Source organism: Cibotium barometz, chromosome 7 (genome assembly GCF_041138505.1).
Source record: "Cibotium barometz isolate CiBa-2024 chromosome 7, ASM4113850v1, whole genome shotgun sequence".
Lineage (NCBI taxonomy): Eukaryota > Viridiplantae > Streptophyta > Polypodiopsida > Cyatheales > Cibotiaceae > Cibotium > Cibotium barometz.
The window spans coordinates 20,586,185-20,730,363 of NC_141052.1; the positions used below are offsets into that span (position 1 = coordinate 20,586,185).

The 144,179-nt window shown below is 37.8% G+C and overlaps 1 protein-coding gene across 14 annotated transcripts; it reads left to right on the plus strand.

Moving 5' to 3' along the window:
* The first annotated feature begins 19,409 nt into the window (after positions 1-19,409).
* LOC147636774 (uncharacterized) lies at positions 19,410-100,020 on the plus strand. Of its 14 annotated transcripts, XR_015266204.1 has the most exons (6): positions 19,462-19,876; positions 22,988-23,042; positions 68,095-68,220; positions 89,488-89,563; positions 89,651-89,866; positions 90,087-90,212. XR_015266204.1 is itself a non-coding variant. In XM_086800306.1 (3 exons), exons 1-2 carry the CDS (start codon positions 19,669-19,671, stop codon positions 23,026-23,028), a joined length of 249 nt encoding a protein of 82 aa, XP_086656432.1. In that variant the 5' UTR covers positions 19,459-19,668; the 3' UTR covers positions 23,029-23,042; positions 99,656-99,673. The 14 variants fall into 14 exon arrangements, 9 of the variants coding, with proteins under 9 accessions (XP_086656428.1, XP_086656434.1, XP_086656432.1 ...); XR_015266203.1 differs by lacking the exon at positions 89,488-89,563 and having other exon boundaries at positions 19,459-19,876; positions 90,087-90,210; XR_015266205.1 differs by lacking the exons at positions 19,462-19,876; positions 22,988-23,042; positions 68,095-68,220 and adding an exon at positions 89,399-89,413 and having other exon boundaries at positions 90,087-90,458.
* The last annotated feature ends 44,159 nt before the right edge of the window (positions 100,021-144,179 follow it).

Here is a 144,179-nt window from a genome sequence, read left to right on the forward strand (position 1 = left end):
ATCTTGAGTGGGCATTCGACCACTTGGTGGAGGTGGTTTAATTTTGACTCGCAACAAGGATATCCAATTTCTTCTAATGGTTCTTTCATTAAATCCTAATTGAGTAGTGCAACATTAGGTGGAGGTAGTTTCTATGGTAATATTATGGTGGTATAGGTACGTTGGGTACTCTATACATACCCCTTGGATAGTTTTTCACATTTTGTATGAGGCTAGTAGCAACGCTAGCATGAACAAGTGATGTTGGTATAGCCAAAGGTTGCCTTCATGAAGAATGAAGTTGAGCTATTTGTTATGGTCGAAGGAACCTACACATGGTGGTATCATGATTCCCTAAATACATATAATAAGCATAGTAAAACATTTGTCTCGATCACTAAGGTTGCCTTCATGATGGAAGTTGAGCTATTTGTTATGGTTGAGGGACCCTAAACACAGTGGTATCATGATTCTCTAAATACATAAAATGAGCATAGTAAAACATTTGAGAACTTAATGCTCATATGACTATGTATGCATATCAAACACCAAATAGATCTCTTCTTAAGAAGAAGTTTTCCTTGCGCAACTCTCTTACCTCTTTTAAATTGATATTTTCTAGCCATGCTTAATTTGTCGATGGTCATATTGTACTTTTTTTTCGCATATTCAACATAGTCACAAGTCTCCAGATCCAAGAAGGCAGCCATTGATGGAGACTTTGTATCATCCGAATGGGGTAACTCCAACATGTTATCTTCAAACTCTATGGCTATTTTACAACATATATCCTCAGAAACTGGCGTGGATAAGAGTAGATAATCATGCATCTTTGGGTCTCATACTCTTTAAATATAGATTGTTGTGTTATATGGTCATATTGTTTGGGTAAGGGAAGGTAGTGTGGATAAGAGTAGATAATCATGCATCTAAAGGTATCATACTCCTTTATAGATAGTCATGTCAGTGCTCATGTCATTTTGTGTGCATATCCAACATTAGAGTCTCTCTCTTCTTGGGAGTAGAGAAGGATGTGGCACACAGTGGCTCTCTTACCTCTTTTAAGTTTGGTTTTTCTAGTTTGGCCATGCTTAATTTGTTGATGAGCATGTTTTCTACTTACTTTTCACGTATTCCAAAGTCATGATAACTCGAGATCTGAGAAATTGTAACCATTGATGGAGACTTTTTATCATCTGGATGGGGTAACTCCAACATGTTATCTTCAATTTCTATGATATTTTTACAAAAGAAGCTGGTGTGAATAAGAGTAGATAATCATATGCATCTTTGGGTCTCACAGCACTTTACAAAAACATGATAATAATTGGTCATCATCGGTCAACATCTCTCAAGTTTTATGCAGAGAGTTTAAATGTTTTAGTCGAGAGACCAAATCTCCCATAGACTCATGCTCTTACTACCTAATGTTATGGAGATGTGCCATTGGGCTGAGTGCAGTTACACTTTATCCTTAGGCTTTAAGGTTCTATACCATTGATGACACTTTCCATCTTTTCCCTAGCGACATTAATGTTAAGAAAATAGAATGAATCTCGACTATCGGCAAACAAGGTTCATAAGTTGCCTCAAATATTTTTATCTGTTTAATTGAGTCTCCATCACCCAAAAATCTTTGTATCAATTTTGCAATATGATATAAATAACTTCGTTTGTGTGGATTTTGGTCAACCTTTTACATGCACAAGGTTACGATGAAGAAAATAAAGAGGTTTGGCTACCAAAGTAGAAGGGAGATAAGCCTATATCGCAAAACTAAAAAGAGCGATGCCACCAATGACTTCACAAAGAACACAAGAAAACTAAACCAAGTCAAAACTCTTAGGTTCCAAGATCCATAAGCTAGCTCCAGGTGGAGCAGACTCATGCCAAACATAAGCAATCTATGAAGTCATGAATATGAAAACCATGAACCTCTAACGATGTGAAAAACCAAGAAATACTCATGTCCATGTGTATCTTCAGTTTTTTATGCCCAAAAAAATCATTAGGAAAATTATGAGCTCGTTGTGGGAACCTCTAAGTAGTTCCATGCTCTTTCTCTATCTAAAAAATGGGGCCACAAGGAAATTTGAGCACATCATTCCCAAAATTTTTGGAGTTTCTAGATTTAGAATGTACTCTTCAAGATCTCTCTACGGGTATATAACATGATGGGATTCTAACAGAGGATAGTGAAGCTTCCCAAAAAGTGGTTTCAAAAGTGATGATGTGGCATGTAACGTTACATTTTGGCATCTTAAATGTTGTTTGTGGTGTATTTTGAGCATTACTACTTCAAAGTTGTCAGAGATTTTATATTTGAAATCTAGTCACCATAAGCTTCTAAATAACATGTAACATGGAGGGGTTCTCACATAAGATTCATAGGGTTCACCTTGGCCACATTTTTTAGAGAGAAAAAGAGAATGAAACTCCTTAGAGGGTCCCAAAATGAGCTTAGAATTTCCCTAATGGCATCCAATAAGAAACAAAGACATACCTGACATGTAAGTAGGGTACACGACACAAGAAATCATTTCAAAGAAGAAAAGGCTAGGATATTCTTTGATGTGAAAAAACACGCGATATCCATGACCTTGAGTAACTTGAGCTTTTCACACACAAAAAAATTGGCTCATTAGCTCAAGGGCAACAAAAATTGTACATGATGCTTTTCAATATGACATGGGAATTGAGGATATGAGCTTAGATTAACAAAAAATAGAATATTCTTTGACATGAAAAACAAGAAGATACTCATAAGAATGAGTAGCTTGAGTTTTTCATGCCAACAAAAGTTGCAAGGAAAAAAAATCATGGAGAAAGTGTTAGTGTAACATGAGAAGGCATAAGCTCAACTCAAATTCATAAAAATTAGAAGGTTTTTTGAAGTAAAAAATGAGGAGATACTCAGGATTGTGAGTAACTTGGGTTTTTCATGCCTTAAAAAGTACATCAAAGTGACTACTTGAGGTAGAAAAAGAATTTCAAAGGGTACGAGAAAGCTTTGCATGAGTTCAAAAATGAACTAAAATGAAAATTTATTGGCGTAAAAATTTAGCTTTTTCACGTTTATGAAAAACCTATGTTTTCACGCCCGTGAAAAAACTTTCACGAACAAAAATCTAACCACTCAGATAGCTGACACATGTTGCTAGCCCCCTATTAATGGCTGAGTTGCCCATACTTGGCACTTATGGCTTATATTTAAACCCAATTGTTCTTTCTTTTAACGTATCTATTTTCAAATCTTTATGTTGCTTCTTGCTCTCCCTTGCCTCTGCATCACTTATTTCTCTCTATCGCTACCTCCATCGCTTACACGAAAGCTCCTTGACCACAGCAAGGTAAGGGTTCAACTCTTGGTCCTTCTATTCTCTTTGTACTATTGGTAATGTCTTATGTTGTGTGTTTGATGTCTTAATTTATTATGTTGTGTGTTTAATGTTTCTCAAAATTCAGCATGTCTTTTTATGATGTGTGTTTAATGTCGTAATGTCTTATGCTATGTGTTTAATGCTTCTCAAACTTCCACATTGCACACAATTGAAACTTGGGCTATGTTAATCTCCTCTCGCATATGCCTTTATGTTTTACTATCCCTTCAACCTTCCTTATATATAGGCCAAAACAACTTGACACCTTGTCATTTTTGAAATGTTGAAGGGGAAACCCTAAAAAATATGCACCCTACTGAAACCCATAAAATCTCTACTTGCCAAATCTTAACTACAACCTGCATTCTTTAAGCATCATAAAACTACTCAAATAATATCTATGTGAAAACATGTCTTGGTCGTGAAAGATCCGATACGTTTCTCATGTTGGTGAAAAACCAAATTGGTTTTTCATGCCAAAATAGCCAACTCTGAAATGAGGGCAAGTGACCTCATTCGACCATAAGTAACCCCCAAAACATAAATTTGGTGTTCTTATCACTTAACTTTTGATGTGAAAAATCTCATATTTTCACACTTGTAAGAAACCATTGAATAGTTTTTCATGCCAAAACTAACCCTAGCCAAAAACTAACTAAAAAGTCTTGTAACCTCTTTAACACTCTCACTAACATCATTTTTGAACATAAAACTGCCATTTTTAGCACTAGTTTGGTAATAGGACATAAAAGTGTCCGTGGACATATTTATGTCCTATTTACTAACCAACTTTATGGAATTATTTAGAACACGTGGATAGTGAAAATCAAATGTTTTATTTTTCTTATCATATGGGATTTTTTTGAAGCACATTGGTTACCTCTATTATTTTTAATTTCATAAGAATTCATAGGCCAAATTACTCTCAAAATGCAAAGTTTTTTGGACTATATTTGGATCAAAGACTTTAATTAGCTAATTTCTCATTGCTTTCCATAGTTTTTGGATATGCATTGCTTCACAAACATATATATGGTGTAATACAATCCATCTTAGGCTCAAAATTCAATTAAAACTATAAAATTTAGGTCTTAATGAAAATTCTAATGTATTTAGCTGTCTCAAATAAAAATAACTTTGAGGACTTTTATAGCTAATCAAATAATCATAGACTAGGATCAAATCTTGTACATATGTAGTATACAATGTTATGCTTTTCTAGTACATTTTGTGAGAGTCAACCTATCCTTTAAGCACTTTGTTTTAGATGAAAGTTTACACATTTTGCACCATATTTATTACTATAGAATAAGAGACTACTTCACGCATTTTTAAACATTTTGTAAGGCATTAAGTGGAATATCTGGTCATTTTATATAATAATAAATACTATTTTTATAAGTTTCTCACTATATAATCTAAATATATGCAAGGGTTCATATATGTTATTTTGTCATTAATACAATTTTGAAAGTTCAGACTATCACCTTGTCTTCCACTACAACAAAAGCAAGCAATAGCGGCACTTATTTGCGGTGTTTTACATTACACCGCTATAAGCATTGCTATAGGTGACACTATAAGTTTCACTATAAGCACTGCTAGGCATCGTTTATATATAAGTGTCGCTATAAGCAACGCCCAGTGATGCTCGATAAATAACTTTTCAAAACCGTGTGGTATCGCAACGATGGCACATTTCTTTTTCCCCCCAAAGTATTTCCTCCACCCCTTTTTCTTTAAAGGACTGCACACTGACTCCATCTACTCCATCAATCTACCTCTATCCCATGAATTTGTACTTCCTTCCTCTTCCTCTTCCACTTCCACTTTTTGTATTCATCACTGCATGGCTATGGTGTGACCTAATGAAGGTATTCTTCTCTTATGCTGAACCCTAATGATTAATAGAGTACATAATGATATTAGGGTTAAAGTTTACAGTACTAACCTTCTTTTATTTTCTTCTCCTTCTCCTCTTTGTGAGCATGCTTAACATGTATTGGTCTTTTCTATGTCTCTTATTTTTTGTACGTAGAGTTCATTAGATAAGTTACTAATAATCCCTTTTTTTAATTTAATATTTTATAGGTCTTGAACTAATCCTCTCCTTTGGCTTGACAATAAAGAGTTAAGCCCTCTTTTTTTGTATTAGGTTTAGCTTAGTACACTAAGCTTATGCAATATATGCATAAAGTTTAATGCATAGAGCTTAAAGCTTATGCATAGATCTTAAAGAATTAATATAGCTCTATGTATAAGACTTAATTCATGCTTAAAGATTATGCATGCTTTAAGCTTATGCTTAATCTAGGATTTGAGACTTATCAGTTGTTTTTCTTTTATGCTTTCTTGTATGCTCTTTTGAATGCTTAACTTCTTATATATTTTTAAATAGAAACTTTGCTAATCTTAATGATTTTTGGGGCTATGTTTAGGGTTTCTTCTCCAAAGAAGATCAACCACATACAAGTTCTTCTCACAAGCATAAGAGGTAAGCCCCTTCACCTTTGTCTCTTGTCTGCTTGTTTTCTCTCTTGAATGATTAAGTAGTTGTATTAATAGTTTTTTTAAAAATAAAAAAGTTCTTATCTTAATGCTTTTTGTGGCTAGGTTTAGGGTTTCTTCTCTAAAGAAGATCAACCACAGACAAGTCCTTCTCACAAGCATAAGAGGTAAGCCTCATGACCCTGATCTTTGTTATTTTTGCACCTTAGAGTACCAAGGGATATTTTTTCTTGCATATGTTTTGCTTTTAGGCCTTATGCATGCATGAGACCTTATGCATGAGGGTTATGTACGATGCTCTATGCATAAAGACTCTATGCATGAGACTTATGTATTAAGCTCTATGCATAAGCTCTATGCATGAGCTCTATGCATGAGGCTTCATGCACGAGACTCTATACGTGAGCTCTATGAATAAATCTTAATGCATAAGGCTCTATGCATGAGGCTTCATGCATGAGACTCTATGCATGAGCCTTATGCATTAAGCTCTATACATGAGCTCTATGCGTGAGGCTTCAGGCATGAGACCTTATGCATGAGGGTTATGTACGATGCTCTATGCATAAAGACTCTATGCATGAGACTTATGTATTAAGCTCTATGCATGAGCTCTATGCATGAGCTCTATGCATGAGGCTTCATGCACGAGACTCTATACGTGAGCTCTATGAATAAATCTTAATGCATAAGGCTCTATGCATGAGGCTTCATGCATGAGACTCTATGCATGAGCCTTATGCATTAAGCTCTATACATGAGCTCTATGCGTGAGGCTTCAGGCATGAGACTATGCATGAGCTCTATGCATAAAGCTTAATGCATATGTCTCTATACATGAGGCTTCAACATTTAGGACTCTATGTATGAGCCTTATACATTAAGATCTATGCATGAACTCCATGCATTCGAGTCTATGCATTAATCTCTATGCATGAGCTCCATGCATTAGAGTCTATACATGAGCCTTATACATTAAGCTCTATGCATAAAGCTTAATGCACAAGGATTAATGCATAAGGCTCTATTCATAAGTCTTATGCATAAGCTTCATTAAGCTTTATTCATGACCTTATGCATAAAACTTAATTCATAGCTAAAAACTTTGATTTTTGTGGCTAAATTTAGGGTTTCTTCTCCAAGAAGGCTCTATGCATGCATAAGTCCTTATGCATGCATGAGCCTTATTTATTAAGGCTCTATACATGAGGCTTATTGAAGGCACATGGCAAGGAATGGAAAGACTCAAATGAAGACACAAGTGCAAAGTAATGATAACCAAAGTACTCACATGATATGAAAGCTTGATGTAGACTCAATGTGACACGTGGCATCCATAGCACACACTAGACTAGAACTCACAAAATAGATCAACTTGACTTCATGTTCTAACACCCCCCCATGAAGAAAAGGTGAGGGACTACTGGAATGGAACCAAGAATAGAGCATGACAATGATGGACTGCTAGTCTATGCACCCCATGTAACTCAGAGACTCATATCATCGCATGGCTACATGACCCGTTCATAGGTCTAGGGAATACACCAACATCCTGGAACTCAACCAAGCCTGATAAATAGACCCATCAAAGCCAATAAAAAGTTCCCCACATCCCCCTCCTGACTCCAGAACAGAATGGCAAGGATTCACACACAAAAAAATAGAAAAAGATTACATCATTTTAGGAGGACAATCCAAGGCTGAGTACCTTTATTGACTCAAGGACATAAGACATGATCATTATTACAAACATTTTTGAGCGACTACCCAAGAAGGAAGAGTACCCAAGCACACATAGAAGAAATCAGAAATAATATTTACGATCATCAGGTTCATAGACCTCTGGATGGAGAGAGAGATCTTGGATGTTAGTAGTGAGAGCATGGGTCGGAGTAGAGGTGTCATATTCTTCGTCTTCACTAGTTGCAGGCTGCAGCCCCAACCAAATTGGCATGATCCTTGTTTTGTTGCTTGGAAAGCTTCTTGAAACATTGATCCTCGGTGTGACCAAGCTTCCCACAGTGATTGAGAGGTTTGAATTTACCTTTACCTTTAGAGAATAGTGCATTGGTGTGAGGAGTATATGTATACCTCTATTCATGATCAAGAAGCATGGCAACCATATCACCATAGGACATGTCCCGTGAGACACGAAGGGCAGGTATGATATCACAAAACTTAGGAATCTCCTCAACTCTCGAGAGGAGGACAACAACCTAATCATCTTCCCCTACAGGGGCCTTCAAAGTAGCAAGTTGTGTGATGAGAGATTCCATGTGATTCATATGTTCATTGGAGTGTCTTCATGCTTCATATTAAGCTTGAAGAATTCCTGTATGAGAAACACTTTGAAGTTGATGATTTTTTTGCCAAATAAGCGTTCCAACGTGTCCCACATTTCATGTGCAGTGTCATCAAAATCCAAATGATGAATAACTTGATCACCCAAACCCAAACCAATGAGAGCAAGAGCTTTGTCACTAAGAGACTCCCATTGTAGAATACGCTTGTCATCGGATGCTGGTTTCTTGTCTTTTCCATTAACAACTTCCCACACTCCTTCTTTCATAAGTAGAAGACGCAACTTGGTTTGCCATGTAGGAAAATTCTTACCAGAGAACTTCTCAATAATGACACTTGATTTCGAAGGCTCCATGGCTGGAAATAAGTGCAAGAATAGCAGACAGAGAATAAGTGTTGAACTGAGTTGGATTAGTTACTTCAGTTGTCGGGCAGCATCTCAGTGTGCACAAGCAAAAAAAACACGAATAGTGGAGGTAGAAAAGACTCAGAGGAATAGGGCGTCAATGTTAAAGGTGGCCATGATCAGAACTAGCATGAAATGGCATGATGTTTGCTCAGGAAACCATGCTCAAAATCAGCATGAAATGATACTCTATTTGCCCAAGCTTTTTCATGCCATGAACAGGATGGGAATGTCGCGCAGTAGGAGAGCTGAAGATGCAGGCCACACTGATAGGAATGTCACATAGGAAATGGGCAGGATTGAAGCAAAAAATGGCGGGCAAATAAAGAGGGAAATGGGGCGGGCAAATTTAGCAGAGAATGGTGGGTGGAATCATGAGGAGCTTGTGGGCAGCTCCTTGTTGTTAATGAAGAGCAATGACTTGTGGGGGCAGCAACCAGTCGATGACCAATGATTAGGGGAAGGGCATCCTTCCAAGGAGAAAGAGAGAGAGAGGCTTCTCTTTCTTGGCCTCCCTCACCTCAATCCCTTGGAAGAGCAAGGAGGAAGGGAAAAAGCAGGCTAGTAATCTGCGCTCTGATACCACATGAAGGCACATGGCAAGGAATGGAAAGACTCAAATGAAGACACAAGTGCAAAGCATTGATAACCAAAGTACTCACATGATATGAAAGCTTGATGTAGACTCCGTTATGTGACAAGGACAAGTACAGCTCTCTTATAGAGCACACACACAAACACATAATAGTACCACTATGCTTATGGGATAAATCCCAATGTGACATGTGGCATCCATAGCACACACTAGACTAGAACTCACAAACTAGCTCAACTTGACTTCATGTTCTAACACTTATGCATTAAGGATCTTTGCATGAGGCTCGATATTGTATGATACTTATGCATTAAGGCTCTATGCCCTATCTTAGTGCATAAGGCTTATGCCTAAGCTTTATGTAAACATTTTATGCATGCCTAAGCTTATGCATAAAGCATAGAGCTAATTCATGCGCATAAAACATAAAGCTTATGTATAAGGATTTATACATTCCCAAGCTTATGCATTAAAGCTCAATGCATTTAAGCTTTATGCATTAAATATCAATGCATAAGTTTATACATAAAGCTCTATGTATACATAGACTATACACATAACAGATATGTTTTTTAAGTCCTCTAATAGATATGTATGTTATACACTCGTTATATACATAATAGGTTTCATACACAAAATGGGAAAAATTGGGGATAATATCCTAGTCTGTCCAAAATATTTCTTTATTTTAGCGTCGCTCAGTGATGATTATAGCGACACTTATAGGCAACGTTTACAACGACGCTTACACCTCGACACTTTTCCAGTTCACTTTATAAAAGCCACACTATACGTGCCGCTATCCCCTCTTTCTATTGTAGTGTTCTAACTAAATTCAAATATTTAGATATGTATTCTTCACAAATTACTTTAGTGGATACATTGATTTATTATTATAACTAACGTAAATCACCATTTAAGATCACACTATTGTCATATTTTGGTGGTTAAAGACTCAACAAATAAAAAGAGATTCTAAGAAGTAAATTGAATTGAATTAATTATTAATGCAATACATTTTTTTGTCATGAAAAACCTAGCTCTCATCTCTTAAAGACTATGTAAGGTTTAGGATATATTTATAAATGAGTCTAGATCATTTTTTTTCTTGCATGTAAGAACCTACCTTGTAAAAAATTATTCGGATTATAGTGTTGGATATACCACTACTTATGGTGGTTTTTCAATTATATTTAATGTTGTTTTTATCATTGTAATAATTTTATAAAGTTTGCCACATTCATGAATTCGTGTCTTAGAAGAGAAATGCTAAAATACCGCTCCTATTCACAAGATATGAATTTTTTGGTAAACCATTGAACAGACATATTTATGTCCTGTTGAGCTACCAAACTAGTGTTAAACCATGATTTTCTCCTCAAATTCATGCATAAAAAGATCAATCTAGTTTTTCATACCCTTACTATTATTAACTGCATCATTTCATTAAGATTTCATTTCAACTCTCATGCATTACCTATGTAAGGAGATGAAAACTTTATGGTATGAATATCTCTAGATATTCACATTTATGAAAAAACCAATCTAGTTTTTCATGCTAGAAAAATTATGCTTAAATGACATAATATCCACTAATTAAATATTCTCAAAGATAACTCATTCATCTTTAGTACTCAAAAGTGCTTAATATATGCCATACATCTATCATTGAATCATCCTAATAATATTTTTCTTTTAATAGCTACCAACCATTTGGCATAAATATATGTGGATATTTATGGCTGTAAAAAAACCAAACTGGTTTTTCATGCAATAAAAACCAAAGATTTTAGATTATGCATCTTTGGACCAAGAGGCTTGGGCAAGGTCAAGTGCTACCCCACCAAGAAGAAAGAAAAAAAGGTGTCATGGGCCTAAACTTTTCTCACCTTAGGCCATACCTATAAGATGTGTCTAGGACCATCATCATCAATAGGGAGGATCAATAGGAAGGTTAAAATAGCAAAAGGAAAAGTCTCTTTCTATTACAATTTCCCAAATGCCTACTTTTCTTGGGAGCACCTAAGGTAAGAGAGAAACTACAAGCTAGTAGCCAGATCATTATTCTGAACATCTACTAAAGGTCACCAATGCATATATCTATGCCAAACTCATCAAGTATTATGATAAAATAGGAGCATACAAAGGGTGATTATCTATGAGAAAGGAACACCCACACTCATCGCATTGAAAAAAAGTACTTACCCTTAGTATCATGCTAAAGGAGATTGTCTTCAATAATAGCGGGGTGAAAAACACCATGAGGAAGCTCAATTGTCAAATAAGGGTCATATCCATGATCATGCAAATCAAGTCGGTGTGGATATGTATAATAGGATTGAGCTACACGAGCTTTAGAAAATCCATATGAAGTTGTCAAAGGATAACTAGGCCTATTATCTCCACAAAGAGCTTTATACTTATCTAAAAAAGCAATCAAAACAAGGTGTTAAATTCCTATCTCCTCACAAAATTATTAAGCCATATCACAGGTGTGCTACTCCCCTTGGAAACCACACAAAAGGATGTCGTGGAAAATCTAGGGGAGGCCGACTAACTCAAAGCCAATACCAAGGAAGTTTTGCTAGGTTATGGATGCAAAGAATAAGATTGAGGGAGCAACGATGAAAACAACCCTAGCTAAGCCAAGTGCAAGGGAAACTAGGTCTAACATGCTGACAAGCTATATCCTTACCCACAATCAAACACTCCACAAAAGGAGGCTAGAATCTTGTGAGGAAGAAGATCTAGAAATAAAAATAAGAATTTCTTGAGCCTAGTTACAAAAACACGGGCAATGAAATAGGATCTCAAAAATAGAAAACATGTATATCAAACTACTTTGATAAAAATGAAGAGCCATATCAATGGCATGAAAGATGATCTCGACACAAAAGTTGTGAAACTTATGGCCCATGAAGAGGGCTCCCAAAGGCTATAGGCACAAGTTAAAGAGAATGTGAAGGAGGTCCAAAATGAGAAACAAAAATTTGAACATAGACTACAACAAGAGGTAAGCAAGGTCCATGAATTTCAAGAGAAGTTACAACAGCTACAAAGGGACTTCGAGGCAAACAAGAAGCTAGCGAAGAAAAAAGAAAGATCTTAGTGTTACACAAAGATAAAGAGGTAAAAATATAAAGAATTTATTCTCTTGAGAAGGTATGGGAGGAGCTAAATAGGTAGCATGCATAGGCAATGAGAGAACAAAATACACAACATGAAGGAGAGTAAAGAGAACAACTCGCATGACAACTGAAATGCCACCAACAATAGCAAGTGGTGGAAAACATAACCACCTCTCTCCAAGAATCTAGGATAGAATAAAAACCAAGGAGGAGACACTTGAATAGATATTAACATATTTGGAAAAAGAGGTACACTATAGCCACATATGACAAGCTTTTGGAGGCATGGGCGACAATGAGAGAAGAAGCCATCACAATGCTCCTTACAAAAAAGGAGCAAATGATAGATTAGCTCACAATCAATGCAACAACTTTAGCCACATCTAGTAACACCTAATACATGATTAATGAATGTCATGGGCATGCCTGGCAATTCATTTGGCAGCCAGTGGCTCCTCAGGACCCTCCTAAAACCTTTACTTTTTTCTTTGCTACTATAACCCTCTCTTTAAAATTTGATATTAGCATTAGTGAGGATGTAACCAGGTTACCTTTTCCTCATATAATAGAACTCTAATAGGTAACCAGGTTACCTTTTCCTCATATAATAGAACTCTAATAGGGGTGCCAAACCTACTATAATCATGGCCATTTTTCACAATGATCTCTACCTTACTAACTATATGGCCATGTATATATATGCAATGCACCCTATAGTTCTTAATCTTAGGTCATCATATAGAGTATTAATGAACTCTATAATTTTGGATGATAAGAGATTTAAGAACTTTTTATGCACCTTTCCTCCACCCTTGCTAATTTTGAAACCCTTTCTAACTCTTTTTCTTGGTTTCAAAACTAAGGGTGGATTGAGGCCTATGATACATATACATATACAAGTCTTCATGAAAGTACTTTATACCATCCTTACAATATCTTAAAAATTTATCAAAAAAAATATAAGCATCTAGAACAAATTTTAATATTAGTGGTATATGACTTTTCATTAAAACATATTGAATATCCTACTATTGTAATGGATAAAGAACAGTTAGATCTTGGTTCATTTCTAAATATTATTAAACCCCCTCCCCCCCCAAGCGTGATGATGATAAAGAGAGGGAAGGTGCATATCTATATACATATCCACTACGTAGGCCTCTATCACCCCTTCCATCTCATAAGGAGCCTATTAACAATGAGGGACAAACTAATATAGAATCTTCTTCTCTATAAAATGACTATCCCACTGATACACTAGCCCTCGAGGAGACAACGGCCCCAAATTCTACATCATCAAGCTACACGAGAGGTAAATTCTCAATATATTTTGTTGCTAGCTGACTATCCTATTGATGATGTTTTAGTGTAGCTATTGAATACAGATTATAAAGACTTAATCGGAATTGGAAACCCATTACTAAGGTCAAAGTTGTCCTTCAAGGTGCTCTTATAGGTGACTCAGTTCAACCTAGCAATATAATAATATTTTGAGTCTTATAGTACAACTCCTCACCACCTACTGTATACTCCCTATCCAATCAAAGCAATCACCATGCTAGAATGGGGAAAGTTAATGCTAATGGAAAGGGAGGGTAATCGATGAGAAAATGTGGCAATCTCCACCAAGGTGGCCAAGCCACAATTACAAGATTTGCTTAATATTTGCCTTATCACATAAATGCTAGATTACAATTATTACATTTGGAAGAAGGAGCACTGAGTGGACACGTAGTGGATATTCAAATAAGCCCATGCAAAGTAAAAAAGATTTTAAAATTCAACCAGAATGGAGATTATAATTCCTTACCATTTTTGAGTATGACAGCATTTACATATGGTTGATTCTAACATAGTGGGTGCACTCGCTATAAATGCTAATCAAGAGGCAGTTCACCCCAGCCACTTTTACAACATAACAAAAAGGCATTCTCATGTTTGTTGTAACTTTCAACTTTTTGAGCCTAAAACATTTGACAACATAGAGAGAAAGCGAAAAAGGGCTATTATTATGGATCAAAACATGGGGGCAAATGTTGAATCTATCTATAGATGTTGCATGTGACTGCTACCATTTATTCAAGCTTATCGTAGTTTGGTTAAATCCAAAAAAGAAGGCAACATAAATGTTTGAGAAGTAGTATGCTTTGATATGAACAAGGGACCTGAAGAGCAGGAAATTTTGTATTACTATCATCGTCTTCTTGCTACCTATTGGGTTACATGCATGTCACCTTTTAAGAAATGATAACTACATCTTTTTGATAACTACACCTTTTAAGAAATGATAACTACATCTTTTTGGACACCACTGACATACTTCAAAAGAGGTCTCTGTGCAAGCTGTAGTTAAGAAACAATCATAAAAAATTCAAGCTATGAGATATGCCTTTTAGGCCTTAAATGTTTTGAGGATAGAATATACATTAGGTAGGGGAATGTTAACCCCATTTGAGGCTTAACAAAGGCACTCCCTACTACAACACACATGGGAGTAGCCCCATAAATATTATGTAAACATCACTTAAAAAGTTGTATATATTATGAGAAAAGCTAGCAAATGACAAAGCTTAGTATATTAGGGTTAGGTCTAGGTGCCCAAGTGTGAATAAGGACCAATTATATATAAGCAAATTTCTCATAATGAAAAAACACATTCCCCCTTTGTGCCAATTAAGTTATGGATGTCTACTTACTCTTATCTTGTAGAGAGAGAGAGAGAGAGAGAGAGTTGAGAGTTGAGGATGTGATTCTTGGTATGTGTTCCTCTTTCTCATTGTATGAGAGTGAGAGAAGTGATTCCTTTGAAAGGAGGTGTAGTATATCTTCTTGGAGGTGATAACAAGGAGGAAAGCATAGGAGCTTGGAGCGAAAAACCACTCATGAAGCCTCGAAGATATACATCTTGAGCCGAAAGCAAGGTTATTCCCCCACAATGGTTGTTCTTAATTCCACATTTGCTAGAAGGCTAGAGTTCTAGTAACTCTGTGAATGAGCTATAACGTTTTGGTTGTTAATCCCATTTAGTCACGCACTCCCTACTACACACAGAAGTAGCCCAATAAGTGTTATGTCAATAGTACTCCAAAAGTTGTATATATTCTGAGAGAAGCTAGCAAACGAATATGCTTAGTAGATTAGGGTTAAGTTTGGGCTCCAAAGTGTGAATAAGGGTAACTTATACAATATAAGTGAATTTATCAAAATCAACAAACACAATCCCCCTTTGTGCCAATTGAGTTCTACATGTCTACTTTCTCATATCTTGTTGAGAGAGAGAGAGAGAGAGAGAGAGAGAGGGTTGAGAGTAGAGTGTGTGATTCTTCATATGCATGCCTCTTGATCATTGTGATAGTGAGTGAGAGTAAGAGAGGTGAGTCCTAGCAAAGAGGTAAAGTATCTTCTTGAAGGTGACAACAAGGAGGAAAGAACAGGATCTTAAATCTAGCAACAGAACAGGATCTTGGATCTAGCAACCACCACATTGGTGGAGATTAGAGGCTATGAATTTGGAGCTGAAAGCAAGGTAAGTCTCCTACTATGGTTGTTCATTCCATATTTTCTAGAAGGGTAGTATTCTAGTGAGTTTTGTGAATAAGCTATAACATTTTTAAGAATATTATTGTGCACTTTCAACCTGTTCTGTAAACATAATCACAAGATATTTGGGGATCTTTCTAGTGGCCGAGCTTGTAACCCTTAAGCTCTCTAAGCTCCACACCTCCTTGGGGAAAACATTTAGTCACCATCTCTCCTGCGAGAGTGTTGTCACACCATTGCATTGGGACTACCAATCCTTGTCCCTCCTCTCACTTCACAACACTCATACAAGGTCACTAACATGCATTAGAGAAGAAGATTCGAGAGAGTATTTGCACAAGAGCAAGATTACATGGTAGAATGGAGTATATTATATTATGAGAGAAAGTGACTTATATATAAGGCCATAAGGGTTCCCACACACTTAAACTTTGGTGGTCGATTAGGTGACCAAGGCACACCAGTGGCCTATTGCTTGTACAAAGCTTAATCCTATATTACATGCATAAATTACATTCATGGAAATACATTCTAGCTTGCCACATGCTCTTGTTGGAGTGGAAATGACCATAAATATTGTGTCATACCCTTTTTGGGCACCCATATTAGTTATATATTTGGAAACCATTTCTTCATAGGTTGATCATAAATTATTTTGGTTTCTCTGTCTTTGTTATTTGATATAAATAAAATTGGAAAATCCTACTAACTCCAAAATGGGTTAACATTTACCCCTTCCTATTATCAATTGTATCCTGGTCGAGTAGAAGACTGTGTTGTATGTAGAATTGAGAAGCTATTTTCATGATGCTTAGGTTGTTGCATGGAAGTGAAATGGTCATGTTTATCTGGAAGGGATGGAGAGGCTAGATAGTAAATGATGAAGTTAGTAAACGGGGTAGGGATTTTTGTTGTTGTTGCGAGTGATTACCTCTCTTTTCTTCTTCTTCTCCTTCTTCCTTTTTGGCAATCACAAGTAAGTTTACATTGATTATTTAAAGTTATTAGTTGTTCTAAGGCTTGTGAGAAATGGAGAAGAGAAGGTGGGGGGTCTAGAGGAATGTTGAAACCATCATCAGAACAAGAGAGTTTATCTTAGCTCTTCATTTGATACATTAAAGCAACACAAATGTAGCTTCTTGAAGACCATATTATTAGGGAGGGCTAGAGGTACTCACAAAGACCCAACATTTCCTTTCCCCCCCTCCACCACCTCGAAACATTGGGTGTGGGGGATTGAATGTATGAAGAAACCCTTGAATGCTTATATAGCCCTCCTTAAACATGGACATAAGGACCATAATGCATGTCCTACAAGCCCTCAAATATGTGTGAGAAACATGCCCACCAAAACACCCCATTTAAGCAAGTAGAATGGATTAGTTCTTTGTAGAGTTGACTTTAATACCACATCATAAGTGGCTATTTACCACTTTAATATAGTTCCTAGCACATCCTAGACAATAAAGTAAGAGGTGCATGATCATTGCTAGAAGATACATCACCTTCACCTTAGCTTTTCTTGTGTCTAAATGCCTGGTGTGGAGAGAGGATGTTTTAAGTAGGCCTTCGTAGCTTATATATCCCCCCTTCCACATGACTTTCCTTTCCTATTTACTAAATTTTCTTCATACAACACTAACCAACCCCTAAACATGGGTAAAAAATATGCCTTTTTTGATTTGTTTTGTTTCACGCCTTTTTGCACAAGAGAGGGTTTCAAGATAAGGCTTAGTATACTTGTAGAAGCATGTATATTGATGTATGTATGCTAGTAAGAGATTATAAAGATATGTATATCATGTATGGAGGAGGGTTTTTAAAGAGAAAGTTCTCAAGCACCCCCTTGTTTCTAGGCATGTTACATTGTTACTACATGATTGTGGTATATAATTAGGGTCTTTTTTAATGCAAGTCTTTAAGTAGTAAAAAGAAAGCACTAGTAGAGATGCACCATGTGATGTGTACTATTATTCCATAAAGGAAGAAATTTCAAATGTAGTGGCCCTCTTTATAAGATTAAGACACAAGGGTAATCATACTTTCTTTAAAGCCATGCGTTATCATGCACAAGAATGAATAATTTGAAATAATTGCACACAGCAGATGTATATGACTTTCTCCCTTTATTTATGCCACATATGTCTAAATCACTTTTAAATGCAAATAAAATTGAATATTATAGGATAGTGGAAACCACCTCATAAAGTTAAAAATTGAATATAATAAGATAGTGGAAAGCATCTCAAAGGCAAGTAGAATTGAATATAACAAGATAAACTATCTCATAATGTTAAAAAACAATCAAATATCTTGACTCATTGGTGGTTCATTCTCATGAAGCCAAGTTTTTAATCCGAATCTTAAATCGGCACTATCAAGTTTATGATTTTTAAGAATATATGTTGCACTCTTAAAAGGTTAGAGCGTCATGTAACATAACTAGTGATAGGATTCAAGAAATCAAAGATAGACTTAGTTTTTCATCAATTTTAGTCTAGCAGAAAATGAGTGCTTAAGATTCCATGCGGTAGTGCTTCTCTTAACGATAATATAAATGTTGAAAAAAAGAACAAAGAATATCTAAGATCTAAGTTATAACCTACTTTATTCTACACACAAAAAAAGCTTGAAGGACAACATCTTGCACGAGGAGCACTACTCAAAAAGAGAATACCTTTTTGTTATTATCAAGAAAGGTGTAGAACCTCCTTATAGGAGTTATAGCATGCTACAAATAAACTAGCATCTATTCTTATCAAAAGTGCCTTTAAAAAAATGCACGAGATTGGTCTATGGTTTCAACCACATAATATCCAATTTATCAAACAATAAACCCATACACTATCAATTCAAAGCTAACTAAGTTTTAGTTCTCACACGAAAATACTTTCCTCGAGATAAGAATATTTGATTTCTTTAGAAGAAAGAAAACTGCGTCTTCTACTTCTGGATGTGATTTATGGGAGGAAGTTCTAGGCTTATTGGATGTGATTTACTATGTTCAAGATTTGTTTATGGAGGAAATATATACATCTCCGCTTGAGGACGTAAATTAGGGTTTTCAGGACATGCCTCTCTCTCTCTCTCTCTCTCTCACACACACACACACACAATTAAATGGGTGCTAATAAATAGGATACCCATATTAAATATAGGTGAATTGGACATCTATACTAAATTTTGGTGAATAGGATACCCATTGCGATAGATATAGATAACGGGGCCATATTATAAATGCCTCAAAAATTGGCAAATGACTCGACTTGATCAAGTATGGCTTTCAAATCTCAAAAATTTAACACAAGTTTTTGTCACAATATGTTGGTGCGATCCATTTGCCAAAAAATTAAAAAATCAAAAATTGTCCATAGGAAGACAAGGAAGGGGCGAGTAGAAAAGAACATATTTTGAGTGTGCATGTTGTCTTGTCTTACACAAGAATCTGTGAAATTTGAGCCGTGACCACCCTAATCCGGAAGTTCACATTTCACACAGTCCTGTGTATGAAAAGGCCCTGATTTTGGGAGTCTTTGGAATAAAATATTGAACGGTCAAATCGGCCCATGTGAAGAGGTTGTTCCTTGACGCAGAGGTGACAGTCCATCTTTCCTCTCTCTCTCTCTCTCTCTCTACGCGCGCAGGGCATGCTTTTGGGGTCTCGCTTATTAGCCATGGCTGGTGCTGGTGTGCACCACAAGGGGTGCATTCATCAAGAAGAACATACATACATACATAGATAGAGAGAGGGTGCCGCTTACCTTTCTGTTTTGCTGAGTGCCAACCACATGAACGAGCGAGCAGCTTCCTGAGTATTATAGCCAGCCAGCCATGGCGGGAGGAAGCCCATGGCCTTCCGGCGCTTCGACCACCCCGCCGGTGACCTTCTCCAAGGCCTCCTCAAGAAGGCCTACGACCAGCTGGCGCTCATCGTCTTCTCCTCTACCGCCGGTGACCTTCTCCAAGGCCTCCTCAAGAAGGCCTACGACCAGCTGGCGCTCATCGTCTTCTCCTCTACCTCCGACTTTGCCAGCCCCAGGTAGGCCTCCAGCCCTCCACGGTCCACCTGTAGATCTGCCGCTAAACTGTGTGTGTTTTGACGCTGCGGTGCGCATCCTTTGGCTTAAAATGGCAGTCGTTGTTGGTTCTACCTGTAAAGATCAAGTTGGTATATGTATTCTAAATCAACGCTTGACTGCGTTCACGACCTCATCTTATGATAGTAAATTAGACTTACAATGTTATCCTCCTTGGTGCGCTCGCTACCTCATCTTATGATAGTAAATTGGAAGATTAGACTTACAAAGAAGAAAAATGAGACTACTTACATGATAATGGAGGGGATTTAGAATTTCTAAGGTCATGTGTACGTTGCCTATCCATCTAAGACGCTAATTAAGAAAAAGATATGAGTGCAGATAATAGAAAAGATGTCAAAAGTCATGTAGGAGAGTAGCTAGCTTATTGGGTGTGTGTTTAATACATTTAGCCTTGTCTTAGAAGAGTAACACTCGATATTACTACCCTAATTAATATCTTCTTTACGGTCCTCAAACGTAATGTAGTTTTAAAAAAAATCTTCTCTCTCTTGTGAGCTAAGGGGGAAAATCAATCTCTCTCTCTCTCTCTCTCTCTCCGTGTCTACCTCAACTGTCTTATGGGCTAAGCTTTTAAATAAACATATCTTTGTTGATAAAGAGAGCTCTTTATCTTTGTGCATATCTTCACTCCATGCATATTGTCTTCAACACATAAACATTATTTAAATAGCATGCTTTCTTTTATCATGTTGAATATCTTTCTATTAGAAACAAATTGCATACATTAATATAGAAATGCTAAACACAAATCATGACTCTTTTTGTAGGCAGCAAAAGGAGGAGCACATATAAGTTGTTTGTGAGATTTTACATGGCAAATCAAAACTATATCTAAATTGCGTGTCAATAGTAGCAAGAATGTAGGTAACCTACCATAGTTAAAGGTTTAAATGTAGAGGCAATATTGTAGACTAAGATAAGGTTTAATGTTTTGTGTATGTATAAGCTACAAATCATTATTCTTTATTCAGGATGAAGTCATGATCTTCTCTAGTGTCCAAGTAATTTAATCTAAGTCTTAAATAACATATGTAAATTGCATAGCATGTAGACTTCTAAAGTAACACACAATTGTTAACCTTATGAGTGTATAACTAAAAAGTCAAAATGTGTAAAGTTATGATTGTTTGAGGTTGTAAATGAGTATTTATTTAAGTCAAAAGAAAATTTAAGAACAAATATATATATACTCAGTTTAGAGATACATGTGGGTCTAATAAGTCACTGCAAGTATATCTATGTAACTATAAAGTGAATAAAGGGCATGGTATAAATTTTCGGCTAAAGTTTATTTTGTCAAAATGTGAATAGAATTTGATGTACAAAAACTAAAACTTTTTGTATATAAACAACTAATTGTTTTCTAAAGTTTCTTGAGTGATTTCTCTTTTATTGTCTTAATCTCTAATACATTCTTCTCTTTTAAAATACTTTTATTTATCATTGTAATTTAAAATAAACTTAGAATATATCTAATGATATGATGAAGGTGTATTGAGTAGTCATCTAGAGTTTCAAATAGTTGTTAGCTAGTAGTAATTTTTAGTTAAACGGTAGTAAAACTATTTAAAATGAGTAATTAGTCTTAATCATATATTTCTTGTGCAAGTGGAGTTGATTTATAATCAAGATTATATTTTATTTTTTAAAGTTAAATAAATAAGTTGATATTTTTTAATTACATATTGATTTGAAGTTAATATTAGTTGGATTTTTTTTAAATGAATTTTAAAAAAAAAAGTCGTTTGATTCAAAGATCAATCACTTACTAATTGATTTTTAGTAGATAATTAAAAGTATTTAATGATGACCTTTTATCTATGAGCTTACTTATTAAAAGTATTTACATCTTTAAGTTGAAGCTAATTTTTTAATAAAACAAGATGAGAGACTTATTGAGACTCTAGTAAAAGAGACTTAAGATCTCTCTCTCTCTCTCTCTCTCCAGTTTATGTAGCAGGTCCTAATTTATTTAAGTGAATTGTGGTGGATTATATGGATCTTTTTTTTTTCTTCATTGTTTGAGTTAAGAGACTCATCTCATTTGTGTGTGTAAATTATATCACATATTCTCACACACATGCATACGTATACCTACCTATAAACAAACATATAAACCTATAACACTACCTAGCTATTTACATACATATATATATTACTTATCAAATCCCTAAATCTAAAATAAAACTTTAGAAAATATTTTTATTATTAATAAGATTTTCAAAGAAGATAATTATGTATGAGACATTTATGAATATGAAAGACTACACCTAGAAAATGTTGAATCATGGATAAGATATTAAGAAAAAGCTCAATCAAGGATAAAATATTTTAAAATTAAGTATTTATTTTGTAGCCTTAAGAAAATGATTATTTATATTTCTTTACATAAAGAGATTTCACTCTTGATTTATGTTATCATTTAAAAAGTTCTCTAAGATCATAAATGAAATGTGATAAACAATTAAGAAGTCTATGGGTATTGGGGATTCTTCCATTGAATATACACATTGTTTTCCAAGATAACTTATCATGATTCATTTATATACGTGAAATTGCAATGAAAAGTTTTAAATGTGTAATTGATACCAAGTAAAGCTCATGAAAACTCCAAGTGTGCCTTTAATTTAATCCAAAATGTTAATATTTTTTCGCTTTCATGCACAAGGAATGGGACAATTTTTACACTCTTTTTAGTACTAATTGCTTGATTTCTTTAATAATGCATTGATATGTTTGGACCCCTTTTATTAGAGATTTTTTTTGCTATTATTTATTTGTAAAGAATATCATTTTTAGAACTGATCAATTACATGCTCATCTAGAGTATTCACACATATAGTCTTTCAATTTTTAAAACTTATCAACTATATGACGATCTAGAGTATTCACACATGTACTCTTTCAATTTTTAAAACTTATCAATTACATGCTCATCTAGAGTATTCACACATATAGTCTTTCAACTAAATGTTTCTGTCTTTAATTACTATTATATCTCATGCTTTCATGTTTAATGTTTCTTTTCGTGCATGTGAAACCTTGGAAAGATATTAAGAGTTTGAAAGGACATAAACAAGTGGGCACATGATCCGTAATCTTGAGGTATGGTCACATTATTCAAATCTCGTCCATGATAGTGAGTTTAGGTTATGTGATAAGATGTTTATGGACCTTTGCAATTATCTTTTCCCACCTCTTATTCGTCTCTCTCTCTCTCTGTCTCTCTTTCTACACACACACACATGCATGTATCCATAAACATGCATACGTGTCTATGTATGCACACATATTTTCATGCGTACAGATATGTATACACATAGACATATACACATACATATATACATGTCTATGTATGTGTACGCATGTTTGTTTGTGTGTGTATATGTGTGTGTGTGTGTGTGAATATATTTTTGTTTTTTTGTCTCTCTTTTTAACTATCCAAATTACCCTTATGAATGTTTTTAGCTAGTATTTCACTTTCTTAAAATTTGTGTTCATGGTAGTGAGCTTAGCTTGTATTATGAGTAGATGTTTATTAGGGTAACTTTTTATTTTCTTCATTTTGTTCCTTCTCTCTTTATATATGTGTGTGTGTTTACGTGTACACACACTCAATTGTATTTTTGTATATATTTATAAATATATAATTATATACAAAAATATGTATGTCTATGTATATATGTGTATATACATAAATATATATCTATATATATATATATATATATATATATATATATGCACACACACACACACACACACACACACACACACACACATATATATAGTTATCTTTCCATATTTCTATATTTATCTAGATTTTGAACTAGTTATTCTTTAATACATTTTTAGCTAGATTCACTTTATAATCTAATACTTAGGGGTTTTTTTTTCAATCATCTCACTTTATCTTTTATTTATTAGGAATTGTTTCCATTGTGTATTTTATCACAAGTCAAGTAAGTACTTATAATGGTTAAAGTTTTTGTCACTACCATCTACTTTGCCTGCTAGCATCCTTGATTAAAACAAGTTGTGTATGTAGTACAAGTTACAGTGCCACATAACTAGTCATTTAACTCACATACCAATTTTTGCATGAAGATTTTAAAACAAGATGTAACCATAATTGTAACCCACCCTAGTTATGTTGAAAGAGAGATTTTACATGAAGTTGAAAGGTTTTTGCACACAGGTCTGGTACCTTCAAGTTTATCCAGAAAACATAAATATGATTTCATAAGGAGGGCTCTGCAACAGTACAATATTGTTAGCGATCAATTCTACATGAAGGGCAAGGATTTGGTTTTGAGAAGGGTCCCAACTAGAGGAAATCTTGGCCATAATGGATTTATTTCATGAAGGGGTATGTGGAGGGAACTTTTCCTTAAAGTTAACTCTGAGGAGGATTCTTACTGTAGGTTATGTGTGGTCCAGTTTAAGGAAGGATGTTTACCATTGGTGCAAAAGCTCTGAGACATGTGAGAACAAGGAAGAAGAGTGTTGCACCATGAGTTCAGGAAAATTTTTATTTCATATGGAGATTTTGAGAAATGGGTTTTAGATGCAATTGGTCCTCTACCCAACCACAACTGTCAAGGGTAGGACCTTCATCTTAGATTACTTAACCTGGTGGGCTAAGCCTAGATGTGTAAAAAGCATTACTTCAAAGAAAGTGGCCAGGTCTGTTTTTGAAGATATTTGTGTGCAAGATTTGGCATTTCCTTGGAGTTGTTGACAGATCAAGGACTTGGTTTCTGAAGCCATATTGTAGAAGAGCTTATGCAAAAATTCAACGTTACACACAAGTTTTCAACCCCTTATTATCCACAATGTAATGGGCTATTTGAAAGGTTCAATGAGGAGTTGTGTAAAATTTTCACCAAATGTCTGGAAGAACATCCCAAGAAATGGTACTTACATGTATCTTCAGCTATGTGGGTCTACATGACAACTAGGAGAAAAGCTACAACATTTTCACCATACCACCTAGTTTTTGGGAGAAAGGCCTGATACCCATTGAAGTGGAAATCCCCAGTTTGTAATTTTTGTTAAAACATCACGAGAAAGACATAAATGAATATAAAGAGATGTTGGATCTTCAAGAGCTACAACTGGTAAGGAAAGGGGCTTTGGATCACTACATCCAACTAAGTAAAATAGGAGGGCTAAGCTATTTAATGAGACAATGAAGGATAAAGATATTAAAGAGGAGGATCTAGTGCTTAGGTACAACACCAAATTGGATAACACTTTCTAGACAAAATTCCAAATCAAATGGGAAGGACCTTTCAAAGTTTTGCACATCTAGGAGAATGGAACTTACAAGCTGACAGATCTGGATGCTAAAATTCATTCAAAGATAGTAAATGGATATAGATTAAAGACATATTGGTGCAGAGTTATGATAGTCTAGAAAGATCTAGAGAAAGTATATGAAGACTTGGTTGATGATGAAGCTGTTGCAGTAGAAGAGCATGAAGAAGGTTGTTGCTGGATGTATTATTTGCCAAAGACTATTTCAAAGAAACCATAGCCATTGTTTGAGCATGAATGCTTCAACCATCAGAGCGTTTGGAAAAAGATGATAGGTTTTTTTGTGGCCAAGGGGATATGCTCCATGAAGATTTTCACCCCAACCCCAAGAAAAGAAATAATGCATTGGATAGTATGATCAAAGACCTTAGGTAACATAGGATCTTGCATGGGTAGCTCAACATTGGTAACTCATTATAATAAGATGATGTGAGGATTGTTGCGTGGTGGCTATCTGATGGGATTGGGTAGGGTAGGGTAGGTAGGAGTATGCGTGCAGATAGAAAGTAATTGCGCAAGAAGGATACGGGGATATGTAAGAGTTTTTTGGAAGAGAGTTCTACATGAGAGCTTGGTTTTTAGAAGAAGAGTTTTGCAGGAGAGAGTTGGTATATGGTTGAGAAGATAGCTGTGAATTTGGTTAGCATTATGTGGGTTTGTTATGTGTAGAAGGTGATGGGGAATGGTTGAGGAGACTTATATTTGTCTAGAGTAGGGGGTTGCCAGAGTGATTAAGGGTTCTGTGTGGAAGATTGTGTCCTTGAATTCTTTTCATGCACCACTATTGGAAATTGGACGAGATTAAGGATTGCTCAAGAATCTCCCAGCTGTATTTTCCAGTTTAAGCTTGCAAGCTATGGCAACATTTTATATAGTTGTTGATGATTTTGTTGAAGTTGAGAACATAGATCTGGTTTCTTTCATTCTCATGTGTGAGAGATCTCTTGTTTTGTTTTGGTTTTCATTCATTTGCTTAATCTTGACTCCCAGATTCTGTTAGGTGTTGCATAATCTTCTCAAAATATACATATAATCAAGTTGTGTGAATTAAAGAGTTGTTCTTTGGTTTTGGTTCAATTCTGTGTTGCCTAGAAGGAGCTCTTTGGAAGACAAAGCAATAAGTGAAGATTTGTATAATATTGAGTTTATGTTGGGCCAGTCAGCCTGAGTAGGGGTCAATTCTATGTTAGCCAGACATCAGAATAGTCAAGAGGTTGTGTTGGAATCCTGTTCTTATCTATTTGGGATGATAGGAAGCAATTGTGAGGCATAGCTGATTGTTTTAGGTCTGTCTAAGGACAATTATCAAAAGGCTTATTGTTTTATAGGGTGTCTATGTTAGCAATCTGGACACTGGTGGTGGTTAGCTTATAGTTTTTGAGGATTGGTTCTGGTTGTGTTTAAGTGTCTTGAGATCCTTGTGGTGTTAGCTGACTTAAAGGAGAGATTTGTTGTGTCAGCTAGGTCAGTTAGGCTAGTTGGGAGGAAACAATCCTTTCAGAGGCAGTTGTGGAATTGTAGTAGTCAACAGAGAGGTTGAGAGGTGAAATTTGGTTAAGTTGATTGACATTTGAGGGTTTATAGCTGCCAGAGGACATTTTGGGAAGTTTCAATTTGACTTTGCAGGAGGAAAATGAATGAAAGGTTAGAGGAGGGTCAACAGGACAATCAGGAACGTCTAGGGACTATCTCTATAAGTCCGTGGATGCTGGAGGATCGAAGCGGATACTAGAGGATCAATTTTGGACTACAGTATGCTATCCAACTTCGAAAGCAGAAGGCATACAAAAACTGACTTGTCTATGGCAGCCAAGAGAGTTTATGGTCAGACAAAGGTCAGTTGCTTAATTCTGAGAGAGAGGCTTTAGGACAAGGATTTGAGGCTAGCAGATGCTGGAGGACACTTTGGGACTCCAAAGAGAAACTTTTTGGCAAGATACAAAGGACTTTGGAGGCATAATGTGAGCACAGCTAGAGAGGAGTTTAGTCAGATGGATGTCAACTATGGTCAAGAGAGGCTATTAAGTGATAGATTAGAGTCGTTGGAAGTGAGAGCTAGCCTTAGAGGACATTCTAAGTTAGCGGCTGGATTGATTTGGGAAGTTGATAGAAGGTATTGACGTATCCCATTAGGGCAATTGAGGACCAAGGGATAGTGGCTAGGTGTTCTAGTGCCTTTTATAGTTATTTTTTGTTGGGCTATGGTGCTTGTGATAGACTCCTCTCTCAATGGTGTTCTTCTTCAGATGAAGCTATAGAGGTGGTATCATGATGCCATCAACGATGTAGAGGCCTCCCAGATTGAATGGAAAGCTGAAGGGTTTCACGATCAAGGACATAGATCTCGTGCCACCCGAGTCGAAAGGGTAAGTCTTATCTCCCTTCACCACAAGTGTATAGCCACGTGAGTCAAACGTGAAGTAACACTGCCCCATTGTGAAAAGGTGATCTCGGACGATGCCTGGATTGAATGGAAAGGTCAGTGGCCTCCCACGATGATGAGGCTAGACAAGATCCGGCTTGGATCAAATGAATACCAAGGCACTCTAAATCTAGGACAATGGTCCTGTGACAATCTGTGCAAGTGAAGAGGCTAAGGAACGACCGTCAATGGAGAAGTTAGTCATGTACCCTCCAAGATCAAACAAATAGGTAAGGTATACATCATTGATTCTCGATATTAATGTCGTTGTAGTACCAGGGTTGAAGGGAAAGACTGTAAGCCTTTTTGAATCCAAAATCTGAGGTATCCACCAAGTGTAATCAACACTCCTCAGAAGATTGTGGAATGGTCTCGGTGCAGAAGAACCACCATGTATGTCACCCGACTGAGATGTGCTATAGGTGCATCACAATGATGTGCCACATAGTCGGTCACCATGTCCCCAAAGTGACATAGAATGCACCCATAGGAAAATGTCCCGACCCCAAAGAACATTGGTTCATGTTTACGCCCATGGGAGCCAAAAGAACATAGCTCAAAGTTGGCATCATGCACGATCAAGTGCAAACCAATGCCATCATCCACTAAAGCACCACTCAAACAATCAAAGGCACAATCCACTGCATTGATGTGAGTATAAATATGATCCAAACCATGCACTTCATCCTTAAGTGCAAGATCCTCTATGTGTGCGTGATCCATCAAGATAGAAGCATGGTCAATAAGATCACCATAGACCTCATCATTACTAAAGATGGATAAAGTGCCTATACATGAAAGCTAAGTAGAGTCCCCAACCTCAGAGTATTCAGGATCACTAAGGGCACCCCTATAGGAATGATCTATACTAATCCATGATGCCCCTATATGACCTAGATCCCAAGACAGATCTATCTCTAATAACAATGGACCTAAGCAATATCTAGATCAAATGAAAAGCTCTCTAGATCCGTATGCATAATCCTCTCTCTACTTTGAGGTCTCACCGCAAAAAAATCATCGCTTCCTATGATCATGTGCAATGCTTGGCTGCCCAAATATATACACTAAACCCAAGTGAAAGCTACCAACTATGCTATGAGATCTAGGAGTAGAGATAGAATCATTAGATATCCATGTGGATAGAAGACCTAAAAGAGTAGCGTGATTCATCTAGCACTAGAAACTTAGGTCTATGCTCCTCATGCACTGTCGTATGCTCATCAACAAGTAAAGTATCATCATACCCAATCTCAAACATGTCAATGGATGTATCACTAATCAAAATTTGATCCCCATGATATTCTAATGTATCACTAATACACTCAAAGCGTGCACTGAGAAGCCCAAGGTAAATAAGCAAGGTAGATGGGGAGTGTAAATAGAAAAGTGTAATGTCCAACCCTAGTGTGAATGGGTTAAAGAAAAATAAGTTAATTAGGCTAGAACGAAGATGTAAAGGGGTAACGAGAGAAAATAAATCCTTTCTTTTTAACGCCACTGAGGTCTTTACATTTCAAACTCCCTTCTTCTCTCTTTTTTTTAACACTACTGGCAGCCATAGACCACTGTAATGAGATGGACTGAGAGCTTTCTTCAAAAGCACAATAATGCATTCTAAAGCTGATCTGTTTGCAGTTGCTCTTGCACGTAGGCCAAATTTGGCTCTTGCCATATGATACGCCAAGAAAGTATCATCTAGCTTAGCCATGGATTAGCCTAATTAGCTTGGATTAAACAAATCTTGAGAGATTAACACTAAGGAAAATGGAAAGTAAAGAGTAATGATAGATGAAAGATGTCAAAAGGTTCAAAGCTACAATAGTCCTAGAGCACATGCCTTTTATAGTCCCAAGACCCATGTGCCCTAATCCCACATGTAAATGATCCTAAGTCCATGTGCATGTGTATCCTAAAAACACTTTATTAAAAACCATCCCCTCTTAACATGATTTTGTCCTCCAAATCGAAGGGTGGTCATGCATGACAATACACATACAAGAGGCTATATATAAAATCCAAAAATTAAACAAATAGTCCGTATACATCCAAGTGTGGAAATGAAGATCGGGTGACATAAACAGTGTAGAGGATTCCTGGATTTAATGGAAATTGGAAGAGTCACACGATTAATGACATAGATCTCGTGCCACCCACGTCGAAAGGATAGATTGTATCTCCCCATGCCATGAGTGTGCGGCCACTTGGGTCAAACAAGAAGTAATGCCATCCCACTGTCAAAATGTGATCTTCGACATTGCTCAGACTGAATGGAAAGTTCATTGGATGCCCACACGATGATGTGGGTAGACAATATCCTGCTTGGATCAAAAGGAAATCCAAGGCACTCTAAATCCAAGACAATCTAGTGTGCAAATGGAGAGGCCAAGGAACCACCATGTATACCATGACCAAGATGTGCTATAGGTGCATCAGAATGATATGCCACATAGTAGGTAACCAATTGCCCAAAGTGGCATAGAATACACGCATAGAAAAATGTCCCGAGCCCAAAGAACATAGTCTTGTGTCGACACTCATGAGAGCCAAAAGAACATAACATAAAGTCAGCATCCTGCAGGATCAAGTGTGAACCAATGTCATCGTCCACTAAAGCACTACTCGAACAATTAAAGGTAGGATCCACTTCATGGATATGAGTAGAAGCACGATCTGAACCATGCACTACATCCTCAAGTGCCACATTCTCTATATGTGTGTAATGTATGAAGGTAGAAGCATGATGAATAGGATCACTGTCTACCTCATCATCACCAGAGAGACGGATAGAGTGTCTATACATGAGAGGTAAGTAGAGTCACAAAACTCAAAATCTCCAAGATCACTCCTAAAAGAATGATCTATACCAATCCATGATGCCCCTTTATGACAAGTATATGACCTAGAACCCAAGAAAGCTCCATCTCTAATGACAATGGATCTAAGTAGATATCTATATCAAATAAAAATCTCTCTAGATCCATATACATAATCCTCTCTCCTAAGAGGTCTCACTCCAACAAAGTCATCTTCGCTATGCTCATCTACAATGCTTGACTGTCCATGTTACAAGGTGTGCTATGAGAGCTAGGAGTAGAGATAGAATCATAGATGTCCCTGTGAATAAAAGACCTAAAAGAGTAGCCCGACTCATCTAGCACTAGGAACTCAGATCTATTCTACTCATGCACTATCGTATTCTCATCAACAACTGAAGTATTATCATCCCCAATCTCAAACGTGCATCACTAAATCAAAAGCTAATCCCCATGATAGTATAATGCATCACTATGATCCACTGGAAAAGGTAGGAGACATAGGTGTATCATCAATCATAATGCTCGAGATGGAAAGCTTGAGGGATCAACACTAAGTATAATGGAAAGTAAAGTGCAATTTTAAAAGGTTCAAAGCTACAATAGTCCTAAAGCACATGCCTTTTATAGTCTCAAGGCCCATGTTCTTTAATCCCACAATGTAAATGACCCTAAGCCTATGTGCCTAGGCCCATCCCATGTGCATGTGCATCCTAAAAATACTTTGTTACTACAGGAGACTTGTTTCCTTTCATGGAACTTGTCAAGTAGCATTAGTGTAATTTTACTCAAGAATAAGGTTCATGGACTCGAAACGTTAATTTGGTAAGTCTATATCAATCTCTAATACAAAAAGATAATTAAAAAAAATAAACTTAAAATCCTTAGCACCTAATCAACCACCTCGTGAATCTTTTCTCTACTGAGGATGATTGGGTACTCATTTATTTTATAAATGAGTATTATTTCTTTTGAGTAATATATTCATTTTTACAATAGGTACTGTAGTGGCTTCTATTGTCAAACATGGAAGAAATTGCATATCATCAAAGAAGTAAAAGACACAAGCCTCTTTTATCTAGATCCACATAAAAGGTGATGTGGAGTTATTTATTGAATATCAAGAGGTTGATTCTATGATACTGAAAAGCAACAAGAAGTTCCAAGAAACATCTAAAGAGATCATGCCTCCTCCTCATAAGGAACCTTGAAAGCTATCCTTATCCAGTAGGCATGGAAAATTCCTCCACAAACGAGAAAAAAGAATTTTAAAAAAGAAATGAACTACCACAACCAATTGATGTTTAATTTTGATTTGATTTTGTTTAATATGTAGTTTGATGTTTGACACTTAATTTTTTTGCACCATAGGCAAGATATTAAAAACTCATGTTAGGATTTATGGTTTGGCTTAGAATGTTATACTACCATGTGAAAGTCTTATTTGTCTTAAGGATTTTTATTATTTTAAATATTCATGTAAATAATAGTGGCTTTTAGCAAATATAGAAAATCACACTTGGTTTTATTTTGAGTAAGAAAATTTTTGTTCGTTTCATTGAATATATATTTTAGATTTAGCTAATAAGCTTACAAATTATGTATGGTGGTACTCTTAAAGTAGTTTCATAATTAAGAATAGCTACATACCAATTATATATATTCTCTAATATACATTTTGAACTATGTCAACATGTCTAAGCACTACTTCTGGTATTAAAGTAGTTTTGTCATGAAACATAGGTACATACCGAACGATCATACATATCTTTTAATATAAATCTTGAAGTATGTGCCAACTTGTATAAGCACTAAGTCTTAAAGGATTTTTTTGATGAAGCATAGCTACATACAAAATCTTGCATATTTTACAATGTAAATTTAGAAGTATGTGTCGACGTGTATGAGAATAAGTAAAAATTTCAAAGTACACTTCTATTGCAAAGACTCATGTTTGTTTATAGTGTTACATACATCTTTTTCCTAATTATGTATTTCTTCCAACAAGTAAGATGAGTTTTGGTGATAAGATATTTTTATCTTTTTAAAAAAAATATGTGTAATGATGATGCAAATCCATGTAAAATAAAACTTTATTTATTTCCAATAGCCATAAGAGAAAGAGAAAAGGGAAAAAATCTTAGCTACTAAACCTTGAGAGAGAAGTGTAATAAGTTATACTCTCCTAAAAAGAATAAATTATCGAGAAAGTTTTTTTAAAACTATTAAGGTTCTTATTTATGACACATCCCTTAATAATCACATACATATTGCAAGGCACCTAATACCTTAAAATTTTTTATTTAGTATTAGAGTAACTGTTATTTTAAATAAACTAATAAATTTAAGACCTTTAAGACACAATCATTTTCAATATATTTTCATCATAGTAATCAAGCATTTACAAATGACACTAAAGGACGTCTCACTAGGCATTACCAAGTGTCAAAATTATGTCACTATATTAGAGAGATATTTAGCTAGAAATTAAGAGATTAAAAGCATGCATACGAACTCAATACAATGAAATAAAGTGAGATATTTGAAAGCGTTCATAATACAATATTGAAATCTTCATGTGGGACCAAGTGTGAGTTAAATGGCTAGTTATGCAGTAGTGTGTATGCATCCAAATCTTTGCCTAAACTCCCTCTGTCTAATGTATCTGTAGCCTGGTTTTGTTTCCTCTTCACATGTTGAATCTGGGCCTCTTGAAATTTCTGCAGCATCCTTCTGATTTGGAAGCACCATTCCTTGAACTTGGGATTCTTGGACTTTCAAACATTGTGAAGTTGTCTAATGACCCATAAATTGTATCCCTTGATGATAAATGTGCTAATTCTTCTCTTAAGGTACTGTTGGAGTCCATATTCTAAAGTGGCATACCCAGCTTCATTGCTAGTATACACTTGCAACTTAATACCTTCTTAATATACTAATGTACCTCTTGGATTTAACAAAATAATTCCTCCACTGGCAACCCCTAAGCTTCTCTTAAAGGATCCATCAAAATCCATGGTAAAAGCATTAAACATATCTCCTTTAGGGTCTTTTCACCTGGGTACCGTCTTCTTCATCAACTATCTCTTCCCTTAATAGCAAAGCATTTTGTTTGTATGTCAAAATATTTGCTAATGTAGTCCTTGTACTATACTCCTTGTTGTTGAGATGTCAAACTCAACATGAGCTGACACTCACTTGGCACTTACATGACCGTTCGACATTTATATCACTGGCAGGTTTGGTAGTTGGTATCGACATATCTTTGCCAGAGATTCTTTAGCTGGACTACACCGACTAGTCCACATCTACCCACTCCACTTAGTGTGTTCACATTATAGACTACTTGTATATAATCTATTATGTGTGTTAGTCACTTTATCTTCTTTGTAGATATCTTTTGTTGTGTGAAGAAGAAGATGAATTTTTAGTCTCACCTTGTGTATTCTCTTCTAGGGTTTGTGTGAGTGTGTGTGTGCTTGCAAGAGCTCAAGATCTCTTCTTCCCTGCATCTTTTCATGGTATCCGAGTGTGGTTTATGCTAAGGGTTGAGCGGCAAGCAAGAGAAGCACATGAACCGGTACAAGGGTAAGAGCTTCATCTACTCTTCCCCCTTTGTGTTGGCTACTACACCCTTGTCGGGAGCTCTTCAAGAGGAGTTCGGGAGGCACCGAAAAACGAACTCTGATTAAGGAGCTTTCTTCGTGGGAGGAGAGCTACAGGGGGCAACTGTACTATATATTGGACTTAAATTTTTGGGTCAAAATGCATTTCGGGCGCATTTGGACCTCTGTTTTTCAGTCCGCCAAGCGTTCACGATTATTGCGCGGGGATAAGTTTCGATTCTCTGCAAAACTCTATTTTTGGAACTGCATGAAGGTCGTTTGGTTTTGTAGACACTGTGTACTGCAAATAGGTCTCAAAGTTTTCATTAGGTGTATGTATACAAATTGAGGTCCTTGGTTGTGACAGTTTTGGTGCACTATAGTACCGCCTATAGAGAATACAGCAGTTTGTGCAGGTCAAACAAGAGTGTTGTTTTTAGTAAGTTTGTGTTGTAGATAAGATATTAAATGATGGAATAAACCAGATTATTGCAGAGAAGCTTGACAAGAATAACTTCCATGCTTGGAGGTTTAGATTGACCAACTTCTTGATGGAAAAAGGTTACTGGGACTACATTGATGAAGGTGAACATGAGGAGGCACCAGAGATACCGGAGATTAATCCAACTACTGCATATGTAAAAGAATTCAAAGATTGAAATCAAGGAGCAAGGAAAGTTATGTATTAGCTTTTTATCAGCATAGAGGACACTATGATTGGGCATATATAGGATGCCAAGTCACCTAAGGAGGCATGGGACACCTTGGTGAAGAAGTATGAAACTAAGACTAAGGTACGAAAGATTCAATTAAAGAATGAACTTCATACTGTCGAGAAGAAAAATGTATGTAAATGATTATGCCTTGAAGATAAAGGGCATTGTGGAATCCCTTGCATCAATTGGTGTTATGATGATGATAAGGTGAAAAGTGTGTGTCTACGTGGGCTCGAGCCACAATACAAGGCGTTCAAAATGTCTATTCAGACTCGGGAGAGCATTCCCAACTTCACAGATTTGGTGTTATCAATGTTGATCATTCAAGAGAAGACTTTGGGTGAAGATCAAGAGTCTCTCACAAAACAAAAATAGTTCAGAGCAGCAGGCCTTCTACACAAGTTTAGGTAGAGGAAGAGGTAGAGGTTGTGGACGTGGCCAAGGTGGTGGCTAAACAGGTAATCAAAAGTATGGTTATCGCAGTAGTAACAATCCCAGGATTCACAACAACAACTCACAGGTGGAATAGGCTAGTTTAGAGGCAAGGGGAGTCAAAGAGGTTGTGGTAATTGGCAAAGGTAGCATAATGATACACAAGGTTGTTTCGTTTGTGGTAAGCCTAGACATGTGTAGGCATATTGCTATAAGAAGCTGAGTGACATGTGAAATAAAAAAGTACATCAAAACAACTATGCATCCTCCTGCAAAAATAATGAGGATAATGAGAGGTTGTTTGTTATGCAATATATGGTTAATGATGTGTTTGAAAATGATGTAGCAGGCATATAAATATGATGTATGGTATGAGGATAATGAGAGGTTGTTTGTTATGCAATATATGGTTAATGATGTGTTTGAAAATGATGTAGCAGCATATAAATATGATGTATGGTATGTTGATTTAGGTGCTTCGAACCACATGACAAGTCATGTGAGTGGTTTAAGAAAATAAAGAGTCTTGAAAGACTAGGTTTTGTTGAAACAAGGCATGGCACTGCTCATCGGATTGTCCATGTTAGAGATGTGCCATTGTTTATGCAGGATGGTAAGGTGAAGTACCTTGTCGATGTACTTCATATTCCGAACATTACAAAGAATCTACTTTCTGTTGGCCAGATGATTGAGCATGGTTTGCAGGTCTGGTTTAACCCTCATGGATGATATGTAGAAGACTTTAAGGATAAGTGTAGGTTGATTTTAAAAGGAAATAGATTGGGAATAATGTTTACATTGAATGTAAATATGCTTGAAGTGAGTACTGCAATGTTTGCAAATGGTTCAGGAGTTATTGCAGATACAGAAGTTTGGTATAAGAGAATTAGGCATGTAAATGTGCAAAAAATGAAGTCCATGCTGCAGACTAAAGAAATTGTGAGAGGGTTGCCTAAGTTTAAAGTTGAAGGTATGCAGAAAGTATGTGAGGCATGTCAATTTGGAAAGAAAACAAAGCATGTATTTTCATATGAGAGAAATGTGAGCAGGAATGTACTAGATGTTGTGCATTCAGATGTATGGGATCTTGCAAAGCCTATGTCTATGGGTGGCTGCAAGTACTACATAACATTTATTGATGACCACACCAGGAAAGTGTGGGTGTAATTTATGAAGGAGAAGAGTGAAGTGTTCACTCATTTTTAAAATTTCAGAGTGATGGTGGTTGAAAAATAAACAAGAAGCATGTGAAGTGCCTAAGGTCAGATGGAGAGGGAGAATACTTCTCCAATGAGTTCTCTGAATTCTTGCAAAAGAATGGCATTCAGAGACAATTTACATGTAGATACACTCCGTAACAAAATGGATTTGCTGAGCGAAAAAATAGGCACATTGCAGAGATAGCACGAGCATTGATATAGCAGAGAAGAATATGCTGCATAACTATTGGACTCAGGCTGTGTCTACAATAATTTATATAATGAATAGGACTCCTACTCCTACTTCAGCCATACATGATGTAACGTCAGAGGAGAAGTTTACTGATAAGAAACTTGACTTGTCTCACTTGAAAGTTTTTGGATGTATAGCATATATGCATATGCCAGATGAGTTGCGTACTAAGCTAGATCCAAAGGCTAAAAAATGTGTATTTACTGAATATTCCCTTGATCAAAAGAGATATAGATGCTATAATCTTGCTACATGTGAGGGTAAGCAAGGACGTTGTATTTGATGAGATGAGTCGCTGGCATGTTGCTGAAAAAGATGCTGTTGGGGCTGATGTAAGTGGAAATGTGGCTGCACAGAATGCAAGTCAGCAACTACAGTCATTAAGTGGACTAGGAGAATCCTCATCTAGTGGTTCTGTTGATAGACCATGGAGTGGCAGGCTGCATCATAATACCAGTCTTGGAAATGTAGTTGGCACATCACATAAAGGTAAAGAGAAAAGGGTTGAGCCCCTTGGTATGCCAGATATTTTTGCAGGGCATTCTCTTGTTGATGGTGGAGAGTCTAGTGGCTTAGAGATGAGCCTTGATGAGGAGCTTGGGATTCTAGAAATGAGGACACCTGGTGTGAAGAAGGCTATGGAAGCCATGAATGCAAAGTTACAAAGATCTGGAAGAGTCAAAAACCCTATGCAGAGGTTGACTTATGATGGTTATGTGGCACATCACTATGCTTATATGGCGAAAGTTGTGCAGGTTGTAGAACCCACATGTTTTGATGAGGCTATTTGAAATGTGTTGTATATAAATGAGACTTGGGATTTGGTGCCGTTTCCTTAAGGCAAGAAAGCTATTGGCTGTAAGTGGGTGTATAAGGTGAAACATAATAGTGATGGTAGCATAAGCAGGTACAAGGCTAGATTGGTAGCCAAAGGATATGTGCAGACACATAGGATTGATTATGAGGAGACATTTTTCCCTGTGGTTGTAACGATGGAAACTGTGAGAGTTGTGATTACGGTGGCTACAGCTACAGGCTAGTTTTTACATCAAATGAATGTAAAAAATATGTTCTTGTATGGTGACTTGCAAGAAGAGGTGTATATGGATCAGCCACCAGGTTTTGAGGATATAGATTACCCAGAGTAAAAAAATGTGTTCTTGCATGGTGACTTGTAGCAACAAGAAGAGGTGTATATGGATCAGCCCCGAGGTTTTGAGGATACAAGTCACCACCCAGAGTATGTATGTAAGCTTTGTAAGGCCTTGTATGGGCTGAAGCAAGCTTCACAAGCATGGCATGAAAATATTGTTGAGTATCTTGTCACTATTGGTTTTCATATGGCAGATGCAGATCACTCTTTGTATGTGAACAAGAGTGATAAGGGTATTGTTATCATCATCATTTATGTAGATGATCTTATTGTTGGGGGTGACAACTTGGAAGAGATTGAGTATGTGAAAAGTCTTCTGAAAAAGAAGTTTGCGATGAAGGATTTGGGAGATTTGCGCTACTTTTTGGGAATTGAGGTCATTCGCACACCTGAGGGTATTTGGCTCTGTCACCACAGAGAGTATTTGGGAATTGAGGTCATTCGCACACCTGAGGGTATTTGGCTCTGTCTCATCACCACAGAGAGTATTTTTGGGACATGTTGTCCAAGTATGGCATGGAGATTGGGCAGGTAGCATCTCAGACAAGAGATCTACCAGTGGATTTATGTTTTCATTGGGGATTTTTCATTGGGGAGTGCTGCTATGACATGGAGCAGCAAGAATCAGCCCATTGTTGCCTTGTCTAGCATAAAGGATCTACGGTGGCAGCGTGTGTGAGGTAGCTTAGTTAGGCAAGCTACATGTTGATTTAGGGTTGCATGTGGAGAGAAAGGTTGTTATATGTTGTGACAATCTTAGCAGTATACAGCTGGCCAGGAACCCAGTTCTCCATGCACGGACAAAACACATTGAGGTACATTACCACTTCATCAGGGAGAGAGTCTTGGAAGGCGACATCGACTTAGCCTACGTCAGCACATAGGATTAGGTCACTAACCTCTTCTCACGAAGGTCTTGGGAGAGATGAGAAGCTCTGCAAATTTCAAGATATGCTTGGAGTTCATGAGCTAGAGTTGAGCTTGAGGGGGAGTGTTGAGATGTCAAGCTCAACATAAGCTGACACTCTGACGAGGTGCTTGCATGACTGTTCGACATTTATATCACTGGCGGGTTCGGTAGCTGGCACCGACACCTACAGCTCGACTACACCGACTAATCCAATCTACCCGTTCCACTTAGCGTGTTCACATTATGGACCACTTGTATATACTCTATTATGTGTGTTAGTCACTTTATCTTCTTTGTAGACCTCTTTTGTTGTGTGAAGAAGAAGAATTTTTAACCTCTCACCTTGTGTGTTCTCTTCTAGGGTTTGTGTGAGTCTGTGTGTGCTTGAAAGAGATCAAGCTTTGTTCTCCCCTACATCTTTTCACTCCACTATGTAAGTGAATTGGAACTCTTACAACTCAACCAGCCATTTAGAAAATCTCTTTGATGGAAGGTCATATTGAATCAAATGGGGAAGTAAAGAGTAATGTGTCAGTATAGTGAAAGGCTTAGGAAGTGAGTAAGACCTGAATTTTATTAAGGCAAACACCACAGATACCATTACCAGTTGTGCGCTAAAATAATTCCTTTCTCTAATTGTCTTTGTTCTGCTGCTCACAAAATATACCAGCCTTATAAGAATGCTCTCTTCCTTGCTACAACCAACAACAGTACTGCACCTATGGCATCTTCTCCTACACTAGGATCTATAAAGAATTCCTTAGTCCAGTCTGGGGGCATAACAACTAGTAGTGTGCTCAAAATTTCCTTACCTTGCAAAAAGGCTTCATGTTCCTTGGCTTTCCACACAAAGAGATCCCTTTGGGATGCTTGTTGTAGTGGGTATAAATCCTAAGAAAGAAGATAAATGACTCTAGACAGGTATCTTAGCTTAATTCTTAGGGCTTGTGCTTAATTTCTTAGGGTCTTCCATTCTACCAAAAATATCCACAATAAAATATGTGGTATTTTTGTAAAAATTTTCATTAATGCTTATTTTAAACCACAAAAAATAGCATTAAACTCACTGAATTCCCTCGCAACGTTGATTCGTCCATTGAATAGTAGTAACATGTGTTCCAATTGCCATATCAACGATCCACATGCAAATCATCAACACAAATCAACAAAATAACATTTTTATTAGTAAATATTAAAATTTACTAAAAAAACCAAAAAATACAATAAAAAAGAAAAATAACAACAATTAACTAGAGATTGCTCTGATACCATTGTTAAAACCCTAAGATCTCTCTAGATAATTATTATGCATAGACATGCATAAATCATGCATAAACTCATCCACCCGACCGAGCCCAAGGGATACACACATGAAATATAATTAAATACGTCATACCTTTACCTTGATTTCCCATACCATCAAGAGGTATAACTCCAATCCAATAGTATGTAGCTATAGTGTGTATGCTAGGTGAGTAGTTATGATCCTCTACACAAGACACCATAGTGTGTATGCTATAGTGTGTATGCTAGGTGAGTAGTTATGATCCTCTACACAAGACACCATAGTCTAAGCCTCCAAGCCTCCCTTGAGTGTGCCCCATGCCCCTATTATATAGGAGGGCTCTCAAGTGACTCTTGACTCTCCATTTCCCATGTGTGACCCTTGGATGCCTGACCCCTTAACCCTTAAGGTTAGTCCTAACCCATGCTCCCATGCTCGCAAGCCTAATGTGGGTTAGCCTCCTAGTATATGCACACATAATGTGCATATAACAGGTAGTAGCTATACTATTGTTGGTTGGCTTGGGGCCACTCATGCTTGCAACCTTCTTCAAGGGAAAGAGTGTTGATCCTTCTAACATACCAATAAGACTATTATGTCCACCACCACACATAAATCAGAGAAACATAGCTACATTTTAAATGGGGCTCATGCTTGCACCCTTCTCAAGGGAAAGAGAGTATAGCTTCTATAATAACCAAGAAGACTATTATGCCCACATCACCACCCATAATTTAAATAAACACACAATAAAGACTCCCTTTTCAAGTCCATATCATATCCTTCATTCTTTAGATTCGTCTTCAATGCAAGGGCATTTTCTCTAAGCCCTCCCATCTTAGAAAATGGAAACAATCTACATAATGGAATTTTGGGACATCAAGAACCCTACACTTAGAGATTATATAGTGTCATAACATACTCTTGAGTCCCTTCATTTCCTACACAAGAAACAATGGAGAGATTTTTCCACTCACTTGCTTTCACGCAGTTGTGGTTTTGAACTTTCACCAACACCTTTTTATCTTTGTAGTTTCTTCTTTGCATTGGGAACCATGAAGACCTATTAATTAACATAAATCCATGGCATACAAGGTCATATAAAAGAGTTCATAATTATCAATTTTTTGAGTAATAGGGTTAGTGTGCTTTTATGTCACTACAAATATATAAAGTGCTTAATTTCATTATGTTTGTATTATCTTAAAGACATTAGGTTAGTAAAAGTACTTCATTATGTTGATAAAAGCATTTTATTATGTTAATAAAAATATTTCATTATGGTAGTGAAAGTAATTAGGTTTGTACAAATTGAAAAGTTAGTCTCAATTAAATTATGTTGATAAAAGCATTTTAAATTTGAGAAGCTATAACAACCTCTTACTTTTAATGAACTAATAAGTCCTCAAAATATTGAAGCCATGATTTTCCCATTTGAGAAATGATTGAAGAACCCTCTTATGGCTACCAAGAGACAATGAATGTCATATGTACGCTTAATAAAAAACACAAATCGCCAAGAAAGTGTACCTTGTACCCCACTACTAGAAGGGTCGCAATGGACATTAATGAGGACATCCGTTGTATCTCCCAAATGACATGCCTACCAAGTTGAGTCGAGAGGAGTTAAGAGTTTAGCACATGCCTACCAAGTTGCAAGTTAAGAGTCGATCACTTTCCTACGCTTCTTATTGAGTCAAGAGTTAAGAGTTGATCGCCCGCCTGTCAAGTTGTGAAGAGCTTCCAAGCTATCTTTGATTTGGTGTAGAAGATGACTAGGGGGTACGTGAAGTTAATTAAAATAAATAATAATAAAATGACGGTGACAATATTATATATGTCCAAAGTAGTATGACAATTAAAGTATTTATGAAATGTAAAGGATACTATTTTATTTAAATCTATAAAGATATGTACATAAAAATGAAAGTCTTTATGAAATGTATAAAAATATATATTTTCATAGAGAAGTATAATTATTTATTAATGAATTTGTATATTTGTCTAGATACATATTTATAGCTTTAATTTATTAAGAATTAGTTATAGATTTGCTAATTAGTTTTCATGAAAATCATATTATATAGCTATAATAATAATTAAAGTAGATTATTTGTTATGGCAGATTAATATAAAGTAGATACATATAAATCCATCAATTTATTTAAAAGTATTTACAAATGTGTTTATAAATATCTATATACAAACAATATAATAATATTTGTTTATGATTATGTTTCATAAGTAGTATATATTCATTGAAGCAAGAGACTTATATTTGTAAATTCAAAAAAGAAATCAAGGTTCTAGCACGTGAATAAATTGGACTTAGCATTCACGAGTTTTGAATTGAGATATAAAATAAAGGTTTTGGATTTCAAGGAGGAGTAAAACTTTGAAGGTGTCCTCATGATTGAGATCTCCTATATCACGTTCTCCATGTTATTAAGGCTCTTTTTATTATTGAATCTATGAATCATGCATGGTATGAAAACCATGATTGTTGTTCTCTAGCTCGTCATTTCTATTTGTTCACACAAAGTTAGCCTTGTTTTTATTTCAATGTTGGTGACTTTGTTGCAACAAACCATGTCATTTGTTGTGGTTTCCTTTATTTACATTGCCTTTGAACCATCTCCCAAAACACTTTCTATAATGTGTGATACTCCACTCTTTGAGTTAGTAACACATGATTTACGGATTTTTTTTAATCTCACGGCTACAAAATTTCATATACAACAAGTATGTGAACATGATAGGTCAGAGAAAACTCCTCTTTTGAACTCGAAAAAGGTCTAACTTGGATACAAAATAGATGGCTAGGTGCATTGAAAGTTCCATATTCTATTAAAAACTTCACATTCAACTTACAACAACTCATTAGGTAGGTTTGAGCCACGTCTAGGAGTTAGCATCCTAAGGAGTCTACTTATGACACAATGCACCATCCATATAAAAAAAGCCATGGACTCATCCGCCGTTGTTGAGGACCAGCAAGGTCAGTCAACCAGATCCATGCCCGGTTTCAGAAAACAACTCTTACCCCTTGTTCCAATATCTTCCACGACGCACATGTGGGTATCTTCAGCGACCCAGAGCCGACCCCAAGCACCGTATGGTCAGCACCCTCTAGGATCCTTCGCAGGTCACCTAGCGCTTCACTCATAGGCCGCTTCCTTGGTCCCTCATCCACCATACCAGAAGCTTACCATTTAAATCGAACCGAGGCTGGTCAAGACCTCGGCCGATCTTGCTACGCGAGACGTCCTCCGTTGACTCTCCGTCAGCTGTTGTAACTTAATCAGTTAGGTCTCCACGACATTCACAAGACGATCAAAATGCTTTCCCAACATTCTTGACATATTTACAAACAGGTCACAAATACAGTTTCTATAATGAACTCTCATCTTTCCACATTATCCCTCGTGAGTCCACATTACTTATTCCACATTCAATTCATATGTGTACCCAATCACATCATTTTCCATCTCATCACATCAGATTCATTCACATCACATATCATTCATTCACATCCCATATCATTCATTCACATCCCATATCATTCATGTCCTGATTCACATGCCATCACATCTCATCCATTCACTCATATCGACGTCACATCCTTTCACATACACATTCGCATTCATTATTCCACCTACACCTCCATATTCGTGCATCCACATCCATATCCACATCTATACATCCACATCCACATCCACATCCGCATTCACATTCATACATCCACATCTATACATCCACATCCACATCCGCATTCACATTCATACATCCACATCCGCATTCACATTCATACATCCACATCCATATCCGCATTCACATTCATACATCCACATCCGCATTCATACATCCACATCCATATCCACATTCATACATCCACATCCATATTCATACATCCACATCCACATCCACATCCACACATCCATTTCCACATCTACATTCATACATCCGTATCCATATCTACATCCATACATCCATTTTCACATCCACATTTCCACATCCACATCCACATCCACATCCACATTCATACATCCACATCCACATCTACATCCATACATCCACATCCACATCTACATCCATATATCCATTTTTACATCCACATTCATACATCCACATCCACATCCATACATCCATTTTCACATCCACATTCATACATGCACATGCACATGCACATCCATACATCCATACATCCACATCCACATCCATACATCCACATCCACATCTACATTCATACATCCACATCCATACATCTATTTTCACATCTACATTCATACATCCGCATCCATATCTACATCCATACATCCATTTTCACATCCACATTCATACATCCACATCCACATCCACATCCCATCTACATCCATACATCCATTTTTACATCCATATTCATACATCCACATCCACATCCATATATTCATATCCACATCCACATTCATACATCCACATCCACATTCATACATCCACATCCACATCCACATCCATATATTCATATCCACATCCACATTCATACATCCACATCCACATCCATACATCCACATCCACATCTACATTCATATATCCACATCCACATCCACATCCACATCTACATTCATACATCCACATCCACATCCATACATCCATTTTCATATCTACATTCATACATCCGCATCCATATCTACATCCATACATCCATTTTCACATCCACATTCATACATCCACATCCACATCCACATCTACATCCATACATCCATTTTCACATCCACATCTATACATCCATATCCACATCCATACATCCATATCCACATCCACATTTTTACATCCACATCCACATCCATACATCCACATCCACATCCACATCTACATTCATACATCCACATCCACATCCACATCCACATCCACATCCACATCCATACATCCATTTTCACATCCATATTCATACATCCACATCCACATCCACATCCACATCCACATCTATACATCCATATCCACATCCACATCCACATCCACATCCACATCTATACATCCACATCCACATCCACATCCACATCCACATTCATACATCCACATCCATATCCACATACACATGTATATCCCTTCTTTCATATATACATCCGTATTCACATCCGTGTACTTCCCATCTCATCCTTTCACATATCCTCTCAACCCTTTTCTCATCTCATTATTCACATTTACATTCACATCCACATTCATACATCCACATCCACATCCACATCCACATCCATACATCCACATCCACATCTACATCCATACATCTATTTTCACATCCAGATTCATATCCATATCCACATCCACATTCATACATCCACATCCACATCCATACATCTACATACATCCACATCCACATCCACATCCACATCCACATCTAGATTCATACATCCACATCCACATCCACATCCATACATCCACATCCACATCCACATCCACATCTACATCCATTTTCACATCCATATTCATACATCCACATCCACATTCATACATCCACATCCATACATCCATATCCACATCCACATTCATACATCTATATCCACATCCACATTCATACATCCACATCCACATCCACATTCATACATCCACATCCATATCCACATCTATACATCCAGATACACATGCATATCCCTTCTTTCATATATACATCCGTATTCATATCCGTGTACTTCCCATCTCACCCTTTCACATATCCTCTCAACCCTTTTCTCATCTTTTTTTTCACATTTATATTTATTTCCATTACACCACATCTTATCACATCCTATTTTCATCTTATCGCATTCATTCACATCCTATCGCATCCCATACACACATCCATTCTCATCCTATCATAGTCCATACACATCTTATCACATCCTATTTTCTTCTTATCACATCCAGTCACATGCTATTACCATTTAATAGCTTTTTCTAGATTGATACTGATAATAGGACTTTTTCTAAATTTCAGCCAATTGCTTGATCTAATTAAAGATTCTTTTTCTGACAACTAGTTCCATATTCCTTCTCAATTCCTCAATTGAATTATATTCAATATTCTTCTTTTGAATAAAAGAATTCATGGGATTTGTAGAGATCAATTTTACCCATATTTTCTCTTATGGTAAAATAATCATAAATCAAATTTATACTAAAAAAAATTCATCTTCTTCCCATTTAATTTCTAGGATCCCTATTACCATGCGAATTTCTCTTTTTTCATCAAATATTTCTTATAAATAAAATTTATTTAAAATATCCATTATTTCAATATGCTAGAAATTTCTCTTGTCCATCTAAATGATGGAATACCAAATGCAATAGGAATTCCTCTTTTAACATTTAATTATTTCTCATAGATAAATAAATTTATCTAAAAATTTATTTTTAAAATTAAATAAATTATCCCATAATTCCAATATGATAGGAAATTTTCTTTTTCCTATCCAATGATGGAATTCCAAATGTAATGGAAATTTCTCTTTTAACATTTAATAATTTCTCTTAGATAAATAAATTTATCTAAAAATTTATTTTTAAAATTAAATAAATTATCTCATAATTTCAATATGATAGAAAAATCTCTTTTTCCCATCTAATGATGGAATTGTAAATGTAATGGGAATTTCTCTTTTAACATTCAATTATTTCTCATAGATAAATAAATTTATCTAAAAAATTATTTTTAAAATTAAATGAATTATCCCATAATTCCAATATGATAGAAAATTATCTTTTCCCATCCAATCATGGCATTCTAAATGTAATGGAAATTTCTCTTTTAATATTTAATTATTTCTCATAGATAAATAAATTTATCTAAAAATTCATTAATTATACATAAACTTAAAAATCAATATTTCTATGATTACAATGAGAATCAATCAGTTTATCTAGGATGATAATTCCTAGAATATGGTAGGAAGTTCTCTTTTTTCATACTTTGAATGAAAATATTTTATGTGTAATTTTTACAGAAATTTCGCTATAGCTTCACTGCTATTATTGATAAATCTCAATTTATTCTAAAAGAATGAACTTTAACATTATGGATATGATTAGAATGATCCCTAATTGGATCATTAACCCATTATGGATTGAATCATAAATTTTTATGAAATAACTAACTTAAAAGCTATTAATTTGGCCTCCAATTAAACAAGCATAGAAATTATTCTTGGATTAGAAAAAAGCTTCATGAGAAGCTTCATTTGGATTAAGAATAGGTCATGGGAATGACCATTCTTTGAGTGAGAGAGAGAAATTACATACCATTCTTTGAGTGAGAGAGAGAAATTACATAAAAACCATTAAAATTAAGCATAAATAAAAATTTATGTATTTCCTTACTACCATTCGTCAAATTAACTTCAATAGCATTAAAAAGCCATTCCAATTAAGCTTCTCAAGCTTGAGAGGGGTTGAGAAGAGAGAAACATTGAGAAATTATAGAAAAAGATCAAAATTCACCATTTACCTTATAAATTGCTTGATTCTTTGATCACGCTAAAGGTTCCCAACCAATCAATTAGTTTGGTATGTTGATGGAGCCACCAATGGAGATTGAAGAAAGAGGGAAGCTCCAATTTCTTCAATCTGGAGAGAATTTTAGAGATTAGAAAAATTATCATTATTTCAGCATAATACTAGCATAGTATAGTTCTCCTATTTTTTCACAAAGGCTAAGGATCTATTTATAGGTGAGGGAGGCCTCTAGCCAAGTCCAACTAATTTCTAGAATTTTTCAGGTTCAGTTTGGTTGAATTTGGACAAGATTTGGACCTAGTTTGGTTCCCTTTTGATTTGGTTTGATCCAAGAGAGAGGGGAGATAAAAATATCACAATATTTTTGAGTTTAAAACTCATTCAAGCGTGTGAAGTAGGCATCTCCTTGAAGGGACTCCCCTTCCTTACACATGTGTCAAAATGGAATCATTTTACCCAAAATCTTTTTTTTTTTGTAATACTTAGTCTTTTACTAATAAACCTTGTACACATAGTCAACTCTTCATCTTATGTGGGCATTCACTCATTTTTGGGTATCTTCTCTTACAAATTGGATTTATCTCCTCCCCACATGAATTGATCCTATTGGCCCATAGGAACCTTAATTGGACCATAATCTATTTTTTTTAAAAAATCTAGACCTTAGGCTAAGGTCCTTTATACCTATTTCCAATTAATTACAATTGCACATTGGAAAGTTCTTTATGAATTTCTGTTTTAGGGGAACCCATTTTAGACACTAGGAGAATTTTTATATCCAAAAATATCTCAATTTTAGACTACCTCTCTCTAGATATTTTCTCTCTCTAGATCAAAACACGGTAAAACAAAATCTTTCTTTTATTTCAGAGAGGGGAATAATTATAAGATCAGAAGGGGAGGTTCTTACACTTGCACACCTCAAAAAGCTGGAGGGAGGAATCTTACATCCTACCCCACCTAAAAAACGCGAGATGTCCTCATCTCGCAAACTAGAGGACAACTCTTTCCCTTAAGATCCAATTGATTCTAGGGTTCCTTATATTCTGGTCAACCCAACAGAATCCTGGCATAAAGATCCCTTATATAGAACTTATCATCAGATAAATCCACATCTACATCCACATCCACATCTACATCCATACATTCATTTTCACAACCACATGCATACATCCATTTTCACATCCACATTCATACATGCACACATCCATACATCCACATCCACATATACATTCATACATCCACATCCATACATTCATTTTCACATCTATATTCATACATCCGCATCTATATCTACATCCATACATCCATTTTCACATCTACATTCATACATCCGCATCCATATCTACATCCATACATCCATTTCCACATCCACATTCATACATCTACATTTACATCCACATCCACACATCCACATCCACATCTACATCCATACATCCATTTTCACATCCATATTCATATATCCACATCCATACATCCATATTCACATCCACATTCATACATCCACATTCACATCCACATCCATACATCCACATCCACATCCACATCTACATTCATACATCCACATCCACATACATATCCATACATCCATATCCACATCTACATCCATACATCCACATCCATACATCCACATCCACATCTACATTCATACATCCACATCCACATCCACATCCACATCCACATCCATACATCCGTTTTCACATCTACATTCATACATCTGCATCCATATCTACATCCATTTTCACATCCACATTCATACATCCACATCCACATCCACATCCACATCCATACATCCACATCCACATCTACATCCATACATCCATTTTCACATCCATATTCATACATCGACATCCACATCCACATCCACATCCATATCCACATCCACATTCATACATCCACATCCACATCCACATCCACATCCACACATCAACATCCACATCTACATTCATACATCCACATCCACATCCACATCCATACATCCACATCCACATCTACATCCATACATCCATTTTCACATCCATATTCATACATCCACATCCACATCCACATCCATACATCCACTTTCACATCCACATTCATACATCCACATCCACATCCACATCCACATTCATACATCCACATCCATATCCACATCTATACATCCACATACACATGCATATCCCTTCTTTCATATATACATCCGTATTCACATCCGTGTACTTTCCATCTCACCCTTTCACATATCCTCTCAACCCTTTTCTCATCTCATTATTCACATTTACATTTATTTCCATTACATCACATCTTATCACATCTTATTTTCATCTTATCACATTCATTCACATCCTATCGCATTCCATACACACATCCATTGTCATTCTATCACAGCCCATACACATCTTATCACATCCTATTTTCTTCTTATCACATCCAGTCACATGCTATTACTATTTAATAGCTTTTTCTAGATTGATACCGATAATAAGATTTTTTCTAAATTTCAGCCAATCGCTTGACCTAATTAAAGATTCTTTTTCTGACAACTAGTTCCGTATTCCTTCTCAATTCCTCAATTGAATTATATTCAATATTCTTCTTTTGAATAAAAGAATTCATGGGATTTGTAGAGATCAATTCTACCCATATTTTCTGTTATGGTAAAATAATCATAAATCAAATTTATACTAAAATAATTCATCTTCTTCTCATTTAATTTCTAGGATTCCTATTACCATGCGAATTCCTCTTTTTTCATCAAATATTTCTTATAAAATAAATTTATTTAAAATATCCATTATTTCAATATGCTAGAAATTTCTCTTGTCCATCTAAATGATGGAATTTCAAATGCAATAGGAATTCCTCTTTTAACATTTAATTAGTTCTCATAGATAAATAAATTTATCTAAAAAATTTATTTTTAAAATTAAATGAATTATCCCATAATTCCAATATGATAAGAAATTCTCTTTTTTTCATCTAATGATAGAATTTTAAATGTAATGGAAATTTCTCTTTTAATATTTAATTATTTCTCATAGATCAATAAATTTATCTAAAAATTTATTTTTGAAATTAAATGAGTTATCCCATAATTCTAATATGATAGGAAATTCTCTTTTTCCCATCCATTGATGGAATTCCAAATGTAATGGGAATTTCTCTTTTAACATTTAATTATTTCTCATCGATAAGTAAATTTATCTGAAAATTTATTTTTGAAATTAAATGAATTATCCCATAATTCCAATATGATAAGAAATTCTCTTTTTTCCATCCAATGATGGAAGTCCAAATGTAATGGGAATTCCTCTTTTAACATTTAAGTATTTCTCATAGATAAATAAATTTATCTAAAAATTTATTTTTAAAATTAAATGAATTATTTCATAATTTCAATATGATAGAAAATTCTCTTTTTCCCATCCAATCATGGAATTCCAAATGTAATGGGAATTCCTCTTTTAACATTTAATCATTTCTCATAGATAAATAAATTTATCTAAAAATTCATGAATTATGCATAAATCTAAAAATCAATATTTCTATGATTACAATGAGAATCAATCAGTTTATCTAGGATGATAATTCCTAGAATATGGTAGGAAGTTCTCTTTTCATACTTTGAATGAAAATATTTTATGTGTAATTTTTACAGAAATTTCGCCATAGCTCCGCTGCTATTATTTATTCTAAAAGAATGAACTTAAACATTATGGATTTGATTAGAATGATCCCTAATTGGATCATTAACCCATTATAGATTTAATCATAAATTTTTATGAAAGAACTAATTTAAAAGCATAAAAAAGTCATTAATTTGGCCTCCAATTAAACAAGCATAGAATTTATTCTTGGATTAGGAAAAAGCTTCATGAGAAGCTTCATTTGGATTGAGAATAGGTCATGGGAATGACCATTCTTTGAGTGAGAGAGAGAAATTACATAAAAACCATTAAAATTAAGCATAAATGAAAATTTATGTATTTCCTTACTACCATTCGTCAAATTAACTTCAATAGCATTAAAAAGCCATTCCAAATAAGCTTCTCAAGCTTGAGAGGGGTTGAGAAGAGAGAAACATTGAGAAATTATAGAAAAAGATCAAAATTCACCCTTTACCTTATAAATTGCTTGATTCTTTGATCACAGTAAAGGCCCCCAACCAATCAATTAGTTTGGTATGTTGATGGAGCCACCAATGGAGATTGAAGAAAAAGAGAAACTCCAATTTCTTCAATCTGGAGAGAATTTTAGAGATTAGTAAAAATTATCATTATTTCAGCATAATACTGGCATAGTATAGTTCTCCTATTTTTTCACAAAGGCTAAGGATCTATTTATAGGTGAGGGAGGCCTCTAGCCAAGTCCAACTAATTGCTAGAATTTTTCAGGTTTAGTTTGGTTGAATTTGGACAAGATTTGGACCTAGTTTGGTTCCCTTTTGATTTGGTTTGATCCAAGAGAGAGGGGAGATAAAAATATCACATTATTTTTGAGTTTAAAACTCATTCAAGCGTGTGAAGTAGGCGCCTCCTTGAAGGGACTCCCCTTCCTTACACATGTGTCAAAATGGAATCATTATACCCAAAATCTCTTTTTTTTTTGTAATACTCTTCATCTTATGTGGGCATTCACTCATTTTTGGGTATCTTCTCTTACAAATGGGATTTATCTCCTCCCCACATGAATTGATTCTATTGGCCCATAGGAACCTTAATTGGACCATAATCTAATTTTTTTAAAAAATCTAGACCCTTAGGCTAAGGTCCTTTATACCTATTTCCAATTAATTCCAATTGCACATTGGAAAGTTCTTTTTGAATTTCTGTTTTAGGGGAACCCATTTTAGACACTAGGAGAATTTTTATATCCAAAAATATCTCAATTTTGGACTACCTCTCTCTAGATATTTTCTCTCTCTAGATCAAAACACGGTAAAACAGAATCATTCTTTTATTTCAGAGAGGGAAATAATTATAAGATAATTGAGTCTTATTTTACGGATCCATCAGTCCAGCCTAGTCCCATGGGTTAGCCAACCGCCCAACCACTGTAGTGATGGGATCGAATTTAGAGTTTGGTTAGGTTTTGTCCTGGGTACGAGGGAAAAGAGTTCCCAGGCCCCCTAGCCAGATATTCATACAAATTTAACACCAGTCATGCCACTTACACACCCAATATGAAATGGCCTTTTTCACATATTCAGCCATCTTTAAAATAATCATTTAATGAAACCATAGTATCACTGATCACAATCCTCCAAAATATCCGGTTGAATCTTAATTTCCAATCATTCCTTCATCAGAGTATCTATGGCATCATTGGCAACCAGCAGCTCACTACCTGTCCACTCAGGGGTCTTTTCAATAGTTCCTAGCAAGAGAGCTGGAGAGGGGGAGAAGGAGAGAGAGAATTGGAAGAGGGGAGACAATAGGGGCCTGAGAGAGAGCAAGAGAGTTGAAGGGGGAGAGTTGGCGCGGGTGTGTGTGTCACCTGTTTAATAAGAGAGGGGGTGGCGAGAGGGTGCATGAGGGAGAAGGAATGAGAGTAGGTAAGGATGGAGAGGGGTATCCATAGGGGGATGGAGAGGCTATGAGGGTTGAGAAAGGGAGAGAGCACGTGAGGGGTGGTGAGGGGGTGGCTAGGCAAGGGAGTGAGGGAGAGGGGATGAGAGAGAGGAGGAGGGATTTTTTAGGAGAGAAAGGAGAGGGAGAAAAATGTGGGGGTTCTAGTTATGACCAGCACTTGTGAGGCTAATTAGTGGAGAAGGCAACACTAGAGCTAGTGATTAATGGGGTGGGTGGTTGGAAAGTTGTTGGCCACCTCCTCTATTATACACCTATATATATATATATTTATGTGTGTGTGTGTGTGTTGGACACCTCCTTTATTATATATATATGTATGTATGCAGAAGGGGAGGTCGTCACATATGAGAAAATGTAAAATTTTACATCCTTCTCCCCTTAAAGAAATTTAGATGTCCTCATCTTGCCACAATAGGTAGGAAAAATCTTGATACAACTTAGACTCATCTACCCAAGTAGCATCTTTTGCCAAGAAGTCTTCCACTAAACTAGATGTTCCCTAATGACTCTATTTCTAAGATTGAGAGTTCTAACTGGGTGAATTTACAAAGTGCTCTAGGAAGGCATAACAATTTTCTCATCATCTAGGATATGGTGAGGACTAGGTACATTGGCTTTTAAAAGGCTTACATGGGATATATTATGCATTTTTAAATGAGGGGGGCTAGCAATAGCTCATAGGCTTTATCATTGTTTCGTTTGTGAAATAAGGTGAGGGCTCAACTTTTTGTACTTTTCTAGATATTTTTGGATGTACCCTTAGGAAGACCATGTCTCCTTTTTGAATCACTAAGTTCTTCTAGCATACGCGTAGTGCTTTTGTCTATCTTGGGCAGCTTTGACAGCTTTCATTTGCTGATCCATGACACCCATAACTTTTCTAGGGGCTTCTATCCTATTCATCATACCAATTTTATGGTGTTATACAATCTTGACAAAAAAAAAAGGCTTACAAGGAGACATACCTATACTCCTATACTCCTATACTCCTATACTCCTATGCTAGGCTGAGTTATAGGCAAGTTCTACCAATGGTAGGTATTGCAACTATAGCTTTGGATTACATTGAGACTTAAGGATGTCTTCAATGAAAGGCTTACAAGAAGACATACCTATACTCCTATGCTAGGCTAAGCTCTACCAATGGTAGGTATTGCAACTATAGCTTTGGATTACATTGAGACTTAAGGATGTCTTCAATGAATTTGGTTTGTACTTTTTATTTGACCATCAACTTCTGGATAACAGGTTAGGCTAGAGTTAGCTAAGGGTAGTTTACAATCAAGAACTATGCCAACAATATTTTTTTGGTAGCTTTTGCGATCGATATATTCCTTTAACTTTTTGAGGTTTTGAGGTCAATCCACTTAATCTTAACCTCTTGCTGGGTTAATTGAAATGCTTTATTTTAAGACAATGGATCCCAAGCATTCAGTTTTGTATACAAAGAAGATGCACTTACTCTTCTTGGCAAAGAGTTTATGCTCTCTTAGGATTCCCTAACTTGGCTTTCATTATCTTTCTCATCCTTAATGTAAATCAGAATATCATCAAAGAACACCAAGACATGATTATCTAGCTGCCTCCTGAATATATTTTGCATGATCCTATTGAATGGAGCATTAGTCTACCTGATTGGTATCACAATGTATTCATAATGCCCATATCTAGAGTTGAATGTTTTCTTTAGGGTGTCTTCTTGACTATAATCTGATAGCAACTAGAATTCAAATCAATCTTTGTGAAGACTTTGGCATTGTGAAGTTGATCTAGAAGTTTGTCAATCCTAGGGATTTTTTTTTCATATTTAGACCGCCTACTACAGTCAATACATAACTGTAAGGTTCTATCATTATTCTTCTAAAATAGGATCAGAATTCCCTAAGGTGATACACTCGACTTAATGAATTCTTGCTTCAACATTTGTTAGATTTTTTCTTTGAGCTCTATGCACTCACATAGTGACATTTCACACTATAACAAAATGAGGGTTTAGCATCGAAAATAGCAGCGCTTTTGTAACCAAAAGGGTACGGAGATGTTGGCCCCATTTTGGGCCTATTTTTGCTGCAAAACGGGTTCGTTATTCACCGGCAACAAAAATAGTAGTGATATTTTGCTCTACAGTAGCAAAATATTGCTGCTATTTGTGCTAGTAAGCAGCGAATGTACTACATAGTAAAAGAAAGTTGGGGCAGAGACTGGGAGTCTACATAAGACTCTCGAGTCTATCCCAACTCTTTTTTTTTAATGTAGACATAGTAAAACTAACACAACTTCATGTCCTACTCATTATCATCAACAAGTGTAATCTAAAACTTGACAAATACAAAAAAAAGGACAATTTCAATTCATGGTTTTAGGATTGTCGAAATTCAATTACAATACTTGGTGGAATTACATAAGTGTATAATTCCAAAAAACTCATATACAAGATAAAGTCTAATAAAAATCTATGGAGCTAGGGGTTACATTGAGGGAGTCTACATCTCATGCATTGCGATTATTATTGTTCCTTGTAGCTCCACCCCCTTTGCTTCTCACATTTCCATTGCTTCTTGCTTGGACATTTGCACCACCGTTGAATGTACTTACTTGCCATGCTTGCCAATCATGTCCTCCAGTAACAATATATCCTTCATCTTGCACCCTTTCAAGTAGAGCTTCCAAACACCGTTATAATGTAAAATCATATTTATTTTGCGTAGAGAGCGGCTGCTTCAAGATATAGACATACAAATAAATTAACATTACAATTATGTTGTTATTTAACATAACCTTCTTTAGATAAAAGATAAGAACAATTTGAGGCTAATATATTATTTACAAATATTGGGATATTGACTCCTTCTTCATGTGTAACACCGCGCTGCAAGTTATTTGCCATCTGTCCAAGAAAAAATATAAATACTTAAAACTCTTCTGCATACTCAATGCATGAGGATTATGCATATGGATAATGCATAAGGCTAATGCATGCATATGGCTATAGCTACCAACATGCATTGGAAGCTACCGGCATGCCTAGGTAGCGATTGGCATGCATTAGAAAATACCGGCATGCCTAGGTAGCTATTGGCATCCATTGGAAGCTACTGGCATGCCTAGCTTGCTACTGGCTCCCATTGGAAGCTACTGGCATGCATTGGAAACTATCGGCATGCCTAGTAAGCTAGTGACATGCATTGGAAGCTACTGGCATGCCTAGGTTTCTACTGGCTCTCCCATTGGAGGCTACCGGCATGCATTGGAAGCTACCGGTATGCCTAGGTAGCTAACGGCATGCATTGTGGAAGCTACGGGCATGTAGGTAGCTACCAACATGGATTGGAAGCTCCCAGCATGCCTATGTAGCTATCGGCATGCATATGGCCTCATGCATAAAGCTTATGCATATTGCTTGTGCATATGGCTCATGCATAAGTATCATGCATGAGGCTAAGGCATATGGATATCTCTTGAGAGAAGCACAGATCTATAAAGGCTATCCATAGAGCATGGAAAAAATAACAAACCCTAATCTTAAAACCCTAAACTTACAAACCCTATAACATGTAAAAGCATAAGAGAAGAAACATACAAGAAAGAGATATCTTACCTTGTGAGACTTGTATGTGTTAAAAACCTAAAAAAATCAAACCAAATTAAGAAAAAAAAGTATTAATAACAAACCCTAATCTTAAAAGCCCTAAAACTTACAAACCCGTTAAACATGTAAAAGAATGAAAAGAAGAAACTTACAAGAAAGAGATCTCTTGTGAGGCTTGTATGTGTTAAAAATCTACAAAAGTAAACCAAGTAAAGAAAAAAAAAGTTTTAAGAAAAATCAAGATCTCTTACCATATGAAGCTTAAATGGAGAGCTCTTAATTAGGGAAAATACTTGTAATGATTAAGCTTCAATAAGAAGGGAAAAAGAAGAAAAGAAAAACTTAAAAGAGAGGAAATAGAAACGAAATACTCACAAGAAAGCTTTCATGGAAAGCTTGTTTACATAGGAGATAAAGGAAAAGAGTAGATATACTTACTTGAGCTTGAGAAGGATAGGGTAGGAGAGGTAGAAGTGATAGATAAAGGCATGAACTTGCAAAAAAACTCAGAGTACAAGTTTATTGTATTCAAAAGATAAAAACTACGTAGCATCAAAGAAGCGTGATATTTTTACAGTATAGCATCATTTTTTCACTACTATGTACGTTGCTTGAGCAGCGAGAAAATGCTGCGAAGTAGCGACAAATCTCTGCTCAGCATCATAAAACCCTCAATAGTTTTCTTCCAAAAACGCTACTAGTTCTCCCCGAGGTAACTACTTCTTGAGACTTTCCAAGTCTCATAATTGAGATTGGCATTATTTTCTTCTAACCAATCCATGCCAAGATTACCATTATGGACCCCTAACAGGGTTGTGAGGAGAATTTTGGTGATGCTTGCGGGATGAGAGCCCTAGCAAAATCCCATGGTAGGTGTAAATATGAGAAAAAGTATTTCTAGGTAGTCCTTGGATCTTGATAGTCTGGTGTTTAATGGTAGGTGGCTGAGTGAATGAAGAGAGTGATGAGAAAGAGCTATGGTGAATGATGTCCATGATGTTGATGCATGGTCATTTGCATCTCGCATCCACATGTAATTTGTTCACATGGTGACATAGGTTTGTTGGGAGTGTAAGTCCAAGAGAGGATGACTATAAATAATCATAGCATGTCCATGATGTAGGGATAATGGGAGATAAGTGAGTGTATATAAGATGGTGTTAAGAACAACTCATGGTTGATCATGCACATGGGGATGACGCAGCACTGGTGTGTATATCCAATGTCTAAACATAGATGTTAGTCTACTTGGCATAGGGGGAAGATGCCACCAGCCGGGAAAGGGCCAAGGGAAGCTAGGTAGTTTTGCTAATTAGGGGAATGCATGGTGCACAACAACATGGGATTGAGAGGGAAAATGACGTGGAGCTAAACACAGGAGGAGAGAGCTTGAATTCTGAATGATCAAAGAAGTTGGACAACAGGGGATGGAGGAATTGGATGTTCAAAGAGGCTGAATCAAAGAGAAATTGAAGAGGAAGCATTACTATGAGAAGGTGTGGTGGAAGTATAGAAGGATTTGGACATTTTGAGCATGTGGGATCCAAAGCCAGAGTAGAGGTTATTGAGCAGATGAAGGCCTAGAAGAATTCGAGGACCAAAGCACATATAGGACACTCTATTGGAACTTGGCTTTTTCCCTAGGTTCCAACATGGTTGAATCTGATGTCAGCTCTGCTGTGATTTGAAAGATTATAGTTGGGAATAGATAATAGACAGCTTCCTCCTCCTCACTTGATTCAAGCTCCTCAACATTGAAATCATAATTCTTGTCATCATTTTTTGTCTTTCCTTTAAGGGTTCAATTTAGGAGAAAGTGTTGCTGAATCTGTCAAAATTGGAGTTCAATTTGGTTGTTTAGAACAGCTTGTATTTGAGGTGTTGATGTTTGAGCAGGTTGTGGTCTACTATGAATTTTGGATTTTGAGTTTGTGAGTACTATGATCAGAGTGGAGTGAGTGTTTGATTATACAGTTTTGATTTCATTAACTGAATGGATTCAATTGGAATTTAGAGATTGAATAGTGTGCTAACCATAGAATGGGACTTGGTTTATACGATCGGTTCAAAGAGGTTCATCTGTGAACATAGTTTTTTAAGTTTAAGAGTTCCATGTTTTAGTTGGACAAAGTCAGGTAAGAGATACAAAAAACTGCTGGATGATCTACAACTTGGATCAAAATAACCTGAGGAACTTAGAATTTCAGACCTGAATTGAGGTACTGTATAGAAGTAGAGTTTGTCCAACTGGGGAACGTTTAGTCTAGGTTGTTTTGAAGCTAGAGGGTGGAGTGGAACTATAGATTTTGGGAGATCAAGGAAGAGTGATTCGCTGTTGTTGTTTTGAAGCTAGAGGGTGGAGTGGAACTATAGATTTTGGGAGATCAAGGAAGAGTGATTCGCTGGATCAAGCACCTCTGAAGGTTAGCTCTATATGCTTGGGGTTTGTTTTGTGTTTTGGATCTAGGTACCCTAAGGGATACAAGGGATAGGTTACTTTGGACTGTGAGGAGGGGAGCCAACCTAGGGCAGATTTGTTTTTAAGAGGAGTGGGAAGAAAGATAGGGTATATTGGTTATTAAGAGGAGTGGGAAGCAAGACAGGTTTGGATTTGAGTAGGGAGGTTGATATAGAACCAAAAGGTGGTCAAGGTGTAGGCTATCATCATGGGGTTTTTTGCTGAGTTGTTTTAGGGTGGATAAAAGTATATGGGTCTAGAGAAAGAGCAAGGTATTACATCCATTTCTCCAAAGAGGTAACAAAAGTTTGTTTGGGCCTTTTTTTATTCAGAAGGGTTCAGAGGGTAACACTTGACTTGTTAAGTGCTTCTTGAGTAGGTGATTTGTGATCCCCCATTTCTTGCAATCTCACTCTTGTGTGGTATCTGGTGTTGTTATAGAGGTCATCATCCAGAGCCCTCACAATGTCAAGTGAAAATTAGTCTTGGGTTGTTTTTCTAATTACCTCTTAGGATAGTAAAAATTCCATTCTAGTTTGTTGACATTGGTTGGTAATGGTCCAAGAAGTATTTTGCCCAGGCCTTTCATTCGACAATTGCTCTGACTAGAGCTGATAAACATCGTGACAAAAAGTCACTTGCATAGTATAACAAGAAGTGTCCCCTTCATCGTCTTCTTGCTATGGAGGACCTTTTGAGCTCAGGCTTGTAACTACTAGAAAGAACCCTTGCTTCGCCTCTCGTGGTGGGTTACAACGATGGCAACTGGCCTGACGTTTATTCCAAGTATTTCTAGAGTCGGTTGCCCTAAGTGAGGAGTACTTAGTTTCCCCAGACATATCACTAAACATATTACATGAGAATGGTTTCCCCAAGTGAGGAGTACCTAGTTGCCCCAGACTAATCACTAAATGTATTACATCAAAATGGTTTCCCCAAACCAATTTTTTCGGAATGGTTTCCTTAGGGGGAGTTCCCTTATTCACAAATTCATCGTCAACATCATTCACACTTTGAGACCGTGTTTGTCAACATCTTTATAAAACCAAAATAGATAATCCCATATAAGAGCCATTCACCTTTCTGGAAGTCCTATCACTGCTCTATAATTTTGCTTACTAGCCAACAATTCAGATCTTGTCCTAGTACTTAATAGAACAATGACATTGCCAAGCCAAATCATAGGAGGTCTTGGGAAATCACATGATAGGGTTAGGTACAAATTAACTCCTAGGAGGAATCAAGTCATGTCCTGTTGGTAGACCAACTATGAACCCCATTATTCCAATTTTGGTCATAACTTAGGATGGTTTAACTAGGGTGATCATCTCATTTTGTATCAACTCATCTTACTTTCAAATACAAAATCAGTTTAAACTATTCTCCAAGTAGTCAAATAATTATGAAAAGGTTTTGAGTTAAGATTGGACTTACTTGCAAAGCTGAGTCCATATAGTAGAAAAAATAAAGAGAGCTAACCTGGATGCACGTAATAATTGCTTACAATATTCATTTTCACTCATATGTTTCCTTGGCATGGTCTATCTTTTCCCTTGTCCTTTCACATCACCCCACCTTGTACTTGAATTGACAATATCAGTTCTCCTCCTCTTAGTGATCTCACAATCTTGAGGTTTAAGGTTTGTGAATTTGTCTATCTCTTTTGGTAGTGTCCCACCTAGCTTTGGATTTTTTTACAGATCCAAGTCTCTTAGATTTGACACTTCTCCTATGAGGAAGGATTCCCATTACTTTCTGATTGATGAGAGCAATTGGACTTGTGTGCCCTTGACATGACACATTATCCCAAGCCATGGGCTCTTGCAAGGTTCTGTTGCCATGTCCCCCCATGATGAAGGATTTGAAGACCAGGCAGTGTGGAAAGCCATGAGTGCATTCACATCTTACTATTATGTTTGACTGTGGAGAAGGAGAAACATAGTGAGATGGGAGTTGAGGTGCAAAGAAACACTACTATATCTCCAAAAGGTCTTCTTTATTTCGATTTTTCCCAGTCAAGAACGTCACTCTCATAGCTTCAAGCTTGTAAGACATGCATGTGTGTGTGTGAGAGAGAGAGAGAGTGCGAGAGACAAATTGTGAGGGAAATAGTGAGAGATGGAGAGAGGGAGATAGAGGGCCAGTCCACCAGAGAGAAAGGAAGGAAAGTGAGAGAGGGTTGAGAAAATAAGAGAAGTGGGGTGAGAGGGACAAAGTGAGGGAGAGAGCCAGGAGAGGGGGAGATCAAGAGAGAGAGCGGGAAGAGGGGAGTTGATAGATGCCTGAGAGAGAGCGAGAAAGTTGAAGAGGGAGAGGTTGGCGAGGGGGTGACAAGATGATATACTTTGAATTTTGTTTCTAGTTATGATACGCTAAATAATTCCGATTAATTTTTGTTTTTTCCATCTCAATAGAAAATTCACTATACATTTCTGATTATTTCAAATCACTTTAGAACCTCCTAATTCAATAGAAATGGAACCTGCCAATTCGAGTATTAGAAATTTATCAAGTTTTTTAACTTAAGCTCCATCTATTCTCACATTATCTTCTTTATTGATAGGTCTAGAAAAGATGAAAAATATGAATAACCTTACTTACCTCCTATCCATGAATAAGGGTAACAACACCTGATTGAGTATTATAAACTACAATGTTACCTTACTTATTTATTATCCATAAGTAAGGGTCAAAACATCTGATTGACTATTACCTCCTCAAAAAGAATAACAATGGCTATCTTATGGATCAATGTTAGTCAAGCCTCAATATTACATTCTCAAAAAGAATAACAATGCCCATCTTATGGATCAATGCCATTCAAGCCTAAGTTGTTCTCTTTTATAACCTTTTCTGGATCAATTATATTCAATGCTTGATAAAATATCAAAAATGAAACATCTTCACATGTGTGATGTTTCTTCAGCATGTACTCTATTTCTTATTTCATGTGGTCATTGAGTAATACATATAAAAGTATGTTCTGTTAATGTTTTATTTAAATATTACCTTCTCATAAAGAATAATGGTGGTTATATTTTTTTTGGCTTGATGCCATAAAAAGCCTCTTTTAGGCTTCATCCCATAAAAGAATAACGGCGGTTATCTTTTATGGCTTGATGCCATAATAGAATAATGGTGATTATCTTTTATGGCTTGATGCCATTCAAACCCTCTTTCTTATTGTTTATAATCTTTTGTTAAGCACACATTCACAACTTAAAAGGTAGGAATATGCTTTGAGATTTAGGAATATGCTTTGAGATATAGGAATATGCTTTGAGATATACTTGATATGTCAACTACATGTTATGTTTTGAGATATACTTGATATGTCAACTACATTTTATGTGCCATCACAAAGTTGGACTTCAAGAAAATAGAGGCTTTATGTATGTGTGGGCATTTCTCCTTAATAATTCTTCTTTCCTATTTTACAGCATTTTGATGGGTGAAGGCCTCACATCTTTACATCTCAAAGACCTTGGGATACTTCAATCAAAGCTTCAAGTTGTAATCAGTAAGATAAAAAGAGCAAAAGTGAGTATATTCAAATTATGTTGAAAGCACTTTATTGTTTTAAAAAACTATACTATAAGGTGTGCCATAAACTACAAACTCTCTTATGTTTAATACCATTTAGATGAAAATGGTGGAAGAAGTTCAAGGTCAAGATCTTTGCAAGAAGATACATTTCTTATCTTTCTAATTTACATTGACCTACTTTGTTTCTTTCAATAATATGTTGATATTTACATGTTTCATATAGTTACTAGAGCTCTTTACACAAGTATACGAAACAATGAAATATTTTTTATTGGGATCCCAGTGATGTGGCATTAAAAAAAATGAATACTAGAATAAAAGTCAAATCTTCTTAGTATTATGCTCACACGTACACACACACACACACACACACACGTACATACACACACACACACACACACTTGTGCTTGGGCATATATGCACACACACATGTGCGTGCGTGCACCCATAAATACATACTAGAAAGCAATATTATAACAAGTTCTAAATATACTATATAGTATAGCATACTATATCGCATATATGCACACACACATAACCCATAAACACATGCTGGAAAAGAAATATTATAACAATTTCTAAATATACTATATAGTATAGTAACAATACTAGGATGTTTGGTCTTTTACTAGATGAGATGATAAAAATAACTATACATATTGGAATGCAATATTATAGAAAGTTATAAATATGGTATGTATCAATACTAAGATGTTTGGTCTTGTACATAAATCAACAACTATTAAGTAATGTTTATTCTAGTGTGACACAAAGTTGGGGTTTTGACTTCGGTCACTTCTTAGAATCAAAACACACTTGTATGAAACCTCACAGTCTCCTCACCTCCCTTTCTCTCCCCTAGGTTAAGATAAGGATAAATACATCAAAGGTGAGATCATAATTCATGGAAGGAAAGATGAAAGGCTCAAGAAAAGCAAGAATTTCTATCAGTCTTGCAGCTCCAAACAAGAGGCAATTCTTTGTTTGAAGAAAATCTTCCAACTCAGGATTATGTGAACGGAAACCTACGGGGAATGTTGGTAAGGTTCATCCGTTCGAATTGGGCAATTTGGACAGAACATCTTAAAGTAAAAGAATATAGCAATCACTTACAAGAGGATAAGATACATGGGATTTGCTTTTTGATAAGAGATTAAGAGGAATTAATTATTACTAAGAAGAAATAATAGCCAAAAGTCTATAAAAATAGAGATACACAAAGAATTGCAATTTTAAATCCATCTAGACTGTACAAAAGAGGATTACATAAGTACGTAGAGCTTGAAGAGAGCTTTGCGTCTATATAAAAACTTTCGAAAATGGGCAACCGAGCGAAAAGTTATGAGCATTTTACTACAAGAATATAAAACTGCTAAAAGTTAGCAACTTTGGGAGAAATTCTGATCATCAATGAAGTAAAGGATAAAGAAATTAGTTACAGGAGTGGAAAGATCATTTAAAGAGCTTCCTAGCCATATGATCAATTTTAGAAACCAATACCCGAGTGATGAGTAATTACCAGTTGAAATTTGGGTATTGGACCACAAAAACTGCACTTCCCTCTCTTTGCATGAAACCTCAATTTTCACATAGCCTCTTGCCTTTCATCTCCTTCACGATTCAAGCTAGAGGGTAAGAGTTAACATTGCTCACAGACTGCTGGGGTATCTACTCCTCTTTCATGCGTAATATTGCGCTACAAGTTGTTTGCCGTCTATCCAATGTCAATGCATAAACATAAATACTTAAAACTCAAATGCATAGTTTATTCATATTTGACAATTCATCCTAGACCGTGACACCATATCATTGCAAGTTTTTTACCATCTACCCATGCATAAACATAAAAACTTAAAACTCATATGAGCTACTACGAGAGAATATGATTGCTCCCTTATGAGATGGGCATATGTATGTACTTAGGTACTTAGCTAGCATGGTTGTTTTTTCTTGGTAAACTAAGATCACAAAAAAAAGAATGTTAATGTAAAGCTCCTAATATGCATTCGGAAAAAAAGAAATGTTAATGTAAGCTTCTAATAAACATGCATATAGAGCATGCATAGCTCCAATATGCATACATATAGAGCATATAGAGCTCTAATATGCATACATATAGAGCATACATAGAGCATATAGAGCTCTAATATGCATACATCCCAATGTGTACCATTAACAGAAAGGGTTTAAGGTTTACAGCTTACCTCAATAGGAAGGCTAGGGTGTTGAGACCAAAACAAAGAAGACCTATAATCATAGACTACAGTCAATGCATAGGCATAGAAGAAGACATATAATCATAGACTAGAGTCAGTGCATAGGCATAGAAGCCTCTTATGCATTCTCTAAGCATGCATATTAAAGCATACATAGAGCATGCATAAAGCATACATATACATGCGTGCATATTAATTGGATCACTTTTCATGTTGTATGTATGCATATTAAAGCATACATAGAGCATGCATAAAGCATACATATACATGCGTGCATATTAGAGCACACATAGAGCATGCATGGCTCTAATATGCATGCATGGAACATATGTATTCTCTATGCATGCATGGCTCTAATATGCATGCATGGAACATATGTATTCTCTATGCATGCATAGCTCCAATATGCATACATGGAACATATGTATTCTCTATGCATGCATAAAGCATAGCTCTATGCATGCTAGAGCTTTGCATGCTCTATTATGCATTCATAGAGCATACATATGTATGTATGCATATTAGATCTATGTGTATGCTCTGATATTCATGCATATTAGAGCATACCCATGTGTATGCTCTAATATGCATGTATATAGGCCTCTTATACATAATATGCATGTATATAGGCCTCTTATACATAATATCTCTATGCAGAGAGGCCTCTTTATTCATAGAGCCCTTTATGCATACACGAAAACAAAATCTCCCATAGCACCATTACTAGAGAAAAGAATCTCATGTTACCATACGTTACAATGTAGCTAGCACTTCATGTAGTTAAAATTTCATTTCTTGGCACCTCCATATCCCTCTATTGGCAACCCTCACGTGCATCTATTATCTCCCTCTTCTCATATCTCTCCTTGGAAAACCCTCACCTTGTCTCCCTCAATGCTCATCTGCCTCTTTTCATATCCCTCCTTGGCAAACCCCTCATCTCCCTCAAACTCATCTCCCTCCTCTAAGAGATAATTCGATTTTCCTCTCTCTTCTCTCCACAAGCATGCAACACATATGTAATGATTTCTCCTTTTCTTTACTAATAAGTAGGGCATTGTAAGTTTATGTTTTATCTCACCTAATATTTGAACTTTTTATTTTTAGAGGATATTTTCACATAAGGTGAGAAAATCTCTCCTCATAAGGTGAGCAACCCTCTGTCACATTTTTTTTGAAATAAACATCCAAAGTACTCATAAGTATAACATCACCTATATCATAGGCAAAAGCCTAAGTAATTTATATAATTTTGATTAGGTGTAGACACTAAACACTAAATAGCATGGTATTATTATACTTTCTTAGTTTGCATTCTCATTAAGTTTTAAAAATGTAAACAATGGCTAGATATGGTAAAAATGAATACATTTTTTTTTCAAGATATTGAGAAGAGAAGGAGGAGGAGGATTATGATAATTCATGTGTATTGAATCTATATGTTTTTTGTAAAACTAGTAGCTTTTTCTAGTCTATAATTTGCAATAAAGAAAAATTACAAATAAGAAACCATGCAACCTATGAAATTGTATAAGTAATATACTTAATGGAAAAAAGATTTGATAGATTATTTATACTAGAAGTATGGTTAATGAAAGAGATCTTGATTATTTCTTTTATACTAAGAGAGTGAAAATTGTTGTCTACAAATTTGTTATCAAGAGAGTAAAGGAGATCAAAAGAATGACTCCAAATAACACTACTACTTGGGTGAACATTACACACTTGAAAAACTTTGGGTGGTGTGAATAGTTTGTGCATTTCAAAATTTTGAGAATATTAATTTATATATGATCATAAATTATACATATTCTTAGGAAGTAGTATGAAGTCCAAATGATTATTACCTTTTAAATTCTTACCAAAAGAATATTGGTCTAAGCTAGGATGTGATATTTGAAGAGATACCACATCAAATAGAGAGGTTTCCCTTTATCATACAACAAGTAAATCACCATGGGCCATAACCTAGTGGTACTATGGATATCCTTGTCACACCATTTTAAAACGAAATGGACTTTGGAGATGAATCATGTGGATCTTGCTAACTGTATCTTGCCAAGCTTATGGAAGGAGGAAAAACTCTAGCCATCAAGAATGAACCTTGCAAATTTTCAAGGTCTAGACTGAGTCAAAGGAGAAAACGAGGTCTCAATATTACTTTGTGAAGAACATAACTATATTATAGATAAAGCTAAATGAAGCTATCTCCTTTGCAAAAGATTGACTTTTGTGACTCACATTGGGTAAGAAATTTAGACATTGTACATGGTGTTATTTATGTTTTGTTTCATAGTGTGTTTTTTGGATAACTAGGAAGAATTCTATGAACACTCTCTTTAATTGAGGTTGAGTAATATTTATGGCTCTATTGTTCATGGGAAGTTACATACGAAAAGAAAAATTGATCAATAATATGTTCGCATGTACAAGTAATTAGCCTTCTCCAAGCATTTATTATATATAATGGATGTTTATAAAAAAACAATCCTTACTACTTATCACCATGTACTCATTTTTAAACTTCTTCATTATTTAAGTACCCTTCATAAGAATATGCCATGTTTGAATAGAATAGATTCTCAATCCTAGTGCTAACACTAAAGTGAAGTCTGAAGACTACATAATATGCTAAAGCTCCATACGATCTTGCTTTACAAGTATGGCTACACATGTGCATGTGCATATATGTGTGTTCACAAGCATATAAAATTGTAAGTGTTAGCATCCACACATGCTTGTGGATGCATGCACATGAGTACATTCACATGTGCATGTGAGAGCATAATGCTAAGAGATTTAACATTTTTAAAAAATAATTCCACATCTTTAGGGGCCTAATAAAATTATATTGATTTTTCTCACATACTTGTGTAAAAAACTATTGCCTTTGTGAAATATAAAAATATTGAAATATTATTAAAAAAAACATGAAATAAGTCAACATACACTAGAAAGATGTTGATAAGTACACCTTCTTGCATAGAACTTGAGCTTAAATTTTATACCATTTGCATTCAAATGGTATAAAACATAAGATATTTTGTAAAGTTTTGCACAGTGGTAATCTTATTTTATAGTATTTTAAATAATAAAGTGTTACGTACTCACTTTTCTCTCTTTTATCTTATTGATTTCAACTTGAAGCTTTGATTTAAGTCTCACAAGGTTTTTGAGATGTAAAGACATGAGGTTTTCATTCATCAGAAAGCTATACACAAAAGAAAGAAGACATAATGAGGATGAAGGCCTATAAATACATATCGACATATTATGAGGAGAAATGTCTACAAATACATGTAGCATTATGATATCCAAGGTTCATCGACTAAGGTACAAAACATGTACTTGGCATATCACAAGCATATCTAAAAATCATTAGTGTATCTCAAATTATTTTCCTATCTTTGTTGTATTTGTAAGTAGTCAATTTGTTTTGTCAATACATGTGTTTCATGTTTCTAGTACTATCACATATAAAAATAATTATCATAATGAGGGGATTATTATTCATAATGAGGAATTTAGTATTCATAATAACCTTCATGATATCTTTTCCAAATATTGGAGGCAAACTAGCATAGATTTATCTTAACTGCATTGTTGGATATAAATTATTACTTCTGAATCATTTTCTCTAGAATGATAGTGACTTCTTTCATCTCTATTTTTTGTGCTAGTAAAAACAATTTCCTAAGTTTATATATTTATATATATATGCTTCGTTAAAAAATCCTGTCTTTTCTTTTTTTTTTTCCCCCCCTCCCTTTGCCTTTTGTCCTCTACTCGTCGCTAGATGATCTGGAACGTAAACGTTCTTTGTCGTTTCATTCCACCGGCCAGGCTGCCGGCGGTGAATGCGTGCCTTATTTTTTTTCGTCCGCATCGGCCAGCCATGCTATTCGGCCACATCTTCTTCCTCTGTGTTGGCGTTGACGACTCCTTCTTCATACCCCCCCCCTCCCCCCCTTCCCTTGTACTCCTATAAAGTGTCACCCAGCCGACGGCTCCCGACGGCTCAGCCTCACTCCCTCCATTTCGTCCCTAATAGCCCTCCCCACTCACTCGCCACGTCCAACCAGCCCCCTCACTCCCTCTACTCACACCCACCCCCTTGCCACCTTCATCTGCTAGCGCACGCCACTCATTCGTGCCATCCAACCCCCTTGCCTTGTCATCTTTTGCTACCGTATATCCCCCCTCACTACTCATTCGTGCCAGCCAACCCCCTCGCCACCTTTTTCTAGCTTCCCCCCCTCACCACTCATTCTTACTAGCAACCAACAACCTCACTCTCTATGCTTCGCTCATGCGTAGCCCCTCACCACCCTCGCTACTACTCACCCCATCTCTCTCAGCCCCCCTTACCACTGGTCTTATACTCCGTTGCTAGTGAACGCCCTCACCACTCACATACTCCCCCTCCATCGCTAATTCCCTCACCCACTCATGGAATTCTCGCTCCGAGATTCTCTATCTTAGTCTCCTGCACACTCCCCCTCCATTGCTAATTCCCTCACCCACTCATGGAATTCTCGCTCCGAGATTCTCTATCTTAGTCTCCTGCGCACTCCCCCTCCATTGCTAATTCCCTCACCCACTCATGGACTTCTCCCTCCGAGATTCTCTATCTTAGTCTCCTTCACACTCTCTCTCAATCTTTAGTCCCTCTCTCGCTCTCGCTCTCCCTTTCCCTTTCCCCCTCTCTCTCTCTCTCTCAATCAATCAATTTCTTTCATCGTTTCTTCCATTTTTCACTGCTAGGATAAAGAAAATAACTACAACTTGATATGATCTATATTTAAAACCTAGTGGTTGAAGAATAAACTGAGAGATTAGAGGTTCTATCTCCAAGAGTTTCTCAATATATTCTACGTAAGAGAGGATCTCCACTCAACTCCCAAGCCATCTGAGTTACTTCTCGGTAATAAGCAAAGGCTCAACCACAATAAAGAATAATGGCTTGTGAAGGACATGCACAATGTAGAGGACATGGGTGTCCAATGGTAGTTGACTGTGATGAGGATACAACTGAATAGCAGTAGCTCCAAATGTCTCCCAAGGAAGTGGAGGACCAGCTCACATCCCCATAATCACAAATATTGCACCTCCACCTCAGCGTGTAAATGGGACCAACCCTAGAAGTTCTTGATTAAGAAAAGGGATTGTCCAATGTATCTAACTAGATAATTTTTCTTTAAGAAAATAGAAGAGGTTATCTCTCTTATGTGAGAATTTTTGTTGCATGGATTGTTACGCGAAATGTGGATATATGATTAGGACAAGGCCAATAGTATATTCTAAAGTTTTTGAAAATAAACTAAGGGACGTGTTTTTCTTAGGGGTGACCATTTCAAAGTGATCATTCTTGGGCAAGTGGGCAATTCCCTACCCAGGGTAAAAAAATCTTGAGTATTTATGGGGTTGGGGCAACTTCTTATAATGGTTAACCCACCACAAAGCAGGGTGAGGGCTCCTTCGAAGATTATGGGGTTGGGGCAACTTCTTATAATGGTTAACCCACCACAAAGCAGGGTGAGGGCTCCTTCGAAGATTGCAAACCCGAGCTTGATAGGTTTCATGTTAGTATAGGTGAGTGAGGGGACATTTCAGCTTACTAATATGTGATAATTTATTACCACAACGGTTGCAATGCCTAGTTTGTATATGTAACTTGGTGCTCCAAGGGATGTTTTCCAGATTGTATTGTAATTGAAGCTTATGATTATATATGTATCATTTTTAAAATGATTTGTTGGCATTAAGGGATAAAGGAACCCATGAAGGAAATTAAATTAAGGAATTTCGTTATGTGATGCATATGTACCAATAATGTGCTTAGTAATTAAAAACCTCATTGATCGTATCCTGAATCTGAAAAGTGGGCCATAGGGTGGACCGAACTAGTCAAAAACTTTCCAAAGAAAAAAATATAGATAATATAGGTCATACCCCCAAGATCATGAATATATTCGTATATCGGATAGTCAATAATTAGCTCCCGATTAGGCGATCTTCATAGAAAGTTTGGTAGTGACATCCCTCTTTACCTTGAAGGAAGGAAGGGTATAGGAGGTATCTTACAGGTTGTATCAGAGCCATGTTAAGAGTACAGAGAGAATTAATATGTGACATTTGTATTAGAGGTATGATGTCATATGAGTATTGATTGAACAGTAGAAATACTCAAATTAACCTTCGACTAGTTAGTAGTCAAACCAATTGATGAATGAAGATCTTGGGCAAGTCACTTTTTAGACTTCTATCGACCGCCAGTATCAAGGATGAAGTTTCTATTGTTTCCCTCTTCTCGTGAATATATATTTGTTGCTAGTAGAGTTGAACAAGTTTATAGATGCCAAGCTATTCATCCTTCAGATTTTAGAGAAGCTTATGGTACTAAAATACTTCTTATTCTATGGGACTCTTTTCCCAGATCAAAGTGTCATTGATGAAAATGGAGACTCATGTTACACATGTAATCAGATCACTCACTTCATCCCCAAGCATAGGATTCATTGTTGTGGTGGGTTTCACTCGTTATTTTAAGGGATCTCTAGTAGGTTTCATCTGGGATTTTCAAGAATCTCTAATTCCACCAAAATCTATGCCTTGGATCTTACAAAACAGCCTCCCAAGTTTGTCATAGGGTTAAATAACCTTTGCAAAAGTATTGTAAATCAACACGCAACCTTCATCACAAAATGTAATAAAACATAAAAAATATCTTTTTGACCTCTTTATTTTTCCCCAAGTTTGGTATTAAAGTGTTTTCTCTCTTTTCACGCCAACATGATGAAGAAGCTGAAAGGAAATTTGTGCTTAAGCAGATGCAACTCTCTTCCTTCTCAGGAGAAGGAAAAGATGTGGTAAAGGTGTAGAGGCATGGATAGATTCCATGACTAACTATTTCTCTCTTGTTGGTATTAATAAAGCCAACTAATCTATGTTGGGCCATTCCACTAATTGGTGATGCTAAGCTATGGTGGAAGGAGTCATGTGTAGAGAAAAGGGTGTCAAGAAAACACTCTCTCTTGGGAACAAAACAAGGGAGTTATTAAGGAAAGGTACTTCCATTAGACTTTAAAACCATGAAGATGAATGAGTTCTATAGCTTGACCTAAAAGAATTCATCAATGGATGCTTACTACTCCCACTTTGTTAGATTCAAAGAAGTATGCTCTAACTATGACCTTGGCTCAATCCATTAGCGGATTTGTGCAATGCTTAAACCCTCGCCCAACCATCGGCTAGAATCCATGTAGCCGACCAGCCTTGAGGATGAACTTTTTTGAGCTAAACCTTTATAGGAAGAGACCTTACCACGAGTCATCCAATTCAAGGTGACCCTATGGAATTCACCCTTCAATCGACCGAGATCAGTGGTCAAAATTCACTACCACTCTTTCCTCGCCCATAGACCTTATAGAATGATATGCATGGCAAAGTGGAGTGTGCCACGATTGCCATCAACCACGTCATGTTGTGCTGAATTCCCTCATCTCCCCAAGCCTCTTAACCTTTCAAAAATATTACCTCCTCCAAACTTTCCCAAGAACCCACAAACTAATCTAGCGAAAGAACTACTTCCATTCAACAACCGATTCAAGTAAGAAATAGAGTTCAAGTCCCTTGAAATATCAAGGACAGGGTCGTGGAAGAGGAAGAGTTGCTATGATTAAATATGAGGTAGCAACCCTTGAAGATGAAGAGGAGGCTAGAGCCTAGGCTTATGCTGGACAAAGCACCAAGGTGAAAATCATAATTTTCAGTGTCTATACACCAACATCCCATCATGGTAAGCATTTTAAATTGTTGATTAATTGTAGAAGTACCCATTTACTTCTTTCACCAAACTGCATCCGACACTTAGGTCTTAATCAAAAACCATCCACAAAAATGGTCATTGAGCTAGTTAGTGGGGCAAGGAAGTAATTTCCCAGCATACCATAGGGGATCTAGAGTTTGATCTCAATGTGGTAAACCAACCAATTGCTACTTCCATGTGATGCCCCTTGATATTTATGATGGTATTCTTGGAATGGATTGGCTAAAATAAAAAAGGGTGGAAAAATCTCATTCAAGGATGCCATAAAGGAAGAAGTAGTCAATCAAGACTAGCACAATCTCAAGGGTCGTATATCAGTATAGACGCACTTATAGATGCGTGTATATCCGTGCATATAGCCATGCATATAGTTACGTAAATAGCCGCGAAAACCTCTCCAGATTGCAAATTTTCCCATGGCCCCTCTCTCACTTCCATCTCTCTCTAGTTTGTGCGGCTATGTTCTCATTCTCTTGTAGTGATCACCCTTCAATCGACCGAGATCAATGGTTGAAATTCACTACCACTCTTTCCTCGCCCATAGACCCTATAGAATGATATGCATGGCAAAGTGGAGTGTGCCACGATTGCCATCAACCACATCATGTTGTGCTGAATTCCCTCATCTCCCCAAGCCTCTGAACCTTTCAAAATTACCTCCTCCAAACTTTCCCAGGAACCCAAAAACTAATCTAGCGAAAGAATTTCTTCCATTCAACAACCGAGTCAAGTAAGAAATAGAGTTCAAGGCCCTTGAAATATCAAGGACAGGGTCGTCGAAGAGGAAGAGTTGCTATGATCAAATATGAGGTAGCAACCCTTAAAGATGAAGAGTAGGCTAGAGCCTCGGTTTATGCTAGATAGAGCACCAGGGTGAAAATCATGATTTTCAGTGATCTAGACACCAACATCCCATCATGGCAAGCATTTTAAATTGTTGATTGATTCTAGAAGTACTCATTTACTTCTTTCACACCAAACTGCATCAGACAATTAAGTCTTAATCAAAAATCATCCACAAAAATGATCGTTGAGCTAGCTACTGGTGGCAAGGAAGTAATTTCCAGCATACCATAGGGGATCTAGAGTTTGATCTCAATGGTAAACCAACCAACTGCTACTTGCATGTGATGCCCCTTGATATTTATGATGGTATTCTTGGAATGGATTGGTTAAAATAAAAAAGGGTGGAAAAATCTCATTCAAGGATGCCATAAAGAAAGAAGTAGTCAATGAAAACTAGCACGATCTTAAGGGTCGTATATCAGTATAGACACGCTTATAGACGCGCATATATCCGTGCATATAGCCACACATATAGCTATGTAAATAGCCACGTAAACCCCTCCAGATTGCAAATTCGCCCATGGCCCCTCTCTCACTTCTATGTCTCTCTAGTTTGTGCGGCTATGTTCTCATTCTCTTGTAGTGATCACCCTTCAATCGACCGAGATCAATGGTTGAAATTCACTACCACTCTTTCCTCGCCCCATAGACCCTATAGAATGATATGCATGGCAAAGTGGAGTGTGCCACGATTGCCATCAACCAGGTCATGTTGTGTTGAATTGCCTCATCTCCCCAAGCCTCTTAACCTTTCAAAATTACCTCCTCCAAACTATCCTAGGAACCCACAAACTAATCTAGGGGAAGAATTTCTTCCATTCAACAACCGAGTCAAGTAAGAAATAGAGTTCAAGGCCCTTGAAATATCAAGGATAGGGTCGTCGAAGAGGAAGAGTTGCTATGATCAAATATGAGGTAGCAACCCTTGAAGATGAAGAGGAGGCCAGAGCCTGGGTAGAGCACGAAGGTGAAAATCGTAATTTTTAGTGATCTAGACACCAACATCCCATCATGGGTAAGCATTTTAAATTGTTGATTGATCACTAGAAGTACTCATTTACTTCTTTCACCAAACTGCATGAGACAATTAGTTCTTAATCAAAAACCATCCACAAAAATGGTCATTGAGCTAGCTAGTGGCAAGGAAGTAATTTCCCAGCATACCATAGGGGATCTAGAGTTTGATCTCAATGGTAAACCAACCAGCTACTACTTGCGTGTGATGCCCCTTGATATTTATGATGGTATTCAAATGGATTGGTTAAAATAAAAAAGGGTGGAAAAATCTCATTCAGGGATGCCATAAAGGAAGAAATAGTCAATGAAGACTAGCACGATCTCAAGGGTCATATATCAGTATAGACACGCTTATAGACACACATATAGATGCGCATATATCCATGCATATATCCGTGCATATAGCCATGCATATAGCTGTGTAGTAAATAGCCGCGTAAACCCCTCCACATCGCAAATTTGCCCATGGCCCCTCTCTCACTTCCATGTCTCTCTAGTTTGTGCAGCTATGTTCTCATTCTCTTGTAGTGATCACCCTTCAATCGACCGAGATCAATGGTTGAAATTCACTACCACTCTTTCCTCGCCCATAGACCCTATAGAATGATATGCATGGCAAAGTGGAGTGTGACACGATTGCCATCAACCAGGTCATGTTCTGTTGAATTCCCTCATCTCCCCAAGCCTCTTAACCTTTCAAAATTACCTCCTCCAAACTTTCCCAGGAACCCACAAACTAATCTAGGGGAAGAATTGCTTCCATTCAACAACCAAGTCAAGAAAGAAATAGAGTTCAAGGCCCTTGAAATATCAAGTACAGGGTCGTCGAAGAGGAAGAGTTGCTGTGATCAAATATGAGGTAGCAACCCTTGAAGATGAAGAGGAGGCCAGAGCCTGGGTTTATGCTGGATAGAGCACCAAGGTGAAAATCATAATTTTCAGTGATCTAGACACCAACATCCCATCATGGTATGCATTTTAAATTGTTGATTGATTATGGAAGTACTCATTTACTTCTTTCACCAAACTGCATCAGACACTTAGTTCTTAATCAAAAACCATCCACAAAAAATGGTCATTGAGCTAGCTAGTGTGGCAAAGGAAGTAATTTCTTAGCATACCATAGGGGATCTAGAGTTTGATCTCAATGGTAAACCAACCATTTGCTACTTCCATGTGAGGCCCCTTGATATTTATGATGGTATTCTTGGAATGGATTGGCTAAAATAAAAAAGGGTGGAAAAATCCCATTCAAGGATGCCATAAAGGAAGAAGTAGTCAATGAAGACTAGCACGATCTCAAGGGTCATAAGTTTTATATTTGGGATAGCAATCAAAGACTCAAAGCATGGATGCAATGCATACAAGAATGTAAGTTAATGCTTTCACATTGAATGAGTTAAGTTAATAATTTGATTCTCTTTTATTTCTCCTTATAATGAGTTAGGTTTGTAGGTTATGAGCATGTACCTCAAATGTACATGAAGGTTGTTTGCCAATTCATCGATGTGGAGAAAAGAATACAGGGTGAATTGTTGTTGGCTTTGAGAGTCACTAATGATGAGTAGGTGCCTCAGTCTCACTTTAGTTTTTATTGCTTGTCACATACACAAGTATTCATATTTTAACATTTGGTATAGGATTACTCGTGCCCATGTGGCACCCTCATTTGCACATGAGGTGTTCCTCTTTCAAAAGTTCGGTTTGGCATATAAGAAATCTTTTTTGGAGCAGTTGATAGATGAGGAAAGGCATTGGGTTGAAGTTGAGATGTCTCTAGATCATAGGCATTGGGTTGAAGTTGAGATGTCTCTAGAGCATAGGCATGGCCCTACTGTATGGTATAATGCACTAGCTAATTGTCCTTACTCTAGTTTGGAAGATAAAATCTTTATTGATATTGTTTTGATCATGGTTCCATTTCACTTCCATTATTACAACTCATGTTTATTTCCATCCTACATAGGAAGAGTTCTTTGAATCATTGAAAAGGCCACTTCAAAGTTGGATAGGGAAAGTATGACACTCGAGGAGTTCACATATGCTCATATCAAAGAGGCTAGAGGGGTGGAGAATGTCTTTCAAGACAAAACATACAAATTGTTGCAGATTGCAAACCCTACCAAAAATGGTGATGCATTTTTCCAATTCACTTATGCATATGATTGGAACAAGAAAAATTATCTAGTGAGGGACAAGATACTCACCCTTGCTCAGTCTAGACTTGAGCCTGATAGGTGAGATTGGAGGGTTAACATGTGGTGCTTATGTTTGTGTTATGTTTGTCATGTTTTTTCCCAACAACATGCGATGGTCCATTTTTGTTTGTTGTGATGTTGCAAGAAATCTACCATTTTGCACATGATGATTCAAACTAATGTGAAATATGAAGGTTACATTAGAAATTTTCGAGGAGGTTTTGAGATTGCGCAAAATTGAAAACCTATCTCAAGAAGGAGACATATTGGCATTGCATGTGTGAAGAGAGTCTAAGTATTATTTGAGGTCTTATTAGAGACATTAATATGAGAGGCTTGTTGCTACTTGAAGGTTTTGTGGAGCAGCTAAATGATGAAAGGGATAACCATGTAGAAGATGCCTTCCTTGACATTGTAAGAGATATGAAGCCCATGCGTGATACATCTAAGCAACTAGAGATTCAACTATTTGCTAAGAGAGGATTGTGTATAGGTAAGGGGTGTTTTAGTTTTCCATCATGCTCTAGGTCTCTTCTTTATGCATCACTCTAATTGACATGTATGCTAGGTGAGTGGGTACATTGCTGAGGGCCTTGAAATTAAATTCATGCCCTCCACAAATCTGATTATGGGCTAACCCCAATAGTGTGGAGTGCATGTATCCTCAACGCTTTTAGAAGCATGATGTTTTGAGGTGGGATATGAATCTATGCCCTTGGTGGTTAGACTATCCACTTCGAATGAGGCATTCATCCGAAATGAGCTCTATGCCCATGAGTAACTCTGTCTCAACTAAATCTCATTATGTATCTATGGTGGGTCTTGTGCTTAATCTCGTCTACATTCCTCATTAGATTTTTCATACATCCATCATGATTTTACTCCCTCGTGAGAGTATAAACCCATTGAGGAAAAAGGTTCAACAATGCTGCAATGACCTATGATTGACCACTCAAAGCATGGAGTGGTAACATGGGTGTAGGAGCACCATCCATGAGCGGAGAAGGGCAATATTTTCATGAAATCTTGTTAGCTTCTAATTCTTGTTTAGTATGAGTTAATTGTGATTTAACAATTCATATTGGTCTATATACCATGGCCCCCTTTTCACACATACTTATTAATGTTCACCCTACTTGGCCTTTGGCCCATAAGCCTATCTCCCTCACTTACATTTGGCCCCTTGGCCTAATACAACTTATGCTTGGCCCTTGGCCTCCTATGTACAATTTCTATCCACACACCTCTTCATTACAAACCATCCCCACCCAAATATGTTTCATCCTAAAAACATGCACAAAGTAAAACCATAGTATGGATGGTTTGCATAAGCATCAAAATGAACAACTTCACACTTCTTTGCCAAAACTATACAAATCTTGAGCATGATTTGAGCCTTTGAGACCTCCAAAACTTTGTGTAATGCTGCCCAACTCACTGTCAATCATGTCTAAGAAGTGTATATATCAATTGCATCCATTTAAGCCTCTCTTATGCCTCGTAAATAGTAAATTACAACAAGCTGTTTTTCACTTTTTTGACTCAAAAATCCACCTTAGATATATCAAAAAGGTGTTCCATCCCCTCCAACATAGAGGTGTTCTTCTATATTGCTTCATCTTAAGGAAAACCTTTGACAAGGTTGCGTAACACCTTCTCTCTTTCTCCTCCTAACACCTTCTCTGGAATGTACTCCACCATGCTATATTCACTCATGGGTGGAAGCTCATCCAATACTTGCACCTCCAGCCTAACACAAACCTTCATATGTGATACATGAAAGACATCATGTATCCTTGTAGTAGATGGAAGTATCAATTGATAAGCCACTTCTTCACGAACCCTTCTCAATACTTTGTATGGCCCAATTTAATGGTGTGCAAGCTTTGTGTTGGTACTACCTTTGAGAGATCCATATCGAGTCTTAGGTGTTGTCAAGAACACAAAGTCCCCTTCTTTGAATTCCAATGGTCTGCAGCGGCGACGTGCATCTTCATAATGCTTCATCTTCTCTTGAGACTTCTTGATGTTCTCTTTGCATGTTTGCAAAAGTGTTTGCGTTCTTTCCATTTCCTCCCTTACATGTAGATTTGCATTCTCTTTCTTGAATTCTACGATCCGTACATGCACCTTGTAGCCATACATAGCCTTACAAAGCGACATTACAATACTACTATGATAGGTGTTATTGTAGGCGAACTCTTCCAAATGCAACCAATTATCCCATGCATGTTGCGTTTCATAGAAATAGTTCCTCAAGTAAGTCGTCTCAAGCCACTTATTGACCCTCTCGATTTGACCCATCAGTTTCTGGGTGATAGGTTGTGCTAGGAGTCAACTTGGTACCCATGCTATCAAACAATGTACGCCAAAATGTGCCAATGAACTTCACATCTCCATCACTGACTATTTTTTGAGGCATACTATGCAACTTGAACACATTTTCCATGAGTTGGTGTGCCACCATAGATGTCGAGTGTCTCACTTCTGTTGGTACAAAATGGGCAACTTTTGTCAACAATCAATCAACCACCACATAGATGCTATCCCATCCCCTCTTGGTAGAAGGCAAGCCAGGCATTGAATCCATAACAATATGCATCCGGAATAGGTAAGAGCTGAAGCAATCTATCGGGCTTGTGTGTGGTATCCTTGTTGAGTTCACAAGGCATACACTTAGCAACATACTCTTTGAATTCCCTACATTGACCTTTCCAATGAAATCTCTTTATTATGCCATTGTAGGTTTTGAAAAAACCCAAATGTCCCACCATGGGATTAGAATGCATCTCATCCACCATGACCTTTTTCTTGAAGAATGAGTGGGGTATAAGATACACCCTTTCTTTGCGATAGAGGATACCATTTTGTAACCGAAAATGAGGTAAATCATAAAAACACCATGCTGTTATTTTTGCACTATTTGTGAAGCCTCGTAATCAAGTATGTATTCCTCTTGAATCTCCTCAATCCAATCATTATGCACTTCTGTGATGTCTGATATAATGAACATGCCCATATTCTAGAAAGTGAATTTGCCACCACATTTTCCTTTCCCTTTATATATGTGATCTCAAAATCATATTGCTGAAGGGTAGCCAAACACCTTCTTTGCTTAGGTGGTGAAAGATTTGATTGTGATAAGAATAATTAAAGAACCCTATGGTCACTTTGCACATAAAACTTTCTTCCATAAAGATAGTGATGGCATTTCTTGATTGCATGTAAGATTTGGTCATGCACATGCATCCCCATATCCTTGTCATCAAGTTTGTGGACTTCATAAGAAATTACCCCATGGTCTTGATACAACATGGCACCAATGCCTCTTCTACATGTATCTGCTCTATTAGTGAAAGGCTTGGAGAAATCCGAGCATATCAAGATAGGTGCCGCAGTAAGCATTCTTTTTAGCTCACCAAAACTCTTTTGTGCTGTAACATCCCAAAAGAATGCATCCTTCTTCAACTTATCCGTCAAAGGAGCTACTATATGTGCATACTTCTCAATGAACCGATCATAAAATGCTGAGAGACCTAAGAATCCCTGCACTTGAGTGAGATTGATGGGAGTAGGCCAATTCTTCACACATTCCACCTTCTTGGGATCTACCTTTATGCCAGCATGCAATTGGTTGGCTCTCAATGCATCAAATACTTCCTTCACACACATGAACTAAGTGCTCCTTTTAACTCTTTCTATACACCAATATTTCATTAAAAAAACACCAATACAAACTTGAAGAGGAATGGTTGTAGCACTTTGTTCATCAATGCTTGAAAATGAAGGAAAATGGAGGTAATGATGCATTTATGGGGGCAGATCAAAGCATATGTATGCCATTAGTGATGGGTGATTAAGAATATGATTAAAATGAGACTAAGCTAATCACACAAGCATGCGGAGGGCATGAATCAAATACGAGAACTGATTTTTCACTCCCAAAGGTGTCGTTTTATAGGCCAAGAGTACATCCTTGATTCATGCGGAGGGCATGAATCAAATACGAGAACTGATTTTTCACTCCCAAAGGTGTCATTTTATAGGCCAAGAGTACATCCTTGAATATAGGAGAGGTGCCCTAATTTTAGGAGAGATGGAGAGATGGAGAGGAATGTGGAGAGGTAGAGTTATTGTAGGAGAGGTGGAGTGAATGTAGGTGGGCACTGCCTCAATTTTCTCCCTGATTCTCTACAGAGGAGGGTGTCCTCTTTTCACCTCTTTGACTAGACTCTTGTGCCTTTTACAATGTTGTAGTTACATGGATAATAACCTTTGAACCTTGGGTTATAATCTTGTCTTTATGTTTGGGTTATTTCCAACACCCTCCTATAATCCAAACATGAAAACAATGACTTATAAAACTGACTTTGCCTAACAACAAATCCTCCTTGATACATTGAGATAGAGAACCCCCTTAATCACAACATAGGGTACATAGGGTGTGTGTACTCTTCTCTTACAAACGTCAAGGCATGGATTAACAACAATAGGTGGGTATACACAACAAAGAGTTAAGCAGCCAGCAACACAACAAGAATTACTCAACAACTAGTGCTCACACAGACATAAGGCATAGCCAAATATGACTTAGATAATGTTTTAAAAGGCATAAGAGTCCTCTACATCTTCACACACTTGAGCAAGGTTGGTTTCTTCTACAACAGTGTTGACTTTCTTCTTTCCTTTCTTCTTGTCCTTGAGATAGCACCTTTAAGATGAGTGATTTGTCTTTCCACAATGCACACATGGATTGTTGGTGAAGCAGTCGTTAGTAAGATTATTTGTTCTTCCATAGCTTGCACACTTTTTCTTCATATTGTTAGAGGAGACAACATAGGCGCCTCTAAAGTCATCTTTGACAAGCTTCTTCTCTTCTTCTTGCAAAGAGTTAATCACACTTTCCAAAGAAGGAATGGGTTACTCTTTAAAGCATAGTGACTATTTGATTGAAATTTGAAGGCATAGCCTTTAACAATATGGCAATGACATCTTCTTCATATACTGGAGCCTTCACATACACAAGTTAAGTCAAAGACTCTTAAGTCTCTTGATTAGTAAAGCCACGCCTTCACTATATTCCATTTTAAGCTCATACAATTGAATTTTAAGACTAATTTTGGAGTGTTTAGCCTTAGCATTAAATATCTTTTCAAGTGTGTCCCATGCCATTGCAGTAGTGTTATCATCATCAATGTAATGAATGTAACCATCATCAAGTGTAGTGATTATGATGCGCAATGCTTGCTCATCTTTGGATTGCAATGCAATAGTGGTTTCTATAATATAATAACAGAATTTTCATCTCCATCATCAGGTTGCGGTTTTACAAGACTCCATAGATTCTTCTTCATTAAGTACCCCTTAATTTTGGTTTGCCAAGTGTGGAAACCTTGGCCATTAAACTTATCTGGCATTTTAGATGAAGCCATGAGAAGTTCTTACCATTGAGATAAACCTAGGGCAGTGTATAATCTCCTACAATTGTGATTAATGTAAGTAATTATCCCAAAACCCCAAATACATTGAGATAAGCACCATGTTTTGTATATGCAAAAAACTATATGACTTTGGTGGGTACAATTAGGGGTAGAAAATGAGAGTAAGAGTCAAAATTGTTTACATAAACATCAATAGAAACTCTCTAATGTTGGGTTAGACCAAGAAATGGTCACTAAACATTTCAATTATAAAGATTAATTGCTTGTTTTTCTGAGGTAAGTTCTGAGGTAAATTCAATGTTGGCATGTGCGGGGGGTACTCTGATTTGGAGTGCTCAAATGGAGTACCAACAAATAAGAAGGGAAACTTGAAGTGAGGCTATATAAGGCTTTAGAAACACATGAATTAAATATTTAAAACTTGAATGGATAAAAAAACCAAGTATTTAAAGATTAATTGAACAAATCAAGAAGTTCTTCTTATTGTGGTATTCTGTAGAAAACAGTCGATTGATAATATCCCTTGTGTAGCCTGTGTGGTTGATCCTTTTGAGAACCCTTTTAGGGATATAAAAGCCCCCAAACAATTCCTCCAATGACTCAGGGATACAAAATCCCCCAAACAATTCCTTGAATGACTCACTCTATAGTGAGTTCTGGACTCTGCAAGCCAACGGTGTCGATTTTTGAAAAACGCACAAATCTGCTGCACCGCATGACGTTTTTGAGAAATTAAAGAGGCTCGACTATGTGCCATGATGTGATGAGAAAGCGCCTAAAATTTTAGATCACCAAAATATTAAGTGTACATAGAGATCAAAGCCCACCAAAGCAGTAATAAAATCTTAATGATCTATTCATAATGAATTATGTTGTAAAAATGATTAGAGGAGTGTAATTACGGTACCAAGGGATCGCCTAACTCTGATACCATGAAGTAAAATGGCAGTAATGATGAATTTATGGTGGATCAAAGCATATGTATGCCATTAGTGATGGGTGATTAAGAATATGATTAAAATGAGATTAAGCTAGTCATACAAGCATGCAAAGGGCATGAATCAAACACGAGAATTGATTTTTCATTCCCAAAGGTGCCTTTTTATAGGCCAAGAGTACATCCTTGAATATACGAGATGTGCCTTGATTTTAGGAGAGATGGAGAGGAATATGGAGAGGTGGACTGAATGTAGGTGGGCACTGCCTTCTATTTTCTCCCTGAATCTCTACAGAGGAGGGCATCCTCTTTTCACCTCTTTGACTAGATTCTTGTGCCTTTTAAAATGCTGGTTACAACGATAATAACCTTTGAACCTTGGGCTTTAATATTGTCTTTATATTTGGGTTATTTCCAACAGAAAAGTGGCGAGTGCATTACATAGCCTAAACGACATCACAATGAAATGATAGAGACCTCTTTCAGGATGAAATGTCATCTTGTGCTCATCCCCCACTTTTCATTCTTATTTGGTGGTAATTGGACTGCAAGTCAATCTTGGTGAAGAACTTGGCACTCTTAAATTCATCCAAGAGATCATCAATTCTTGGGATTGGGTACCTATTCTTGATGATGATTTTATTAACATCCCGATCATCTATGCACATTCTAAAAGTCTCATCCTTCTTCTTCACCAATAAAACGGGCGATACAAATGATGATTGACTCGGTTCCACCCACCCTATATCTATGGGCTCTTTAACTTGCTTTGCCACTTCATCTTTCTCCACTTTTGATAATCTATGCGGAGGTTTATTGACCAGCCTTGCATTAGGATCTAACTCAATGGCATGATCTACCTCCCTCATTGGTTGCAAGCACTTGGGCATATGGAACACATCTTCATACTCCTTAAACAGCTTCTCCATGACCACATGTGTAACTTTGCTCTCTTTCTCATTATCCTAATGTTTACAAAGCTGAAAAACATACATATAGCCACTCTTTTTCAATTCTCTCTTGAAGTTGAGTTGTGTGATATTGATCAAGGTTAAATTTGAGGTGCCAAAAACCATGCAATGTAATGGTCTCCTTTCCATGCATAAACCTCAAAAATCCTTGTTGCAAATTCATAGAGAAGGCTCCAAGATTTGATAGACAATCACACCGCAAAACCATTTCAATCGACCCCATATCTAGCACCAACAATTCAGCTTTGCAAGTGTAATCCTTTGAGAGCATCAATTCCACATTTCTACAAATCATTATGAAATCCATGTTATCCTCGTTTGCCACTTCAACTTTTCTCTTCATTGTTGCTAATTCCTTCGGGTACAACTTGAGATTTCGCAGTAAATTATAGTTCACAAAATTGTGTGTGCTACCGCTGTCCACCAACACAAATGCAATCCTTCCCTTGACCGTAGCCTTGAATCTCAATGTATGTGACCCTTTGCAACTAGCATAGGATTTGTTGGATATGGAACAAAGAGTAGAATTGTGTCCATATGCAGTTGTAGCACCCAAAGTATGTAGTAAGCCATCATTGTAATAAAAAAGATCACCAAGAGAACCATTGGGATCAAAAGGAAACTCCCCTTCCAGGTCTAAATAATGGTCGGCATCCACAAACTCATATGGCTCATCAAGCGGCTCTATTTCTTTGTCCTTAGTCTCATCCACCACTTTTGACTAAACCATATTAATTTTGACATTGCAGGCTTTGCACTCCTTCCAATGCTCTTTGTGATACTTTCCACCACATTGTAGCATAGGTTTTTGTCCCTCATTTGATTGATGCGGTCTTCCCTCACAAATTTGGTCTTGGTAACCCCATCATTGGTTGGATTTTCACCCACTTGTTGTGAAGGCTTTTGAGAAGTATTCTCACTTTTGAAACCACCCGCCGTAGTGTATGGTTTGCCACCACTACCATAGATGGTAGGAAATTTAGGTACATTGGGAGTGTTAAAAGGTGGCTTTGTGAAAGCATTTGACCCATAATCTCGCCGATGATTCACCCATGTATTTGTATACTTTTCCTCATATACCTTGACCAAGATCATTGCATCCTTGAGAGCTGTTGGTCTTTGTGCCTTCATATCCATTCCAATTGCATTCTTCAAGCCCTTGATATACTTCACTATTTTAAACTCTTCACTAAACCATTCAACATGAAGCATAAGTTCAAGAAATTACTTATGTGTATATTTCTTCACACTCAAGTATCTTTGTTGTAGATTTGTTGTAGATTGTCTCATTCACAAAACATTTTATCTTTTTGCATCTTGGAAGTGAATGCTTCTCTCATATCTGCCTTGAATGCATCCCAACTTGTGACCTCATAATCTTGTGATTGGAGATGCATCCACCATGCATGAACATACCCTTCCAAGTGTAAGGTAGCAAAGTAAACCTTTGCTTTCTCACTTCAAGGGTTTATCTCAAAATAGAGATCCAATTTGTTCACCCACTCCTCAAAGATGTCATTGTAGTACCTTCATCACCACTAAACTTTGAAAGGATAATCTTTTACAGCCTTGATTCCATCTCCATCCCCATGATGGTCACCATGCCTATGCATAGGCTCATCCATATAATCATTTTTATCCTCAAACTCACCAACAAGATCTTCCTCAACAACATGAGGTCTTGAAGCATCACCTCGATGAGTATTCCCCTTGAATGGAACATGACCATCACTCCTTGGGAATTTTGAGCCTTCATTCCTTGGGATTGGAAATGCATGAACCTTTCCTTTGCCTTCATTTGGTGTGTACGGAAGCATTGGGTTGCGCATAGCACCATAAGTAGAATGAAAACCGAACATTATGAGATTGTGCACCCTCATCTTCATCCTTTCTCTTTATGTCATCATGAATGCCCCTAATCTCTTTCATTATTGGTTGCATCATTCTTTTAACAAGTGGTTGCATCATGGATTCCATCCTGCTTTCTCATCATCATCATCATTTGTAACATGTCATTTGTCATAAGCGGGAATCGCGGGGGTGCGTTTTCTCCTCCCAATTGATTTGATGCATTGGCCACATTTTCAAAACTTGGCCCCATTTTCACATTATTTGTCTTATGTGTCATATTTTCATTGTCGTTGTCCCCTTGTAAACTCATGTCCTCTTCATCAATCACCTCTACATGATATTCATTCACCATTTCCCTGTCTTCTCTTATATCTTGAAGTCCCATCGCTTGCTTGGATGGATGCCCCTTGGCATAATGGCTAGTAAAAGGTTCAAATGGTGTCGAAAATTGTTGATCTAGGTCTCTATGGATAGCTCTTGTTGCATTGTATCCAAATATTCAATAACAAAAAATGTTAAGATAGCCCTAATATTCTTTGTTTTAGGCTTTGTACAACATTGCTGAAAATAGTAATTTGGCTCCAAAACCCTAATATGAAGTTAGAATTTTTTCGGCAATAGATTTTGGAAAGATCTTAAGTGGTACTATCCCTAAACAAAAATCCTGTTGCTTGACTCAAAGTGGAAGTATTCTCTGTTTTGACTTTTGTGTGTTGACCAAGCATGCAGTACCTAATTCCAAATTTTTTTGTGTCATTTGGTAGGTCTCAGGGAGTACTATAAGTATATCCAATCACTTTTTTGAACCTTCAAAACCCCTTGGACTTAATTAGGGTTTTATGAATCTAGTGAAACCCTAAATAAGGCCCACTTCTGGTATTTGATTTATGCAATCATTAGCTTGTTTCAAAGCTCTAGAGAAGAAATTTGTAATGCGATGTAGAGACCTTGTTACTTGCCCAAAACCCTGATGATTGAATTAGGATTTTCATTACATCCACACATGAATTTCTGAGCAAAATCGAACAGCATCCCCTTTGAAATTGGGAAAAATCTCAATGTAATGAAGTGTTACAACACTCATGCACTCATTGCCAAATTGCCCTAATGTCCAATGAAATCCAATTGCATGTGAATTTGACCATTGTAAGTGTCTTTTTGCATGCCAAAATCATTGCATAATTGTCCCAATACCTCACCCATGCATCATTTTGCCACAAGATTTCTCTTGATATTGTCTTGAGGATGTACGTCGGTGGAGCATGTTGAAGCTTTTCGATTTCCCCGGCCAAGCTCTTTACCCAAGTTTACAATCCAAGGGAAAAGTTTTGGGCCATTTCTTCCCCACCATGTACCTTAATCCCTCACCGTATCACTTTCCTATGGCACTCATGGCACAGTGAGTTCAAGACATGCTCCCCACGGTCTCTCCTCCATATATCGGGGTACCCTCACACATCACTAGTATGCTAGAAATAGAAGGTGTAATGCAAAGTGATGTGGAGAGTGAATGAACTATTTAAACAGGTGGTGAGATCACTTACAAATTGATTTTAAGCATGACTCATGCTTTTACAATTGTTCATACATTCAAGTATGTACGCATGCACCATCAATCATCACTAATGATTCAACACATCCAAAGTTAAATCTAATAGTGATTAGAAATGAAATTTCTCAAAGCCTTTTCTTTGATGCTTACCATTAATAATCTTAAAATCCCCTTCATAGCATATGTTTGCCAAGATTTTTGCACATTTGGCATACCATTTACATGCATTTGAGAATTTGAAGCATCCAATAAGCAATAGCAAGGTAAATAATGCTTCCAAAAGCTTGAAATAAACCACAAGGCTCCACAAGAGGATGAAAATGATTCATTCTTAGCAAAATCCAAACTTGAGAGCAATGGTTGATTAATTGGCCATTTGGTAGGAAACTTTGCTTAATTATGTCATCATTAATTGGTTCGCTTGGAAGAAAACCCCAAATCTCAAGTGTAGATTCAAGAAATCCAAGAAATCAATCAATTGATGCAATAAAATGTTTATCAATTGTTCAAATGTTACCAAGAAGCCACAATATTGAATGTTGGTTGCTAAATGATCTTGCCTTGATGAAAAACATGGGCCTTGTAGCCTTTTGAAGAGTCCATGGCCCTCAAATCTAATGAAATAGGTCTCCAAGATGGTAGAAACTGATAGAAGATGCCATTGCTAAGCTTAAGAAAGCATTTAAGTTTGTATTCACACTAGAATGGAGTCCCACTTCAAGAAAATGGCACCCTTCTCTATAGAAAATGGGCACCCTTCTCTATAGAAAATGTCACCCTTCTCTATAGAAAATGGGCACGGCCTATTGTTGCCTCTCTAAACCATAGATTAGGAGTTAATTATGCTCAATAGTATCCCCCTAATGTTGCCTAAATGATAGTATTCAAAGGTGAGATGATGCAACCAAGAGCGATGATGAAAAGTGAGTTTCCTTCAAGCACATAAGGGCTGGAAATTTATCTAGAAAACCATGGTAAAATTTTGGAGAAATAGGATCAATAGGAAGCTCTGATACCACTGCAATGAACTATGATTGACCACTCAAATAATGGAGTGGGAACATGGGTTTAGGAGCACCATCCATGAGCAAGGAGAAGCCTTAGGGCAAGATTGCCAAAAATCTTGTTAGCTTTTAATTCATGATTAGTATGAGTTAATTCTGATTATAGTTCACATTGGCCTATATACCATGGCCCCCTTTCACACATACTTATTAATGTCCACCCTAGTTGGCCTAGGTCCCTCACTTACACTTGGCCCCTGCCCTAATACAATGTATGCTTTTGGCCTTTGGCCTCCTATGTACAATTTGTCTCCACAGTCATGTGTCCACCGCTTCATTACAAACGCTTCATTACAAATGTGAAGAAAGACATTAGGGAAAATGTGGACTCATTTTTGGGCCCTCTAAGAAATGCCAAGTCATCATTCTATTACGAAAAGGGGGATCATGGATAACTCTATCCATAGTACCTCAAAACTATGTCATGTAACATATCATTGGAAAGATCTTCATGAGAGGATTCTAACACACCAACCTTCGACGAATTTGGAGTTTTTATGCTCAAGTTATGGCCTTCCCACCAAAAAGTAACCTCAAAATTTCCGTAGTCTCACCCTCATTGGTCCTTATGGAATATTCCCTAGAATCTCAAAGAGATTAAAAGGCCCAAAAGTGAGTCCAAATTTTCCCTATTGGAACTTCGGGTGGTCACTTATGCACCAAATTTATTTTCCATTTCTCTCGGACCATATACTTGTGTTTTGTTCAATTTATTGTCATTTTTAATGATACAAGAGTTGAATAATTAAGACATCAAAGGGACAACCAGCAAAGGGAGAGCAGGAGCAAAAGAGCATAGGTTAGGTGGGGAGTCTAAACCGGTTAGAGTAAGCAACTCAACCCTACAATGATTTCATAAACTAGATATAAAAAACTCTCTTCTTACTATTTGTAGGCCCCAGGTTCTATACATATATCACTGCCATGCTTACAAATGTGGTCAACTTAGTGGCTGGTCCAGACAATGAGATGTACGTGTTTAGTTGGGTGTACTTACTTTTCTTTGTATTAGTTATAAATGCCACATCTAACTTTGTATGCATGTTCTTGTGATTCAGGATTGAAGCATGGTTGGAAAAGATAAATAAACCATCTCTCTCTCATGCTTGTGAGCCTTGCACACAAAAGTGGTGAACTTTGTTTGGGCAGACTTTCCAACTAGCTTGCAAGTGGAGTTTGTAGATTTAGAAGAATTTTCCCCTTGGAACAAGTTCTCCAATGAGTTGGCATGGGGTGCAACAGAGCTTGCAGTCGGCTTTTTATTGCCGATCAAGGTTGGTTTGTTACTTGTTGCCTAGCATCTCATTTTCCACTTGTTCATGAGAGTGCAACCAAGAATGAGTTGGCATTGTGGTGCAAACATACTTTGTTATATGACCAAGGTTATGTTCGACATGGCAAGAGGGTAAGAGTAGCCTCTATGGTTATGTTTGGTATGGCGGGAGGGTAGGATGTCCATGAAAGACATGATAATGAGTATGACCTTCATTTCAGGTATTGATTTGACATTGGGAATGTTCTCTAGGAGGGAAGATTTCCCTATGCCGACCATGCATCATGCTCGTGGTGCTTAAGTGGATCCCAGGAGCTTTCCACTAGCAACTAGGAGTGTGCTCATGGAAAGTAGGCATCTTACGTTTCCAAGGACCAAGGCGGCACGGACATATATACATGGGGGGGCTAAGAGAACAGGTATATTCTACTGGTGAGACTAATTATTCATGATTTATCCATCCATGCTTGTTCTCATGCTTTATCCATCCATGCATGCTGGCTCTCAATCTTATGACATTTGATAAGAAGAAACTTTGTTTTTATAGGTGTCTTATCACTACATTCACAGAGGTTAGTCATAGCATCATTGATTTGTTTGCAGGTTGTGGTGGGATGGGTATATTCTACTGGTGAGACTAATTATTCATGATTTATCCATCCATGCTTGTTCTCATGCTTTATGCATCTATGCATGCTGGCTCTCAATCTTATGACATTTGATAAGAAGAAACTTTATTTTTATAGGTGTCTTATCACTACATTCACAGAGGTTAGTCATAGCATCATTGATTTGTTTGCAGGTTGTGGTGGGATGGGTAGAATGTCATAGTCAGTACTACATAATCAGTACACATAGGCATTGTCTATGCATTGAGCATGATGTAAATGGTTATGATGCACTTTTGTGAGGGGCCTTCACTCTGAACCTGACAGATAGCCGCATGTTTGACATGCACATGATCTATGATTACCATTGTATATATCATAAAGAAAAGACCATGATAGTGCACAGCATACCTAGTCAAACTTTATGTATATTTATGTTTTGTCATGGGTATGTATAGGGGCTAGGGTTTTTCCCTTGTACTCCCCAAGGGTTTTTTCACCTAAAGCCAGAGACCCTTGTGTGATATATATGGCTAACATCATCATAATAGGGCTCACCTATATATACCTATTTATAATGATAATCTATCTATTTTTGGGAGCGAATCTTGGCTCTCTCTATCTACATGTGATGTAGCATATTGGTTTCAAGTCATCTACAGAGGACCATGATCTTTATGACATTTCATGGATGTTTTCCTTATTTATAACATTTACTATGGTTTTGTTCCTTTCACGAATGTTTATGACTTTTTCTGTACGTGATGTCACCCATATTCTTAGTGAATGGGCTCTTGAAATTTCCATTCTTAGTGAATGGGCTCTTGAAATTTCCATGTGTCAAGGAATGTCAACAACACTTTTGTATTTTCATTGTATGGACTCTTATTAATTTCATGTATCAAGTAATATGCCAATAATAGAATGAAACTTATGTTGAAATTTGAAACCTCAAGACTTGTCATATGGTGTTATAGAAGATAAGAATGTTTTTGGGGAAAATGGGAATGGAAATATTGTTCCCTTCTTTGGATTCTAGAGTATAGGATGGTGGGTTTTTTGGGGAACAAACCCACTAGTTGGATACATAGTCTCTCTCTTTGTAAAAGCAACCTAGATCTAACTCTACTTCTCAAAAAGCTTCAATACTTGTTGTGCTCATTGTCAACACCTTCTTCCACACTTTCAACAATGTCCTAGATGGTCCCTTTCTCATCCACCCATTCCCAATAGTTATTGCCACACCTCTCTACTATTAGGGGTGTTTCTATGCCCATTTATTGACTCAAAAAAGACTACACCTTGATGTGTAGTATAAAGAAAGAGAGAGAGAGAGAGAGAGAGAGAGAGAGAGAGAGAGAGAGAGAGAGAGAGAGAGAGAGAGTTTTGGGAAATTCTTGAGGAGGTACTATAGGGGGCTAAATTAAATCACAGTGAAGAATAAATATCCAATCCCTAGGATTGAAAAACTTCTAGATCGACTTCACAGAGCCCGTCTTCACACAAATTGATTTGAAGTCTAGCTACTATCAGATTAGGGTCAAGGAAGAAGACATCCCAAAGAAAGCATTTAATTCTAAATATGGGCATTATTAATACATCATGATGTTTGGGTTGACTAATGCCCTAGTAAAATTTAACAGGCTCATGCAAGATATATTCAGGAAGCATCTTGACAATCATGTTTTGGTGTTCTTTGATGATATTCTGATCTACTCTAAGGATGAGAAAGAGCACGAAGCCCAAGTTAGAGAAGTTCTAGAAATCCTAAGGGAGTATCAACTCTTTGCTAAAAAGTGTAAGTGTACCTTCTTTCTAGAAAAAAATGAATATTTGGGATTCATTGTCTCTAAGGATGGGATTTCAATAGACCCGGCAAAGGTACAAGATATAGTGGAATAGCCTTAACCATCCAACATCAAGGAGATTCAAGCATTTCTTGGAATCATAGGGTGGTACCAAATATTTACTCAAGATTATGCAAAGATAGCCACACCTTGATTGAAGATATTTAAAAAGAATACAAAAATAGTTTGAACTAAGAAGCATCAACAAAGTTTTGATAAACTCAAGGTGTCTCTCACAACTTCACCCATCCTTCAACTGTAAAATTTTGATGCACATTTTGAAGTAGTCACTAATGCTAATGGATTGGCTACTAGTGGAGAAGGAAAACTAGTAGCTTACACTTGAAGGAAACTCAAAGATTACGAGAGAAACTATGCTACTCATGGTCTAGAACGTTTGGCTATAATTCATTCTCTTAAGTTATGGCAACAATACCTACTTGGCAGAAGGTTCATGTTTACTATAGATCATAAGAGCTAAAGTGGATTTTTATGAGAATTTGACTTTAAAATTAAATATAGACAGGGCAAAGCTAATGTAGCTGTAAAAGCATTGAGTAGGAAGTTCTTTGTGTCTACAATCTCTATGATAGTAACCCTTTACTTATGGAAGTGAAGTACAATGCAGCCTCCTTAGATGAGTACTTTGGGAATAATTTACAACTCTTGGCCCAAACAACTCACTCTGAAAAAGAGAGTAGGATAATCAAAGATTACACTCTTTTGGATTCTTATTCGGCCAACTAAGGTTGTGCATACCAAACATTAAAGAGTTAAAAGATCAATTCCTATGTGAAGCTCATGATATGCAACATTGGCCAGACATCCAAGATATGTGAAGATGTTGAATGTTCTACTACAAACGAGTTTCTCTTGGCCAGGATTCAAGAAAGATATACTCAGGTATGTCACACAATTCTTATCTTATCAAAGGAACAAGGATGAAAGGCCAATTTCACCCCTAGACATTCCTCAAATGAAGTGGGAATGTATCAGTATAGATCTTTTTACAATCCTTCTTTCTGTATAAGGGGGTTATGACTCTATCACGATGGTGGTGGAAAGGCTAACAAAAGTAGCCCATTTAATTTCTCTCAACAAGGAAATGGACATTCTAAGAATATTCATCAAAGAGATATTCAAACTGCATGGTTTGCCACCAAAAAGGATTGTCAGTGAAAGGGATACAAAGTTTACTTCTCGGTTTTGGACTGATCTTTTTAAGGGGATTGTAACTCAATTAAACTTTAGCATGGCCTCTCATCGAGAGGTAGATGGTCAGACTGAAAGGGAAAATCAAGTCATTGAAGACACTCATGGCTTATTGGAATGCGAGCCAAATCTATGGCTTCATTACCTGCCCATTGGTAGAATTTACCTATCACTCAACTATCACAAGAGGATAGGTATGTCCCATTTTAAGGCTTTATATGGTCAAGATTGTATAATACCATTAAATTGGTTTGATCTAATGAATAGAGTAGAAGCCTTTAAACAAATGAATAGAGTAGAAGCCTCTAAACAAATGCTCTGGATTACATGGATCAAGAAATGAAAGTTTTCCGGAAGGAGATCAAGGTTGCCTAAGACATACAAAAACATTATGCTAATGTCAAAAGATCTCAACAATTATTCAAAGAAGGAGATATGGTCTTTCTAAGGGTACATCCAAAAAGAAGCTCTATATCTTTAGGAAAGTATAAAAAGTGATGCCCTCGATACTGTGGACCTTATGTCATCACCAAAAGAATCAATGACCAAGCCTATGAGCTATTGCTACCCCCTCATCTAAAAGTCTATAATGTATTCCATGTAAACCCTTTGAAAGCCTATGTATCTAGTCTTGACCATATCCTAGATGATGATAAAATAGTCATACCATCCCAAAGCACTTAAGAAATTCAACCAAATAGAATCCTTAGTTCTAGAGAAGGGACTCTCGAAAATAGAGTCATTAGGGAATATTTAGTTCGTTTTTGGAAAGACTTCCCAAGAGAAGATGCTACCTCGCAAGATGTACCTAAGTTGTATCAACATTTTCCCTACCTCTTTTTGAGAGGAGGAGACATCTCAATTTCTTTAAGGAGAAAATGATGTAAATTTTTGTTAGAAACCCTTTAGCTTTATTTCTAAATTTTATTTTATTTTCTAAAAAATAAAGGAGGTGGCGACCAGCTCCTTAGCGCAGCATCCCCCCTTCATCATTAATCCTCCCTCTCTCTCGCTGGGTGGTGGACCTCCGGCCAGATGATATGGAGCATAAACGTTCTTCGTTATTTCATTCCACCGGCCATGCTGCTGTAGATGCATGCCTTATCTTTTTCCTCCCCACTGGCCAACCACGCTATCCGGCCACGACTTCTTCATCTGCGTTGCCATTGACTCCCGATCCCTATTATGTGCACCATTTTAGACCCCCCAGGTACTCCTCCTCGAAAGCCACCGCCATGGCTGGTGGCAGAGGGCTTCGCGTCACTCTCTCCATTTTGTCCCTCGTCAGCAACCAGCTCTACTCACATCCCTCGCTACTCTCGAGTTCTCACCACCTTTTGTAGCGTACCCCCTCCTTACCACTCATCAAGCCACTTGTAGAGGGGGCATTTTTTAAAGTGATCCACGTGTGAACCCCCTCCTCACCACTCATTTGTGCTAGCAACCAGTCCGCCTCACTCTCCATGATTCGCTCATGCATAGCCTCTCACCACCCTCGCCTATACTCACCCCCCTCTCTCAGCCCTCACCACCCCTCTTACACTCCCTTGCTAGTAAACCCCTCATAAACCAAATCCCCCTCACCACTCTCACAATCCCCCTCCATCACTAATTCCCTCACCCACTCATGGACTTCTCCCTCTGGTATTCTTTGTCTCATTCTCCTTCACACTCTCTCTCAATCTCTTGTCCCTTTCTCCCTCTGCCGGTCTCCTCTCCAACTACCTACAACTTTCTTGCGCTTCTGCTCCCATAACTAGATGTCTCTTAATGAATCAATGTCTTTCTCTGTTTCTTCCATTTTCACTACTAGGATAAAGAAAAAAACTACAACTTGATTGTTAATTATGAATAAAGCCTAGTGAGTGGTTGAAGAATAAGCTGAGATTAGAGGCTCTATCTCCAAGAGGTTCTCAATATACTCTACATAACAGAGTATCTCCATTCAACTCCCAAGCCATGTGAGTTACTTCCTTGAAATAAGCAAAGGCTCAACCACGAAAATAAATAATGGCTCATAGTGGACGTGCAGAATGTGGAGGATGTCGGTGTCGAAGGGTAGTTGACCATGATGAGGATACAATGAAACCTCAAATAGCGGTAGCTCCAAATTTCTCCCAAGGGGAGAACCAGCTCACCTCCCCGTTACCATGCAAATATTAGGCCTCTACCTCGTCGTGTAAGTGGGACTAACTCTAGAAGTTCTTGATTAAGAAAAGGGATTGTCTAATGTATTTAACTAGAGAACTTTTCTTTAAGAAAATAGAAAAGGTTATCTCTCTCATGTGAGAATTTTTGTTGCATGGATTTCTATGTGAAATGTGGATGCAAGATTATGACAAGGCCGGTAATATATTCTAAAGTTGTTGAAAATAAATCAAGGGACGTGTTTCTCTCGAGGATAACGATTCCCAAGTGATAGGTCTAGGGCAACTCGGTACTCCCCCACCTAGGTGTTGGGCCACGGGCATCGGACAACTCCCAGACTAGACAACGATTGAGCCGAAATGCCAGCGGAACATCAGAGACGATGCACTAGTTAAGTGCATCAGAGATGATGCACTTAACACTAGTTAATTAGGTAATTACTTTTGTAAATCAGCCATGCTCAGAGCACGAGGGTATCTTTGTACCACTCTACTATGATTGCGCACGTTAAGCAGTATAAAAGATGTAATCAAAACTCTGTAGTACAAAGGCTATTGCTATATTACTTCTCTTTTGTGAATCCAAGGAGATCTTTATGTATCATCTTTGGATATTTGTCGTGTTTGTCTGTCTTTTTTGTATACTTGTCTTGTTTTTTATTTCCTATGAATCTGTCGGTTAAGTCCAGTATCTTTTGTTGCAATCCAGATTATACGCAGGAGATGATCAGTCTTAAGTAAACATTTCTGCTTGTGCAATCTCCTATAAACCGATAAGTTGTTTCTTCATCATCCTATGCATGTCTCGTATTAGAATGGTGTATTGCTATATGCATAACTAGAGGCACTCATCAACAAAGTAGGTTGATCGGGGTAGCGGTAAACCTCGACGAGACCACAATGTGTCTTGCTGCCTATTTCACTTACTGCTTTACTTGATTCTTGATTCCTTTATGCTCGAATCAATGCTTCATGTCATCACATGAACTGCGCTACTCGGCATGGCTCGAAGCTCAGGAGCTCCAGTTTGCTAGACCCGAAGAAGAACCGGAAGAAGAAGGACCAAAAGAACTAGAAGAAACAAAACATGAATCAAAAGAAGAACCGGTAACTCCACCACCACTATTTATACCACCACCTCCCCGCCTTCTACACCCGCCTTCTACATTACAACATGCTTCAGCGACTAGCTATCACAGTGAAGTATCCAAAATTCTCTGGGAATTCCTTTAAGGATGCAGATGCCCACATCCTTCTCTTTGACAGTGCATGGCGCATGAACGTTCCCATGGCATGGTGGATTAGAACCTCAAGAAAGCTGTTTTTCTCTCAACATTACAAAAAAGTGTCGCTCCCTCGGTTGCTCAGTAGTACGAGTATGCTCATTTTCCCACATGCAATGAAATCATAGATGCCTTTCTTCTCAAAGATTCTAGAAAGATAAAAAATCAGTGCATGTGCTTGATAAGCTCTGCCGGATGAGCCAGAAAAGCCTTACGGTTAAAGACTATGTTGCTAAGTTTCAAAAGCTTCTCCAAACACTAGATGCAACCAATCGACTCGTGGAGGAGATCCTTAATTCCTATTTTATGAAGGGACTAAACAAGCAATTATAAAGGGCAATAGGCTGGTGCCAATCTCACGAGAATGACTCTGGTTGAATCAGATCTCGGGAGAGAGCACGTGTTGGTAGGTTTTTTCAAGAGTAAAGGCAAGACCAAGAGGAAGAGGAAGAGGAAGTCCAAAGGTCTGCTTCTCACTCTTTGGAGGAGGAGGAGGATGATTCTGATCACTCAACTTCAAGTGAGGAATCGAAGGAGGAGGAGGAAGATCGCAAGGCAAGGTCGAAGAGCAAGAAGGTAGGAAAAACAACCAAGGAGCTGCTGGCTATGGCCATGGATCAGTTGACTAGTGAAGGAGCAAAGTCCCCTCCCAAAGTTCGGTGAGGCACTTGGTGTTCAAGGTGTAAGAATCATGGTCATGGAGCCGAAGAATGCGGCTTAAACAAGATCTGATGCGCCATTTATAGAACCGACACACACACTAGAGAGGCATGTAGAAACAATGGGAGGAGAGCCCCTCAACAACCTATAGTCCAAGCCCTAGTGGCAGCGATAGTTCAACACATCCCGCCAATGGCTCCATAGGATTCATGCCAAAGGCCACCATTCCATCCACATGGAAATTTTCCTCACAGGAATGTGCCCACGGCTCAATGAACCACTTTTGCATGCTTCTATTGCCATGCTCGAGGTCATTGCAAATTTATCTATATGAGATTTGGAGGAATCATAGGGACGTAGTGGAAGGAGCCAAAGCTTCAATATCAAGTCCGTCGGTAGTAAATGCCATGGAAATCCAAGATTTAGACGAGAAAGAAGTAATCAGGATGACCACAAAGGTGGCAGAATCATAAGCCATGGTGCCGGTGACAAGATCCATGCAACTCGAGACTCCAGAGGTGGGAAAAGAACCGACCTTGGATAAGTGGGGGAAGCACAAAGTTGTCACTTTGGTAGGAGAAAAAAAAGATATAAATAGAGGTGTTTAATTGGGTGGAAAAGCAGCGTACCGCGGATGATTTGAACCCAGATCATGGAGGAAAACTTTCCTCGCCCACAGGACGAGAACCAAGAGAAAGGTGTGGAGACACTGTGGCAGCAGGAGAAAGGTGTGAAGGCACCGAAGGAGGAGGAAAGATGAAGCATTTTAGGATTAATTTTAATGACATTAATTTTAGGATTAATTTTAATGACATTTTAATCAAGTTTGGACCAATGGGAGGGGGGGAGTGAACATACTAGCTTTAGGATCTAAATTAGGTATATTTATTGATATACTTTAGGCTTGTCCTCACATCACCTTTTTTATCTAGTAGCCCCACTAGTATCACTTCACCTCCCTTGGGCCCCATCAAATCTGCACAGCCAAAAAGTAGCCCTAAAAATTAAATTTTCCCCTCCAAAAATGTGATTTTATCCCCTAAAAAGTGTTTCCATATTATTCTATAGTGAAAAAAGGATTCACCAAGCTTCCTAGCCCCTTTCTATGCTCTTAAACTAATTACACCTATAAACCATTAGTCCTAGAGCTCTCTAATCTTGCATGTAACCTTCTAATCTCTTTCTATTCCTTGTTATAAGCTTGTAATCTCTCTTCAATCCTGTTATATGTCTTTAATCTCTCCTTAATCTTGGAGCAAGTTTCAAACCCTCTTGCAAGTTTCCATATCTTTATTAATCTTGCTATAACCTCTATAATCCCTCTCTAATCTTGCATATAGCCTTCTAATCTCTTCATAATCTTTACTATGAGCTTGTAATCTCTCTTCAATCCTCTTGTGTGTCTTTAATCTCTCCTTAATCTTGTAGCAAGTTTCTAACCCTCTTCCAAGCTTTCATATCTCTACTAATCTTACAATAACCTCTTTAATCCCTCTTCTAATTACTTGTAAATCTTGTTGCAAGGTTTAGTGTCTCTATAAGCTCTTGTCTAATCCTCTAGTAGCCTTCTAACCTCCCTATTCCTCCTCTAATCCCACTTAAGTCACTTTATCCTCTTGTAAACAAGTTCTCAGCCATGGAAACATCGAATAGGAGACCTAGTGATTCCATCTCTCAGTATGTTCTTAACAACTCTAGGAATGAGCAAGGTATGTGGGTTGGAGAGAGATTCAGAGTTAATGATTGGTTTACTTAGAGCCACACTCAAGAGGGCCACACAGAGTCAAATCTTGTGGTGTTTTGGAACATGATTGGAAGGGAATATTGCTAGCTTTCAAGAAAACTTGAAATGAAGTCATGGTGCAGTGGTTCAACATGTCTACATGGCTTCAAACATTCATCTTCCTCATCAAATGGAAAAAACCAAGTTTCCTTGTAATTTTAAGTATTTTGTTACTAATGTGGTTCTATTCAAATCATTTTATTATATCCTTGTTGTTCACTTCGTTTTTTTAGTGGTTTTGTGTATGCAGACATATTCCCATCAAGTTATATAGAGGAACAACCATTCAAGAGCATAACACGGACCTTCAGTGCTTTCCATTCCACCATAGGTGAGGTTTTATTTCCCAACAAGAACCCTAGGACACTTCTTGGCAGTAGAATATTCTTTTTCACACACTCTTACATAGTTCCCTCTAGGCCTCATTAGGCTGTATAGAGTGGCCAATCCCATACAAATGGAGTGTAGATGTGTTTAAACAAAATATGATTAGTGATATCCAATCCTCTTTAAAATTTACAAAGCCCTCTCGGTAAGTCCCATTCATCGTTTTGTGCACGTGTTTTGTAAGTCCTTGCCCACAAGCCACTCCAGCAATGTTTATTTGCAAATAATTGCAATCTCAATGGGATATAGTGGAAGGGGTGCATAAGGGAGATGTATATTATTGCAGAGTTGTAATTTCAAGTATCACACTTTGATACTTGAAAGCATGCTCATTGACAAATTTATACATCTAATTCCACTACAAGCGATGGATGAAGAAAAAGGGGGAGTGGATACCATTGCAGTCATGTGAGGGTGTTGATTCACCCATAGAACTACCACTCAAACTACCCAATGGCACCATTGACCTTGTCAACGCTAGCAAAGAATGGAAGCTAGCAGACGTTTGAGAATACCTACTAATCATGGGATTTGAGGAAGTAAAAGATGCAAGCTTGAAGAAGATAGAACGTTGAAAGCTATTAGCTTTTTCCTATTTCATTTTTGTGTTGATTTTTCTAACCATCCATGCTTTGGTGATATTTGTTGATATGTGTTCATGTAGATTTCATGGTTTGTGATTCTTGGAGGTACGGGGGTGTGGAATTGCAATTAGGAGTGTAATTGGGTAATGTCAATCCAATTTTTTTTCATTGTAATCCAACTTTTCCCTTTTTGATTGATAATGTAATGAATGGCACGGACTATTTGGATCAAAGCTTGAATGATCACAATAAGTTCAATTTGGATACGTTTGTACAAAATTATTATTTGGTTATGTTTGATTAAATATATTACTTGGATTAAGTATTTTAATTAAAATGATTACGTTTAATAAATTATTTTGGGTGGTCGACCCTTTTTCATTAAGTATGAAATTGTCGATTTCAAACCTTGATTTTTTCTATAAATAGGGAACCTCCCTCATTTTCGTCATTTGTATCACTAGCACTCTCGTTTGCTAGTATATATTCCCTACATCTTGGCTTGCACTCTCATCCCAATCCTAATGGATCATTCCATGGCGTATGAGAACTTTCTTACATTCTTAGAGAGGACTAAGTGGGCTTGCCAACACGAGATATTTCACATTTTCTCTTGCACCAAATTGACTTCGAAGCAACTATCCTCCTCACCGAAAATGACTACAAGAAGCAGACCTTGGAGTACGCGGAAACATACATAAAGCTCTTTTCTATGATCATCCCCGATAGTAACACTCTCTGGGTCCCTTGTGCGAGCTTCTACACTACATCAACAAAATTGATTCAAACTATCCTAAGAGATTGCGTAGGTACCAAGAAGTTGTACAAGAAGATGGGCACTTCAAGGCGCTCTCCACTCAGGAAATGGTTTCTCTTGGTAAGGGAAACATGAGCACAAACTTTTTGTCATGGATCTCAACATTCATTCTCATGTTGAATAAACAAGACTCCAATGATGAGGTTGATGTTGGTGGCGACATTGCCCTGGTCGATTTAGTTAAAGGCAAAGAGGTAGATCCAAATCCGGAGCTCCTTGATGAAGTGGTGGAGCAAGATCTGGCCTTGTTTCTTCTTCAACAACATGAAGAGGAAGAAACAGATGAAGGTACCACCTCATGGGCCAGTGGAGAAGGTTCATCTTAGTAATGGTAGTTGTGGATACACCCGTCGTCGTAGATGAGGCCGATGAGATAAGGGCAGCACTAGATATGCCCGAGTTAGCACTAAGTATGCTTAGCTCCATAGTGGTAGATGGAGAGGAGTTTCTCTTCTTGCAGGACTTAGAAAAAATGTTTAAAGTAAAGCAAGATGAGTGCTTATCTCTCCTTACCATTGGGCTAGATTTTCCACTTGACAACAATAGATCCTCTCAATACATGGCGGACCAACTTGTACCAATTAATGGTATGGTATTAGAGAGTGTTGTCAAATTTGTTCAAGGGAAAATACAAGAATCAGAACAGGGTCAGGTGCCTGAGGAGGAATTCAAAGAAGTACAAGCTAGCTTGCCCCAAGTCAGCTTGGTGCATTCACCTCCTCAACAATTGGAGGAACACAAGTTGTCAATTACATTGAGCAGCCAAATGTGATAGCATCTGATGAACTACACTCGGTAAGTTAATAATCCCCAGTTTTTTATTCCTATTCATGGCATGACTGATTACTAAAATATGGTTTGTATATAGCATGTCATGGAGTTGGATGCCTTGGCACATCGTAAGGGTGGCACAAGGGATCTCTTTGGAACTAACTCAGCATTGGCCCATTGCATGGGCCATATTCCAACTAAAGAAATTATGGTTATCCAATGCTTTTAGGGTCAATGCATGCTTGGGTGTAGCCATTTTTGGTGAGGTTCAAGGCATTTTTTGTATATAGGTAACTTGCCCGACCCATAACTTATGCATTGCTCAATGGAATTTAACAAACTTGGTATCCAAGTAGTAGTACACATTCCAATCTTCAATATGAGACCAAAAAAACACAGAAGTAAAATTTATAATCTAATAATTAAATTGTTACAAGTTCGATGTGGCATGTGAGGTATGTGTTCTAAATAACATATGTTATAACACTATGCAAAAACATCAAAAATTTGTTATGCACATACATGCAGCCAAGTAATCATTCTAAAGTACAGTACATGAGCTTCTCCTTAACCATAGGACGCATCCAATTGAGAACATCTGGTATGGTTTAAGGGACCTCCAATGTTGTGCTAAAATTTTGCCTACCCATTCAAGGGCATGCTCCATAACTTTTTTTTGGTTTATTGAGAACCTAAACGGATTGAAAAAATGGAATCCACACTAGTGGGACTAGTGCATGGTGGTCTTAAAACACTGATAGTTGGTGATATTGGTATCTTGATTCACCTTGGAATGGAAGAAATTGAAAAAGTTCAATTTTTACATGTGCAAAGATCTTTTAATAAATCCAACACTATTTACAATTTTTCAATAAATCCAACACTATTTATAATCTTTTAAAAGAAACTTGCACTTGGATCATAAAGATCAACGCTTTTTTCCCCCCATCAAGAGGCACAGCCATTGATTCTTATTTATAGAACAATTACTATCCGGGATTTACTTCATCTATCATAATAATAGAAAGGAGTCTCATTTTACGGATCCATCAGTCCAGCCTACCCCATCCAGTCCCATGGGTTAGCGAACCACCCAACCACTGTAGTGATGGGATCCCATTTAGAATTTGGTTAGGTTTTGTCCCGGGTATCAGGGAAAAGAGTTCCTAGGCCCCCTAGCCGGATATTCATGCAAATTTAACACCAGTCATGCCGCTTACACACCCAATATGAAATTACCTTTTTTCACAGATTCAGCCATCTTTAAAAACAATCATTTAATGAAACCATAGTATCACTGATCACAATCCTCCAAAATATCCGGTTGAATCTTAATTTCCAATCATTCCTTCATCGGAGTATCTATGGCATCATTGGCAACCAGAACGCTCACCACCTGTCCACTCAGGGGCCTTTTCAATAGTTCCTAGCTCATAGTACCCGGCAATATAATCACTTACAAAAATCAAATGGAATCTCCATTGAAGATCAGCAAGATCAACCAACAGATCCATATAAAAGAGCCATGGACTCATCCGTTGAGGACCAGTAAGGTCATCAACCCAATCCATGCCCAGTTCCCGAAAACAACTCTTACTCCTTGTTTCAATATCTTTCACGACGCACGTGTGGGTATCTTCGACGACCCAGAGCCCGAGCACCGTATGGTCAGCACCCTCTAGGATCCTTCGCAGGTCACCTAGCGCTTCACTCATAGGCTGCTTCCTTGGTCCCTCATCCACCGTGCCGGAAGCTCACCATTTAAATCGAACCGAGGTTGGTCAAGACCTCAACCGACCTTACTATGCGAGACGTCCTCCGTTGACTCTCCGTCAGCTGTTGCAACTTTATCAGGTAGGACTCCACGAGACCACATTCTCAAGACAGTCAAAAATGCTTCCCCAACATTCTTGACAACATAAAACAGTCATTTACAAACAGTTCACAAATACAGTTTATACAATGAACTCACATCATTCCAGATTGTTCCATATCAATCCATATTACTTTACCCAAATCCAATCATATGTGTATCCTTTCTTGACCAGATACATCATTTTCCATCCCATCACATCAAATTCATTCACTTCACATAACATCCATTCCAATCTTTCTTAATTTACATTACGTCTCATCACATCCATTTCTCATTACATCTCATTCGTTCACATCTTATATTATTCATTCACATTCTGATTCACATGACATCTCATCTCATCCATTCACTCATATCGACTTCATATCCATTCACATACATATTCGCATTCATTATTCCACATACACATCCACATTCACTTATACATCCATACATCCATACATCCATTCACATACATATTCGCATTCATTATTCCACATACACATCCACATTCACTTTTACATCCATACATCCATTTTCACATTCACATTCATACTTCCACATCCACACCCACATTCATACATCCACATCCATACATCCACATCCCTATCTACATCCATACATCCATTTTCACATCCACATTCATACATCCACATTTACATCCACATCCACATCCATACATCCACATCCACATCCATATCTACATTCACATTCGCACATCCAATTCCACATTCATATTCACACATCTACATCCACATCCTCATCTACATCTACATTCTTACATCCACATCCACATTCATACATCCACATCCACATCTTTATTCATACATCCACATCTATATCCACATCCATACATACACATCCACATCGGCATTCATTCATCCACTTCCATACATTCATACACATCCATATCCACATTCATATTCATACATCCACATCCACATCCACATCCTCATTCGCACATCCAGATCCACATTTACATTCATACATCTATATCCACAACCATATCCATACATTCATTTCTACATTCCCATTCATATATCCACATACGCCTTCACATCTATTCTTTTACATCACATTCATTCTCGCCCTACCTTAACCCATATGCATCTTATCCCATCAGATACACTTCTTACCTCATCCCATACACATCTTATCACATCCTAACTCATCCCATACGCATCTTATCACATCCTATCACATCTCATACCCCTCTTATCACATCCTATCACATCTCATACGCATCTTATCACATCCTATCACATCTCATACGCCTCTTATCACATCCTATCACATCTCATACGCCTCTTATCACATCCTATCACATATCATACACCTCTTATTAGGCATAAAGACAACTTTAGTAGGAATAACACTTTTATAATAATTCTTTTATGCATTTTACTATGCATAAATTCCATTTTAATGAGAATAATACTTTCGAAATAAAAATAAATCTTTTATACATCTTTCTATGCATAAATTTTCATCTTAAAGAAATTAACACTTTTAGAATAAAAATAAATCTTTTATGCATCTATCTATGCATAAGATCACAATTGATAAGAATAACTCTTTTGAATTAAAAATAAAATTCTTTATGCATCTTTCTATGCATAAAATCAAAATTGATGAGAATAACACTTTTGGGTTAAAATAATTTCGTTATGCATCTTTCCATGCATAAATCCAATTTAGTAGGAATTACACTTTTAGAATAAAAGAATTTCTCTTATGCATCTAATTTATGCATAAAATCCATTTATGATAAAAATCTCACTTTTAATATAAAAAATCTTTTATGCATACAAATCATTTATGATGAAAATCATTCTTTTAATATAAAAGAATTTCTTTTATGCATCTAATTTATGCATAAAATCAATTTAGATGAAAATCTTACTTTTAATATAAAAAAACCTTTTATGCATATGTTTATGCATACAAATCATTTATGATGAAAATCATTCTTTTAATATAAAAGAATTTCTTCATCTAATTTATGCATAAAATCCATTTATGATGAAAATCTCACTTTTAATATAAAAAAATCTTGTATGCATATGTTTATGCATACAAATCATTTATGATGAAAATCATTCTTTTAATATAAAAGAATTTATTTTATGCATCTAATTTATACATAAAATCATTTATGATGAAAATCACACTTTTATAATAAAATATTTCTAGTATATATTTTTCTAGGCTAGAATGAAAATAACCCTTTAAGAATACTCATACGATAGGAATTACTCTTTTTAACATAAAATTTAATTACTAGAAATCCTCTTTTTCTTAATTCATCACTTATGCATAACATAAAAATCAATTTCTCCATGATTACAATAAAATTCTTTCAATTAATCTAGGATGATAATTCCTAGAATATGGTAGGAAGTCCTCTTTTCATGCTTTGAATGAAATTATTTAATTACTAGAAATCCTCTTTTTCTTAATTCATCACTTATGCATAACATAAAAATCAATTTCTCCATGATTACAATAAAATTCTTTCAATTAATCTAGGATGATAATTCCTAGAATATGGTAGGAAGTCCTCTTTTCATGCTTTGAATGAAATTATTTTATGTGTAATTTTTAAAATTTTTACCATAGCTCCGCTGCTATGACTCATAAATCTCAATTATTTTAAAGGATAAAGCTAAATATTAAGGGAATGATTAGAATGATCCCTAATTGGATCATTAACGCATAATGGATTGAATTATCAATATTCATGAAATACATAAACTAAAAGCATAGGAAAAAGCCATTAATTTGGCCTCAAGCATAGATTAATCTTGGATTAAGGAAAAGCTTTATGAAAAGCTTCATTTGGATTGAGAATAGGTCATGAGAATGACCATTTCTTGAGTGAGAGAGAGAATTTACATAAAAACCATTAGAATTAAGCATAAATGGAAATTTATGTGATTCTTTACTACCATTTATCAATTAACTTCAATAGCATTCAAAAACCATTCCAATTAAGCTTCTCAAGCTTGAGAGGGGTTGAGAAGAGAGAAACATTGAGAAATTATAGAAAAGATCAAAATTCACTATTTACCTTACAAATTGCTTGATTCTTTGTTCACGGTAGAGGCCCCCAACCAATCAATTGGTTTAGTATGCTGATGGAGCCACCAATGGAGATTGAAGAAAGAGGGAAGCTCCAATTTCTTCAATTTGGAGAGAATTTTAGGAAATAGTAAAAATTATCATTATTTCAGCATAGTTCTGGTATAGTAAAATTCTCCTATTTTTTACAAAGGGCTCAGGTTCTATTTGTTAAAAAATAGGTATAGGGAGAGGAGACACACACACAGGAGCAAGCCCTAATGTATATTGCAAACCCTAACCATAGAGGGAAGCCATCTCCCTACTCACAAATGCATAAAGCCATAATCCATAATACACAAGACACACTATGAGTTGTGTCCACACACATCTAACCCTAGCTAATATCCACACACTATGACCAGCTGGACGCGGTCATTTATGTCTCACACATGCTGCTACCTAACATGCCAGCACATAGCATAGCTGGCACACATTGACATCGATCTTGAATCTCAACAGCCCCTCTCAAGCTCATGATGTACTACCATAGATGAAGATGTAGATGAACTTGGGATATCAAAGCTCTCAAAACTCCCCCTCAAGCTCATCCCATGTACTCCCAACATAGTACGGAAGTACTCAAACTTCTCCCTGCTAAGTGGCTTTGTAAAGATGTTAGCCACCTGCTCCATCATTCTTCACATACTGTAGATCAACTGTACCATCCAGCACCTTCTCTCTGACAAAGTGATAATGGACCTCTATGTGTTGGTCCGCGCATGAAACACTAGATTCTTGGCCAACTGTATGCTTCTCATGTTGTCACAATGAATGACAACTTTGCCATCAATAGGCTCACCCAAATTAGCCAAGAGATTCTTTAACCAAACTCCTTCACATGTAGCAATGGCTGCACCCCTGTATTCAACCTCTGTAGTACTAGATAAAGCAACAATAGGTTGCTTCTTGCTACTCCAACTCACCACAACACTTCCAAGTGTAAAGGCATAACCACTAGTAGACCTCCTATCATATGAGCTACCTGCCCAATTAGTATCTGTGTAGCCATGTATATCCAAGCCTTTACCACTGTCATAAAGTAGACCATAATGTGCAGTGGTCTTTACATATCGCATAATGCGTCTCACTGCATCCAAATGAGGTTTTCTGGGGCTCTGCATAAACTGGCTTACTAGCCCCACAGCATAACTTAAATCCGGGCGTGTGATAGTCATGTAAATGAGACTACCAACCATCTTTCTGTACATAGATGGATCATCCAACTCCTCACCAAAATCAGCCCGCAACTTCACATTCTGCTCCAAAGGTGTACTCATAGGCTTACACCTTGTCATGCCATATTTTGCCAACATATACAATGCATATTGGTGTTGCACTAACCATGTACCTGCATGGTCTTTGATCACTTCAATTCCAAGAAAGTATCTCAACTCACCTAAGTCTTTCATGTCAAACTGCCCACTCATGACATGCATCACATCTGTACCATGATCACCTGTGATAATCAAGTCATCCACATAGATGACAAGTAAGACAATCCCATGATCTGTTTTCTTCACATAGAGTGAAGAATCTGCAGTAGAAACTTGAAATCCAAGGGAGATAAGATATCTGCTCATCTTATCACTCCAAGCATGAGGTGCTTGCTTTAAACCATATAAAGCCTTCTTCAATCTGCATACATAAGTGGGATATCTTGGGTGTACATACCCTTCTGGCTGTGCCATATAAACCTCTTCTTCTAGATCACCATTTAGAAATGCATTTTTCACATCCATTTGATGCATTTCAATCTGCATACATAAGTGGGATATCTTGGGTGTACATACCCTTCTGGCTGTGCCATATAAACCTCTTCTTCTAGATCACCATTTAGAAATGCATTTTTCACATCCATTTGATGCATTTCCCAACCATTTGCTGCAGTCATAGCAATGACTGCTCTTACTGTTCCCATCTTTGCCACTGGACTAAATGTTTCATCATAGTCCAAGCCTTGGGTTTGTGCATAACCCTTAGCTACCAATCTTGCTTTATGTCGCTCAATGGAACCATCAGACTTGCATTTCATTGTGTAAACCCATTTACAACCAATAATATTTTTGTCCTGTGGTAATGCAACCAAATCCCATGTGTCATTATGAACCAATGCGTCCATCTCAACGTCCATTGCTTTCTCCCATACATGCTTTCCAATAGCTTTTGTATAGCATGTAGGTTCCACATGCTTCACCAAAGAAGTCATATATGCGTAATGCATAGCAAAATCACGATATGTCAACTTGTCAACTGGACAGGTATGCCAAGTTCCTCATCCAAACTCTCTGAACTTGATGAATCATAACCTGTAATTCCAATTCCAATTCCTTCAACCTTCTTTTTGCCTTTATCCACAGCGCTACTCCCAGTGCTCACACTCTCATGCCTCAAGCATCCGTACAGTGCTACTCTCAGCCTCTGCTGGCCCAGACATAGAAATAGAACTAAAACTTGCTTGTGGCAATTTCACATGCACATCAGCATCAAGTGAATCAATGACACCCTCATCCTTTGCTTTGTACCAAATAGCAAGCTCATCAAACACCACATCTCGTGAGATAACCACTTGCCTAGTTTGTGGATTGTAACATTTATATGCCTTTTGATCCTGTGCATAACCAACAAATACACACTTCTTTGCCCTTAGGATCCAACTTCCTCCTTCTCTCATCAGGCACATGTACATAAGCTATGCATCCAAAAACTTTGAGGTGTCCAATGTCTGGCGGCCTAAAACCTGTAAGCCGCATCTCTGGCGTACTTCCATGAATGGCTGTTGTAGGTGTCTTATTCAATATATACACTGCAGTAGCACATGCTTCTGCCCAATAATAATCTGGCATGCTCTTTTCATTAAGCATCACCCTGGCCACTTCACAAATGACTCTATTCTTTCTCTCAACAACACCATTTTGCTGTGGTGTATACCTGCAAGTCAATTGTCTTCTTATACCATGCTTTCTCAAGAAATGCTCAAAAGCATGTGAGGTGTATTCACCACCTCCATCTGTCCTCAAACACTTTATCCATGAACCATATTGCTTCTCTGCAAAAGCTTTGAAATCCATAAACTTTCCCAACACTTCACTTTTCTCTCTGAGAAAGTATATCCATGTCATTCTGCTGAAATCATCAATGAATGTCATATAAACTGCCTTTAATAGATGGGTTTTGTGCAGGACCCCATACATCGCTATGTACTATCTCAAGTGGCCTGCTACTCATGTTGCCTTCTCTAGGAAACCGCAACCTTGCCTGCTTTCCAAACTGACAGGCTTCACAAACATGCATATTCCCATCATACTTGAATCTAGGCAGCCCACTAACAATGCCTCTTGCCTGCATGTTCTTCAACCTTTGTATATTCACATGTCCAATCCTCTTATGCCACATATCAATGTCCTGTACCACATTTTGGCTTTCAGAGAACATGGCTAATTTTAACTCAGGAATTTCAGCATCCAGCTTAAACAACCTGCCTTCTTTCTTTCCTTTAGCAATGACTCTACATCCATTTTTGAAATCCTCAACGAAGCAACCATGCTCGTTGAAATGAACCTGTAATCCCTGTTCCACCATTTGACCAACTGAGGCACATACAATACATCTGACATAGACAAACTTTTTGTGATAGAAGGCACATACAATACATCTGACATAGACTTTGTTTCACCATTGTGCATAACCAATGGTACACTTCCAACATGTGTAATGGCATGCTGGGTATCATCTCCTGTTTCCACATAGCCTTGCACATCCATAGGCTTCATATGCTCAAACCATTCACCATGACAAGTCATATGGTTTGATGCTCCAGAGTCCATATACCAAGTGTCATCATTTTTAGCATTTGTCATCATAGATCCCACAACATGTTTCATGGCAAACAAGTGATTTGTGCTGCCATCATTACTGCTTGATGCATAATTTCCACCACCAGGTTGTGCATAATGTCCACGATGTTGTGCTCTACCCCCTCTCAAATCATTCTGTTTGCGAAAACAATCATGTGGTGCCATATGACCAAATTTTCCACAATAATGGCATTCCACATCTTGCATAGATGTTTGTTGGCCTTGCTAACGTCCTCTACCACGAGGATTACCTCTGCCTCTCTGAGGTGTATATCCACGACCACCTCTAGCACCATATGAAGGCTGAAAATTCTGTTGTGATGACCTATCCTGCCATCCACGACCATTACCACAGCCATGTGATGTAAATCTCCCCCTGCCTCTAAAACCTCTTTGCGATAGAAAGCCTGATTTTTGGCATTATCATCATGCCTAGTAGATGCATCCTGAAAGGAGTCACTGAGTTTGATTTCCTCAACAAGCAAGAGTGAAACCAACTCATCAAAGTCTGGTAAACCTGTACTCTAAACCGAGATGGATGTATCAAATGACTTATACTCCTTGCCAAGACCACACAAGGTAATATCATCAGCACAGGCAGCATGGGGGAATTGATTGTTGCCAATGCATTTGCATACTTCTTTATCTCTTGTACATAATCATGGATGCTCCTTCTATTCCGCTTCACATTATGTATCTGTTGTCGCAATTGAGACTTGCGAGCACTCGTGTCTATATCAAACAGCTTTACCAATGTATCCCATGCATCCTTGGGATTCTTAGCATCATGTATGTGTATGAGAATAGCATCCGAAATACATATAGACAGATAATGCAACACTTTGTATGCTCTTTCTAACCATTGCTTATGAGCTATAACCTGCTGCTCTGTAGGTTGTTGGGGTAGTTTTGGCTCTGGCTCTGCACCTGTAATGAGATTCTAAAAACCTTTTCCTTTCAAAAAACTTTTGATCCTGTACTTCCATGCTTGGAAGTTCTTCCTATCCAACTTTTCACCCACAATTTGTACTGGATTATCCGACATATTTTCTCAATGCAATACACCTTCCGCACACGTCCACATCTGTAAACAAGCCTTCCTCAGCTCAACCACACTCCAATGAGTGTTTCAGAAACTCCAAAGTAGTCAACAAACTTCAATTTTGATGTAGAAAATCAACCTGTATGCATCCAAAATGAACTGGCTCACACAGTCCAAGATACCCTGTTTTGATGCACGTTTCAAGGCTCCAAATTGCAATGTAGTGGTGCAATCAAGTGTGCATAACTTGCATTGACACCTAAACAACCTCTATGTTGAATATCAACACCATCCAACATGTGTACATATCAATTTTGTCAAACCCCCTTCTCTGTTTTGAGAAAAAGGGGAAAAACCAGTAGTAGATTTGCTCTAATTTCTTCAATCCTTGTCCAAATTGAGCAACCAGGTATTCATTAGCTTGGCAATGATGTCCACTAACTCCATGTAAAAGAAATTAGACCAATTGTTTAAGACGAGTGAGTAATTAGTCGATTAATCACACTCTGTTTCACTACAACCAGTAGACAGCCTGTTTAATCAGCTCATTTCCAGCTCCATTAGGAATAATTGATCAATCCAATCATATAGCCTCCTTCTAAAGTGTATGTAGCAACTAATTTCTAAGTCAATTATGAAGTTAACCAATCACATCAGGGAATTTGAGTCCTCCACTTATCAAAAAATTAAAAAAGTACTCTGTTTCTCTTTCCAGCCTGCGCCTGCTGCTGTAGAGGGATTTAGGAGTGTTTATGTTGCTAATTGATGATGTAATTAAGTACCCAACGCACCTAGGCATGTGTGCAATCCATCAATGCTCTGATTTTTGCCAAAAACTTGCTCCAAATTCATCAAAATTTGACCTCTTTTTCTCTATTTTGTGAGAGCTCAAAAACCAGTAAATTTCACACATTCAAATGCATCAAAATTGCTCCAAAATCAATGTAGGGCTTGCACATGAGTTGCCAATACATTCTTCCTTGTCACATACATGTTTTTTTGCCAGATTTGCATCTATATTCACCATACATCACCGCTTCCAAGCTTTAATGGAAAGCTTCCAAAAACCAAAATTTTTCCTTTGCTTTGGGCAACCCTAATTTGCTTTGTTTCTGTCTGAATCACCTGCAATCCGCTCAAGGATGTTTAGTAGACCTTACCCGGTAGGCCAAGCTCTCAGATCTGATAGAAACCGGTGTGCTCCAAGCTTCACAGCTTCAATGGCAAGCTTCACAGCTTCTTCTCCCTCTTCTCTCACTCACTCATAAACCCTAATAGACAGCACAAGGCTCTCATACCATGTTGAAAAATAGGTAGAGGGAGAGGAGACACACACACAGGAGCAAGCCCTAATGTATATTGCAAACCCTAACCATAGAGGGAAGCCATCTCCCTACTCACACAATGCATAAAGCCATAATAGATTTCAGTTTGGTTGAATTTGGACTAGATTTGGACCCAGTTTGCTTACTTTTTTATTCGGTTTGATCTAGGAGAGAGGAGAAATAAAAATATCACATTATTTTTGAGTTTAAAACTCATTCAAGCATGTGAAGTAGGAGTCTCCTTGAAGGGACTCCCCTTCCTTACATGTGTCAAAATGGAATAATTATATCCAAAATATCTCATTTTTTAAGTAATACTCATAGTTTTTTACTAATAAACCTTGTACATAGTCAACTCTTCATCTTATGTGGGCATTTACTCATTTTTGGGTATTTTTCTTTTACAAATTGGATTTATCTCCTCCCCACACATGGATTGATCCTATTGGCCCATAGGAACTTTAATTGGACCTTAATCCAAAAATTTCTGAAAATCTAGACCCTTAGGCTATGGTCCTTTATACCCATTTCCAATTTATTCCAATTGCACATTGGAATGGAAAGTTCTTTTTGAATCTCTATTTCAGGGAATTCATTTTAGACACTAGGAGGATTTTAATATCCAAAAATATCTCAAATTTGGACTCTCTCTCTAGACATTTTCTCTCTCTAGGTCAAAACAGGGTAAAACAGAATCCTTTTTTTATTTCAGAGAGGGGAACAATTATAAGATCAGAAGGGGAGATTCTTACACCTGCACACCTCAAAAAGCTGGAGGGAGGAATCTCACAGCAATGCAAGACACTTTTGCAATGTATGCGGAGGGAGAAACAATGAGAATACATAAGACTCCTTATGGAGCAGCATCAGGAAGTGGATGCAGATGGACGCATTCGAACATTGCCATCGGAGCAAAGAACATGAGCTGTGGGGCCAATCGATTGGTGGGAAAATTCACGACAACAACAATTTGGGTTAGTAATTAGCGCCTACTGCGGAATTTTCCAGACTCTTGGTGCTTAAGAGGCCATGGAAAATCTAGGATTTTCCCATACCATCCTACCCAAACATGCTCCGATGGGGACCAAACTTTGCAAGCATGTGGGGAGGACCCACCCCCAAATTCTTGCAAAGTTTGGTCACAATCGGAGCATATTTGGATTAGTAATTAGTGCCCAGTGCAGATTTTTCAAGTCTCTTGGTGCTTAAGAGGCCATGGAAAATCCGGGCCTCCCCATACCATTGTACCCAAACATGCTCCGATGGGGACCAGACTTTGCAAGCATGTGGGGGGCCCACCCCTAGATTCTTTAAAAGTTTGGTCATGATCGAAGCATGTTTGTGTTAGTAATTAACGCCCAGTGGAGATTTTTCAAGTCTCTTGGTGCTTAAGAGGCCATATAAAATCCGGGTCTTTCCCATACCATCGTACAAACATGCTGTGATGCGGACCAAACTTTGCAATCATGTGGGGGGGCCCACCGACACATGCTTGCAAATTTTGGTAATGATCGGAGCATGTTTGGGTTAGTAATTAGCGCCCAGTGCAGATTTTTCAAGTCTCTTGGTGCTTAATGTTGAGAGATGTAATCGCGGTGTTGTGTGTATTGGGAAAGCACTCAAAAGGTGCAAGATATTGTGGCAAGATAGGAAGCCACATGTAATATCGAATGGTGTGTGAGTGTTGACCAAAGGAGTGGAAAAGGAGTTGCCACATGGATGATGATGTGTAAAGTGGGATAAGGGCTAGAAAGCCTATATCATTGTATGGTTCACTTGAGATATGCAATAGAATAGAGCTATTGTTGAGTGTGCAATCTCTCTCTCTCTCTCTCTTATGGAGTTCTTAGTGTGGTTTAATCCACCTTAATTATGTTGCTTAATCATTGTCTATCACCATGATCAATCCCATTTTCGGATTGTTAACATGGTATCACAACAGCTTGGGTGGGCTCTTGGTCATGGATGATTATTTATGTATAGTTTTTCTTGGCTATGAGTTCTTTGATTAAGAATTATTTTCAGTTATTATGAAAAAAAAATTATGCACACTCATATTATCATTTGGATTTGCATTTGTGAGGATTTGAGAAGAGATTTGCCAACAAGGAGGTTACATAGAAGCTGCCCAAGAGAGTTGCAAATGGGATTTTTGCAACATGGAAAGCCTACTCATCATCATGGAAGCTGAAAATGGAGATTTCAGCATTATGAAGGATATGGAGTCTTCATCATCATCAAGGAGAAGTTGCCAAGAAGAGATTTGTGAAGGTATTTTGGATTTTGCCGCATTAATTTTTTGGTTAATTGAGCATGGAAGAATGCTCGTATTTGAGAAGGGTTGCTATGTTGGGACTTGTAAATCCTTTGGTTCTTTGCATTTAGGCAAAGAGCATAAGTAAGTGCAGGCTTATCCAAGAAAGGGATAAGTGGTTATGGGCTGAGGATGGAGCCCATCTTGAGCACACCAAAAGAAAGGGCTAGTGCTGCAAATTTGCTCTTGGAAGATGAGAAAACTAGTTTGGAAGCTATTGAAGTCTTTCATATTGGATTTGCACCTTTGGTTGTTGCAAGAGAAACCATGTTGAGAAGCACCCTTGAAGGTTTAGCATACACAAATGAGTTGTAGAAAAAGAAGCTACAGATGGAGCTCAATTAGGAGCTTCTAGTGGTGGCCATTCAATGGCTAAGATAACCTCATTAAGGAGGTTCTCTGAGGCAAAGAAGTGTAGTCAATTGGAGCTGCATGTGTAGAAGACTTGGGCCTCAAGGGCGGCTAGAGGCAGATGAAGCGTGGGGCGACATGCTCAAGTGCAGTTGAGAGGAGGCAGTAGTAGAGGTGACATGGCATCGCGTAGAATAGCAGCCAAGTCAACGCTTTGGTGATGGCAAACTCGTGCAAAGCAAACAGTCAACACAAGCTTTACAACACTGGGCATATCAGCGCATTGAAGATAAGCGAAAGAAGAGAGAGACATGTACAAACAAGTGGAGAATAAGAGAAGATATCACGAGCCATCGCAAGCAAAGGGAATTAGGTACGCAGGCCTTAGAGTCGTTTTTCTCCACCACCAAAGCCCCATGCGCAGCACGAAGAACAGTAAGAGAAAGTAGGCGGACTAAACTGACATGAAGTCCGTGGTGTAAGATTGAAGGAGGAGGTGTAGGGAGGAGGCACCATAACAACTAGATCATTGCAGCAAACATACGAGCGATCTCAATGTCTTTCCATGACCACAAAAATAATGGAGGGCATAGCCCATACGATTGAGATAATGGCACGACTCTATTGAGTAGGAAAACCCATGGGCCGGTTGGGGTAGGCTAGATCGGTGGATCCCTACAATATAGTTCAGTTATGTTTATTTAATGATAGTTAAATTAAGTCACAAGGAGATTCTTGTTCTATGGGAAAGAATCAATGGCTATGCCTTGCTTGAGGGGAAAAAAGCGATGATCTCCTCTTATCACATTCACATCTCATCTAATCATATCGCATCCATTTACATCCTGTCACATTTATTTACACTCATTCGGCTCTACATCACATCCACTCACATCTTATCACATCCATTAGAGTTTTTAGTCAAGTGGAAGTTCTTCCCTCTAGAAGACGCCACCTGGGAGAAAGACGAAGAGTTGGCAAAAGATTACCCCCACTTTTTGCGAGATGAGGACATCTCGCGTTTTTCAAGTGTGGCAGAGGATGTAAGATTCCTCCTCAGCCTGAATAATACCTCAATCCCCTGTAATCATTCTCTATTTTTGAATACAAGAAAATAATATTTTTCCTTATTTTTACGAGAAAAAAAATTCTAGAGAGAGGTAATTCAATATTGAGATATTTTTGGATATAAAATTCTCCTAATATCAAAAATATATTTTTGCATTAGGAATCAATTAGAAATGATATAAGTGACCTTAGCCTAAGGATCAAGATTTTCAAAAAAATTTGGATTATGGTCCAATTAAGGTTCCTATGGGCCAATAGGATTAATCAAAGTGTTGGGATGAGATAAATCCAATGAATAAAAGAAAATACCCAAAAATGAGTAAATGATCACATAAGATGAAGAGTTGACTAAAAATTAAGAGATATTAGTTAAAAATTAAGAGATATTACTAAAAAAATGAGATATTTTGGAGGAATGATGAATTTTTGACACCTTGGTAAGGAGATGGGGACCTTTGAGGTAGGCGCCTCCTTCACATGTGTGGGAAGGTTTTTAATTCAAAAAAATTGTGATATTTTTATCTCTCCTCTCTCCTGGATCAAAATGGGAGCTAAACTGGTCTAAATCTTGTCCAAATTCAGTCAAACTGAAGCTCAAAAATTCTAAAACCCAGTTGGACTCAGTTAGTGGCCTCCCTCACCTATAAATAGGCCCTCATTCTTTCGTATTCTCATCTGTGAGCTATACCATGCCAGTATTACATTAAAATAATCATATTTTCTTTTATCCCTTTAAAATCCTCTACTTTTGGAGAGATTGGAGCTTCTCTTTCTCTTCAACAACTCTTGGAGCTTTCTTCTCAACTCACTAAACCAATTGATTGGTTGGGGGCTTCACTTCTAGATAAAGAAGTAAGCCAAACCTAGAGGTAAGAAGGAATTTCATGGTTTTTGTTAATATTCTCAAATGATTTCACTTCTCAACCCCTCTCAAGCTTGAGAAGTTTCTAATTAGTTATTTTTAATGCAAATCAAGCTTTCTCTAAGAACTTTAATGATTAATCACAAAAAGGTTAATCTTTATGCTTATTTTAAATGCTTTTTATGTATCTCTCTCTCTCCCAAAAGAATAGTCATTCCTATGGCTAATTCTTTAGAAAAAGAATGCTTCTCATTGATAAATTCTTAATTCAAAACCAAACTCTAAGCTTGTTAAGCCAGAGGTTAAGAAAATAGTATTTTTATGCTTTTATGTTAATAAAATTATGGTAAATTTATGATTTAATTCCATAATTTGGATTTAAGTTTAAGGATAGTTCTTCTATCATAATTGTATTACAAAGTCTTATTCTTTTCCAGAAAAATTAAAAATTATCTGTAATAGCAGCGAAGCTATGGAATTTTTTTTAGAAATTTATACATATCTTTTTTTAATTAATGCTAAAAGAGGACTTCCTACCATATTTTAGGATGGGACACCCTATGCTAAAAGAATGATTTTCATCATATTCATGAGAAACTAATTTTTAATATTTATGCATAAATAATTAATTAAAGAAAAGAGAAATTTTTGGTAATTTTAATTGGTAATTTTAATTTTATGCAAAAAGAGGGATTCCCATGATATAATGGAGATCCATGTAATTAAATGGAAAAAGAGAAATTTTGGGTATATTAAAATAAAGGATATTTTTATTTAATTTTAAGAGAAATTTTAGATAAATTTATTTTGTGCATGAGAAATTTTTAAATGATAAAAGAGGAATTCCCAGACATTTGGAATTCAAACATTTACATGGTAAAAGTGAAATTTGTGGCATATTTAAAATAATGGATATTTTTATTTTAATTGAAGAAAAGAAGAATTTTAGATAAATTTATTTTATGATAAAAGAGAAATTCCCATGACATTTGGAATTCAATCATTAAATGAGAAAAAGAAGGAATTTTAAGCATATTCAAAAAAATGGATATTTGTATTTAATTAAAAGAATAATTTTTGTGGTATTTAAGTAGAGAAAGGTTTGATAAATGTTGGTGACAAAAGAGGAATTTTCACCATAATTCCACCTAGAGAATTAGGGTTGATAAATGAAATTGGTAGAAGAATATCTTTAGATATTTTATGTGGATAAATCACCAAATTGATATTTACCCAAAATTAGATTAAATGGAAGAAGAGTATTTTAATAAAAAATCGATATTCTCATAAAAAACCATTTCTTAATCTATTATGGTTAGAATGAAATTCATAAAGTTGGAATTTTCCTTCTGGTTAGAACTTCAATAGATGTTTATCTGCTGAAGAAAATCCTTGGAATCAAAGTTAGAAATAAACCGAATGATTTTGGTTAGACCACGGCTGAGAGAGGGACGGCCAATAAACTACTTGTCCATGTGTCAATTTGAATCAAGCAAAAACTTCATGACCAATTCTAGTTCTTAATACAAAGAATAGACTACCGTTGAATTAACCTAGTTTCCCTTGATCGAAATCACTAAGAATTTAGTTGGACATTCAGTCAAATGATGGGTAGATTACCCTAATGAGAGATCAATGATTCTTATTTAGAAAATATGGATTAAGAAAAAAAGGGTTTTGTGGAACCAATCTCGAACCGAGAATTCTACTTGCATAGAACCTCTGTTTTCTTTTAAAGGATTGTTTACGCCAGAATGCTGGAGGAAGCATTTGGTATGTGTTTAACTAAGAAGAGGCTCATTGTTGCAACAGCTGGCGGGGAGTCGTCGAGGGACATCGCTCGCGGCAAAGCCTGCCGAGGTCTTGACCAGCCTCGATATGGCTAAAATGGTGCGCTTTCGGTACGATGGGCGAGGACCACGAAGCAGTCCCTGAGTGAAGTGCTAGGACACCTAAGTAGGATCCTAGAGGGTTCTGAGAAAACAAGGTGATGCATGGGCTCGCGGTTGCTAGGACACCCATGCGTACGTCCATGAAGATTCGGATGAACTGAAAAGAATGACTTTTGTGAATCAAATTTTGATATTGGATCTCGTTGGGTTGACCAAGTGGTCTTCAACGGAGAGTCCGGATGATATATTTTGTAAAATAATGGACTCAATATTTTGGAGGATAATGATCAGTAATACATTGATTTTCATTGAAAGATTGTTTTAAAGACAGACGAATCTGTTATAATTGTTATTTCATATTGGGTGTGTACGTGGTATGCCTACCTTAAATTTTGCTTCAAGCGCCGGCTAGGGGGCCTAGGAACTCTTTTCCTCGGTACCCGGGCAAAACATAACCAAAATTTTTATAAAGGAATCCCACCAATACAGTGGTTGGGCGGCTGGCTAGCTAACCCATGGGGGCCAGTTGGGGTTAGGCTGGATCAAGGGATTCCTTTACGATACAAATAAGTTACGATTAATTACGTTAGTAAGATTAAGTCCTAGGAAGACCCTTGTTTTGTGGGAGGGAATCAACGGATGTGCCTCGTTAAAGGAGGAAAAAAGCAGTGATTCTATGGACTAAGTGCAAGTCTCTTCTTTGATCTAACCATGTGACTTTTGGGTTTGGTCGGATTAGTTTGGATAGTTAAGACTTTGACTCGTTAGATCAATTATCCCGTTAGATGATTTTCTTGGTGGAATTGCCCGTGCCTTCCGAGCGAGGGAAGTTTTTCCGAGTTTGGTTTCGGAGGAACCGCCGGGCTAGTCTATTGTCCAGATATCCGTGGGCAAGGCCCCCGAGTGTGGATCCCTGCTGCGCGAGAGGTTGACGCTACTTTCGCCGCCGTCGCCAGCGTCCTCGGAGGAGGAGGAGGGGTCACGGAGGGGGCGGGGGTCTTGTTGAAAGAACGGTAGAGGGGGAGGAGAGACACACAAAGGAACAAACCCTAATGTATATTGCAAACCCTAACCATAGAGGGAAGCCATGTCCACCCTCACACAAAGCATACTGCACTAATCCATAATCCACACAACACACAATGAGTTGTGTCCACACTCTACTAACCCTAGCTAATGTCCACACACTATGACCAGCTGGACACGCGGTCATTTATGTCTCACACATGTTCCTACCTAATCTGCCAGCACATAGCATAGCTGGCTCACACTGACATCGAGCGTGAATCTCAATAGCCCCTCTCAAGCTCATGATGTACTGCCGATGAAGATGTAGATGAGCTTGGGATATCAAGACTCTCAACACTCCCCCTCAAGCTCATCCCATGTACTCCCAACATAGTCCGGAAGTACTCGAACTTCTCCCTGCTAAGTGGCTTCGTAAAGATGTCTGCCACCTGCTCATCAGTCTTCACATACTGAAGATCAACTGAACCATCCAGCACCTTCTCTCTGACAAAGTGATAATGGACCTATATGTGTTTGGTCCTCGCATGAAACACTGGATTCTTTGCCAACTGTATACTGCTCATGTTGTCACAATGAATGAGAACTTTGCCATCAAGAGGCTCACATAAATCTGCCAAGAGACTTTTTAACCATATAGCCTCGCAAGTAGCAATGGCTGCTCCTCTGTACTCAGCCTCTGTACTGGATAAAGCAACTGTAGGTTGCTTTTTGCAACTCCAACTCACCACAGCACTTCCAAGTGTAAAAGCATATCCACTAGTAGACCTCCTGTCATATGTGCTACCTGCCCAATCAGCATCTGTGTAGCAATGTATGTCCAAGCTTTTACCACTCTCATAAAATAAACCATAATGTGCTGTGGTCTTCACATATCTCATGATGCGTCTCACTGCATCCAAATGTGGTTTCCTGGGGCTCGCGGCATAAACTGGCTAACTAGCCCCACCGCATAACTCAAATCTGGGCATGTGATAGTCATGTATATGAGACTACCAACCATCTTCCTGTACATAGAAGGATCATCCAATTCCTCGCCATAATCAGCCCGCAACTTCACATTTTGCTCCAATGGTGTACTCATAGGCTTACACCCTGTCATGCCATACTTTGCCAACATATCCAATGCATATTTGCGCTGTACTAACCAAGTACCTACATGATCTTTCACCACTTCAATTCCAAGGAAGTATCTCAACTCACCAAGATCTTTCATGTCAAATTGCCCACTCAAAGCTTTCTTGACATGCATCACATCTGCACCATGATCACCTGTGATAATCAAGTCATCCACATAGATGACTAGTAAAACAATCCCATGCTGTGTCTTCTTCACATAGAGTGAAGAATCTACTGTAGAAATCTGAAAACCAAGTGAGATAAGGTATCTGCTCATCTTATCACTCCAAGCACGAGGTGCTTGCTTTAGACCATACAATGCCTTTTTCAACCTGCATACGTGAGTAGGATATCTAGGGTGTACATACCCTTCTGGCTGTGCCATGTATACTTCCTCTTGTAGATCTCCATTCAGAAATGCATTCTTAACATCCATCTGATGCATTTCCCAGCCATTAGCTGCAGCCATAGCAATGACTGCTCTCACTGTGCCCATCTTAGCCACTGGACTAAACGTCTCATCATAATCCAATCCTTGGGTCTGTGCATAACCCTTTGCTACCAATCTTGCCTTATGTCTTTCAATAGAACCATCAGATTTGCACTTCACTTTGTAAACCCATTTACATCCAATAACATTCTTGTCCTTTGGTAGTGCAACCAAGTCCCATGTATCATTATGGACCAATGCATCCATCTCAGCATCCATTGCTTTCTCCCATACATGCTCTCCAACAGCCTTTGTATAGCATGTAGGTTCCACATGCTTCACCATAGATGTCATATATGCATAGTGCATAGCAAAACCTCTATATGTCAATCTGTCAACAGGATATCTGACTCTCTGGGATCTTCGCAATGCCTGCGGGTCACTCTGTACACCTGTAACTCTAGCATGTGGTGGCACATATCTGTCCTATCTAGCACCAGGTGTGCGTAAAACAGGTATGCCAAGCTCCTCATCCAAACTCTCAGAACTAGATGACTCATATCCTGTGATTCCAATTCCTTCGACTTTCTTTTTGCCTTTATCCATAGCACTACTCCCAGTGCTTACACTCTCATGCCTCAAACGTCCTGACCATGGACGTACACTGCTACTCTCAGCTTCTGCTGCTGCTGCTGGCCCAGACATAGTAGTAGAACTAGAACTTGCTTGTGATGGCAAGTTCACATGCACATCAGCCTCAAGTGACTCAATAACACCCTCATCTTTTGCTTTGTACCAACTAGCAAGCTCATCAAACACCACATCACGTGAGATGACCACTTGTCCAGTTTGTGGATTATAACACTTGTAGGCCTTTCGACCATCCTGTGCATATCCAACAAATACACATTTCTCTGCTTTAGGATCCAACTTCCTTCTTCTTTCATCAGGCACATGCACATAAGCTATGCATCCAAAAACTTTAAGATGTCCAATGTCTGGCCTGTAACCTGTAAGCCGCATCTCTGGTGTGCTTCCATGAATGGCTGCTGTAGGTGTTTTGTTCAATATATATACTGCAGTAGCACATGCTTCTGCCCAATAGTAATCTGGCATGCTCTTTTCATTAAGCATTGCCCTTGCCACTTCACATATGACTCTATTCTTTCTCTCAGCAGCCACACCATTCTGCTGAGGTGTATACCTGCAAGTCAACTGTCTTCTTATTCCATGCTTCCTCAAGAAATGATCAAAAGCTTTTGAGGTGTATTCACCACCTCCATCTGTCCTCAGACATTTAATCCAACAGCCATACTGCTTTTCTGCAAAGGCTTTGAAATCCATGAATTTTTCCAACACTTCACTCTTCTCTTTCACAAAGTATATCCATGTCATCCTGCTGAAATCATCTATGAATGTAACATAGTATAAACTGCCTTTGATAGATGGGTTTTGTGCAGGACCCCATACATCACTATGTACGATCTCAAGTGGCCTGTTACTCATATTTCCTTCTCTAGGAAACCTCAATCTTGCCTGCTTTCCAAACTGACAGGCTTCACAAACATGCATATGTCCATCATATTTGAACCTAGGCAATCCATTGACAATGCCTCTTGTTTGCATGTTCTTTAATCTCTGTATATTGACATGGCCAATCCTCTTGTGCCACATATCAATGTCCTGTACCACATTCCTGCTCTTTGAGAACATGGCTGATTTTAGCTCAGGAATTCCAGCATCCAGCTTAAACAATCTTCCTTCTTTCTTGCCTTTAGCAATCACTCTACATCCATGTTTAAAATCTTCAACGAAGCATCCATGCTCATTGAAGCAAACCTGTAATCCCTGTTCCACCATTTGACCAATTGAGGCCAAGCTTTTAGTGATCGAAGGCACATACAGCACATCTGACATAGACTTTGTCTGACCATTATGCATGACCAATGGTACACTTCCAACATGTGTAATGACATGCTGGGTATCATCACCTGTTTCCACATAGCCTTTGACATCCATTGGCTTCATGTGCTCAAACCATTCACCATGACATGTCATATGGTTTGATGCTCCTGTGTCCATATACCATGTATCATCATTGTCAGCATTTGTTGTCATAGAACCCACAACATGCTTCATGGCAAACAAAGGATTTGCAGTTCCATCATTGCTACTTGATGCATAGTTACCACCATGTTGTGCATAGTTTCCACCATAATGACCACCACGTTGTGCTCTTCCCCCTCTCAAATCATTCTATTTGCGGAAACAGTCTCTCGCCATATGACCATATTTGCCACAATAATGGCATTCCACATCTTGCATAGAATTTTGTTGGCCTTGCCAACGTCCTCGACCACGGGGGTTACCACGACCTCTTTGAGGTGCATATCCACGACCACCTCGAGCACCATATGAAGGCTGAAAATTCTGTTGTGGAGGCCTATCCTGCCATCCACGACCATTACCACCACGTCCACGTGATGCAAATCTCCCCCTGCCTCTAAAGCCTCTCTGCGAGTAGAAAGCCGGATTTCTGCCATCATCATGGCTAGTAGATGCATCCAGAAATGAATCACTGAGCTTGATTTCCTCAACCAATAAGTGTGAAACCAACTCATTGAAGTTGGGTAAACCTGTACTCCTCACTGAGATAGATGTATCAAAAGATTTGTATTCCTTGCCAAGACCACGCAAGGTAATATCCATCAAATCATCATCAGGCATGGGGGCATTTATTGTGGCCAATGCATCTGCAAACTTCTTGATTTCTTGCACATAATCATGTATGCTCCTTTTATTCCTTTTCACATTATGTATCTACTGTCGCAACTGAGACTTGCGAGCACTCGTATCTGTATCAAACATCTTGACCAAAGTATCCCATGCATCTTTGGGATTCTCAGCATCCTGAATGTGTATGAGCATAGCATCAGAAATGCATATAGACAAATAATGCAGCACTTTGAATGCTCTCTCTGACCATTGCTTATGAGCAATAAGCTGCTGCTGTGTAGGTTGCCAAGGTAGCTCAGGCTCAGGCTCAGCACCTGTAATGAGATTCCAAAATCCTTTCCCTTTCAAGAAACTCTTTATCCTTTCCAAAATCCTTTCCCTTTCAAGAAACTCTTTATCCTGTACTTCCATGCCTGGAAGTTCTTCCTATCCAGCTTTTCACCAACAATCTGAACTGGATTGTCCAACATGTCTGCTCAATGTGCACCTTCCGCACAACTCCAAATCTGAAACTGAGCCTTCCTCAGCTCAACCACACTCCAATGAATGTTCCAGATACTCCAAGATAGCCAACAAACTCCAAATTTGATGTAGAAAATCAACCTGTAATCATCCAAGATGAACTGACTCACGCAGTCCGGGATACCTTGTATTGACACGCCTTCCAAGGCTCCAAATCGCAATGTAATGGTGCAATCAAGTCTAGGAAACTTGCATTGACACCTAATGAACCTCAATGTTGAGTATCAACTCCATCTGACATGTGTAATTATCAATTTTTGAAAACCCCTTTTTCTGTTTTTGGAAAAACCAGAAAAACCAGAAAAACCAGTAGAAAATTTGCTCTAATTCCTTCAATATTTGTCCAAATTGAGCAACCAAGCATTCATTAGCTTAGCATTAGTGTCCATCAACTCCATGTAAGAGGAATTTGTCCAATTGTAAAACACCAAGGATTAATTGCTCAATTAAAAATGCTCTGTTTCTCTACAACCAGTGGACAGCCTGTTTTAATCAGCTCATTTCCAGCTGAATTAGGCATCATTGACCAAGAAAATTACATAGCCCTCTTCTCCAAGGTGTAAAGCATCCAATTGCTAAAGAAGTTGTGGAAGATATCAAGCACCCTCTGAGAATTTGATCTCCTCGTAGTCAAAAAATACAAAATCTGCCCTGTTTTCTCTGTCTGGCTGCGCCACCTACTGTAGAGCCCTTTGGGAGTGGTTGTAATGCTCAATGATGAGGTAATCAAGTCCCCAACACTCCTAGGTATGTGTGCAATCCACAAATGCTTTGATTTTTACCAAATACATGCTCCAATTTCATCAATTTTTGGCTTCCTTTTCTCTGTTTTGTGTGAGCTCAAAAACCAGAGTTTTTCACACTTTGAAATGCATTCAAATTGCTCCAAAATTTGTTCAAGGCTTGCACATGGGTTGCCAATACATCCCTCTTTGTCAGATACATGTTTGCTTTGCCAGATTTACATGTATTTCCACCATACATCAATGTTCCCAAGCTTTAATGCAAAGCTTCAAAAACTAGAATTTTGCTTTGCTTTGATTTGCTCTATTTTGCTTTGCTTTTGCCTGTTTCACCTGCAATCCGCTCAAGGATGTTTAGAAGACCTTACCCGGTAGGCCAAGCTTTCAGATCTGATAGTATTTGGTGTGCTCCAAGCTTCACAGCTCCAATGGCAAGCTTCACAGCTTCTCTTCACAGCTTCTTCTTTTCCCTCTTCACTCACTCACTCATAAACCCTAATAAACAGCACAAGGCTCTGATACCATGTTGAAAGAACGGTAGAGGGGGAGGAGAGACATACACAGGAGCAAACCCTAATGTATATTGCAAACCCTAACCATAGAGGGAAGCCATGTCCACCCTCACACAAAGCATAATGCACTAATCCATAATCCACACAACACACAATGAGTTGTGTCCACACTCTACTAACCCTAGCTAATGTCCACACACTATGACCAGCTGGACACGCGGTCATTTATGTCTCACACATGTTCCTACCTAATCTTCCAGCACATAGCATAGCTGGCTCACACTGACATCGAGCTTGAATCTCAACAGGTCTCACAGCTGATCTAAACTCAAGATTTTAGGATTACTTGTCATCTTTTCAGGATTCTCAGCCATTTTATTCCGAGGAGTAAGATTGTAGCACCAATAGTGGTAAGGGAACAATTGCATTGCGGCAGCATGTCCACAGCGCAGTATCACCGTTTCATACATATGCAATTGAGGCATTGATTTCCTGAAGCCACGTTGCTCTATGTATATATCACAACCTTATGTAAATAAAGAATGTTTTGGAAAAAATTCCAATTGTCTAAATGATTGTGAGAACCAGTTATTGAGTTGAAGGAATATGTGTTGTCTTCTCAGACGTATGTCGTGGATATTTAGTAGAACGATCACCTTGTCGCATGAATTAATTTTAAACTACTTAAGACTTAGGATCTCTCGAGAAGAAGTCAAATAGAAATTTAACGATGTATCATTATGGCAGAATCATGAGACGTGCGAATCATGGTAGCAGACAGCCAGATCCTCTCACACGGATGAGGAGGAGCTTGACCCTGATGCTCACAAAGCTCTTCACAAATCTCAGCCAGGTCCCTTCAAAGGTGAAGGGAAACTCTTAGGCGAGGCTGTGGAAAAGTGGATCGAAGCCATGGAAGAATACTTCAATGTCAATACAATTAAAAAAGTAAAGTGGCTCTTGTGCCAGGCTGAAGAAAGAAATAGCTAGAGTAGCGTGGAGAAACCACTATGAGACAAACCATTTGGATCAGAACACCCAAACATGGAATGATCTCAAAGCATACCTCAAGGGAAGAGATTTTGTCCTCCCCGTTTCTTGGAAACAAAGATCAACGAATTCCTGGAGCTAATGCAGGGAAGCCGAACCACGGAGGAATATCACCAGGCATTCGCTCTCCTCCTTAAATACTTGCCATCGCCACTGGGTGGATGAAGAATAGGTGATGGCTAGGTTCATTCGGGGAATGAACGAACCTCTAGATACCCTAGTGAAGAATGCTAAGCCAGTTTCCATGGCTGAAGCAATGTGGATGGCAAAGGATTTCGCCAAGTACTTTGTTGTCAAGGTCCCACCAAAGCCAACTGTGAGGTGAAAAAAAGAAAGAAAAGCCTGCCTCTACAGCTCTTCCACCTCGCAAACTTGGAATACACACACGAACGGGGGCACCACCAGCCACCGGCGGCTGGAACAATTCTCGCACTTCACCACCCAACCCACGCCAGACAGACAGCAAAAATAGGGGCACCATAGACCAAAGCAAACATCCAGCAATATATTCCAGATCAAAACATTATACAATCTTCTCCCGACACAGAAGCCTTACTCACACAACTCACAAACACACAGGCTCAGACCTGTCAACCGAGGATACACCACATCCCCAATCACCACATAATCCACTCACCTGCCTGCTATACCAGCCACACCAGAATAAACCCGGCCACTCTCACTCCAGAAGGTGCCCACACCAGCTAACCCTCGAGTCCTCTGCGACCCATCACTCTGCATGTGTCGTCAGCAGAGCAGCTACACCATCATCTCTCTCTCACTCTCTGTGCTGATCCTCTGTCAGCTCGCAACAAACCCAGGCAGCTTATCTGCCTTGCTACCGGCCCACCACCCACAGCAGCAACACTGTCCCCACTGCCTTCACTCGGCACCCACTCTATTCACTGTCCTGTCTCCTAGGCGGCCCACACCAGCCGACCTGTCACTTGCAGCTTATCTGCATCCCTTTTGTCCTCGCTAGCAGCTTCCTTTGATGCCAGCACCCGCCGGTACTTCCACACGGCTTCACCAAGCTTGTCAGCACCTCTCTTCCATGAGGCGGCCACCTCAACAATTGCCAACCTTCAATCCTCTCCTTGTGTACTAGTAGCCCGTCACCCCACACGTCATACTCTCCATGCGTGCAGCTACGCCCACCAGTTCTCGCTGCTTTTCACAAGGGAGGCCCACCACCAGCCCTCACCCACGACACGCTGGCCCAAGACGCGGCCTCTTTTGCTCTGTTTTTCGGCTGCGCCCTCTCTATTCCTTGCGCCTTCCTGCTGTTTCCAACCAGCTAACACGTCTTTACGCCAGCCCTTTTACACAGCTACGCCTATCTGTTGCAGCGCCACATGACCTTAACACACGGAGACCTTTCTGCCCAGAACTGCTCTCCACGCCACTCAACTTTGCACTGTCACCAGCTTTGTCCTCCAGCTACGTCAGTGAATCCTCCACCCTGTATGGTTGCGGCTACGCCCGCCTTAGAACCCCTCCACTGCACACACTCCCGGCTGCACACACACCAGCACCTCGGCGGTTCTTCACACGGCGGTCCTTCTGTCAGCTTTTCTGCACCTGTGGCTTGTCTAACGTCGCCAGCCTGTCTTTACCACTGTACTCGCACCTCCACGACAGCTCATCGACGTCTTTATTATCCTCGCTGCTCTTCCGGCTGCGGCTACGCACTTTGCGTGCAGCCTCCACACGACGATCTCACTTCACGTCTGTTTGCTCCTGTGGCTGCAGCTAGCCACCACACACAACATCAGCGCCCCAGAGCTGCTCTCCACACAACTCGGCGGCCCTTCGCACCTAGCCACCCAGACACACACGGAGGCTCCTCTTCCTCACCTACAGCAGCACCTTTAATACCAACAGCTGCGCATCACCTACTCACGCCAGCTCCGCGCTCTTCTTCTCTTGCGTGGGCAGCCAGGCCACCCCTCACACGACCAGCTACCTTGTACAAGGCGGCCGCTTCTCCCACGTCGGGGGCAGCAGCAGAGTCACTTTTCTACCTTGCTTTTCCCTTCCCTTTCCTTGCAGAGTTGCGCCAGAGAGCCAACATCTAGAAATCGCCTTCACGTGCAGGCCGATTTTGAAAGCTCCTCGCTGGCTATAGTGGAAACATCCATGTGGCCACGCTTTTTTGGCCATGTTAATATATTATTTTTCATTTACCTAAAAAAATGGCCACCATCAAGGCTTTCACACTCATCTAAAGGCTACCTTGACCCATTAATATTAATTGCTCCATGCTCCACACACCTCGTAATGCCACTTGTGCCATTTATTTCTTTGACGCACCCACAATCAAAGCCATCAAGCAGCTTATATCATTTGCAAACTGACCACATTCCGGACAGGCCTGCAAGAGCCTCAAAATGAAATGCATCCACCCTGTACACCAGGCAAGGCATTCCACGGCCAAGTTTTCCTTCACACCATGCACACGTATGTACACTGACCAAAAGGACCACTCAGAAAAACACCTGACATACTTTGCCACCCCCCCCATCTGCTAGAGCATTCATGCTCAGCAGCAAAAAGCATCTACACTCATACACAATATGTACAGCCTTATATACAAAACTCCAAATTGTTGTCAAAAAACTCAGCCACCTGGATCAAAAGGAAACTGCTTCAATCCATCATCCACCATCAAAACATTCTTCCAAAAAAGTGGCATCAAAGCACACCACACATCAACCACATGTGCTCCAAAACTGCGCATCACCTACTCACGCCAGCTCCGCGCTCTTCTTCTCTTGCGTTGGCAGCCAGGCCACCCCTCACACGACCAGCTACCTTGTACAAGGTGGCCGCTTCTCCCACGTCCGCAGCAACAGAGTCACTTTTCTACCTTGCTCTTCCCTTCCCTTTCCTTGCAGAGTTGCGCGAGAGAGCCAACATCTAGAAATCGCCCTCACGTGCAGGCCGATTTCGAAAGCTCCTCGCTGGCTGCAGTGGAAACATCTATATATATATATATATATATATATATATATATATATATATATAAAGCTACCTTGACCCATTAATATTAATTGCTCCATGCTCCACACACCTCGTAATGCCACTTGTGCCATTTATTTCTTTGACGCGCCCACAATCAAAGCCATCGAGCAGCTAATATCATTTGCAACTGACCACATTCCGGACAGGCTTGCAAGAGCCTCAAAATGAAATGCATCCACCCTGTACACCAGGCAAGGCATTCCACGGCCAAGTTTTCCTTCACACCATGCACACGTATGTACACTGACCAAAAAGTCCGCTCAGAAAAACACCTGACACCAACTCCCTTGTCCTTCAAAATATTCCAAACTCCAGGAAGTACTTCCAACTTTCCACCTCCTAAGAGACATCAAGGTCCCAATCAAAACCAGGAGAGTAAAAGTTTCAGAATGGAAGGAAGGCCTTTGCCTCCTCGGAGCACATTTTATGGAACTTTGGCTCTTTCCAGGATGCAGAAGGATGAGCTTCAAAGTGAGAACAAGTGTTTTGGCTGTCAAGGTTTTGGACACTAGCTCAAGGATTTCCCAACTCCTTCTATGACAATGGGCCAGGGGAGCAAAGGTCCTAGAATGCCAAGACCAACTCCTTCGTATCAATCAAATCAAGGTCCCTCTCGCCAAAATCAAGGCAACCCCAGAAGAGTGCCAGCTTAGCCTGCAGCCACAATGCAAAGTAGTCTCAGAACCCCCTCCCAGAATTGGGTAAGCCAGAGAGAGAATTCCACCCCAGACAGCAGTAGTAGCCAGAGCTGTCACAATAGCTGATATGCAGTGGGAGGAAGAAAGAGGACAGATTTATGCCGCCATTCAACATCAAGGGCAGAATTGTCAGTTCTCAGTCCTTCAAACTCCAGTAAAGTACAAGGGTAAGCACTTTAAGCTTTTGATTGATTCACGCAATACACATTATTTCCCCAGGATGCTTGTGTAAGTTAGTTCTAGATAAGAAAGCAGGGAAACCTATGCAAGTAGAATTGGCCAGTGGGAAGATTCTTTTCACACGCCATGAGATAGACCGTATTCAGTTTAATCTAGATGGGAATATGATAGACTGTCAGTTCAGAGTCTTACCCTTGGGAATCTATGACAGAATCCTTGGAATGGATTGGCTCCATAAGAATCAGGCTATCAAGGAACCATCTTTTCCTCAACCTTCATGGGAATCAAGTTCAAGGAACTAGAATTTTAGGATCCCCTGCCTCTTCGCCAACCTTCTAGGCGACTCCCTCGTTGTGCTGGCAAAGGTGTTGGCAGCAAGACAAGCGGCCATGTGGACTCTTTTTTTGCTGTTGATGTTTATTTTTTTTATTTTGGCCACAATGATTAGAGGGCCCCATCATCAAATGACGTGCTACCAACAACCCTGTCAGCTGTCCCTGCTCAGTGAACTGTGTGCCGCCAACAAAAGAAGCATCCCATCTTTCTCAGAGGCGGCCACCTTTGTCGAATCGGTCGGTGCCCTGCATTTGGCAACCACCCGCACACCATACTGCTGCAATAAAAAAACTTCCAATCTCAAGCACCTGCTCCCAAAAAAACAAGCGTGTATTGGCTCACTGCAAAGCCATTCACTCTGTACATTTGCCAGGACATTCACAGGGCAAAGCTTTTTCGCATACCATGCATCCCATATGTACACAAGCCCAAAACAACTTTCAGATTTTTGCCTGACATACTTTGCCACACTCTCTCTTCAGAGGGCGCCCCACCAGCAACCCTCGACTTCCCTAGCCTGTCTCCTCTGTGTGTTGCGACCAGTAGCCTCTACAGCTCTCTTCTCTCTTGGCTCTCTCCTGTCGAGAGGTCTCCCTTCACTTTTGCCTCTTCGCCAACCTTCTAGGCGACTCCCTCGTTGTGCTGGTAAAGGTGTTGGCAGCAAGACAAGCGGCCATGTGGACTCTTTTTTTGCTGGCCACGTTGATGTTTATTTTTTTTATTTTTCTTTAAAGCCTCAAGAATGGCCACAATGCTTAGAGGGCCCATCGTCAAATGACGTGCTACCAGCAACCCTGTCAGCTGTCCCTCCTCAGTCAACTCTATGCCGCCAACAAAAGAAGCATCCCATCTTTCTCAGAGGCGGCCACCTTTGTCGAATCGGTCGGTGCCTTGCATTTGGCAACCACCCACACACCATACTGCTGCAATAAAATTAAAACTTCCAATCTCAAGCACCTGCTCCCAAAAAAACAAGCGTGTACTGGCTCACTGCAAAGCCATTCACTTGGTACATTTGCCAAGGCATTCAGGGCAAATCTTTTTCGCATACCATGCATCCCATATGTACACAAGCCGAAAACAACTTTCAGATTTTTGCCAGACACCTGGTGCTTCCTAAGATGGTCTAGTGGAAACCAAGAGAAGAAACAAAATAAGCATATGTTGTAAAAGAATAAATAGCAGAAGGAACTCTTAGATATATTATGGAAACTATAAGATTATTTTGCATGGAAATCAATCTATAAATATATATTGTAAAAGATTGTAGGACAAGGAACTCTTAGATGTATTACGTAAACTACAAGATTGTTCTACATGGAGGTTTATTTATATGATGTAATGGATCCCACTAGAAATAGTCAAGCACATAATCCCTTTCGTGAAAGGTGCATGACCTATGAAAAATAACATGATTATTCCATGAACCCAAAAATACTCAAAACTAGTTAAGGAGCTAGTCGATAACCTAGTTCAGGCACAGTTTCTTTATGAGATTTTTTATAAGATTAAGCACATTAAATGGGTGGGTATCACCCATATTAGTTGTTCCTAAAAAAATGGAAAACTCTAAGTATGCATGGACTTAGTAAGAAATGAAGCCTACATCTTCTTGGATGGCTTCTCAGATTATAATTAAGTCTAAATTGATCATGTGGAGCAACTTAAAATTGATTTTGGCTATGAAATGGTGGAGAGTGTATGCCATTTGGCCTCACAATTCACCTACAATTTACCAAAAACTTTTAAGAACTTTGTTGTAAGGAATTTCTACAAAAGTTTCTTGAGATATTCATTGATCATTTATGTGTGAATCCAAGATTGCAGGAGCTATTAATCTAAAGTATTGAAGTAATGTCTCTTTTATCATATTCCTCAACCTATTAACATGTAAATTCTGGGTTAAATATGGAGTAATTGAGTCACATTGGGTCCAAGTATGGAATTTACATGGATGATAGAAAGGTTAACTTCTCTTGTCATGACGATGCCATAAAATTACGAACGAGTTCAATGTTCATTGGCCAGATGGGTTACTATTAAAGATTTATAATCTTTTATGTTGACCCAACATAAACTTGTGTATAAATTTTTAATTAAGTTTCACTATATTGATGAGTATCAAAAATCATATAATAAACTCACACATGTGCTATGTACAATCCCTCCCTAATCTCAACATGTGATGTGTATGATCACTCTCTGATCTCTCAATAGGTATAACTGAAACCCTTTGTTTAATTAAAAGCTAAGGATTTTTTTCTCTAATTAAGTAAATGAAATATCAACCTTTTTGTGTCAAATTGACGTGACTTCATGCAAACAACAGGGCTATCAATGATGCATAGAGAGGAGCATGTAAAGATGAACAAGCATGTGAAGCTCAAGAAGTATCAAAAGCATGGAGAGAGCATGAACTTTAATACCATGAACAACAAAGAGATCAGAGTTGTCTCTATTACAGTTTTATGATGTAAATTATTATAGAGAGTGTGTGACCTCCCCGCCGCCCGCTCCGGGGCTCTTGCCCCGGCGCGGCGGAAGCGGCGTCAGTCTCCCACGTGGGGCGGGGGTCCTGCACACTCGAGGCCTCGCCCACGGATGTCCGGGAATGAGAGGCTAGCCCGGGGGGCGGTCTCTTTGAGACCGGGCCCGGAAGACTCCCCTCGCCTGGAAGGCACAGGCGATTCCTCCAGCAGGAAGGTGAAAAATCTTTTAACTTTGGAGATTACTCTAAGGAGTCAAGTCTTGACTAAATTAAACTAATCTGACCAAACGTGAAGTCACATGGTCAAATCAAGAAGAGACTTGCACTTGGTCCATGGAATCACCGCTTTTTTCCTCATTTTTGAGGCACAACCGATGATCCCTTCCCACAGAACAAGGTTTTCTCAGAATTTAAACTGATTAACATAACTAATCGTATCTAGTTTTTTCTTAGGAATCCTTCGATCCAGCCTAACCCATCTGGCCCATGGGTATTAGCCAACCGCCCGCCGCCGCCGACAACCACTGAGTTGGTGGGATTCCTTTATAAAGATTTGATTGGTGGGATTCCAGTTTGAAGATCCTTGATCTCTCTCATGAGGGTAATCTACCCGTCATTTTATCCATTTATCAAACTAGATTCTTGGTGAATTCCACTTTTCTCATCTAAACATTTGAATTCCAATATAGTGGGAATTCCTCTTTTATCATTTAAACTTATCTATGCAAAAGGATAGATTTAACTAATTTTTTTCTCTTAAAATTTAAATAAAAATCTCCATTAATTCCTTTGAACTCGGAATTACACTTTCTTCATTTAATTAATTGGATTCCAATATGGTGGGAATTCCTCTTTCATCATAAAAATTTATCTATACAAAAGATAAATTTAACTATATTTTCTCTTAAAAATTAAATAAAAATCTTGATTAATTCCTTTGCACTAGGAATTATACTTTCCTTATTTAAATATTTAAATTTCAATATGGTGGGAATTCCTCTTTCATCATAAAAGTTTATCTATACAAAAAGATAAATTTAACTAAAGTCTTTCATAAAATATACATTATTTTAGCATCTCAAATTTTTTTCCTCTAAATCATTGGAATACATGGATTTCCAATGTCATGGGGATTACTCTTTTAACATAAAAATAAATTACTAGAAATTTCTCTTTTTCCTAATTTACTAATTATGCATAAACATAAAAATCAATTCCTCCATGATTACAATGAGAATCATTCAATTAATTTAGTATGATAATTCCTAGAATATGGTAGGAAGTCCTCTTTTCATATTATGAATGAAAATGTTTTATGTGTTTATTTTATAAAAATTTTGCCATAGCTCCGTTGCTATTACTGATAGTTCTCAATTTAATTGAAAGAATAAAGTTTAATATAATAATACAAAGGAATGAGGGTCTTTTTTATAGGAGAGGGAGGCCACTAACTGAGTCCAACTGAGTTCTATAATTTTCCAGCTTTAGTTTGGCTGAATTTGGGCAAGATTTGGACCAGTTTGACTCCCTTTTTGATTTGGTTTGATTTAGGAGAGAGAGGAGAGATAAAAAAATCCTATTATTTTTGAGTTTTAAACTCATCTAAGCATGTGAAGTAGGCGCCTCATTGAAGGTCTCCCTTTTCCTTACACATGTGTCAAAAATGAATGATTACTCCAAAATATCTCATTTTTTTATTAATACTTCATAATTTTTAACTAATAAACCTAGTACTTGGTCAACTTATCATCTTATGTGGGCATTTACTCATTTTTTAATATTTTCTTTTATTCTTTGGATTTATCTTATCCCAACACTTGGATTAATCTTATTGGCCCATAGGAACCTTAATTGGACCATATTAAAAAAAATTCGAAAATCTGGACCCTTAGGCTAAGGTCTTCTGAATCAATTTTAATTAATTCCAATTGCACCTTGGAAAATATATTTTGATTTTCTATTTCAAGGAAACATTTTTTTGATATTTATAGAATTTATTTATCTAAAAATATCAAAATTTTTATCTCACTAGGCAAAACAAGGAAAAATGATATTTTCTTGTATTCAGAAACATAGAATGATTACAAGGGATTGAAGTAGAGGCTTATTTGATATTCAAGCTAAGGAGGAATCTTACATCCTCTCCCACTTGAAAAACGCGAGATGTCCTCATCTCGCAAAGTGGGGGTAATCCTTCGCCAACTCTTCTTCTTTCTCCCAGGTGGCATCTTCTAGAGGGAAGAACTTCCACTTTACTAAGAATTCTTTGAGGATTGTGCTCATGAGAATCTTCTCTCGAACGTCAAGGATTTACTCAGGTTGGAGTACCATCTGGCCTTGAGTCGGAGAGATCAATTGCTCATCTCATGAAGCACGTGATTCGGGCTAGGTACATACTTCTTAAGCAAACTGACATGGAATACATCATGTACCTTGAGATGGGGAGGCAGAGAAGTTTGTAGGCTAGATCGCCCACTTTCTTTATGACAACATATGGCCCACACAGTATCTGGGAGAGAGCTTCCGGTACTTCCCTAAGGATAAGGAACTTCTTTTTGGTCGTACTCAAATGAAGACCATATCTGACTCTTCAAACTCTCTCTCAGATCTCTTTTTATCTGCATACGGCTTTTGCTTGTCTTGGGCTACCTTTATATCTTTACGGATTGATTGCATCTACTGGTCCATGTCATCAAGCATTTGTCTTGTCTGGACATTTTGACTCTGATCAATGGGTCAGACCAAGTCAATGGTGTAAGGCAATCTTGTCCATACAAAGCTTTGAAAGGACTCATCCCAATGCTCCGATGATAAGAAGTATTGTAAGCAAATTTGACCAGATGCAAATGACTTAACCACTTCTTGGGCTCCCTGCTGGTGGTAGCATGATCGAAGGATATCTTCTATTACCTGATTCACCCTTTCCGTCTGGCCATTCGTTTCAAGGTGATAGGCTGTGCTGAGATCCAACAAAGTTCCTACTGCTTCAAAGAACGCAGTCCAGAATTTCGATGTAAATTTGGGATCTCGGTCACTTATTATCCTCCTGGGTAAACCATGCAATCTGAAGATCTCCTTAAGGAAAACTCTGGCAACATCCACTGCTGCAGAGTATGTTTCTTTCACTGGAATCAGATGGGCAACTTTGGTTAGCCTGTCAACTACCACAAAAATGGATTTGTAATTTGATTGCACTGAAGGTAATCCAGTGACAAAGTCCATACTGATGCATTTCCACTTCATCTGTGGAATGTCTAGAGGCTGCAGTTTCCCTGGCATCTTGAGTCTCTCTGCCTTGACTCTTTGGCACATCAAGCATTTCCTTACATGATCAAGTACATCCTTTTTGAGTCCTGTGACTAGAAGAAGGTTTTCTTCACAGACATATAGGTTTTTATAAACCCTGGCTATCATGCTATCATGGGTTTCTCTCAGAATTCTTCCCTTTATTTCCGCATCATTGGGGAAACCTTTGAATATCCTAGTGAAGAATGCCAAGCCAGTTTCCATGGCCGAAGTAGTGTTCTTTGGAGAAGGATTTTGCCAAGCCCTTTGATGTCAAGGTCGCACCAAAGCCAGCACCATCACCTTTCAAAAGGTTTTTAGCTCCAAAAGGTGATTCCAACCTTCCACCATCTAAGAGATATCAGGGTCAAGCCCAGGATATGGGAAGTTCTAGAATGGAATAAATATCCTTTTCCCGAAACTCAATCCCTTGGAATTCAACTTCAGAAGTTCCACCCTTGAACAAGAGAGTGAAATGCTATAATTGTCAAGGATTTGGACATCACAGTATGGATTGCCCAACTCCTTTTGGAACAAGGTTTTCAGGGCGGGAAAATCAGGGATCAAGATTCCAGACTCCAGCTCCTTCCTTCCAGAGTAATGAGGTTTCTTTTTGCCAAAATCAGCGAGATCCCAGAGGTAGACCCTCTAACCAACCTATAGTTTTAATCCAAAGTAATGCAAGACCTCCGCCTCAGAATAAGGGGAAGTCAAAGAGAGATGTTCCCAAATCGGCCATTCACTTCCAAGGCAGTAACGCTGGAAGTGATTGTTATGAGAAATATTTGATGATAAAAGAGGAATACCTATGACATTGGAATGAAATTAATTAAATGAAAAAAGAGGAATTCCCATGGTAATTGAGATCCAAGAAATTAAATGGGAAGAAGAGAAAATTTTAGTATAATTCAATTTATGATTATTTATCAAAAGTGGAATTATGGGTAGAATTAATTAAAAACCCATGAGTTCTTTTATTCAAAAGAGGAATATTGAATATAATTCAATTGAGAAATTGAGAATGAAAATGGAAATAGTCGTCGGTCGAGAAAAAGAACCTTTATGTAGGCCAAGGAATTAGCAGAAATTTAGAAAAAATCCCATTAAGATTCCTACTATGGGCCAATAAGATTAATCCAATTGTTGGGATGAGATAAACCCAATGAATAAAAGAAAATACCCAAAAATGAGTAAATGCTCACATAAGATGAAGAGTTGATTGAGTACAAGGTTTATTAGTTTAAAACTATGAGAGATATTACTAGAGATATTACTAAAAATTTGAGATATTCTGGTATAATGATACATTTTTGACACCTTGGTAATATAAGGAGGGGGGGAGACTTCAAGGAGACGCCTATTTCACACATGTGAATGAGTTTTAAATTCAAAAGTATTAAGATGTTTTTATCTCTCCTCTCTCCTAGATCAAACCAAATCAAAAATCAAGCTAAACTGGTCCAAATCATGTCAAAATCCAGCCAAACTGAAGCTCAAAAATTCTAGAACTTAGTTGGACTCAGTTAGTGGCCTCCCTCACCTATAAATAGACCCTCATTCTTTTGTATTCTCATCTGTGAACTAGACCATGCCAGTATTACATTAGAATAAGCATATTTTCTATTGTCCCCTAAAAATCCTCTACAATTTGGAGAGATTGGAGTTTCTCTCTCTCTTTAACCTTCCTTGGAGCTTTCCTCTCAACATACTAACCAATTGATTGGTTGGGGGGCTTCTTCTAAGAATAGAGAAGCAAGCAAATCAAGAGGTAAGATGTGATTTTTTGGTTTTTTCTCTACTATTCTAAATGTTTTTCACTTCTCAACCCCTGTCAAGCTTGAGAAGTATTAAATGAATGGTTTTTCAATGCAAATGAATCTCTCTAATGAATTCTAATAATTAATCACAAAAAGATTATCTTTATGCTTAATTTAGGATGTTTTTTAAGTATATCTGTCTCTTCCCCAAAGAATGGTCATTCCTATGACCAATTCTCTATCCAAATGATGCGTCTCATGGAGCAATTCTTAATTCTAAAATCAAACTCTATGCTAGTTAAGCTAGAGGCTAAAGAAATGACTTTTTAATGCTTTTATGTTACATAAATTATGATAAACTTATGATTTAGATCCATAAATTGGATTTGAATCTATTGATAGATAATCTAACATATTTGTATTACTAAGTTTTATTCTTTCAAAATTTATTAAAAATTATCAGTAATAGCACAACGGAGCTATGGCAAAAATTTTAGAAATTAATACATAAATCATTTTTATGCATAATGTGAAAAGAGGACTTCCTACCATATTCTAGGATTAGTCATCCTATGTTAAAAGAATATTTCTCATCATATCTATGGAAAATTAATTTTAAATATTTATGCATAAATAGTTAATTAGAGAAAAAGAGAAACTTTTAGTAATTTCATTTTTATGTGATAAAAGAGGAATTCCCATGATACTAGAGATCCATGTATTCTCAATGCAGAATTAAAATAATGAATATTTTTATTTAAAATTAAAGAGGAATTTTAGATAAATCATTTTTATGCATGAATAAATTTAAATGATGAAAGAGGATTTCCCATCATATTTGCAATTCAATCATTTAAATGGAAAAAGTGGAATTCTTGTCATATTTAAATTAATGGATATTTTTATTTAATTTTTAAGAGAAGTTTTAGTTAAAATTATTTTATGCATGAATAAATTTAAATGATGAAAGAGGAATTCCCATCATATTTGGAATTCAATCAATAATGCATATTTTTATTTAATTTGAAGAGAAATTTTAGATAATTTATTTTATGATAAAAAGACAAATTTCCATGACATTTGGATTGCACTCATTAAATGAGAAAAAGAGGAATTTAAAGATTATTAAAAAAAGGATAAATGTATTTAATTAAAAGAATATTTTTTTGATATTTAAGTAGAGAAAAACTTGAATTAATTTTTAATGACAAAAGAGGCATTTTCACCATAATTCCACCTAGGGAAATAAGGTTGAGAAATTAGCTAGTAGAAAGAATATCTTTAGATATTTTATGTGGTTAAATCACTAAATTAGTATTTACACAAAAAAATAGATGTTTATTTGAAGAAAATCTTTGTTAGAACTAAACGGAATGATTAGACTACGAGAGGGACGGATAGTAAACCTACTTGTCCATCTCTCGATCTGAATCAAGCAAAAACTTCGTGAGACCAATTCCAGTTCCTAAATACAAAGAATAGATTATCGTTGACTAAACTAGTTTTCCTTTGACCAAAATCACCAAGAATCTAGTTGGACAATTAGACAAATGATGGGTAGACTACCCTGATGAGAGATCAAGGATTCTCATTATGAAATCGAGAATTAAGGAAAAAGGGGTTCTGTGCAACCAAACTCAAACTGGAAATTTTACTTGCATAGAACCTCTGTTTTTCATTTAAAGGATTGTCTCTTATGCCAGAATGCTAGAGGAAGCATTTGGCATATGTTTTACTAAGAGGAGGTTCATTGCAACAGCTACTAGAGTGGAGAGTCCTCGAGGAACGTCGCTCGCGACAAAGCCTGCCGAGGTCTTGACCAGCCTCTCGATATGGTTAAAATGGTGCGCTTCTCGGTACGTTTAAAATGGTGCGCTTCTGGTACGATGGGCGAGGACTGACGAAGCGGTCCTTGAGTGAAGTGCTAGGACACCTAAGTAGGATTCTAGAGGGTTTTGACCAGGTGATGCACGGGCTCGTGGTTGCTAGGACACCCATGCGTGCGTCGAGGAAGATTCAGATGATGGACTAAAACGAATGACTTTTGTGAATCAAAATTTTGATATTGGATCTCGTTGGTTGGCCAGCTGGTCTTCAACAACAGAGAGTCTAGAGGACACATTTTGTAATACAATGAACTCAGAATTTTGTAATACAATGGACTCAAAATTTTGGAGGATGATGATCAGTAATATTATGATTTTCATTGAAGGATTGTTTTAAAGACAATCGAATCTGTTATAAATGGCAATTTCATATCGGGTGTGTACGTGGTATGCCTACTTTAAATTTTTCTTGAGAGCCGGCTAGGGAGCCTAGGAACTCTTTTTCTTGATACCCGGGCAAAATATAGCCAAATCTTTATATAAAGGAATCCCACCAATACAGTGGTCGGTGGGTGGTTGGCTAACCCATGGGCCAGTTCTGGGCTGGATTGGGGGATTCTTGCAAAATAATTAAGATACGATTAGTTACTTTAGTTAGATTAAGTCCTAAGAGAAGACCCTTGTTCTGTGGAAGGGTATCAGCAGAGCGGGGCTGTGACTCATTAAAGGAGGAAAAAAGTGGTGGTTCTATGGACCAAGTGCAAGTCTCTTCTTTGATCTGACCATGTGACTTCAGGTTTGGTCAGATCAGTTTAACTAGTTAAGACTTTGACTCGTTAGATTAATTCCCTCGTTAAAAGATTTTCCCATGGCGGAATCGCCCGTGCCTTTCGGGTGAGGGAAGTTTTTTCGCGCTTGGTTTCGGAGGAACCGCCAGGCTAGTCTCTTGTCCAAACATCCGCGGGCGAGGCCCCGAGTGTGGATCTGTGCCCCACGCGAGAGGCTGACGCTGCTTCCGCCGCCAGCATTAGGGAAAAAGGGAGCTCATTTTGGGGCCCTCTAAGAAATTCACTATTTTTCGATTTATTTCTCTCCTAAAAGACCTCAAAAATAATAAAATATGGAAACGTGGCTCAGAACTGTCAGTAAGGACTATCGAACTATCAGTTTAGAAAAGAATAAGATAATCTTTTGTCTAACTAACACGATTTTGCATTAAATATCTCCTTATTTTTTTTTGTTTCCCCCAAAGATTTCGCATCTCTTTTGACGACGTGTGAAGGCCTCTCATAAAGAATCCATCACTGAACTTAATGATTGTATGGATACCGCCACACTTCCACGATTCATGTTACAAAAAGACTATGAGATTGACAAGCAAACTTTGCAACCTCAGAAGCACAAAAAATGGCCGATACTAGTGAGTCACAATCTCAAAAGAAGCGATTACACCATCTTCACATCGACTTAGAAGAACAATATGCTCCAGCACAAAAAAGACGAAAGGATATGGTGTTTAATGCTCAACAATGAATGCTCAACAACGGGAAAATATGAGAAGAGAAGGGCTCCAACATATTGACATATGGTGTGATGGAAGCATATATCCAAAATGTCTAGTAAAAAACTCTACACCTCCATTTGTCAATCCAACCACACTACTGAGGTTTGCGGGCGATGGACAAAATGGACTTCTTGGTTATATTTCAGCACAGTCTGCATTTGCAGAAACATATAAAACAATGTACCTACAAGAAAAGGGGGCCAGGATTCAAGAGATAGCTATTCGTGCAAAATTGGAGCAGCAGTTGCAGAATGAAATTGAGGAGCATTCAAAGAGTAAAAAAGAGTTGACAAGATCAAGAAGGAAGAGAACCGTGCTTGGAGATAGACAACGAAGCAGGAAGATTAAAAACATTGCAAATTTGAAGGCTGGGACTGGTGGATGCAAGCAAAGAATTCAGGAAGCAAGGCTAGTTTGTAATTTTTTATTTTTTATACTAAAAAATGCTCTCAAATGACTATATCTATTTTGTCCATTAACGCAAAATAGGATTGGAAGTGTTGAATAATATACGCATATTGTGTTGTTACTATAGGAAACTATTGGAGCTTGCAAAAGAAAATATGGATCCCAACCTTCTTCCAGTTAAACAAATGAAAGGATTGCTTTCTTGTGGTGTAGCAAAAGGTTTGATTGAAGAAAAAAAATACAAAACAATCAAACGCAATGTTGTAGAGGACTTCATATCCAATAATCAAGTTGATGATACTACAATCCAAGAGGCTCTTGATGTTAGTGGAGTTAGTAGGAAAGGATATAGTTCGATTTTCCATGCGATATCCTCAACTTTGAGAGATCAAAGGATTAAACGAGTTTTACTACCAAATCCAGCAACCGTGTGGAAGATAAGAGATCATCTGAATGAAAGTATAGATAAGTTTATTGGACAATATATCCATATTGAAGAAATATTTCATGGTGGTAAAGAAATCACTGTGTATGACCCTTGGAACAATATATTTGTAGATCTACAACAACTTCAAAGAAAAATGGTTGAGCTTTATGGAATAACATTTGAAGAGTGCAAAGGCATTTTGAAATTTGTTATCAAACTGGATGAGTGTGAGGTTGTAAAGGAAAAGAAAATGAAAAGGATTACTATTACATTGATGAATGGAGCACTTGATACATCATTGACTGAAGCGAGTTTGAAGTATTTTAGTGTGCAGTCGGAGAAACACATATGGTGGTTAGGCTCGTTCCAGGTATGATCATTTTTTGTTTCGTACTTGA

Excerpts from the sequence above, each read along its gene's own strand:
- LOC147636774 (XM_086800302.1), top strand. The coding sequence starts at position 19,686 with ATGGCCTTCCGGCGCTTCGACCACCCCGCCGGTGACCTTCTCCAAGGC. Across the intron at positions 19,877-62,565 it reads TCCGACTTTGCCAGCCCCAG|CATTTTGATGGGTGAAGGCC; the intron begins GTAGGCCTCCAG and ends CCTATTTTACAG.